At 41.2% G+C, this 144,179-nt stretch overlaps 1 protein-coding gene across 4 annotated transcripts; it reads right to left on the bottom strand.

The window, feature by feature from the left end:
* Positions 1–38,548: 38,548 nt before the first annotated feature.
* Positions 38,549–143,208, bottom strand: ADRA1A (adrenoceptor alpha 1A). Of its 4 annotated transcripts, none has more exons than XR_009051353.1 (3): positions 141,764–143,208; positions 46,623–47,102; positions 38,549–38,600 (listed from the first exon to the last, which is right to left on the bottom strand). XR_009051353.1 is itself a non-coding variant. In XM_057722119.1 (3 exons), the coding sequence occupies exons 1-3, from the start codon at positions 142,644–142,646 to the stop codon at positions 47,094–47,096; spliced, it is 1,278 nt and encodes a 425-aa protein (XP_057578102.1). In that variant the 5' UTR covers positions 142,647–143,208; the 3' UTR covers positions 47,039–47,093. The 4 variants fall into 4 exon arrangements, 3 of the variants coding, with proteins under 3 accessions (XP_057578103.1, XP_057578102.1, XP_057578101.1); XM_057722119.1 differs by lacking the exon at positions 38,549–38,600 and adding an exon at positions 51,563–51,948 and having other exon boundaries at positions 47,039–47,102; XM_057722120.1 differs by lacking the exon at positions 38,549–38,600 and having other exon boundaries at positions 45,477–47,102.
* Positions 143,209–144,179: the final 971 nt, after the last annotated feature.

Here is a 144,179-nt window from a genome sequence, read left to right as displayed (position 1 = left end):
CTAGGTGTGCAGGCTTCAGTAGTTGTGGTGCATGGGCTCAGTAGTTGTGGTGCATGGGCTCAATAGTTGTGGCTTGAGGGCTCTAGAGCGCAGGCTCAGTAGTTGTGGTGCATGGGCTTAGTTGCTCCATGGGATGTGGGATCTTCCCTGCCCAGGGATCGAACCCATGTCCCCTGCATTGGTGGGAGGATTCTTAACCACAGTGAAGTCCCTAAACATGCATTATTCTTAGAGTAACTACTTAGGAGTGGAATTTTGGCGTCATAGAGTCTATATATCTTAAACTTATTAGATAATGACAAACTATCTTCCAAAGAGATTAAATCAGCTTCCTCTCCCACCAGCAGGATGTGAGGACTCCTTTATCTCCTCTTCTCTCTCTTCTCCTCTTCCTCCTCCTCCTTCTGTTTGCTGTCACCTCTACTGTGAGTCAGATGCTATCCTCCCTTCTTTATATATATGCCTTACTTCAGCTAGTTGAATAGTGATATTTTTATAATAAATAATCAGTAAATACATCACAAAACTGATTGAAAGACTGAATTAGTGACTGAAATAGTTTCCGAATACATTGGGGACATTTTTTTACTCTTTATTCTTCAGTTATTTTTTAAGATTTTTGTTTTTTGATGTGGACCATTCCTTTAAGTCTTCGTTGAATTTGTTACAATATTGCTTCTATTTTATGTTTTGGTATTTTGGCCACGAGGCCTGTGGGATCTTAGCTCTCCAACCAAGGATCAAACCCACACCCCCTGCATTGGAAGGCAAAGTCTTAACCACTGGACCACCAGGGAAGTCCCCACTGGGGACTATCTTGAAGAAATAAAATATCATTTAATTTTTTCTAGCTTTTGAGAACATGAACTTTTCTAGCTTTTGGGAACATGAACTTCTTCAGACAAATTTTATTCTGCTTGGGGGTCATCTAAGAGAGTTGTGTTGTGTGTGACTCTGTGTGTGTGTGTGTGTGTGTTCCTGGGAGAGAGAGACAGTGTGCCAATGGTCCATGTGCTGCGCCTGGGCCACCCTCATCCCATTCACAGAATAATAAGTGAGGCATCTTTGGTCTGCAGTGCCCTTTGGTCCACTTCCTTCCCTCTGCTCCAGGGGCTCACTGCTTCCTAATTTCACAGTCCTCTTCTGCAGTAAAACCAGGCTTCTCACTTTCCTCCACAAGTGCCCGAATGTTTCCATTTTCTGAATCCCCCTTGGTTCCACCTGTACCCACTTACCCATCTTTAGCTCAGCCAGTATCCTTCTCTTTCTGGGCCTTGACCTGCACCAATTGATCTGACAGGCTATTTGAACTGCTGTAGTTTAGTAAATGCATGGACTTACGTAGTTGTGGTGCATGGGCTTAGTTGCTCCGCAGTATATGGGATCTTCCCAGACCAGGGATTGAACCCATGTCCCCTGCATTGGCAGGTGGATTCTTAACCACAGTGCCCGGAGAAGTCCCTGTATTTTCTCTTATGTGAAATGTCACTTTACTCCCATTTTATAGATGAGAAAACTTAGGCTCAGAGACATTAAGTATCTTGCCTGTGGTTACATAAGTACGTATCATAGGGCAGACCTGGGCTTCAAACTCAGGTGTGTCTGAACACACAACATTTGTTTTCCTCACCACCACTTGACTCTATATCCTTAAGCAATGTGACTGTTTAATAAACATATCACAGGTCATTCATTCAAGTAAGTGCTTTCTCTCAAAGGACTCACTTTAGAGGTCTATCCCTTTATTCCAACAATGAGGCCATGGTTTGAACAATTTGGAGATTTGTTTTCAAACTGCTACCATTTGAAATTGTCAGTTTATAAGCCTTGTAAGCAAAACAGTCTTAATAAATTAAAATTTTCTCACTTTTTTTTGAATCCAAATGATATTCCCCAGATTTTTCATTCACTTTAGGAATTAGTTCCACTCTGGCTATCAATTGTTTCAAAAATCAAAAATACCACTAAAAATATTGAAAAACATGCCTCGTGGACTCATTTTAGTGGTTTTCCATCTGTGTTTCTTGAAGTTCTAGGGTCTGTGGACATACCCTGGGACCTCGGGGGAGTCGAGAGGAAGCTGAACACTCCATTTTAACTGGACATTTTGTGTTTTCTATATTGGGATTCTATATATTTATTTTGGAGGAAAAGGGACTGACAAAAATCAATTTATGAAATGTCTTCCCTAAATCCTGAAGTCCTTCATCATTTTCCACCCTCTCACCCTGCTGGTGCTCTTCACAGCACTTACCCAGCTGATACATTTCTTTGGCTGGTCATCCACTCTATACCCACTAGAATGTAATTTCCATGGGGGAGGAACTTTGTTTTGCTATTGCATCCTCATCATCCGCAAGAGTGCCAAACCCAGAGTGGATGTTTACTGTCAAGTCAATGAAAGAAAAAATATAAAATGTTATACTAAGTGGCTACTGCTTTTAGAGGCACCCTCATCCTATCTTTACCTGTTTTTTTTACCTCCCCTCACAGCTTATGCAAAGAAGAGGGAAGGAGATGGCAAGGGTTCATCACGTCATGAGATGTTTAAACTCCCTCTCCTGCTCCCCATAATTAAGCACTCTATGTGGGAGTCAGAGACTAAGAGAACTGGAGGGTAGTACATTTGGGGAGTCGTAGTTTTATATGCGCTTCATCTATTCACAGCATCAGAGAGTTAGGTACTGGAAGTAAAATTTGATTACATTTTAGCTTAACAAAATCATATCAGATAAAAGCTTCCTGGACATGAAAATTGATCCAGAAGCTGAATATATCAACTCCTCTCCAGCCATATATTTGAGAATAAAATTCAGTCATCACCCTAGTGGAGAGATTTCAGGGCCAAGGACAGTCCACACACCTTGAATTTTGGTAAATATTGAGTCCAGATGGATATCTTCTCTTTATTGGTTAAGTCAGCAGAAAACATTTCATCATGGAGCTTATGAAATTCTCCTGGAAAAGAAAGGAGAGGGAACATCTTTCTGAATATTCAGCGGGAGAGTAAAACCTGAAATGATCTATTGCAGAAGCAGAAGAACATTTTAGGGTATCATTTGCATAACGAAATGCAGGAAGACATGGCTTCAGTGATGAAGGGATAGAAATTTATAAAAGGAGAACGTGCTGTCATGAAAATATAAGAGGATCAAACAAGAAGGGAGCTGGGTAATGGTAAGGAGCCACTGCAAAGCAATTAAAAATGCAGCAGGTGGAAAGAGAAAAACAAATATTGTATATTAATGCATATATGTGGAATCTAGAAAAACGGTATAGATGATTTTATCTGCAAAGTGGAAATAGAGACACAGACAAAACAAATGTATGGATACCAAGGGGGAAAGCAGGGGCGGGAGGAATTAGGAGATTTGGATTGACATATATACACTATTGATACTGTGTATAAAATAGATAACTAATGAGAACCTACTGTATAGCACAGGGAACTCTACCTAATGCTCTGTGGTGGTCTAAATGGGAAGGAAATCCAAAAAAGAGGTGATGTATGTATATGTATAGCTGATTAATTTTGCTGTGCAGTGGAAACTAACACAACATTGTAAAGCAACTACACTCCGATTAAAGTTAATTTAAAAAAATTTTTTAAATGCAACAGCTGAATTGCTATCCACACTGAAGGTGGTAAACTGCAAGGCGGATAGAAAACAATGGAACCACTGAAGTGGAGAACAGATGTCGTACTCTCTTCCAGAAGGCAGAGGAAAAGTACAAGGACTTTTAACCAAGATGACGTGGGAGTGGATAATAGCTATGGAAGATACAAAATAGAGTGCCAACCTCAGAATTTCAGATATTCCTAAGGAGGAGACAAAACAATGGAAATGGAAGCATTAATCAAAGATCTGCTTGAACCAACTTTCCCTGTGCTTGTTCCAAGGAGGGTATGTTCACCATGTTCTACAAAGAAGCTGTGGAAACTCTTTCTCTCCTTGGTGCTGTCCTTTCTGGAGAAATGGTCTGTCAGGCAGTACAAGGATGTGAGGTCCATATTCTGGGGGTTGGAGGTGGTGCCTTGAAACAGAAGTGCATAATAGATAGGGAATATGCTTTTCTGTAGTTTTTCTGGAGAAGTCCAGGTCAGTGGCTTCTTGTTGCCTTTAAACTGGTGCAGCTTAGGCCTATCTGGCCAGTGGCTGTGAATTTTAAGAAATCTGTATGTCAGGGTTCTCCAGAGAAGCAGAACCAATAGAATAGGATATATACATATGTGCACATAGACATACGTATACATATACACATACACACATACATTTACATAGACACACATCTGCCTCCATGCATTTACGTACACACATATTCATACATAGACAACTGGCTCAGGCAATTTTGGAGGTCGACAAGTCTCAAGATCTGCAGGGTGAGTCAGCAGATGGAGACCCAGGAGAGACGATGGTATAATGGTGTAATTCCAGTCCAAGTCTGAAGACCTGAGAACCAGGAGACCTATTGGGGTAGCACTAGAATGGCAGGCCAAGAGGCCGATAGGGTCGCCATCCAGGAAGAGCTGATGTTTCATCTTGAGTGTGAAGGCAGGAAAAAGCCAATGTCCCGGTTGGAAGACAGACAGGCAGGAGGAATTCTTACTCATGAGAGAGTTGGCCTTTGTGTTCTAGTCAGACCTTCAACTGATTGGACCCATGTTAGGGAGGGCAACCTGCTGTACTCGGGCCACTGATTTAAATGTTAATCTTATCCAAAGACACCCTCACAGACACCCAGAGTGGTGTTTGGGTACCCTGTGTCCCAGTCAAGTTGACACATAAAATGAACCATTACAGAACCCTTGCCTGTTTCTGATCATGTATGCCAAATTTTTAATGTCTTTTATGTTCTGTGGTTGCAGGAGGAGGCCAGAGTGAATTGGAATAGTCCAGAAACATAGGATCTCTGTCCCTCCTATGTCTCGTAGGACTACCTCTGGGCATTGGGAAGGGGCCCCAGAGACAGAAACTCCCACTATTCACGAGGAAAAGCATCTCTTTGAGAATCAAACCACATAAACCTATCTCCCACCCAAAACTGAGGCAGGCGAGTCCTGACCGATAGAGTTTGCCTCTGGGAGGTGGGGAATCAGCTATGGACAAAGCAGCAACTTTCCATGTCAATCAAACGTTACTCACATAGACTAGTGTTTCTTAATCTTGACTACACATGGGAAAGCTCTGAAGCACCTTAAAAAGACATGGGTGCCTGGATCCCACTCAGAAATTCTGAATTAATTAGTCTGGATATGGCCTCGACATTGGGATTTAAGATAAAATATATACAGTGGTATTCACTTTTTTGGGGGGAAGTACCTTTCTCCTTTTGAGTTCAAATACATGCCTAGACTCTTGTAACACCCACAACAATCAGGATACAGAACTGTTCTAACAGCACCCAAACTTCCCTGGTTCATCTTTTTAGGTCAGATACCCACCCTCACCCTCAGCTCCAGACTCTGGCAACCACTGATCTGTCCCTATAGAATCCCCAGCCCCCTTCGAAGAATGTCATTTACACAGATGTAGGGAACAGACTTGAGGACATGGCGGGGGAGGAGAAGCTGGGACAAAGTGAGATAGTAACATTGACATATATACCCTACCAAACGTAAAATAGCTAGTGGGAAGCAACTGCATAACACAGGGAGATCTACTCAATGATTGGTGATGATCTAGAGGGGTGGGGTAGGGAGGGTGGGAGGGAGGCTCAAGAGGGAGGGGACGTGGGGATATATGTATAAATACAGCTGATTCACTTTGTTGTACAGCTGAAACTAGCACAGCAGTGTAAAGCTATTATACTCCAATAAAGATGTGAAAAAAAAGAATGTCATTTAAATTATATGCATGTCATCTTTGGAGTTTTTGGAGTTTAAAAAGCTTCCCAGGTGATTCTAAAATGCTGTCAAGGTTGAGAACCACCTGTTCCTTCAACAAGGATGAGGCTGCTTCCTTCTTTACTGAACAAGCAGTAATATTGGGTAGAGATCCAAGAACATTCCACCAGGAGATCCAGAAATGTGACCAATGTGGAAAGAAGATAAATCATTTTTAAAGGAAAACAGGTGATGCAAATTATTGAAAAGCGAGTCCAGATAAAAATATCATAAAATGGGATTGTTCCTAGAGCTTAAAAATAGGGAATAAGACTTTCTTGGCAAAGAGCAGCATCGGATGTCATGCGAGAACTCGGCCTCCTCTAATGGCCATACTTGAGGATTTGCACATAGGAGAGGAAATAAGACACCGTTCATTCAGTCCAAATGAGTAAATTGTGATTGCTGCCAGATGTGCCTGGGCAAAAACAAAATTTCAAGCAAACGATAAAGTCTGCCTCTTTTTGTGGCACTTTGTCAGATCATCACTGAACCGGGACTGTTACAACAGCTAGATTCTAATTAAGGCACCATCTACCATGGCGCCAGCTCACTGTGGGGGGAGTCTCAGAAAGCTTTGAGGATAAAACTTATGGGTCTTTGCTGCATTCCTGTGGATCAGGGGCTTAGGCACGAGTTCCCCTGGAGAAATGGCAGCCTCCACCTCCTTCTTTTATGAGTTGGTTGTGAAGAGAGTTGTCTTCCTTCCTTGGACTATGTCCCCTCCCTTCCATCCGCTCAGCGGATATTCCCCTCTTGCTATCAAGCCCCATCCTTGGGCAGCATGAGGAAGAGCACTGGAATACAGACAAGAGTGGAGGGTAATTTTGAGGCAGCGCCTGGGATCCATTGGTGACTGCAGAGCACACGCAAATGCATTTTGGGGCCAGATTTATAGTTGAGTATTCTCTAATGGAAGTAGAAGCCTCTCTGGGTAATGCTAGGAGATCAGGAATAAGAAAACTAAGCTTCATAATTTAATTTAACTGCCTTTTTTGGTTTTGTGGAAGGCATCAGGGGAGCCAGTGATATGGCAGTGGTGCACCTAAAAATAGCCAGGCTGCAGACCTGAGACTGTGGAAGGTATCCCTCTAGTAACAGAGACACGAGTCTATTGATAATAGAATAAGTTGTGCACACAGTTGTATTAAAGCCAGTTGTGGTTTTCACCAAGAGGTTTCAGGGTTGGGAGTCTATTCATCCTGTAAAAGTCCTGACTTCCCATCCCGAGACTCTATATTTAAGGTCAAAGGATTATTATTGTCTTATTGCAGCTCCATTAGGAAATAAAATTAGTTCTTTTCCATGGGTGAGTCTCCCATTGGACTGAAGTTCAGGCTGAATGATTTTCAATTCATTTACTTTCAAATTATTACAATGGGCAAGTGCGGGGCAATGAATTAATAACTGAAATGGTTGCATCAATCGGATTGCTTCAACAAAACCAGTCATGCTATAGGGATGCCAGCAGTCTTCTTGGCTGTGAAGCCATCCACATTGTCAATGGTAGGCCTGTACAGACACAGATTTAGTTCGGCAGCCTGGATCTTTAGTGTCTTTCCTATTCTCTGAGATGTGTACACCTGTGATTCAAGGAGCAAATGATGTTACAGCCCTATATGTCCATGATTGATTATGGTAAAGGACTGATACCAAAAGCCAGAGCAGGAAGAAATGGATCTGATGTTCTAAAACAGGATTTTGAGTTTGACAGCCCAGGTCCTTTTGGAGTTCTGTGCAGAAATCTCTCATTGGATTGCAAGACGTTAGCATACCTACACACCGAATGCCAGAAGAAGCCCCTCCCTCAAACCTAACAAGCCAGACAAACAATGGTCCAATTGATCAACAAACCAACCAGACACGTCCTGCTCTCACACATGTCCAAGTGCCTCAACTGAGAGTCTAAATAGTAGAGAGTATTTCTGGGAAGAAAGATTTATAGGGAATGAGTTGAAGTGATCAAAAGGTTTTATACCATTTCTTCTTTTAAAGAGGTTTTATTTATTGTAAAAATTATATGCTCATTACAAAAATGTAAGCAATGCAGGTGTACATAAAATGAAAAGAAGATATCCACGAAACACATTTTCAACAGTAGACACTTAAAGACCGATCTATGTTTGGACTCATCAGTATCACTTCAAGGAATCTATTTTTTAGAAATAATATCACTATTATGTAAAGACACACGTGTATAAGATTGTTTGTTATGGACTAGCTTATAATAGCAAAACAGTGGAAACAACCTAGATGCCCATTTATGGGGGAGTTGTTGAATAAATCATGGTGTGTGCCGTTAAAAGTGGCCAAAGTAGGTCTAGATGTCCTGATTCATCCCAGATATGTTATTCATTCCAGATATATTATTAAATAATATAAAAGCAAGATACAATCATTTTGAATAGCATGATTCCTTTTTCTTTTTAAAAATGTATGTAGATATGTGTATATATGTGTATCTGTATACACTGTGGAGTCAGGAAAGAGATGTAGTGAATGGAACTTTTGGGGATTGAGATTGGATGGGAGGAAGAGACGTGGGAGGAAAAGATGACTTCTGCCTTGGCATTTTGTGTATATATTAAATTGAGAGAGGGAAAGAGAGACAGAGACAGGAAGAGACAGAGTCAGAGAGAGCGAGAGAAGGAGAGAAAGATTAGCTATGAAGAGCTGGCTCACGTGGTTATGGAGGCTGAGAGGTTCCACGGTCTGCTGTCTGTAAGCTGGAGGCCCAGGAGAGCTGGTGGTTACTGCAGCCTGGTTCTGATGGCCTGAGAACCAAGGGAGCCATTGGTGTAGGTCTCAGCCAGAGCCCAGGGGGAGATAGATGTCTGGCTCAAGCAGTCCGGCCATGAGAGTGAATTCCCCCTTCCTCCACCTTTTTGTTCTACTCAGGCCCTCGATGGGTTGAATAAGGCCCACCCACACTGGGGAAGGCAACTTGCTTTACTCAGTCTACTGATTCACATGCTAATCTTTTTTGGAAACACTCTAACCCTAGCCCCTCATCCTCCTTCCGCCCACTGACTCTCTGAGCCCTGCCTCTGTGAGCTGTCTGTGTCTACAGAGTTTCTCTTCAGTTAGTATGGCTTGTCCCAACTTCCCTCTCTGACTTACTGGATTGGAGTCCTTGGCCAAGTTTCTGTTCTGCAATCCCTTTGACTTTGGTGTCCCTGGAGCCTTTGAGGAGAGACCCACTCCAGCATGCAATGAAGCCTGGTGGTTAGCAGCATGGATTTTGGTGGTGGATATGTCCAAGTTTGAGTCCTAGCTATTTCCTCAGGCAGGTATGGGAGCCTGTGACCTGTCCAAGCAGGCTAAATCCTCTTTAAGCTTCAGTTTCCTCAGCTGTAAAATGAGAAGAGCAATACTGGATCACGGCACTGTTGCAAGGATCAGATGGGACAGAGCATATTAAATGCTTGGTACAATGCCCCACACTTACACCTTCCCAGGCTTAACATCCTGAGCCTATAAAATGGGATTATATAAACTTTTCATACACTGACTTACAATCTAGAAACATTATCCCCTGAAAATGTCAATTCCCACCTCCCTGAGCTACACTGTTTCTGAGGGTTTCCTGGGGCACCGACGTGGAAGTGTCTAGAGTCAGTGCCTCAGCCTCCCAGGCTCCTGCCTCCACACTGCTGCCTTCTGCCCATCTTTTACTGCAAAGCCCTGTCTTGGACCATCACAGACACCCCACACTCCAGTTTTTGAAAGCAGAAATGCCTTTCCTATTTCCTTGCAGCATAACTACAGCCAAGCTGTGCCTTCACACACGGCCTGATGGAAGGTTCAGGGCTAATGGAATCACTGAGAATAACTTACAATAGTGAACAGAGGCAGCTGCTGTTGGACACGACAGGTCCAAACTGCCCTGCCTGATCCTGGCACGCTTGGTCATGGTGGGCCTACATCTGAGTCACCTCCCCCAGCCCAGAGCCCCCATAACTGCCCCAGGATGGCTGACAAGTAGAGACCCAGTCCCTCAGGAGGACACCTTGACCTCACCCTACTCTCAAGGCCATTACAATACAGATTTCTCAAAGTGTGGTATATTTTCTTCTAAGTAATCACTTATGCACGAAACCACCAGTTCAGTTCAGTGTGCTTTGCACTGATATCCATGCAGATATTTTCATAATGTTTCCCCCTGGAGAGACCAAGTCTACATTTTCCTCCTGCCATGTTCCAGGCTCAGGACCTCATTGCTGGTGAGCAAATGCCTAGACAAAGGAACGCACACATCCCGAAGGGCAAATCATTATTTCCAAGGATTGGGAAGTTAAAAGCTTAGCGCAATCTTTTGGATTTCTCAGAAGCAAGCATGGTTATGCTCCAAATAAAACTGAAGTGACCTTATTGAATACAACACTTAAGCTTCTGAGACTGTGACACCTGCACATGTTGTTTCACAATGTTCAGAGCATCTACAGAGATAGCTGCTTAACTAAACAGATCTCACAAAGTGGTCTGTTCAAGAACAAAGAGAAGCTCTATCTTAATTTTGGTTTGAAGACAATTTTGTTCTTCCCTGTAACGTGCAGAAACTACTTGCAACATTCCAAATACCAGTTTGGGGGGCTCCAATAATTTAGACTACCATTGTGTGTTGACCAAGTCTCTGGCCAACTGGGAGAGTGGGAGTCTCAGACACTGAGTGTTGTAAACTATCCTTTGCTGTGTGACCTTCACAACAATCCTGAGAGAGAAGTGTGAGGTTCCAAGAAGCTAAATGAAGGCTGCACAGCCATTTAGTAGTTGAGCTATAATCATATTCCAGAACTTTTGAGTCCCAATCTCAAAATCCATGTAAATACTCTAATCAAAGTCTTCTTCATACTCTTCCTGATTAATGCATTGGCCTCCAAAGGGACTTTTTCGGGGTTCAGTAGATATCACTTTTTTTTGCCTGCCTGAGTTCTGGACCAAATGAGAGATGGGACCAGGAGTAAGACTGTGGGTCTGAAGGCCAAATGGGTTGGCTCGTAGGTCAGTCCTGAATGAGCCGGGTTTGCCCACACAATCATGGCAGCATTGACAACAATTGCTGTCCCTGGCAGAGCTAACCCTTCTGACACTTAGAGCATGGAGAAGCCAAGAAGAACCCCAAAAGAAGGCTATGGAAAGAGACGGAGCCTCAAATACTCAGCTTATTGATCCAAATGCACTAAGCACTCCTACAACCTACGGGGTAGTGTTGGAGGGAGACCAGAAGTTTACTCTAATGGCTCTCTCAACATGAAGTCAGGAAAGGAGGTACCCCCATAACACAGAGCTTAATGTTGGGGTTTTTCTTGTCCAACCCATTCTGCCTGTTAATGCCAGATAAATATTTCTGAAGCACCAATTTCTTTAGTGTCAAATATCTCTAAATACCAAATGTACATGTCTCCCCATTGCCCCCTGCATCAAGCCTAAATATCTCCTAGACCCCTCCTGGCCTCTCCAACCTATTTACCACTGATTTCTAAGGGAAACCCTCTCCTCCAGCCAGGCCAGGAGTCCCGTTATCCCTACACAGTCTCTGCCCTTTCTCATGTTTACGTATTTGCTCATTTATTTACCCCACATGAAGTGCCTTCCTCTCACCTTCTCTATCTGGCAGAATCTTCCGGTCTTTTTAATCCTGAACGCTGACTGAGCTCCTCCACGAGACTTTCTTGGTTGCTCTAGCTCACACTAATCTTTCCCTTTTCTCACAGCTCTTTCTACCTAGTTCTCTAGGGGTAAGCTCATAATTATTCTATTTTTTTGTTGTTTTGCTATGGACACTAGAGCTAAATTACTTTAGGGCAAAGTCCACGTCATACTTTTTAGATATTCCCCCCAAGTGACCATTTGTCATATTTGCCTGTCCAGTAATTGAATCAATTCTCTTTTTATTATGGGGGAAACCCAAATTATGTGAGTCTTGATGGAGAACAAGTCCCCTCCAATGGAATCTGAAGATGCCAGAAACTCTGTTACTCTTTCTTTCCATGCCTAGCAGATAGATGTGGACAAGCAACCTAAGCTTAGCCATCCTGGAACTTTGAATTTGCAGAGTAACTCAAAGATGCATGTAAAAAAAAAACAAAACAAAACAGAGCTGACAAATTGTTTGGGGTGTTGATTGGTGGCATTGCCAGTCTAGCACGGGATGGTTATCCACTGAAAACCGTTGCTGGTGGCCACAGAAGAATCAGAGCCCAGAATGGTGTCCTCACCTGCTTGATTCTGTCTGTGATCTCATCTATGTTCCTGCCCGAGCTGCCTTTGGATCCTGCCCATTTTCCCTGGTGTTTCTTCAGCCTTCGTGTCAATTCTCTGAGCTTGCTGATAGCCTTTCAATAAATTTCAAGTCCGTGAGAGTTGGCGTCTGTTGCTTGCAGTCAGGGATCCTGGCTGCTACACTTGATATTGTCTAGCACGTGCTGAGCTCACTTAAGATGTACTGATTGTACTCAGACCTGAGTCAAATGATCTAGCCCTGTATGGGGAGCTGGAGGTCAGGCTGTGGAGGGCACCAAAAGTAGGCTAAAGAGTCTGCCAGCTAAGGTTGTTTGAACCATGGAATAGCAGTCATTTGAAAAGAGAGAGACTCAGCCAACTAATTCACTCAAGTTTTCAATTTGTTTGAAGTAGTTTCCTTGTAGAGTAGACAGCGTGGCTGGGAATGTACAGACATATGCTGTACACGTGAGCCTTTGTACAGATTCCCCTATGAGAGAACTGCGCCATTGCCTCCCCAGAATGTTGACTATAGAACTCTCAGCACAGCCAACCATGCGCAATCAGCTGCTGGGCTCCCATGACCAAGAATGGCACTAATATTCACAACATCTATCAATCAATCAAGATATGTAGCTAGTTGTCCTTGCTACGACTGCTCATTGTGAAAAGAAGTGCTGAGTATATAAAGGAAGGACTTGAGATGAAAATGCCAAGTTCTTTAAAAAATACCTTTTTAAAAAGTAAGCTTTTTGCCCTGCATTAGAAGTTTTTTTTTCTTAAAGATAAATCTCTTCACACACAAAAAAGAGAAACAAAATCAAAAGGTTTAAGGGTTTCTCTGTTCTTAATCGATATTGCATTTACTGTAAAAACAAATATAAGGTAAAAAGAAAAACTCAAAGATGATGAGAACAACTGCATTTAGATTCATGAATTATAACTTTTAGGAGTGTTATGGTACTGGTGTCTACTCAGAAAAAATATACCTTTTACTCTGTAACTACATGCTTAAATTCCTTAAGGCTAACAGCCTTTAAAGATATTTTTTGTCATTTTTGCTATTCATTATTTTGGGGGGTTTTAAATTCAGACTTTTGATTGAATGTGATGTTATAATGTGTCACAAATAGTCATTGTATTTAGCTATAAAATAAAAATATAGCCAAGAAATCCAGCTGTCAAAAATAGAGGATTTCATCACACAATAATAAAAAAAAAACAACCCAGCACAACAGAATTGGGCACATACTTATACTAAAAAATTATTTGTTGTTTATCTGAAATTAAAATTGAACTGGGCATCCTGTACTTTTATTTGCTAGCTCTGGCAAGTCCAGGCACAACACATGGCACGGACATCAGCATATTTGTTTCGGTTGGTGCTCAAAGCCTTGCCTACTTGGCATACCCAGCAAGGCACACAGGAACATGAGAGGCCCCTGGGGACAGTGGCAGCAGCACCTGGCAAGTGGCTGAGGGACTATAGGCATCTGGGGTCTCCTACACAGAGGTGTTTTCAGAGTATCAGTGGGACCCTGACCTAAGCCAACAGCATTTTCCCCCAGCAGCAGTGGCCATATCTCAAGTAGTTCAGCACCTAGTAAGGGCTTGGGATTTCCAGGCTAGCTCTCTGATATTTGGGTGACAATTCTCTTTTTCCTTTTGTTCTCCTAGCCTCCCTTTCATATCCTTATTCCTTTTGCCTTTCCAGCCATTACAACACATTTAAAACCAATTCCCAACATTATATTCCTCTTGGGATATTTAGAGTGATGCTCATTCTCCTGGCTGGACAGTGGCAGCTGGACAGATATAGCTACGGTGGCATATTCTTGATTAATAAGCCTGTGAGTATAGCCCAGTGCTCAGCATGTAATGAATGAATAAGAAATGCTTACTTAAAATGAATTAGATTATTTCTGGAGATTCATGAGTACAGACACAGGATACCATTATCCTAAAATAGATGGAAATTAAAGGCACCAGGGGATGTCACAGGAAAACTTTTTCAAGATAAGTGTAAAAAAGGTAGGATTAGATAAGGCATTATGTACTATAGCTCAGAAGTGGAGGCAGTGGAAGACAGATTTTGAATAGAAAGAGTTTATTTTTCAGTACATTTTCATTCATAGTACTAATCACAGTATCAAAGTGTTATTCTCTTCTATAAATCTTCTCAAATGATGAAATGAAATACAATATCACATTCATAGGTGAAAAGTATTTTAGCACTGTGGGCATAAATGTAAAACTGAATATTCGTCAGTCATTGATTCAATGATATTTATTATCTGTTATGTGCCAAGTAGAGCTAAAGTGACCTTTCAGATATAGTACATCAGTGTTAATGGAATGATTCTCAAGGAAATCTTAAAACATTCCTCTTGGAACCCATGAACGTGATTTCTGTCTCTCTCAAGCATAAATCGTCAGAACTGATTGCGTGGGGGATATGGGTTGGGAAGATAAGAGGCCAACTGATACTTACATTGTTATTTGGTCTGTTAATAAACATTGCCCTACTTCATTAATCCTGTTTCAGGAGCCACTAGAGGAAGAGCAACTGTCCATAATTACAAAGAGAAGATTCTGGAAAAGCATCTCACTCAAACTGGAGTGAATCTGCAGGAAGATTTAGTAGTTCCAAGTTGCTGAGTTTGATTTTAGAGATCAGTGATGCGTTATCCATTAGTAGAGTTGGGGCCAATTGTTACCCCTTTCTGTGATGGTTAATTTTATGTGTCGACCTGACTGGGCGATAGGATGCCCAGATATTTGGCCAAACATTATTCTGGGTGTGTCTGTGAGAACATGTCTGGATGAGATTAACATTTAAATCAGTAGACTGAGTAAAACAGATTGCCCTCTTCAGTGTGGGCCTCATCCAGTCAGCTGAAGACCTGAATAGAAAGAACAAAAAATCTGAGTAAGAAGGAACGCCTCCTGACTGAATGCATGAGCTGGGACTTTGGTCTTTTCTGGCCATTGGGCTCAGACTGAAATTCCAGCTGAATACATCCTATTGGTTCTGTTTCTTTGGAGAACTCTGACCTACATTCTCTAAATCAAAGTAACAAATGGTTCCTTGTGAGGGAGAGATCCAAGGAATTTAAGGACAGGTTATCCTACCTCACAGAATCTAAAATATGGGAAGACAAAGCAGAAACATATGAAAAGTTAAATAACAATATAATTTAAATAATTGCTCAAATACTACCAAAAAGATATCAAAAGACAGTGCAAGAGGCCCTCAAATGGAAGATGCAAACAATAAATACTTAGTTTTCAGGCAGGTATCATCAGAGGAGCCCTTCTGAAGTTGAGGTTAAAGATGCATCACAAAGGATGAAGAAGACAAGAGAAGAATTATTCAGCATGGGTGAGGGAGAGGGAAGTGTAGCGTGGTACTGAGTAGAAAATTCTGGCAGAAGTGTTGACTTCACATAGGGAAAGAAGAAGAGATAAGATTGAAACACAGGCTGAGGTAAGATTGTGGAAGGCACCAAAGACCAGGCTAAATGATCTGCAATTAATTTTATAGGTCTATATTGCTACTGAAGATTTGCCTTCTGGGGACTTCCCTGGTGGTGCAGCGGTTAAGAAGCCACCTGCCAATGCAGGGGACATGGGTTAGAGCCTTGGTCCGGGAAGATTCCACATGCCGTGGAGCAACTAAGCCCACGTGCCACAACTACTGAGCCTGTGCTCTAGAGCCCACGAACCGCAACTACTGAGCCCACATGTCACAACTACTGAAGCTCACGCACCTAGAGCCCGTGCTCCACAACAAGAGAAGCCACTGCAATGAGAAGACTGCGCATTGCAACAAAGAGTAGCCCTGGCTCTCCACAACTAGAAGAAGGCAGTGGGCAGCAATGAAGACCCAACGCAGCCAAAAAAAAAAAAAAGAAGATTTGCCTTCCGAATGATGCTTGAGAAAAATTAGTCTGGTAGGTATAGCGGGTTAAATGGTATCCCCCACAAAGGATATATCCCCCCAGAACTTCAGAATGTGACCACCTTATTTGGAATAAGGGTCTTTACAGGTGCTATTAAGGATTTTGAGATAAGGTCATCCTGGTTTAGGCTGGGCCCTAAATTCAATGCCAGCTGACCTCCTAAGAGGTAAGGAAGGAGAAGACATACAGAGATGCTGGCGAGAAGGCCATGTGAAGATGAAGGCAGAGATTGAAGTGATGCAGCTATAATTCAAGTACTGCCAAGATTTCCCAGCAATTATAAGAATCTAGGAAAGAGGCATGAAATAGATTCTCTCTCAAAACCTCCACAGGGAATCAACCCTGCCCACACCTTAATTTTGGACTTCTGGCCTCCAGAACTATGAGAGAACAAATTTCTATAGTTTTAAGTCGCTAAGTTTATGGTAATTTGTTACAGCAGCCCTAGGATATTAATGCTGTGGGGATGTGAAGGTAAATTACATAGTGCAGTGAGCCTAGAGATGGAGCAGCTAGCTAGCAGCAGGAGATTCTGACAACCCAAGCCATTTCTATGTGCTCTACTTTGTCAAGAACCATGCAGTGTCCCTGTGTTGATTTCTCATAAACTCTATCTACATGATATAAAAACAATTGGTTGAAAAAAAAACTTGTCAGAATTTTAGGTATCATAAAATCCAAATCCCAACAGAAAATTTAAGAAGTATAACCCAAAGCCTGTAATTGTTGTAAAGGTTATTGTTATGTGTCAACTTGAGTGGACAATGGGATGCCCAGGTATCTGGTTAAATATTACTTCTGGATGTGTCTGAGATGGTGTTTCTTTCTTTCTTTCCTTCTTTCTTCGTTGTTGTGCATGGGCTTTCTCTATAGTTGCAGCGAGCAGGGGCTACTCTTTGTTGTGGTGCACAGGCTTCTCATTACGATGCCTTCTCTCGTTGTGGAGCACCGGCTTCAGTAGTTGCAGCACGAGGGCTCAGTAGTTGTTGCTCACAGGCTCTAGAGCGCAGGCTCAGTGGTTGTGGTGCATGGGCTTAGTTGCTACACGGCATGTGGGATCTTCCCAGACCAGGGATAGAACCTGTATCTCCTGCATTGGCAGGCAGATTCTTAATCGCTGTGCCACCAGGGAAGTCCCTGAGAGGGTGTTTCTTTAAGAGATTAGCACTGGAGTTGAACTGAGTAAAGCAGGTGGTCCTCACCAAGGCAGGTGGGCATCCTCCACTCTGATGAGGGCCTAAATAGAACAAAAAGGCAGAGGAAGTGTGAGTTCACTTTCTCTGCTTGATTGCTTGAGCTGGGACATTGGTCCTCTTCTGCCCCCTGCTCTCCTAATTCTCAGGCCCACAGCCCTACACTGGAATTTACACCATCGCTGGCTCTCAGGCCTTTGAACGTCACCACTGGTCTTCCTGGATTTCGAGCTTGCAGACAGCAGACTGCGGGATTCTCAGCCTGCATCATTGTGTGAACCAACACCTTATAGTAAATCTCTTTATAATAAACATCATAAATCGATATATATGTACGTCCTAATGTTCTGTTTCTCCGGAGAACGCTAACATAGTTGTGTCTTACTAAATTTAGTGAGATAATTTCCTTGAATGGATGAATCCTTAAGGACCCACTCCTAATACTGGCCTATTTCGCCCCCTCCTCCTTTTCAGTGCAAGCCATTCTGGAAGCATCCACTGAGGCCTCCTGCCTGAGTTAGTGTGGAGTCTCCGTGGGCCTGGGATGAGGAGATTAGATCCCAAAAGTGATGTCCCAGGTCGATGATGAGACTGGTTACATTTCACAACAAATACCCTTTTGAGAATTAGGACCTGTTCTAGACATTCACTGACACAATTCCATTTTAGTCCTCTGATGACCTTGTGAGGGGTATTACTGTCCTTGTATTACAGAGAAAGAAGCCCCGTAGATTAAGAAACTGGTCAGGCCCTTACAGCTGTTAAATGGCTGCCAGAATGAGAATCTAAGTTTTGTCCAACACCAAAAGCTTGTAACTCTCAACCCATCCCCGCCTGGAGTGACCATATAATCACGGACTTGCAAAGCGCTAACGTTGGAAGGGCTGATAGCGATCGTCTAGTCTAGTGGTGAGATTTGCTTATACTCCCAGGCCTCAGAGTGTGGTTTTTTTTCTGATCTGAGACCAGGATCCAGGGTTTACCAACGAAGACATTTTCTGCAGCAACTTTCGTTTTGCAAAGGTAAAGATAGTGTGGCATGGAGAGGGTTTAATGGCATTCACTTTTCTTTTAAGAGTTTTCTAGGAAAAGTGGCAGCAATTCAAAGGTCAAGGCTGATGTCTAGAGGGAAGAGCAAGACACATTGATTTATGAGGATTGGAACAGAAAATGTGTATTAAGAATGGCAGTGAGGAATGAGACAACGTGACTCAGCCAACTGTATTCCAGGGCTTCTTTGTGTGAGCCTGGTTAGGGAGGGCTTAAGAAAATGTTTGAGTCACTTAGGGGGACTGCAGCTATCACTTGCCAGGAGAATAGAACATTTTAAAGCCAGAGGAGAAAGGAAATCAGGAACTGTTTGGTTAGTATTAAAACTAGAGCCCCACTTAGCTTATCCACCTGGTCGACAGATATTTTGGAGCTGTTGCCGTGTGCCAGGCACTGTACTAGACACAGAGACACAAGAGGAATTCTGACAGACGTGGTCCCCACTGGCATGAACCTCAGTCTAATCAGCGAGACAGATGTTGGTCAAATAATTACATATTAATTATATATTTATAATTTAATAATTGCCACCAAGAAGCATGGGATGCTACACGAATGGATACAAAGAGGCTCTGAGCTAGTCTCGGGGTCAGGGTAGGGGCTAGTGCTGCTTAAGCTGAGCTCTGGAGGGCGGGTAGAAAGAGGCTGAGTGGAGAGGGGTGGGCATTTCCTCACAGAGGTGAGAGGGAGCAGGCAAGTCCGAGGAGCTGCAAGGCAGAGTGTTGGAGAGCAGAGAGGAATGGCAAGGGAGGCCTGGGCGGCCAGGAATTTGTTAAAGATTTTGGATTTTATCGCAAGAGGCATAGGAAATCCTTGGAGGATTTTAAGCGGGGAGTGACATGGTTGATTTGGCAGGAGACCAGAGAGGGACTTGGGCCAAATCCTTATTGGTAATGATTAGTTGTCACTTGCCTGGCTTTGTCCTTTTTTTACCTAAATGGCTTGGAAACCCAGCAGGAAGAGCTGTAAACAAAATAGGATGCAAATTTTCTGGATCCTGACCATCCTCTCATCAGAATCAAAACCTCAACCCACACTGCTTGGTGACCAGCGCACCTGCCCGGGGACCTGTAACGTGTTCAGTACTGGTCTTCCAGGTCCTGCCAGAGGGCACAGGATGCTCTTCTCTCTGGTGAATTCCCATCAGTAGAAAACAGGTATTCGTGGTAGGGGAAGCTCTCAAAGGAAGAATGGGTATTCCGGGAGACAAGCAATCAATTCTAGGGCTGGAGCAGAGTCAGCCTGGGCCATCACTTCCTACAAGGACATTTCCCCCGCGAAGCAGGTGAGATCTCGCCCCAGGGAAAACAGAGGTTAATTCAAAGGCCACAGGGGTGGACTCAGCTCAAATGACCTCAAGGGTATAGGCTTTTCAGGTTGGAGATGGCTCAGCATTTATCATCTATTTTTTGTTTTTTTAGAATCAAGATAAAGTTTATTTTTAAAATACATTTACAAGTTTACTAGAACACTACATATGAAATGATTGTGGAGTGGGGATTAATACAAAATTTTCTTGAATATGGAAATATCAAAATGATCAGTTATAACTGCTTCTTGATACCCTTATTTTATTTATTTATTTAAAAAATTTTTTATTGGCATATAGTTGATTTACAGTGTTGTGCTACTTTGTGCTGTACAACAAAGTGAATCAGTTATACATATGTCAATACATATCTCCACTCTTTTTTTAGATTCTTTTCCCATACAGGTCATTATAGAGTGTTAAGTAGAGTTCCCTGTGTTATATAGTAGGTCCTTATTAGTTATCTATTTTATATATAGCAGTGTGTATATGTCAATCCCAATCTGGCATTTATCATCTTTGTCTCTTTATTCCTTCTTTTTTTTTAAAAAAAATTATTTATTTATTTTTAAAATTAATTTTTATTGGAGTAAGGTTGCTTTACAATGTTGTGTTAGTTTCTGCTGTACAGCAAAGTGAATCAGTTATATGCGTACATATATCCACTCTTTTTTAGATTTCCTTCCCATTTAGGTCACCACAGATCGTAGAGTGGTAGAGTTCCCTGTGTTATACAGTAGGTTCTCATTAGTTATCTATTTTATACACAGTTGTACATATATGTTAACCCCAAACTCCCACCCTCTTTGTCCCAATTTGTCCCACCCCCTCCTTCCCCCCTTGGTAACCATAAGTTTGTTCTCTACATCTGTGACTCTATTTCTGCTTTGCCAATAAGTTCATCAGTACCATTTTTCTAGATCCCACATATAAGCAATATTAAGATATTTGTTTTTCTCTTTCTGACTTACTGCACTCTGTAGGACAGGCTCTAGGTCCAGCCACATCTCTGCAAATGGTCTTTATTCCTTCTTATGCAGTTCTTTAAACCGCTGACAGTTCCTTAGCCTGGCACTCCAGAAGGAAGAGGTTTAGGTGGGTATTATTATGGTAAAGAAGTTTAAAGAAATAGATGTTTATGTTTCCAATAAGCTAAGGATGTCTATCCTAGGACTTGAACCCAGAGAGCAGATTGGCTACCTGGACAATAGAGCCTGGGGCCGTGCTTGGTGGCCCCTGGGACAGAAGCAGCACAAAGCTTAGACAATCTTAAGATTTGTTGTTTACTTAGGGATGTAGCTAGAATGACAGCCTACCCTCACATAGTGCTTCTTTTGTGTCAGGTCGCCTATGTGTCTAAGCCCGTCACATATATTAGCTCCTTTAATGTGTTTAACAACCTTACTGAGTAGATGCGCGCCTATTTTACACTTGAAGAAACTAAAGCACAGAGTGGATATTTCACTGCTGGTAAGAAGCAGGGCTGGGATTTGAGATTTAATTAAAAGAGGCAGGCACTGCAGTGGAAAAAAGACAAAGGATATAAGAAGATTTAGAGATTGTAGATGAACTTATGAAGTAAGTTTGCACCTTCCCAGGAATCAAATACACTTACAAAGCAAGATGTCATTTTTGGCCTCTCAGCTTGAAAAAGAATAAAATAGAATAAGTAGAATAGTAGAATAGTAGAAAAGTAGAATAGTAGAATAGTAGGAAAGTAGAATAGTAGAAGAGTAGAATGAGTGGTGTGAGACTATGCGGACACCTGTGCTTTTGAACACTGTTGGCAGAAAAGTAAATTGACACACTTTTTTTTGGGAGCAATCTAATTTAAAAATGGGCAGAGGACCTCAATAAACATTTTCCCAAGGAAGACATACAGATGGCCAACAGACGCATGAAAAGATGTTCAACAGTACTAATCATCAGGGAAATGCAAGTCAAAACCACAGTGAGATATCACTCCACACCTTTCAAAATGGAAAAGAGGAAAATCAAAAGGAAAAGAAAGAACAGTTGTTGGCAAGGGTGTGGGAAAAAGGGGACGCTTATGCACCATTGTTGGCAATGTAAATTAGTGCAGCCACTATGGAAAACACTATGGAGGTTCCTGAAAAAATTAAGACTAGAATTACCAGATGATCCAGCAATCCCCTTTCTTGGTATAAAACTGGAGGAAATGAAATCACTGTCACAAAGAGATATTTACATCCCCATGTTTATCACAGCATTATTCGCAATAGCCAATATGTGGAAACAACCTAAGTGTCTGCTGATAGATGAGTAGATACATAAAATGTGACACACATATATATAGGTACATATAAATCAATGTGTATATATATATTTATGGTGGAATACTACTCAGCAATAAAAAGGGATATCCTGCCATTTGCAACAACACGGGTGAAACTTGAAGGCATTATGCTAAGTAAAATAAGTCAAACAGAGAAAGACAAATGCTGTATAATATCATATATATGAAATCAAAAAATTTCAGTCTTGTAGAAACAGAGTAGAATGGTGGTTGTCAGGGGCTGGGGAGTGGGGGAGACTGGGAGATGGTGTTCAAAGCGTATAAACTTTCAGTTACAAGAGGAATAAGTCCTAGGGATCTAAGGTACAGTATGATGACTCTACTTAACAATACAATTTGCCCCCTTTCTTTCCTGGGTCTAGATAGATACTAACTAAACTTATTGTGGTAATCATTTTGCAATATATATAAGTCAAGTCATTATGCTGTAGACCTTAAACTTATACAGTGGTATGTGCCAATTATATCTCAATACAACTAAAAGAAAAAAAGTACTGAATTGCATACTTGAAATTTGCCAAAAACATTCTCACTACAGAAAATGGTAGGGGACTTCCCTTGTGGCACAGTGGTTAAGAATCCGCCTGCCAACGCAGGGGACACAGGTTCGATCCCTAGTCGGGGAAGATCCCACAGGCCATGGAGCAACTAAGGCTGTGCGCCACAACTACTGAAGCCTGTGTGCTCTAGGGCGCATGCTCCACAACAAGAGAAACCATTGCACTGACAAGCCCATGCACAGCAACGAAGAGTAGCCCCCACTCGCCACAACTAGAGAAAGCCCGTGTGCAGCAACCAAGACCCAATGCAACCCCCACCTCCAAAAAAAAAAAAAAAAAAGAAAAGAAAAGAATGGTAATCATGTGAAATGATGGACGTGTTAACTAACCTTATTTTGGCAATGATTTCACAATATATATTACTTCTAATCATCCCATTGTACACTTGAAACTTACACAGTAGTGTTTGTCAATTATATCTCAATAAAGCTGAAAAAAGAAAGAAAAATACAGCAGCATTCATCCTTGGTTGTTTTGGGGGCTGAGGATCCGGTTAGTGTCCCTCTAACCTCTAACATCACTTGCTCCCTTTCTCACTCCGTTCCCAGCAGAAGCACTGATGTGGGTCCTGCACTGTGTCATTAGGCTTGGGATGGGGGTTCCCCTGGGAGATGTGAGAGGTCTACAAATACAGCTGGCTTTGGGCTGAGACCTCCTTGGCTCTGGGCCCTGTCTCAGGTGTGGCTTTGTGCTGGTTTTCTTTCCTTCTGAGAGACTAGCAAGGTTAAGCATTTGGAAGGATGTTGCCACACCCCACCCCCACATTCCCACTGAAAGAGATACATCCACCCTTGCCCAGTCCTGGCTCCCACCCCGCCAGCCCAGGCTGGGCTTAGGTCCCTTTGTTCAGAAGGAAAGACCCCTAGTAAAGATATGTATTTCCCATAAATTTATGAATGTAACACCACTTTAAACAAAATCCCGTGACTATTTTCTTAGAATGTGGCAAACTGATTCTATGCTACTAAAATCTATCTGATGGACTAAAGGGTGAAATCTAGTCAGAAGTTTTTGAAAAAGGAAAAACAGTAATGTGGGGAACTTGTCCTAGCAGGTCATAAAATGTACTATGAATTTCCTGAAGTGTCCTTGCTTGTAGAATGGGGAACAAAGATGCTTCCCAGCTGAGTTTTTTGTAAAGGTAATAAGGCATAACTTGTAAAGTCCTTGGCAACTGATAAATGGCAGTTGATTTTATGTTATTTCTGGTATAGCTTAGATAAGTTTGCAGGTTTGGGCTTACAGTAAAAGAAGCGCCTGCCTTCTAACCTTTGTTGTTCAAATAGGAAGCGAGGACTTCTGTGTAGGAAGGGGGCGGGTTTGGGACCCAAAATACGTCAAAGATTTGCAGCAGCAGCTGGGGAGAGTGATGTTGATCAAGGACAAGTATGACTGAGGGGCTAAATAAAACTGAACCTCATCAATCAGTATGTACTGTGTTACAGTGATGATTCTCTAGCTACTTGACCCTGGGCAACTTACTTAACCTCTTTAAACCTCTGTTTTCTAATAGGTAAAAGGTGGATTCATAGTAACCATCTATAGTATTGCTGTGAAATGATAGCACACGTTAAGCATTTATCATATTGCCTGACACGTGGGAGGACTCCACAAGTGGTAGCAATGATTATTTTTGTGGCAGATGGTTGGTTTTGCTGGGCTATGCAGGGAAGGAGGACCACAGGACTGAGGCTCCTGTGGTCCAGGGCTCCAGGCTTAGTGAGGAAAGAAGTAGGATGAGTGGAGAGTCAGAACATGGAGCCATCAAGGGAGATGGGGATGATACTCCTGATGTTTCCAAGCACATCAGTAGTCACCCATGTAGTCTTCGACTTGCCTACGTCAAGATCAGGCTTGTCTATGTATTGGCTGCTGCTTATGAGTCAATATTTCAGTGCCAGCCCCAGGAGGCCACTCTGCCCTTTCACTGATGGAATTTCTGAAACTCAAACTCTCTGTCATGTCATTTTTTTTCCAAATTATTTTATTTTACTTATTTTTTGCCATGCTGCACGGCTTGTAGGATCTTAGTTCCCCGACCAGGGATTGAACCCAGGCTCTGGTAGTGAAAGTGCTGAGTCCTAACCACTGGACTGCCAGAGAATTCCCTGTAATTTTTCTTTTTAGACACACCATTTTCAAGTTGCATAAACAGACTGATGGTTTTATTCTGGCCAGGCACTAGTTAGGATACAGTTCTTGAAGAATCTATTTTTTTGTCTACAGGCTTACCCATAACATTTCTGGACCAAGGCAAGATGTCAATGGAGGCCCAAATGCCACCATTTAAATCAAATACAGTCATCTTCACTATTCCCGGATTTTGAATTTGCAAATTTGTCTACTGGCTAAAATTCATTTGTAACTTCCAAATCAGTACTCATGGCATTTCCACCTTCATTCCTGCGTCCCCTGCTGAGGTTGAGCCAAGCAACACTGTGCCTTCTTGTTTCAACTCAAACTATAATCAACTGTCCTTTTTGCAGTTTATTTAGTGTTATGTTTTTTGCATTTTGTACTTTTTCTTGGGGTTTCACTGTTTTAAAATGACTCCATGTCTAGTTCTGAAGTGCTGTCTGGGGTTGCTAAGAGCAAAAGGGCTAGGATGTGCTATATGGAGAAAACACCTGTGTTAGATAAGCTTCATTCAGACATGTGACAGTGCTGTTGGCCACGAGTTCAATATTAATCAACCAACAATATATATTAAATATGGTCTCTTCAAATAGAAGCACACATAAAACAAGGGTATGTATAGATTAGTCAACAGAAGTGGTGACCTGAAGCTTCCAGGAACCTAACACTGTATTTCCCCTGGGAGCAATGGTTCCGAATTCACGATTCAGGTTTGCAGTATGTTCTTCCTCCTATGATGACAGATACCATTCAGAATGACCTGGAAGGCAGGTTCAAATTACCAGACCTGTGCTGGAGAGCTGGCCCCTGGCCTGCAGCTCACTTCCTTGCCACCTCCAGCTCTATGTGTGCCTGTGTCTGAGCTCCCTGGGCTGCAGGTACAGGCTCTGCCCACAACCCTGTAAACAGCGCCCCCTTGGCCACAGCTTAAGTGAACACACTGGGGAAGAAGCTGGGCCAGCTTTGGAAACAACCTCAGGGCCATTTGGGTGGGGCATTTGGGGCATTCCTGGGTACCCAGGGATGTGGTCTAGAAGGTTGGAAGGGTCACCCTGGCCTCATGGATTGCTCGCTATATCCAAAATGAGGCCTCAAGAAGGCTGAAGACTCTTCTGCCTGCCTAGACAGCTTTTAACTCTAAGCAGATGGGAAAGTGATTCTTGCTGATCAGTGTAATTTTTCTTCATTTCCATTGATTATTTCTGAGGTCACTGCAGTCCAGAACAGTGCACAGATATCTGTACCTAAGACTTGATAATCTTGTCTTTCCTATTTTGTTCTAGTATTTTCTTTTCTAGGTATGCTAGCATCTAATATTTCTCCTCCAGCTGGAGGCACAACTCAAAGATGTCTCTTCCAAATATGAATACGAATTCTTCTCACACCTCAATATTCCCAAATTTCCACAGAGTACTGAGCCTGGAGAGGAGAATCTCTTTTTTTCCTTCCTGAATATTCATCTTAATGTGACAGGACCCCTCCCTGCCCTACATGAGGGTAGCAGGCAGTGATTAAGTCAGCAACTCTCCAATTACCAGCTAACTGGGGGCGAGGGTGTTAACTCTGCTGCTGTTTTTGCAAGTAATTTAAAAGAGTGTTACTGAGATGAATTCTAGGAGGAAAATTTTCTGGAAGCAATATTTACTATCTGGGGAATTTCAAGATCTGAGTCCTCAGGGAGGCTTCCAGCTGCAAGGCCGGATGTGGCTGCAAAAGGAATAATAATTTTTAGTGCCTTGATGCTGGCTTCCACATTTTATTGGTGCTGGGTCTCTCACTGGCTTCCTCATCAGAAAGTCAGGAAGCCAGATTATATCAGCTCACCCATGGGATTATGAAATTAGTTTAGGGGCTACTTAATGCAGCTGGGTTTAGGAGAGTGTTGAACTGATGCCGCTTGCTTGGGGAACTGGGGATTAGTGTAGTTAAGCAACCATATGTCCAGGGATGCCCCACCTCTAAATATCTGGTTTGAGTTTGAAAACCCTCATGTCCTAACGTTGGAAAGAGAGAATATTTTCAACCGTGGGTAGCAAATGTAGTTTTGTAGCAAAGCCACAGTCAACATTTTATTAAAAGCTTTACTATACGCAGTGGAGCATTTTAAAAGCAATGTTCTAATTTAGGGTAGCATTTGAATATTTTGCTTTGCAGCGAGTTTCTCTTCCTTCTTTGCCAAAAAGCGAGGGATGTTAGAGGCAGAGAGGAAACGTGATTGGCGTGCAGCAGCTGGGAAACTGTGAGCTGTGCCTGAACTTGCTATGCCTCAGTTTCCTCATCTGTAAATGGAGCTTACTACGTGCTCTAAAAGTGGGCTGCAAAAAAGCAGGTTGGGCGGTATGTGTTAAGTGCCTGTCACATAAGGGTGTTTGAAGCCACATAATGACTGTCATAGCTGCTGACTTTATGTCCAGCCCGTGGCTCTACCTTTGCCACCATTTGCAGGGAGTCAGCCCCTCTGCTTTGCTTTGTCACTGGGTCTTCGTACTGCCCTGAAGTTTCTTCTTACTCATTGCCTCCCTGATGTTTCCTGACTGGACAATTTGGAAAAAGCAAATAGGGCAGCCCCTCACAAAGCTCATTTTCCTACAGGTGTAAGCTATCTCCTCCAACTTGAAGCTTTATTAGCAACAACACTGAGAGTCCTGCTTCCAGAGGCATCGTAGCATATGGGTTAAAAGACTGGTCGCTGGAGTCAGAGTACCTGGGTTCAACTTTAACTCTGCCACGTACTGGTATGTAAATTTTGCAGACCCCTAAACCCTATTGGGCCTCAGTTTCTCCTCCATAAAAGGAGGAAAATAACAGAACCTACTTTATAGGTTTATTGGGAGCACTGGATGAGTTAGTAGTATATGTAAAACATTTAGAACAGTACCGGCCCTTGGTAAGTAGTAAACAAGTGTTAACCAATTGCCAGTCCTTGGTCACAGTCAGCAGTTTATTCGAAACTTGCTCAGGGAAGGCAGATGGTGGACCCTGGGCTCCTCAGAGGTCCCCATCCCCGTTCCTGTTCTTCCACATGCCCCCTGCACGGTTGCCACGGCTCCGGAGTTCCAGCCTCTCCTGGCTACCCCACCTGCCCTGACTGTCATTCCCACGAATGCTGCTACAATGCCTGTGTGTTACTTTTCTGGTTTTTAAATAGATTATTCTCTCTGTTGGAAAAGAAAGCAGCAAGGCTATGGATTCAAAGAGAGCGCACCCCGCTCCCCTCCTTTGCAGTCCTCATAAGCTTGTCCTTCCTCTGGATTTCAACCTTCAGGAAATCCTTCTTACAGATACGAGCCCCTGCTTGGCAATTACCTTTGGTTATCGGCCCTCTGTTGATCTTTAGTAGGTTTCTTTAAAAACGAAGTTCTTTAGGAAGACACTTTGCCCCCAAAAGCCTTTTACTACCCGATTCCCTCCCTGACTTGGGAAACTTTATTGGCTGATGGCTAGGTGCCAAGTCTATGAAAAAGGGAAGATACCCACCGGCCCAGAAGAATGTGTAGTTCAGTGGTGCTTAAACCCTGCTTGTGGGGGTTCTAAGGGTCCCGTAGGGGCTTTGCAGGGGCCACCAGGGAGAGAGTATTTGTCTGAGTGGTTGGGGTTTTATCCTGCGCCTCACATCATTCTAGAATCGCTCTGCTTTTCTTTGTTCTGCATGTCAGCCTTCTGTGTAGGATTCTATCCACAGAGAGGACTGCACTGATTTAAAAAAAAGTTTGAACACCATTGACCTAATTTTTTCCACTGAATTTATTCAGAACAGCTTTTTATAGTGGTTCGACCCCTCTTCCGGCTTGTGTTTGGCCAACAAGATGACAGAGCAATCTGGCCGAGACATTGGCATCAGTCACACACAGAGTCAAACAGAGGGGACCTCGTAAGTTGTCTCCTAGCTGAAAGGCTCACCTTCCACGTTCCAGAAAGACCTAGTGGGTCAAGTACAATTTGTGGTCATAAGTATATAACATGGGAAGGAGGAAGAAAAGGAGGTACCACATATAAATTGATTCCAAAGGCAAATCTCAAAAGAGTTCCCAAAATATTTTAAGCAGTGACAACACTGTTGAAATAAGTTTATGGCCCCTAAAAATGCTAGAAGCGCTAAAATAAGGTCTTGAACTTGAAATATCAAACTGGAACTTTGCAAAGGGCAGGAGACCAGACTCTGTTTTTTTAACTTTGTGGGGTGTTTGTTAAGGCAAAACGTTACAGATCTAAGATAATCAAGGATCCACCAGCTGCGCAATCACTGACCTGTAAGAATGCATCTAATGTAACCAATCAGAATATCTGGCTCATTCTGCTTTTATAAACATTTTTAAAGGATGCATATATTTGTATTATGTGTAGAGCATTTCTGGAAGATGCTCTAGAATGGAAACTTCATGGGGCAAATCTTTTTTTTCCCCCTGCTTTGTTTATTAATGTATCAGGAGATGATACCTGGCATATAGCACTTATAAGTATGTGTTGAGTGGTTAAATGGTGACCTCTGGGGAGTAAGATTGGAGGCTGGCAGAACTATCACTTTTCAACTTATACCCATAATGGGGTTGATAAGGGGAGGGTGGGAAGAATGTCTGCCCCTCTTCTTGTACCTTTGCCTGAAAGAGGAAAAAACATCTGCCCTTATTCCACTGTTGTCTTTTGTCCTTATAACCATAGCCCTCCACCCCTCATTGAGGAGTGATGTCCATTCTGGCTTGTTGTTCTTGTATTCTTAGTTTTGGGGGGGGTTTCCGTTTTGTTTTGTTTTAGAAATGTAGCTTTATTTGAGAAACTTACTTCCAAATTGCTTTTATGTGTTTTAAAAAACCCTAAAGAGCATCCAAGAAGGAAACATACACAGTTTCCATAGGAATAAGGACAAAAAAAATGGGGTTGATGATTGCGCCAAATGATATTTCCTAAAGGAAAAAAGATGTAATATTTAACCTTTTTTTTGAGGCAGGGTAAGTGAACTACACACGTCATAAATACATTTTTCTTACTTTACAAGGAGGAAGGACTGTGATCCTGTTTTTGATGCATATTAAATACAAAAAAGAAAACCAACCAACTGTTCTGATCAAGATGAGGGAAAAAAATCATTCTTCAACATTTCAATAAGAATTCCACTTACTGAAATGGCAGGATTCCACTCTTCCTTGTCCGTTTCCTGTCCACATTGCGCTATGATCGGGCCTCACTTTTGAAAGCAGATGTGACCAATATCACACTCCCAGTTTCAGCTTTCCTACCAATGCCTTGCTCATGGGGCTGCCTGGGAGTAGACATTGGAGTCTGTTCCTCAAACCTGGACATTTTAGATTCAAGCAAGTCAGTATGGGAAAACTTAAGTGGGAACAGAGTTCTCTTGGGGATTAGTAAAAGTTGTACTTTGTTTCCCACTTGGCTCTTATGTTTCTGTGTACACTTCCTGGAGAAAAGAATGCAGGGTGGTGTGCGGTAGCATTCAGGAACCCAAAACTCATCCCAATCCCAAGACACTGTAGTGCTTTAATTTTTTTCATTTTTTTCAGCTCTTTATTGGAATATAATTGCTTTACACTGTTGTGCCAGTTTTTGCTGTACAACAAAGTGAATCAGCTGTATTTATACATATATTCCCATATCCCCTCCTTCCCACGACTCCTTCCCACCTTCCCTGTCCCAACCCTCTAAGTCATCACCTATCATAGAGTTGATCTCCCTGTGTTATGCAGCAGCTTCCCACTAGCTATCCATTTTACATTTGGTAGTGTATATATGTCAATGCTACTCTCTCACTTTGTCCCAGCTTCCCCTTTGCCCCCCACCCTGTGTCCTCAAGTCTATTCTCTACATCTGCATCCTTATTCTTGCCCTGTCACTGGGTTTATCAGTACCATTTTTTTAAGATTCCATATATGTGAGTTAGCATATGGTATTTGCTTTTCTCTTTCTGGCTTACTTTGCTCTGTATGACAGACTCTAGGTCCATTCACCTCACTACAAATAACTCAATTTCATTACTTTTTATGGCTGAGTAATATCCCATTGTATATATGGGCCACATCTTCTTTATCCATTCATCTGTTGATGGGCAATTAGTTTGCTTCCATGTCCTGGCTATTGTAAATAGTGCTGCAATGAACATTGTGGTACATGTTTCTTTTTGGATTATGGTTTTCTCAGGGTATATGCCCAGGAGTAGGATTGCTGGGTCATATGGTAGTTCTATTTTTAGCTTTTTAAGGAACCTTTATACTGTTTTCCATAGTGGTTGTGTCAATTTACATTCCCACCAACAGTGTAGGAGGGTTCCCTTTCCTCCACACCCTCTCCAGCATTTATTGTTTCTAGATTTTTGATGATGGCCATTCTGACCGGTGTGAAGTGATACCTTATTGTGACCATGTCTTGCATTTCTCTAATGATTAGTGATGTTGAGCATCTTCTCATGTGTTTGTTAGCCCATCTGCATGTCTTCTTTGGAGAAATGTCTCTGTAGGTCTTCCACCCATTTTTGGATCGGGTTATTTCCTATTTTGATATTGAGCTGCATGAGCTGCTTGTATATTTTGAAGATTAATCCTTTGTCAGTTGCATCATTGGCAAATATTTTCTCCCATTCTGAGGGTTGCCTTCTTGTCTTGTTTATGGTTTCTTTTGCTGTGCAAAGGTTTTTAAGTTTCATTAGGTCCCATTTGTTTATTCTTGATTTTATTTCCATGATTCTAGGAGGTGGGTCAAAAAGGATCTTGCTTTGATTTATATAATAGAGTGTTCTGCCTATGTTTTCCTCTAAGAGTTTTATAGTGTCTGGCCTTACATTTAGGTCTTCAATCCATTTTGAGTTTATTTTTGTGTATGGTGTTAGGAAGTGTTCTAATTTCATTCTTTCACATGTAGCTGTCCAGTTTTCCCAGCACCACTTACTGAAGTGGCTATCTTTACTCCGTTGTATATTCTTGCCTCCTTTGTCAAAGATAAGGTGCCCATATGTGTGTGGGTTTATCTGTGGGCTCTCTATTCTGTTCCATTGATCTATATTTCTGTTTTTGTGCCAGTACCATACTGTCTTGATCACTGTAGCCTTGTAGTATAGTTTGAAGTCAGGGAGCCTGATTCCACCAGCTCTGTCTTTCCTTCTCAAGATTCCTTTGGCTATTCAGGGTCTTTTGCATCTCCATACAAATTGTAAAATTTCCTGTTCTAGTTCTGTGAAAAATGCCATTGGTAATTTGATAGGGATTGCATGAATCTGTAACTTGCTTTGGGTAGTATAGTCATTTTCACAATGTTGATTCTTCCAATCCAAGAACATGGTATGTCTCTCCATCTGTTTGTATCATCTTTGATTTCTTTCATCAGTGTCTTATAATTTTCTGCACACAGGTCTTTTGCCTCCTTAGGCAGGTTTATTCCTAGGTATTTTATTCTTTTTGTTGCAATGGTACATGGGAGTGTTTCCATAAATTCTCTTTCTGATCTTTCGTTGTTAGTGTATAGGAATGCAAGAGATTTCTGTGCATTAATTTTGTACCCTGCTGCTTTACTAAATTCATCGATTAGTGCTAGCAGTTTTCTGGTAGAATCTTTAGGGTTTTCTATGTATGATATCATGTCATCTGCAAAGAGTGACAATTTTACTTCTACTTTTCCAGTTTGGCTTCATTTTATTTCTTTTTCTTCTCTGATTGCTGTGGCTAACACTTCCAAAACTATGCTGAATAATAATGGTGAGAGTGGGCACCCTTGTCTTGTTCTTGTTCTTAGAGGGAATGCTTTCATTTTTTCACCACTTAGAATGATGTTGGGTTTTGGTTTCTCATATATTGCTTTTATTATGTTGAAGTAATTTCCTTCTATGCCCACTTTTTGGAAAGTTTTTAATCATAAATGGATGGTGAATTTTGTCAAAAGCTTTTTGTGCATCTATGGAGATGATCATATGGTTTTTATCCTTCAATTTGTTAATATGATGTATCACATTGATTTGCATATATTGAAGAATCCTTGCATTCCAGGGATAAACCTCACTTGATCACGGTGTATGATCTTTTTAATGTGCTGTTGGATTCTGTTTGCTAGTAGTTTGTTGAGGATATTTGCATCTATATTCATCAGTGATATTGGCCTGTAATTTTCTTTTTTTGTGACATCTTTGCCTGGTTTTGGTATCAGGGTGATAGTGGCCTCATAGAATGAGTTTGGGAGTGTTCCGCCTTCTGCTATATTCTGGAAGAGTTTGAGAAGGATAGGTGTTAGCTCTTCTCGAAATGTTTGATAGAATTCGCCAGTGAAGCCATCTGGCCCTGAGCTTTTGTTTGTTGGGAGGTTTTTAATCACAGTCTCAATTTCAGTGCTTGTGATTGGTCTGTTCATATTTTCTATTTCTTCCTCGTTCAGACTTGGAGGATTGTACTTTTCTAAGAATTTATCCATTTCTTCCAGGTTATCTAATTTATTGGCATATAGTTGCTTGTAATAGTCCCTCATGATCTTTTGTGTTTCTGCATTGTCAGTTGTTACTTCTCCTTTTTCATTTCCAATTCTGTTGATTTGCATCTTCTTTTTTTTCCTGATGAGTCTGGCTAATGGTTGATCAATTTTGTTTATCTTCTCAATGAACCAGCTTTTAGTTTTATTGATCTTTGCTATTGTTTCCTTCATTTCTTTTTCAATTATTTCTGTTGTGATCTTTATAATTTCTTTCCTTCTGCTCACTTTGGGGTTTTTTTGTTCTTCTTTCTCTAATTGCTTTAGGTGTAAGATTAGGTTGTTTATTTGAGATTTTTCTTGTTTCTTGATGTAGCATTGTATTGCTATAAATTTCCCTCTTAGAACTGCTTTTGCTATGTCCCATAGGTTTTGGGTAGTTGTGTTTTCATTGTCATTTTTTCCTAAGTATTTTTTGATTTCCTCCTTGATTTCTTCAGGAAAAACCCAAACGAACTTTTTGGCCAACCCAATATTATCTTTGAAAAGTGTGTATGGATCAGAAGACAATAACAAAGTGAGAAAGGATAATGGTTTTTTTTTTTTTTTAGGTCTGACCTACACACCAGAATAATTATTTTTCATTAATGCTGTTGAAGGCAATTTGTATTTATAAACAGGAGAGATCATAATAATTGGCTGGCTGAATGATTCGGTTTTAAGAGGCTCTTTGGTTGAGAAAACTGGCTCCTAGAACCATTAAATACTTTGGTTAGAATAAAAATGCAAAGAAGGAGAATTACCACTGAAGAACTTTGGTGTCTGAAACAGACACTAACCCACTGAATGTGGTTGGGGGTGAGGAGTCAGTTGCTAGATAGTGTCTAAAATGGGATTGTAATATTGTCACACATATTTTGGAAGAGTTGCTCCACTAGGATGAGTAAGGATGAACATTTTTGTTATTCTGAGATTGTTTCTGCTTTGTGCCTATATGAAGTTGTATTGTATTAACAATGACAATAGCAATAATAACTAACATCCACTGACTGCTTACTGTGAAATAAGCACAGAAATTCTTTATATGTATTAAATCCAATGAGGAAGGTACTGTCATCATCCCATTTTACACCTGAGGAAATGAACACACAGGTAGGCTTAGGTCACACACTACTAAAGGGCAAGGTTGAGATCCCAGGTGTGCTAAGTTTGGCTCCTATGGCACCAGAGAGATGATTATGCACTTCTCTCCCCAATACCATGTTCAATGACCTCATGTTGGCAGCTTGATATGGGTCACTGTGGGAGAATTTACACCCCAAGAACTGGCAAATGCTGTAAATTGTGTGTGTGGTTTTTTTGGTTGCTGTTGTTTATTTTTTTCCCTGAGACATGGTTGCTAAACATTTACTGACACATCACTGGGTAGGATTCTAACCCAAGCAGTTTGATTCCAGAGCATCTTAGCAAATATGGATGTTTTCTTGCCAAATTATTGATAATAGCATTATACATTTCCTTATTGTGTGAGCCACTTTCATTTGGGTTTTCTTTTACCTACAGCCAAATGTACCCTAATTGATTCCTAGCACTTCCTTATAACATTGTTCTGAGGATTAAATGAGATGATGCATTTGAATTAGTTAGAACAGGGCTTCCCATAGTAAATGTTAGCCATGGAAGAATGCCTGGCAGAGATATTGCCCTAACGTCATTTTGGCCATCAACTTCAAATTATTTCTCTAGCTTCATAGGAACTAAGGAATGGCAGAACTGACATCTCCATTTTCTCTCTCTTCCAGAGTCTATATCCTGGGACAAAAAATAAAAAAGTTAAGAAGTCATCAGGATAATCCAGTGATGTTAGCTTACAAACCAGTTTTGTGACTTCCATGCTCCGTGAAAACAAAGTCTGAACAATTGACCTCCCACCCTGCCTCTGCCCTGCACCCCGCACCCTCTGTGGAACTCCGGGGAGTGAAGCCATGGTCATGCCAGCTGAAGCTGGATCTTACCAGCAGAGCATCCGTAAGACATGGCATCATTTGGCAAAGCCCAAATCAGCATGTATAGGAGATGTGGTACTGTCATTTGACTTAGATGCTAAGGCCTTTGGGTAAAAAAATAATAATCTCTCATCACCAGGAAGGCAATGCTCATCTTTGCGGACAGCCAAAACAACAGCCACAACAAAACCAGCAAGATCAATGAGAAAAACAACAACCTGTAATTGCTGAGTGTTCACTAGATGTCAGGCATTTTTCTAAGCATTTTATATACATTGTTTTATTTTATTATCCCAGCAACCCTCTGAGTGATGTACAGTAATTGTCCCCGTTTTTTAGAAGAGAAAACTAAGATTTAGAGATGTTGAATAACTGCCTTGAGATCATTTAGATGGAAAGTGGTTGAGGGAATCTGGAGCCTGTGGCAATTTGACTCCAGAATTCTTGTCCCCAGTGATGACATTATGTTGCCAAGGAGTCCCATTGAGGGAGTGGAGCCAAAGTGTTGTCCTGGGGCTTCCAGGTTCTGAGCCATGGTCAAACAAGAATCTCCATGAAAGAACTCTCCTTGAATTGTGCTTCCTATGACCTTTTCTGACCACTAGCCCATCTAACCTATTGCCTTGGCTTTGGGTCACTTCATATATTTATCCTTGAACACAGGTGATACTGTCTGGCTTCAGTATCGCCTTCTCCTTCCTCTAAACCTGATGATGTAGTTATATTTCAGCTTTTGCCTGTGCCTTGAATACTGCCAACTTGCATATCTTACATACAATCTCCCCTATATAGCTGACCAAAGACATCAACTCTCCTTCTTGAGAGTTACCTACTCCAATTCTCAAGAGACATATTAAGAACACCTTATGATTGAAAAACTAGGGCACTGTGTGCTAAAGAAAGAGGCTTAAAATATTTTATTAGAGAACATACATTGATATTGAACAACACTTAATTTAAATATTGTGGCATCCATATTTAGAAGGACAATATAAATGCTTATAATTTGAACAGTCACTTTATTAAACAAACAAAATAAATTGCTTTTGAACAGTGGGCTGCATGATTCACAAAGTCTATTTTTCAATAATTTATTCATCTGCTTAGTAATATACACATTTGTTTTCTTAAAAAAATTTACCAATATGATTGTTCACCACATCACATCATAAACAAATGGATCCGTAAAAACAGCATGTAGAAAATTCAGAAACACTTAAACAGCACATTCCATGAATATTGAGTCCATTAAAAAAGGAATTAAATGCTTCAGAAGCCATTGTAGCCAGCCTGGGTGTCATATAGATGCAGCCACACAAAATGCAGCAGCAAATTCAAGTATAACAGTTCACACACATGAGCATATTTATCTGACGTCAGAGAGAATTCTCCCTCCTATAGCACAGAGCACAGATCAAACTCCCAACACAATTCACATGAACTTTGTTTGTTACATGGAGGGAAAGGTTGGTAAGATCAACTCAATCAACCAAATACCAAGACATGTCCAAGATGGATGTGTACACAAACGTGCATAGTGGAAATTGTACTTTATGGGGATCTTATTTGCCACAACAATAATGAGGGTTATAGGAAAACCACAGCAGCTAAAATCAGCCAGTCAGCTCACATTTGCTTCCCTGGCAATGTGGAAATGCAGTGTTTGTATCTGAACAGATCTAATGAGGAGACACGCCGTAAAGCTGCAGTAAGCCAGGGATGTCCTGGGGTTCATGTTTAAATGGCAACAGCTTGATTTACTAAAACACAGTTTTATTTTCATAGACAGAATGAACCTCCAAACTGGTTTTCTTTAGACCCAGAAAGTCAAGTCCCTTCTTGTTGCTAGTTGATTGTAAAAGTGCAGCTCCAAGGCCTTCATTTTTGTTTGTTTCTCCCACCACCTCTGCTGCATTTGGTGTGTAATAAAACTCCAGGCACCCTTCAGTAATAATGTGCCCTAATACAGCATCAGATACTGACCTTTCAATGATGGACAAGGGGAAAGCCAGCCTCTGGGGGTACTGTAGTGGTCCAATTATTTTCTGCATTTTTTTTTGGTAGGAAAAATTCTTTCTTTGAAAACATTGCACAACATTTTCTTGCTAAAAACAATTCCTCCATTTTTAAAAACATTAATTGCATCACCTAAGATTTGCTTAAGACTTCTAAAGCATTTGATTATTCTAATGGATTAGCTACATCATGTTCGAGTGAATGTTTATTTGAAGGATGAGAAATAGACTTTTTTCTGTTTAACCATCCCTCTGTAATGCTGTGCTAAGCCTGGAGACCTAAGAGAATCAGAAGACTGAGAAACTAAGGCCTTTTGGGCGAGCCAAATGCAGGAGCTCTGATAAGAAAGCCCCTGGGCTCATCATTTACTGGCTTGTCCTTGGTTCGTCCTTGGCTTAAAACAAGAGTGAGAAGAACAGCCAATGTGGTTTGCCTGCAGAGGACGTGAGGGATGGGGATTTGGCTGCCAAGATAAGCAAGGCTGACTTCCACTTGCCCTGGCCCATTGGAGGAGGAGGCAGCTCAGCATATGCCCAAGGTTCACAGCCCCTGGGCCTTTGCACGGGTGCATCCCTTCCTTGCTTGGAACAACTCCTTCTGTTCCCAATCCCATTTTGTCCTCCAGGATCCCACCAAGAGGTCACCGTTTTTGAGAAGCCTAACTCCGAGGCTGGATTGGGTGACTTCCACCAAACTCCCATGGTACCATGTGAATGCTCGCGTTCTAGTGCTTACCACGCTCTGCTCTCATTGGCTTGCCTGGACTCTGCACAGACCACAGGCATCTCACTGGATATTACAGAACAGGTAAGTGAGGGAAAGAGCTGCATGTGTAATGGCAGCTTCCCTTGTAGGAAGGTGATTTTGTTTTGCAGTATCGCTTCTTCTACTTCTATGGATATGTAAGAATTTGAGGGACACAAAAGGAACTTCAGTGTTTAGCTCTTCAGAACACAGTGGGGGGAGTTGTACTAAGCTGACCCTCAAAACACTGAGCTATTGTCCCTCAAACCTATTTTCCTCTTTCTGTTTACATTCAGAATCATTTCCTAAATCACTGTTGTCCCAGTGTCGACAAGAACAATATGCTAGATTTGTGCTTTAGGTAAATGCTGGATAAAGAAGGAAATACACATGGCAGGGAAGATTTGTAGGCTCCTGAGGTGGATTCAAAAGACAGTAGGTAGCAGGAAAGGGGGCTGGGCTGGAGACCGCCCCCCTTCAATGGGTGGTAAGGACCACACTCATGATCATGGAGCTGGCTTCATGCAGTGGGTGTAATGTCCCCTCAAAAAACAAGGCAAGTGGACCTTTAATGAGTTGTATTAATGCTCTTAATATACTAAAGGTTATGCATCAACATGATCAAAATTTTTTCCTTCTGTAGAATAAGAATTCTTCCTCCAAATCCACGTATTCATTTGTACAACTTCAGACTTTGGTGAGCTGCTTCTTTGTAAATCAAAGCCCACACTTATTTCCCTGTAGGCAGCCCCGCCACATTCTGCTCCCTCTGAGGTGATGCTCTCAGTTTTCCGTCTTCCAGCACTGAAAGGACAAAAACTCTTGTTTTTAATTTGGGTCAACACCAATCCGCTCTCCCTTGCTACAAGTCAGCAGCTGCTTCAAAAACCCAGAAGACCGAAATAGACATAGACTATGTTTGTATAAAGCAGAGTTGGGCCAAGAACCTCATCCCTGAAAGTGACTTTTCCCCTCCATTTAAAACAAGTTTGAGATTCTGAGTCACGAGAGACCGTTTGGCAGGCAGATAGTGGCAGGTCCTCGGGCAAACACCGCCTTTTGAGTCTGGCTGACTGCCCTGGGCAGACTGAGTTGTGGTGAGTTGAGCTTGCAGTGTGGACTTTCCTGTCAAGCCATTTGCCCAGAAGGGTCCCGGAGATCATTTATAGGGGTCCACAGAAATGCCGAGGCTGTTACCAGCAAAACTTGAAACTAAAGCTAAGACTATGGGTTGGTGCTCCTGCGATGTGAGTTTTAATTTTGGCTGAAATCTAAACTGCCCTGGGTCATGACCGGAATTTGCTATTTTGTCTTGTAAACACTTACTTCTGACAGTTCCCCAGGCCAAGTGGTGTCCAGTCTATTTCCTGAGATGATTTTTAGACTCAAGCTTTAGCTTCAAATGGTCTGCTGTCTTCCACTGGCCAAAATTACGTCTCTTTCTCACAACATTGGTTATATAAACACATACACATCTTTTATATAATGACTGCATCCTACAGAGTGTCTTTCATAGAACAATGATGATAACAAAATACTTCTTATTCGCCAAGCAAGTCGTTAACGTGAGAAGGATTAAAACATCAGCACTGGGTACTCTTGTTCTGGACTGTCTATAACCTGAAAGTTGGGTGGAAAGCTTCAAAGTAGCACACTAAGTCTGACTTTTAAAAGTTAAAACAAAATGTTCTGGTGGGGATATTTCCAACGCAAAGAAAATAGCATCATGGCGGGTAGTGGGGGTGTGTGGAGAAGTAACTGAAACTTGGAATTTGGTGCTGAGCCCTCTAAATTTAGAAATGACAGCACCCAGGCAATGATAAAACCCCATTGTGTGACTTCCTTTCTAGTGAGAGAGTCACTAGTGTCTTAAACTGGTGATGAACAACTTCTAGAAAGTAGCAACCTGAACTAGGATGAAGAGGAAAGGAAACAGAAAGACTTATTCCATTTTTCCCTGCACATTGAGTTTCCAGTGCTTTAAGATACCGTAAAGGTGATTTAATTTATAATAATGTTTTATTTATTTAGCACTTGGGAGGGAAAATGAAGACAGGGAAAGAGGGCTAGCCTTTATTGGGGGCCTACTGTGATTTCATACGTTTTATCAGGTCATGAGGTGTTTTCACCTCCACTGTTTCATTTGCTTACCCATTTCACAGATGAGGAAGTAGAGGCCAAGAGAGGTCACGTGACTTGTCCAGGCTCGCTCAGGTACAGAGTTGGAGCTGGAAATAAAGCCCAGGCCTTGTGGCTCCCAGGCCCCTGCTTACAGAATCTACAAGTTCCCCTCCTGTGATGGGCTCTGGGGTCAAGTCAGGCCAAGGGTTCAGCAAACTGGGTGCCTGTACAGGTGAACTCCAGAAAAAGGTGCACAGAAAGCTCAACTTTTTCCAGTCTTTCTCCTTTTCCTGAAGTCCCTTATGACTTTACTGTTTTTATTCTTCTCACACCCATGTCACTGTGTTGGTTCTCTGTGAAAATGTTTCTTTGGTGAAGCGACTGTAAATTTTTATACTTGACTATATCAAAAATGTGCAGAGGACTTGGCACATGGCAGATGCTCCAAAAATGTAATTTTTACTCTTTCAACTTGATCTCTACATGCTCCATCACAGCGCATTGCAGGGAGCAGACTCATTTCATTGTCTGCAATATTGGGTTAAGTAGGTGTGGTGCTACTGGAAAGTGGATTGCTTACGGCCTGTTATCCCCCAGAGACAAAAATAGCTATTTTCCTCCCTCCACATCTGATGAAGAAAGCATGTGTTTTGACTCAGGCTTTACAAGCTGAAGCAAAATTCCTGTTGCAGAATGGCAGCTCCCGTGAGCTGAAGTTTAGGGATCAAGGTGGCGTGTGATGGTCAGAATCAGAAGGCAGACGGTTAGGGGAGCTGCTGCGAGTAGAGACAGAAGCAGAAAGGGGACCCCACTTTTTTATTCAATGACTCCCTACTAAATGTTGAACTCCCTTAAGAAAGTATATAGAAAGCTAGCAATAACTTGTTATTTAAATATTTGTAATCCTTGCTTGTTTTGCTCTTAAAAATACTTCACCAGCCTGCTTTTTCATAGCTTTCCTACTTAGGTTGAATTTGAGCATCCTTATTTTTGATTAAATCTGTTCATTCATCTACGCAGTCTTCAACGTTCCCTCTTTCCCAGATCTTTACAATGACTGTCTCCTCCGCTATGACACAGGCCCTGGGTGGGGAGGCCACTGGGACTAAGACGCATTCGTACTGATGCTCAGCTTTGGATTAGTGAGCCCAGGGCCTCCCCACCCTTGAGACTTCAATTGGCCAAGCTACAGGGCTGAAATCTTTTCATTAGGAAGATAAGGCTGGGTTGAGCAAAAGGCATGGGGATCAGAGTGGGGAAGAAAAACAGTTTTTTTCTTCTAACTGGATAAATCAATAAGCTGTTGCTACACTCCTTCAAACCTATTGTTTGGATGGGTTTGGCTTAAATACACTTAATGCTTTTGCAGGACCTGCCTTTTCAAGTGATTTTTTTTCCTCCTGTAATTTCTAGATCAGACTGAAGCTGGCAAACCACATTACTCTAGACAAAATAGACTTCCCTTGTGATAGATATTGTGGAACCAGGAACACTTCTAATATGAGAGTCTCTGGGGAGGAGGCAGGGGGACGGGAAACTGAAGTGGCATCGTTCTTCACCCAGAAGGCATGACAGCAGATGCTATGCTGATTCTTCCAAATGAGGATAAATGCCTGTGCTTCTCAGCAAAATCCAGGCAGAAGGGAAGGCATCTCTCTATGGCTGTCAGGGAAGCCTTGTGTAGATAGTAAATTTGTCTACCACAAGGGGCTTGGGTGGGTTGATGAAACAGAAATGAGATCAGATTTTCTCAAGAGAAGCAAGGGGACCAGGATAAGGTTCTGTAAGGCCACACAGAATGGGCAGTGGGACCCTAGAGGCAGGAGCTGCAGCAGCTGAGATTGTACCACTATAGTCACTAAAGGTGCGGGCAGTAAGAGGGGGAGGTGGTCTTCAGAAGGTCTGAATGGAAAGGACTTTGAGCAGGGAAAGGCTGTCTACATCCTCATATCTAATCAAGTGAGTGTATCTACCTTTCCTCTACTCTTAGGCTATGAGACAACGCAGAGAAAAGCTACCTGGAGGCTGGTTGGCACCCATTTTCCAAGTTAATCCTGATGTAGGCAGACATCATTGAAATAGCATTAACTCACCCACTGCTGGGACTGGGGCCCTGTGGTGATCAGAGCCTCCCAAGTGTTCCTCAGTGACCCAACTCCCAAGACTGGGTTCTGCCTTTAGCTCTTTTTTTTCCCCCCCTTTGGCCACGAGGCATGTGGGATCTTAGTTCCCTGACCAGGGATCGAACTCACGCACTCCGCAGTGAAAGCACGGAGTCCTAACCACTGGACCACCAGGGAAGTCCCTGGCTTTGGTTCTTAATCCCATCTTGCTCTGTCTCACCTTCTATCAGGGTCTAGAGTCTGTCCCATTCATTGACGGCTCTGGGGGGTGGAGTCCATGCCTGTGGATCTGGAGACAGTCAATCGCCTGGGATTCCCCACTGCGGGGTTCTGCACCCTGATTAGAATCTGCACCCTGTTTAGAATCAGAAGCCTCGTGTCACCCACTGTTACCTGAGCCTTCCTGGTGGAGCTGCTAGTGTTCCCAAGAACCCGTGGTCCTGGTCTCCCAGCCCCTGCCTGTAACTAGGGCTTGGGATTAGTCGTCACTTGCTTCTCTCTGTCCCCTTTCTCCTTACCTGCTTAGGAGGGGCCTCTGTCCTCAGAGATGCCCACCCAGGCACTGAGGACTGCTGTGGGTCTATGAAACCACATGACACTGCCTGTCCTCCAAGAGTTTTCATCCAGTTGAGAAAACAAAATCTACATATCTAAGGTGTAAAGTATGTTTTAAAGTGAAAAAATAAAGATTTTAAAAAGCAAAGGAAAGATCACAATAAAGTGCCCAAATAGTTGCCAAATATATTTTATAGACAATTGTTGTAGGACCTTGGAGAGGGTGATCGGGAAGGGCTGCATTTGAACTTCTGATTTGGGAAAAGAATTGTGGATAAATTTTTATGCACAGAAAGAAGACAGTGAGGAGGGAAGTGTTATGGGCTGAGTTGTGTCTCCCCTAAATTTTGTATGTTGAAATCCTGACTCCTAGTACCCCAGAATATGACTGTATTTGGAGATAGGGTCTTTAAAGAGGTAACTGCAGTTAGGTGAGGTCATGGGTGTAGACTCTGATCCAACAGGATTGGTGTCCTTCTAAGAAGAGGAGAATAGGATACAGACACACAGAGGGAAGGCCAAGTGCAGACAGGGAGGAGGTGGCTGTCGGTAAGTCAAGGAGAGAGGCCTCAGAAGAACCAACCCTGCCGACACCTTGAACTTGGACTTCAGCCTCCAGACTGAGAGACAATCAATTTCTGTTGTTTAAGTCCCTCATTGCATGGCACTATATGACAGCTGGAGCAGACTAATACAGGGGGATTACAAATGCTAGGAGCTGTGTCAGCCAAAGCAGGAGCACATTTGGTAGGAAAGGACCCTTTGTTTGCAGTAGAAAGGCTCCTGGTGCAAGGATATGATGAAAGACTAGAAAGAGTCCAGGAACAAGGTCCAGCAGCAGATAGGTTCGTGAGGGAGACAGGGGGCACGGCAGCACCAGAAAACAAGGAACGCCTTGCACCCAGTTAAGTTTTGCCTACAGTATCCCTTCTCGAGGAATAATCATTGCTTCATGCTAACACGGAACCAAGTTTACAGGATTATTCAAGGCCTCAGAGGCCCTAAAGCATACATGGGAGGGAAGTGAAGGGAGAAAAAAAACAATAACAGCAAAGGCAAGAGACAAAAGATGAAGAAGAGAAAGGGAAGGGGACTCTGTAGGGTCTGTAAAGACTTTTGAACCATCAGAGAGTGAGAGGTGGCAGCTGGTGAAAGGAGAGATGTGCATCTGGGGGGAGGGAACAGATACCAGCCCTGACTCTTCTCTGAGATGTGACTGCACATGGTGTTTGTAACCTTCATGTGGAACTAATCGTATAAGAAGACAAAGACAGCAATTCAGGCATAGGGTAAGGGTCCTTGGGGAGGCCTCGCATGTGCTCTCACCCCAGGGGCATCTCCTGCCCTGGACTCACTGGAGGGCACGGGCCTGCCATGGGAGGGGACAGAGCAGCTGAGGGAAGCCCTATTTTGTGGCCCAGGGCTGTGCCGGGACCACCATACCCCACGGGGAATGGCACCCTCTGGAACAAGGGCACCTACCTGGACATCATCACTGCTTGTAAGCTTGGCAAGAAGTAGAGGGTGGAATGGTGGAGAGAGAGTAAGGAATGAGGAAGGAGACCTGAAGAAAGGGAAGGAGAGAGTGAAGACAGACAGGGCAGGGAGGAGAGAAAGGAAGTTGCCACGCAAGGTCCGCCCAAGCCTTCCCTTCTGTGCCCCCAGCGGGCAGTGGTATTATTTATTGGTCTCAGGTCCTTCCCGATCAGGTCTGCCCCGCCCCCACCCCCACCACTATCCCATCCCTACCCCCGCCGAGTCTCATCTCTCCGCACCGTGCACATCCCATCCTGGACCAAGGGAACTGCACACCTAGTTTCCAGCTGGGACCGTCTTCCTCCTGCGACTGCCCATCAGAACTGGGAGGGGACGGGAAGGAAGCCCCTCCCACAAAGCGCCGGCTCAGAGGAACACAGCTCCATCGTCCCAGGGGAGGGCTAAATATGTTTCCCATAGGAACTCCATTTTGAGTCTAGTTAGGTCATATCAGACTTAAACAAAAAGGAAGAGAAGAAAAAGAGGAGGAGGCGGAGGAGGAAGAGGAGAGATCCTTCTAGTAACTAGCTTTTGTCCTTTGGCCGCTGTCCTCCCATCCCGCACCTCCTCTGGACCCCAGGTCCTGGTGAGCTCCAGGGAAGACCCTCAAATGCCCAGGTGCCTGCACTGTGGTTGGGAGGGCTACCCAAGAAGCCAAGGGTGCCCCAAAAGCCTCTGGGGACCTCCCTTCAGCAGGCTTCAGGGGTCTCGGAGGGATTACACATCGACCTTGGTCAAATGGCTCTGGCTGGCTGTTGCTGTTCTCAGAGTTGGCCAGATTGTGCTGGGGCATTTTGCCAACGAGGGGAAGGGCTGAAAGACCCCTGTGGACGCCCCTGAGCTTCTGCTGACCTGCTTGTTCTGCAGAATACTGCGGGGGCCGGGGATGGGGGTGGGCAGAAAATCCAATCATAGACTAAAATATTATCTTTTGGGTGGGCATGTCACATGCAGCAGGCGCCAGCCCTGAATATGAACTTGTCACTTTACCTAACAACTCATACGGTTGGGGAATGTTCACGTAGATCAGGTTAGCTGTGGCAATGGAATATTTAAAAAAAAAAAAGCTTGTATGTTGGACACTCAGATCCACTGTGTAGCATTTTTCGCACTACACTGTAAACTAGTAATGACAGAGATCAAGAATGTTAAATTACGGTCCAGGGGCTGAATCTGGCCCATGGCCTATTTTCTGGAACAGCCTGTGAACTAAGAATGGTTTCTACATTTTTAGAGGTTATAAAAAAAAAAAAAATCAAACAAAGAAAAGTGTGTGATAGACTGGCCCACACTGCCTAAAATATTTACTATCTAGCCATTTGCAGAAAAATTTGTCAACCCCCGGTGTGCATTAAATGGATTTTTATTTTTTTGGTTCATCTGGGAACACACTTCCCCGCCCCCACTTATAACAATGCCTCTTGGAAAAATGTTTGGAACACACCCAGATCATACGCTGGGGACTGTCTGTGCCTTTCGGTTTTTTTTTTTTTTGTACCAGGTGCAGCACCCGATGCAGGAGAAGAAGTGAAGAACTTGCTGATGGTGATGGTCGGGGTGTATACAATTCTCAGGCTCACTGGAAAACGAACATTCCGGAAACTCTCTTTCTGGGACCTTTCCTAAAGTCCTTAAGGTGTCAATCACTGCTGGCTTTGCCTTACATGTCAACCACTGCGCAAGCCAAGAGCTCTCTGCCCTGTTTATTTCCTTAGGTCTGCTACGGCCTATCTAGGGAGAATGAACAGAATTATATCTGCTTGTCTTTTAGCCAATGAGAGAAGCCTAGACAAATACGCACTCAGCCCCTAGAACGATCTTGATCATCCTAGCTGCTGGTAGAGATACAGCAGGAGAGAAGGCACAGATAAAGTTGAAAATACGGCTCAGAGGTGAGTGAGTGAAACGGGAATGTCAGAGTCTTGAGAAACGCAAGTGGTCCTTGGGGATGTTGAAAGCATCATGGAAAAAGAAGTCAGAGGCTGGATTTGAAGATATTCAAAGAAATCCTTCAACCTCACATCACCCATCCCCTTATTTCTTCATATGCTAAGTAAAGATAATAATTTCTTCCTTCTCTTTCTACCTCACAGGATGACTCAAGATAGGCTAAAGTACTTTGGACCCATATGAAATATTATATAAAGAAGAAAATATTAAACTTATGTAGGGATTTTCTGTAGCTTCTTTCCTGTCACAGCGGAATGCATCTACTGTATTCAAGTTTTTTAATATATCAGTGCCTTCATTTTTTCCCCGCCAAACATAGTATAAATTTGCTCTCAGATTTTTTTTTTACCTAAGTATGTATTTCTCATAGTTTCGCAATAATCATTTCTAGCTCATAGCGTGCAACGTAGACTATGATATGGAGGGAAAGTAACGTAGTAACTCCTGAGCCACAAGGAAAAGAAAGACAATTATTTTGTCTTTGGAAATGAATAAGCATCAGCTTTAGGGAAGTTCTTTGTTTACCAGCACAACGCATTACCAAACAGCTTTGAGTAACATCCACAGTAAGTCTTCTTTCTTCTCAACAACCCCCTTCCAACGTCATGACCTTGCTTTTAGGTGGGAGACTCAGTAGTCCATGTTGCAGTAGCAGAGAAGTGATATTTTCCTGTACAGAGCAGACAAGGTCCATCCGCAGCCCCCATGACATTTAGGTCCCGGGAAGCATGAAAGAGGTAATGCTGATGGGATCACTGGCAAGGGCTGGTGTCCTCTGCTCAAATCCCAGCTTGCTTTTGCCAGCCCAGCCCCACAACAGTCATTTCCACTCACTCATCTTGCAGGGACTTTGGAGGGCCAGAGGCCACTGCTGCCATTGCTTTTGGAAGATGGCGGACCCCACAGCAGCCTGGGCTCAGCCCTGCTCCACAGCACAGTTTGTAGACAAGGAGCAGGGGCCAGCACTGTTCCAACTGGACTCAACCGGAGCTGTGTGCAGGTAGTTTCATGGTTAAGAGTCCTAGTAGTGTAAAAAGAAATCAGAGTAACAAGTGAGCATATCTCAGATGGCTCCATGTTTACCACTGCTGCCTTCCTTTCAGTCTCCCTGGTTTTGCTTGCAGAGTTTACTTTCCACGTGCTCAGGCTCCCATCTCCCTTTGCTGAAGAGCAGAGCTCTTTCCTTAAGTCAACAAGTACTCGCACACAGAGGCAGCATCTTGTTTGGCAAGATGATCTGAGCAAGAAACAGCCCCAGAAGCAAGTGAGAATGTTTGTGAAGCTGTGATTAAGTAGCTGTGGTGAAAGAGCAAATAATTACCTGCCCAAGCAAATAGTTCCTAACAAGTTATCACTCCCAGGCCATAACCGTGAAACCTACTGGGCTAGACGGTCTGCGTGAAGGTTCACTTTGAGGGGTGGGATAGCTGAGACACTCAGGATGTAAAGCTTTCGTTTGTGAAATCCAGGAGCAAGAGGATGTCATCTAAGAAGTAGCCATTGCTGCCAGCTGATTCTTCGTTTTCAGAGATTGCCAAGGTCTCTGACTACCTGAAGACCAGCATTCCGAACCATTTCCTCACGTGACACATGAAATTTACATATTGACACACTCTTTGGGCTCTGTGTAATTCCTGGTGAAGTATCTGTAATTCCTTCTCTCTCTCAACTCAAAAAAATTTTTTTTGGAGTACAAGTGAATGAGGATGATATTTTTTTTTTTTTTATTTATTTTAAAAAGGGATACACTTCTTGAAAGTGTGCTGATGAACTGTGGTTGGTCATCAACAACTTTAACACACTGCACAATGCGTTTTGCATCCACTACTGTGTTTGCTGTTCTAAGCCAAGGCAGCCTTTTCCGCATTCTCTTACATGTCCATCTTCACTCAATTTGATACAATTTGTCCTTCATATAAAGCCTGAATAACATTCCAGGCCATTATCCCCTACAAAAGTGGTGCAGTCTGACAGGCAGAATTACACGCACCAAAGCCTTCCAGTTACGACCTGCTTTTGGGTTTGGCTGGGATGGAGATTTGGCAGTATATTTACTGAGGTTAATCGGAAGCAAATGCCAAAGAAACGAAACATCGAAAAGTGTGGGTATGATTTAGTATCCTCAGCATATCCAATCCCAACTGGGGGGCTTTGACTTTCATTACTTATGAGGCTGGGGTGTTGGTGGAAACATGCAGACTTTAGGTTTCAGAAGACCAAGCGTCAAATCATGGTTCCTCCTTGGCCTTGGGAGAGTTCTTAATCACACTTAACTATCAATTTTTTAATCTCTCAAATAAGAAGAGTGGAATTGCTATGACACTTAGAGGCAATGGGTGCCAAATGCCCTGCCAATGCCTGGCACACAGTAGCACCTAACAAGAAAGCCTTAAGAAAATATTTGTTTACCCAAACATCAATGTCTACTATGAATGGACCTAGCCAAGCAGGTGGCGAGTGCGTTAGAAGTCTTAATATTTTGGAAAGGTTAGCAGACCCCAAGTGATTACAGGCAGAAGCAGTCTTTCAAGGAGACATGAGGGAGGTAAAAGGAAGAAAACTGGACACGTAAAATGCTTTACTGAAATTCTTGCAAAGGTCTGAGGAAATTCTTGAATAAAGAGATTCAAGGTCTCTCTTAATGCATGCGATTTGAATTGTAGGAGAAACTCAAATCTCATGTATCCCATAATGTCAAGTTGATTTTTTGTGATGTTTAGACAATCCCAAAGCAAGCTTTTTATAACACATTAGAGAAGATATTTTCACCACTGTTACTCTGGGTACATTCTTCAAACTCCAAATAGAAGCAGTAAACATGTGAGTATAAATATGACGATCATTTGTTTAACTGTGATAATTTTAGAGAGTTTTTGGCATGCTCAAAGGTACAGAGATTTTTGTGGATGAGTGAAAAAAAATAACTCATATTGTTTATCCTGCTTTGACTAAATCTTGGGTGACATTATCCATTTCTTGTAAATTTGGCGTGTTTATACCTATTATCATGTCATGGGAAAGGAAAAAAATGTTAAAGTTTGCCTCCCTGGGGGGAGTGGGGATGGTGAAGTGTGCAGCAGACAATTATTTATGAATATTTTTACATGAATACAATTGTCATGTCTTTTATCTGATGACCGAAAGATTTTCAAGTTGTTTATTTTGATTAAAAGTGGCATCAAGTCTAGCTCTCTGGTGATCCTAAGCTTTCTAGTATCTATAATTTAAATTTGTCTGTAGAGGTGTTTAAAGAACATCTTACATATGGAGTTATGTTCTGATGAAGAAAAACTATTACCTTTCTTTTCATGGGGACACTCTGGTACGAGTGGATTTTAAAATTCAGATCCTAAAAGAAGCTCTTCTCAACAATGAAACTGAAGCGAGGTTTGCATAGTCAAGTCCTTCCCTGATGCCTACATGCCTAATAGGACACCCACATCTGATAGAGCTGTCATGAGACATGCAAACAGACCAGAAGAGTAGAACTCCAGCCAACATCTACTGCCAGAATTCCAAGTTACGAGCACAAGGCACAGTGTCTATCTGGTCAACAGCGAGACACTTTCCAGAAAGGGCTGAGAAAGCAGTAACATTCTAGGTCAGAACACAAGCAACAACCAAACTCAAACCCATATGCAAACATACCTTTCAGGGCAGAATGCAAAGACATTAGCCTTTTAGAAGGATTTCAGGAAATTATCCTTTTGCTGCAGGGAAAGAAGGAAAAGATGATGGGCCCACTACCTTTGCTGCGAAGGTTAAATAAAGGCTACAATCTGCTTTGAAATTTTTAGAGGGAACTACCCCAAATAGGGGAAGGAGGCCACAGAAATGGTTAGGAGTTTAAGACCAGTGATTCTAGTCAAGAATTATTTCAAAAACATAAATCTTCTTTTAAATGCTTATCGTGGAATGTGAAAATATTGTAATTTTTACATATAGTCACCATCTGTATCTTTGTAATATATTGAATTTTTAAGGTTTAGCAAAATTTGGTATACATAAAGCCAAAAATACTGTATTCTCCAAGTTCTTGTAAAAAATGGTAATAGATTAAGTGAATGAGCTACAAGATCTTTTATCAGCATAAATAGGCTTCTGTCAAAAACCGTTTGCAAACTTCTGTTTTTGATGGGTTTTTGGTGACCGGAAAACATCCTCCCAAGCTAAGCAGGTGTATCTTTCAAAGTTCAGGAAGGAGATACCTGGACCATCAGGCTCATTCTGACATGTCCCAGGTGCTCCGGGGAGTGTGGACCTCACTCATTATGCAATAGTGAAGCAGCTGAGAACACTTGGGAGTGGTGAGGTGCGTTTCAGAATATTAGAAGCTCTGGAGTTTCATAATGGGATTCTGGAAAAGGTAAGTGATTTGCCAAGAAAAGCCTTTCTAGGCCATGTTGAAAAGGCTGTGCAGTTATCCTGCAGCCTCTATCTTAGCATGAAATTAGCACCCACCCCACCCCAATCTCTTGATCTTTAACTATGTTACACAAGACACTTCCTCCACCTGATCTTGGAACCACTTAATGGAATTTTGTCCGCAGAAGTTAAGTTGAAAAATTGACCCTCATCTTTACTGTCTTCCCTTAGGAAAAGCCGTCTTTTCCCCAGCTGTTTCTTCCAACGCTTTCTAGACCCAAGCGTAGACATCGTGCCTCCATTATATCAGAGACATAACGAGCCCCTCCCCTCAGCCTTAGGGAATCAGGAGCAGTATCCGGTCAAATTGCAGCAAAGGGTAACTCTCACTGTCAAGTTTCACCCAAGCTGAGAAACTGGATGTGTCAGAAATGGTGGAGTTTAAAAGTTGCTCTAAAAATAATGTGTCTGGATACCGGCCACCATCTTACGGCTCTTCCTCTCCAGGCCCTCTCCCTGTAAAAATCCAACGTGGCTCTCAGCAAGTTTAGCCTGGAAATAAAATCCCCTCACTCCATCAAGAAATAGCTCCAAACTTAGAGTGCGTGCTCAAAATATTCATGATGAAATCATAATCCTATATTTATAGTCTTCTGGATTGTGTATGAAATTCTGTTTCCCATGGTGTTTTTCGTGGAAAGGGCCAGACGTGGAAAGCGGGCTCAGAGGATGACCCAGAGAGCATTAGCCTCGAGGAGATGCTGTTTATCAGCATGGTGAACTGGCTGGTTGTGTGACGTCCTCCCTCTTCCCTAAGCCCCACCCACTGCCCACGAGTCAGGTCTCCCTCCCGGTGCATTCCCAGATGGTCCCTGGTTTAACGGTTGTCTCATCATCCACAAAACGTGACCTGGCCTTTCCAGTAGGAAGTGGAGTGGGTGCCTAGCATCATCCCCTCCCCGTCCTTCTGACTCTTCCTGTCCTCTAGACTTCCTCCCCATTTTCACCAAGGGAGATGGTGTGGATCTTAACGGTTGGAATTTGATGATCCTCTCCATGGCGGGGGGTCGAGGGCCCCACGCAGCAGCAGACCTGTAAAAAGCTTTTACTTCTCACCCGGGCAGTGGTGCAGGCTGATGGGTCTTTGGGCACCATAATCCTGGCAGATCCTCGGGGCAGGGAAGAGAAAAATTTCCACTCGCAGACCCCATCCGTCTTGGAGATCTTGTAGAAGGTCTCTCCGGATGCCACCGGAATGCGCACCAGGTCCCTGTGCTGCCCCTCCACGGCATGGCTGGGTGGGTGCAGCGTGTGGCCCAGGGCATGTTTGCAAGACTGCTTTCGGCGCAGACACTGGATTCTCAAGACATTCTGAAAGGCCTTTTTAAACTCTTGACTGGAGCATGGGTATATAATGGGGTTGATGCAGCTGTTTAGGTAACCGAGCCAAAATGCTATTTTAAAAACTGTTTCTGAGGGCTTGAAATCAGGAAAGAAAGACCCTGGAAGAAAACACACAGATTCATACATGTTATCTGCAAGCCAACAGGTCAGTTGGCTAGGAAAACAAAGCAAACCAACCAACCAACACCTTTTTGTATCTTTAAAAAAATTTCAAATGATTCCCAGTGCATTTGTGTTTTCACATCTGACTGCTAATATCCTTGGTACTATCCCGAAAGGCCATCCTCACTTTGTCTACATGTGCAGTATCATTTATGGGAAAAGACCCAAAGGGTGGGGCTGCTCTGGTGCTTAGTGATAAAACATCACGGTGTCCTCTAGGAAGCTTTAAAAAGTGAAAACATAAAATTTAGGCTGAGTGTACATACGCAAATTGTTTTGCCTGAATTTAAAAGTAAGTTGCAATCCATTCAAAAAATTCACATTAAAATAGGGTTACCTGAATGTTCCCTTTGTTCTCTGATGCCGTATTGTATAGGCACAGCCTAAATAATTATGAATTCTTTCTCTCCTGAATATTGGGCTTGTATATTTTAATAAGAATTTCAAATTTACTAAATATTGGCTTTGCCAACTTTGGCCAGTGATTTTTGATTATTTTTCTTTGATGATGCCTTTTGACATCACAGTATACTTGCCTGCTCAAAATTCTCCAGTAGCTGCCGAATGCTTGTCAACAGCTTGACATGCAGGGTCCTCCACAGTGCAAAACCTACTCTAGCTTTCTAACGTTAATACTTCCACTCTAACCAGACTCACTGCAAACTTTTCCCCAGGTCATTGCTCACTTTTTTTGGTTCTCTTAAGTTGGGTCCAGATATCTAAAATGTGCATTCCTGTCCTCTTCACCTACTCAAGACATCCACTAGTTTACATGGCCAGAATCAAGTTTCAGGCCTCTTTACATCTTATATGCTCACTATCTCATAGCTCTTGGAAGCAGAATGGCAAAACCATGGAACTCTAAAGTGGGAACCATCTTAGAAGTTATTTTACTCAATGACTCAATTTCCAAATTAAAAAAAATGATGATGAAAGTGACTGTCACAAACTAAATATCTACAGTACTAATCCAGGGATGGATAAAGAGATATAGAACGCCTAGCCCAGTGTTCTTTATTCTCTGCACAACTTTTTTTTTTTGCCTCAGACTAATAAAGGTCTTGATTTTATGTCTTTCTTTTTCTCTCTGCTCTAGAGACCCATCAGAGTCATGACAAACTGATAGGTAGGCTTACAAATCTACTTTGGCAAACAATGCTCTGAAATTTAGCAGGGAATCTCATAAATATAAACAAAGAATAAATCTAAACATTGCCAAACCAAAGAAGGCAAAATGGTACAGTGATTGATGAGAGCATTTTTTTTTATCTCTGAAGCACACCCCCTGCTAAATTCAGTGTGTCTCAAAGAAATTAAAACACACACACACACACACACACACACACACACACACACACACACACACAGGTGATGGTTGTTAAGCGAGAAAGTATTATTCTTTAGCTCCAAAGCTTTTAACGTTTTCCTATAATTGTAAGTTACTCGTATTGAGTGTCTGGTTTGGGACAGGCTGTGTGCTAAACACTTTACATACAATTTAATCATCATTAGTAACATCAAGAGTTATATGATTTCTACTGTATAGCGCAGGGAACTCTACTGAATATTCTGTAATGACCTATGTGGGAAAAGAATCTAAAAAAGAGTGGGTATACGTATATGTATAGCTGATGCACTTTGCTGTACAGCAGAAACTAAACCAACATTGTAAATCAACTACACTCCAATAAAATTTTTTAAAAAGTAGTATGATTCATATCAGTATCCCCAGTTTACAAATGAAGAAACTGTGGTTTAATGAGATTGAATAATTCAGCTAAATTCATGCAGGCAGATGGTTACTGGTAGAACTAGGATTTGAAATTGGGAAGTCTGACTTTAGGGCCTATGTTCCTTTATCAAATCTCAAAATATATTAGAATAATACATCTCTAGGGAATGAGGGTGTTGTGTGGAGAATGAGGAAGGGTACAGCTGGGGGACTTAAATTGGAAAGATGGTTTTTCAAACTTAATCTGAGAGGTGAAGAAAGCAGCCAATACCAACCTGAATGGTGGTTTTGTGTGAATATGGTCAGTTCCAGAAAAAATTCATCTTAATTATGATGCCTATATGCTGTCTGATACTTCTTCCTAATAGCAACAGTGATAGTACTAAGGGAACCCACTTCACAAGGCAGGACTTGGCTCGGGCTTAATGAGAATATATGAGCAAGGCATACCCCAAATTACCTTGTCTGGGAATTTCACTATTCTGTAAATCAGCTAGAGAGGAGAGTATATTTCCCTTATTTGAAGAATTTAAATTAAAAGAAAAAAAAAAACCATGAATTCTAAATGGAATGCTAGTAAGGTGATTTGGGATCCTTGGAATTTCCCATAGTTCCTTCAGGGACACTCTTTCTGCTCACAGAGCCCCGTTCTGCATTCAGACATCTCAACATTTTCTTTTAGTCCCTTTCTTCCCATCCCTCTTCCCTTCTTCGAGGCCCCCTTAGTTCCAGGTCTGGCCGACCCTTTGGCCTTCCTGTAGTGTCCACAGCTTCAGAGGTAAATACTGGTCCTTTACTTCCTGTGCCCTGATCAAAGCACCCATTTTCTCACTGCAGCTGAGGTATAGGGTGAGAAAGGAGATGGTTAAAAGGAATTTACACTAAGATTTAGAGATTCTTGTACTGAGTCAAGTAAGTCAGACAGAGAATGACAAGGATCATATGATACCACTTATATGTGGAATCTTAAAAAAGGCTACAAATGAACTTATCTACAAAACAGAAATAGAGTTACCGATGTAAAAAATAAACTTATGGTTACCAGGGTGTAAGGAGCAGGGGAGGGATAAATTGGAAAATTGGGATTGAACATAAACACTATTATATATAAAATAGATAACTAATAAGGACCTACTTTATAGCACAGGGAACCCTACCCAATACTCTGTAATGGCCTATATGGAAAAAAAAAATCTAAAAAAGAAGGGATATATGTATAGGTATAACTGATTCACTCTGCTGTACACCTGAAACTAACACAACATTGTAAATTAATTACACTCTAATAACATTTAAAAAAAAGAAATATTTTATAGCCTAAATACCAAACATCAGGAAAGACAACTAGAATATAAGTTACATGAAAATAAAATCATCACTCAGTTGTAACAGTTAAAAAAAACAAAAGAAAAAAAAGTCAGATAGTCCAACTTTGACCCTGCAGGAATAGTGTGTTTCTAATCCAACCAAATCTCTAGATATTGGCTTTTCCAACAGTGAATGGGAGAGTCTTCTGGGCCAGAGGCTTTACCATAAATGAAACCACTTGCTTTATCCCATCAGGTATGTGAGAGCACCTAGATGTGTCTAAACCTAGCATGATTTGCCCGCTGTCAATCTGATGATCCCATGGGGCATGTCATGCGACCCATTTCTCCTGCCTGCAGTGTTCATCCTCCCTTGGGGGTGATTCTCTTTTGGCAGCTCCTGGCTGGAGTTAGGAGAGAGACTCATAACTGTACTTCCTTCAGATGCTTTCCAAAAGTTAAGAAAACTTAACTGTTTTACACCCTTATTTGTATTATTCACATCTTTAGATCTCTTTCTTCCCTTCATTTTTCCTCTCCTAGGAAGAGATGACTGAGCTGGGATCAAGCTTGGAAAAGAGCTGTTCCTTCCTGGTCCCAATCAAGGTCTCATCTCAGTATCTCCTTCTCTGCCTAAATCTTTCTGCTCAGGCACTGTCTTCTCTGAACTCCTCACGACTTTTCTTCCCAACCGCACCTTCTTTTCCGATCCTTCTCTTCTTGATGATGATGATGTTTTTTAGACCAGGAAGGCGGCTGGATCATGCTTCTTTCTGTCGTCCCCCCTTCATGGCATGGAGCACCAGGGTTGAACCCACCTGGTTTAGGGACGGAACGCCCCAGACCCAGTGACTAGGCTGTAAACTCCCTCTGAGCAGGTACCGTGTCAGTTTCGCTTGCTCCTGGAGCTCCAGAATGCAGCACACTGCTGGCATCTCAAGGCATCCTTCTAATTTTTTGCTGAATGAATAGCAGATTCCTTGAATGAGTGACTGACTGAATGAACGATCCCCACGCCCATGACTCTGCTGTATCGTGCAGCCTGGTTTCTTCTCTGCCTGAGAGTCAGAGTCCTTCTTTCTCTTCCTGTCCCTGCCTTCCTTCTTTTTCTTTTCTGCTCAGTTTCTGATCAAACCTCTGGTTTTCTCTGGCCTGTAATTACACTTTTTCCCCCCATGCTGCAACAGCTGGTATTCATCCCTCTAGTTTTTCTCACCATGCTTCATAGGAAGAGCTAGACTTTTGAATTATCCACTGGAGCACAGTGTCTCCTGTTTCTCTTGTCACTGTAGGTATGTTGTGCTCTTCAAAAATTTCTGTCCAGACTCTGCTTCAAGAGGAGCACATAGCTCCCAGCTTAATTCCCGGAACCCCCCACCCTGCAGGTGGGGTCATCCCTTGCATGTGAATTTGCCTGACCTAATTCTCGAGCTTTGGAAAATCCCCAAGCCACTAGGGACTATTCCCTTCACTGAGTTTTCCTCCACGATTTGGTCCTGCTGTAGAATTTCTGATTCTTTTCTTTTCAGGACCCTCTAAACACCGATTGACTAAAACTTGGTCAGACTGAGATGGGTAGAGCATGAGTTTGTCCACGAACATTATCGACATCTTCACCCTTGGAGATTCAAAATCCTGGCTTCCATTGTTGAGGCCCCTAGATTCCAAGGAGAAATGGAAACTGATGGGTTCAAAGGATGCCACTCAAGTCTCATCACTTGATGTCCCCTCCATTGGAAGTATTTGACTTTTTGGTTCTGATCTGGGTCTCATCTGTAGGCTTATGATGGGGGACACTGGGGATCACTCTAGTAAAGGCTTGGCCACTAGAGTCACATTTTAGCTACAAAGTTACAGCAAAGTTTGCTCTCAATGCCCCCAACACAAGGAAAACCATTTTCCTGCTAATGTTGGTCTCCTAAGTGAGTTTTCTCCACCAGTGTTCCAGTTCACTCTAAAACACAGCGAGGATAAAAATGGAGTTCTCAAATTCCAACCCAGCACTGGTGATTAGAAGGTTCCTCTTCAGTTCAACTCTTGCAGAATCAGGGGGACTGAGTATAGAAGCAGAAAGCCATGAGTCAGTCTTCTCGATTCTAACCTCCCAACTTCTACCCTTCGTTTCACCTACCTGAAAACTTGACATCTTAATTTCACCAGTTACCATCATCAAAGTTTGACAACTTTGAGAGACACTGGGTTATGACAAACCCTAATTAGCTGGAGTCACAGAGTGCTAGAATGTGAGGAGTGGCAGAAACTAAGAAACCTAGCAGACACTGTCAACCCATCCTTTGCAGATGAAGATAGTACGGGTGAGAAGGGGAAGTGGTTTCCACAAAATCATCTGCTCATCTGTGGTCCAGTCAGAATGAGACCCAGGCTCTGTTCTGCTTCCCCCATTTCTGCTCCTGATCTTGTGTGCCATTTGGCAACCCCACAATGGCACAGGAAGTGTTAATGGCAATATGTCCAGCTGTTGTCATAGGATGACACCAGGTTTTGCAGAGATAATAAGAAAGAAGGGGGAGGAGAGTAGTATCATCAATAACGACATCATTAAAAAGTTGTGCTGCTCAGACACTGGAGAAAAGAAGAGTGGGTGATGATGTTAGAAGGGCTTATCTGAACGGTACCACATTCTGAAAATTGGAGTTTAAATGACTTCAATTAAAAAATGTGGACTCCAAAGGAGAAGCTAATGTTATGTGACCATGGGAGAAAATAACCCTTAATTGTTTCTCTTCGTCTGACCAGTGGTCTCTCCATATATGTGGTACCAGTCCAATGTGGCTGGTATACATTCAATGAACAGGGGAGAGACACAAGCTGTTACACAAATAGGTGGCCAGTTCCCCAGGCCAAGGAGCTTCAGTGCCAAGCAATATTCAGGCCAAATCGGTTGGCATCTACTGGCCAGGAAGAAAGTTCTGCCCCATTGAGCTAAATCCCAGAGAAAAGCTGTTGGAATCAGAATATAAGCACAGACCCAAGTTTCTTGGGTCTACCAGATGCCTCCACGGTAGGCTGCTGGTTTGGCTATGTCAAAGTGACTTGCCTGCACCCTCCTGAGGTTCATTGAGGGGCCACCCTTGGGCAATTCTCAGCCAGACAGGAACCTTTAGGTTAGCTACCTGGAATGGTGGTCAGAAATCTCTAGGACTGCTGGCCAGATTAACCACGAACGAGAACCGTAGACTCTCAATCCAAGATGCATGGATAGATTTCCCATGAAATGAAATACAATCTGTGTACGAACAGAGATTTTCCTAAGAACAGGAATTCAAGTTTTGTCAGCTTCACGCAGTGGCCTTGGAGACACAAAAGATGGCTAAGCTAGCCTCCCAACTACTGAGCAAAAGCTGTACCTCTAGCCAGTGTATCTCAGCCCATATGTCCTGATAAAAAGCATCCAGCTTACAAACATGGCAAAAGGATGTCCGTTCAATACCGCTTTAGAAGGACCTGCTCTTTTCTTCATCCGGTTAACTGGGACTTGAAATAGTACAGCTCTGTCTTGTGCCCCTGAGGGCAGTCATGTGATTACTCCCTGGAGAGAGTTAATATGTCTTTTCTGAACTTTCTGGAGGGAAACTTGAATAGTAGTCAAGGTGAGGAAGGATGTTGGTGTGGGAGGGTGTAGTGAGCAGGGGAGAGATGCACATCGTGTGCTGGGTACACAGCATTGAACAGAACAAACCCAGGGCACCGTGGGGACCCAGTGCAGGATGGGAGCACTGCCCCTTTTCTCTTTTTCTGGAGACTGGAGTGTATCAGCCTATGGTTACTGTTGTCGAGAATCACTGCTTCTTCCAACCCTGGTGGGGAAGAGGGTCTCTTGGGGAGACATTTTCTCATACCTCATACTACTGCAAGTGGGAGACATTCTTTATGGGACCTTTCTGGCTGGTCAAGTGTAGCTCTGCAGAATCAGGGATTTTATCTGGATGAGTCCAAGATGCTCAAAGTAAATCTCTTCAAAGGGTTTCTTTCACCAGTTACCAAAGCCCCAAACAGTATTTCTCCTTTTAGAAAAGAGGACTGTGTCCCCCAGAATATGTATGTTCGGCCCCAAACCCACAACAACTCGGGAGAGAATGACCCTGACCCAGCTGTGCTAGACTCACCATGTATATTTCCCTAGAAGAGCTCCTTGTATTGTCTGTTTCCTTTTGAAATGAATACATAATTCAAATGATTTCAACAGATTGCAAGATTTTTTCTCATTTACCTAACAAAATATATTTTGATTCAGGAAAACGATAGTAATTCAGTCATCATGTTTTTTTGTAGGTTGCTTCTTCAAAAGCAACTCTTTTCATAAACCAGCTTATTTTTGAAACTTAGCCTTTTTCATTAAGGTCACCATTGATTCATGAGTCTCACATTGGAAGCACCCTCTTATCGTCTCCACAAACGCTTTCTTCTACCACCCAGTGTAAAGAAGAGTTGTCCTCAAGGCCACACCTGTGAGCGTGGTTTGTTTTTTCGTGGTTTGTAAGTTTTCTTTTTCTTTCTTTCAAAAAATTTTTTTCTTTTTCTTTTTTCTTGTGATGAGGATGGTTAAGATCTACTCTCTTAGCAACTTTCAAATACGCAGTACAGTACTATTAACTATAGTTACCATGCTGTACTTTATATTCCCAGGACTTATTTGTTTCATAACTGGAAGTTTGTATCTTTTGATCCATTCACCCATTTCACACCCTGTAAGTTGTCTTCTTTACTTGTTTTGACAGTCTCATTCTCCAGAATGTGTATTAAGCTCTATGGTGGTTTTCCTTTGGAAAACCAAAACAGTCAAAAATGATACCCAAGTCCGTGTCAGGAGGGATGATTAAATAAATTGTAGGGAAATGGCCAGAAGGGAAGAGGGCAGATTGGAAGGGGGGAACCAGAGCTCCTAGCTTAGGTTCTGGGGAGGACATCCTGATGTCCATCCTGGAGATTTGTGTCTTCTGGAGGGAAAGAAAGGCTGGAAGGAGAAATCCAAGGTCTGTTGTCATGAGACACAACTGTGTAGAGGCATATGTGACACTCTGAGGCCCAATGGCAGTGAGTCCACTGAGTGGGAATGGCATTTGCTCTGCTGTGTAGAGCACAGCACGGTCCAGGCTGCTGGAGGCTCCAGAGCACCTGTGCTCCTTGGCAACATGGGGGTTTCACACATGCACATCTGGGGCCTAAGATGCTATGGCAGACGTCATCTGGTCACATCCAAGGGGATGGGACAGAAAGTGGTGGAAGCCATGAGGGAAAATTCTCAGAAACAACCAAAGGAAAGGGAGGTTTTTCAAGGGTCTAAGGGAACCTCACAGTGAGGTTGGCCAAGATATGTGCTGTGCATGATCCTTTTGTTGCTGATAAGATCAAGTTCAAGCTCATCACCTTGTCACTCAAGGCCTTCATCATTTGATTTCACCAGCCTTATACAACCTTCTCTACTGTTATTTACTCACTTAACAAATAATTTGCTTAGCGTCTTCCATGAGACGGGCACTGTGGTAGACACTGGATAGAGAATGATTAGGAAACATGCATAAAGTTCCTGCCCTTGGAGTTGACATTTTAAAAGTGTTTCCAATGAATCCCTGTTGAGCGGAACTGTGAATTTCCAGGAAGCAAGGCTTTCTTCTTGCTGTGGTAGACTTTTCACTGTAACTCTGTGAATCCACCGAGGTGCTATGGCCTCAGCTCACGTGGTTGTTGCCTTCATTCTTCTGCTCCTCTCGCAGTAACCGGTCCCTCTCCCCCAGGCAAACTTGAATCCATTCAAAGTCTCTCTATCTTCAAGGCAGTGCTCAAAGTCCAGCTCATCCACACACCTTTCCTTCTTTACAGTCTAACTTGTTTTCTCACTTTCTCCCCTAAGCGTTCGACCTTAATGACATTTCTCCGTAGCTCTCCCCACCATCTTCCATACTTTCTTTCTTTGTCCCTTTCCTTGCATATGAACTCCTTGAAGGCAGAGGTTTTTATCTTTTCATGTCACTGCTATGTCCTCAGTGCCAACAACAGTTAATAACATATAGTAGGCTCGCAACAAATCCTATTGAACGAATAATACAATCAATCCTTATTTTTAATGTCTCTTCAAAGACACATACTACTCCTGGGGTTTCCCGGTGGTGCAGTGGTTAAGAATCCGCCTGCCAATGCAGGGGACATGGGTTCGATCCCTGGTCTGAGAAGATCCCACATGCTGCGGAGCAACTAAGCCCATGCGCCACAACTACTAAGCCTGCGCTCTAGAACCTGTGAGCCACAACTTTTGAGCCCACGTGCTGCAACTACTGAAGCCGCATGCTTAGAGCCTGTGCTCTGCAACAAGAGAAGCCATCGCAGTGAGAAGCCCATGCACCGCAATGAAGAGTGGCCCCCACTCGCCACAACTAGAGAGGGCCCACGTGCAGCAACAAAGACCCAACGCAGCCAATAAATAAATAAATAAATAAATGTATAAAAACAAAACAAAACGCTTGGGTGTATCATTAAAAAAATAAATAAAGACACATACTACTCCTTATCCTTCATTTGAATCTCTCTCAGTGATGGACACAATTCTCAATAAATGTATATTGAATCAATGGATGATTTGCTGATGGAAAAAAATGACATTTTGAATAAAACTCCTGCTTCAACTACTTACAGCTGGAAGTACACACTTAAATGGAGAAAGAGAGCCTGTCTTAACTCGCGTTCCAACACGTTATCTTCCTGATCTTCAAGACACTCATATTTACATAAAAATAAAACCATTCTACAAATAATTTTATACAGCTAAGTGGCAGGCACTTCATGAAACGATTACTTGCAGTCCTTATAAAGACACTTTATAGGGTCCTGTAGGAAAGGTCGGAGCCTGTAATGAAGATGTGATAGCCAGCAGCAGCTCCTCATATTTGTGGGCTGTGAATCCAAGGCCAAACATCACAAATCCGAAGCAGTGACAGGAACAACCAAAATCGGTCACCCAGGGAGGAAGCGCGGCAGTTTCTCACCAAGATGTCCCTTCACGTTCAGCTTAAAGGCTGCAGCAGGCTCTGTTCCAGAGTCTTGCCAGCAGGGACATGGGAGTTGGCTGGTGCTTATGTACGAGTAGTAAGAGGTGAACAGGGGAGGCAGCAGGGACTGTTGACTCTGGACTGATGGTAAAGATATGGAATCTGAGTCCTCTGGACAAGTCCCTACTTGGAAATGACATCCCAGGTCCTCTCACTGGCCACTGGGTCACCCAGAGACATGTTCCCTGATACCGTAGCAATCCTCCAGGAATATCATCTAGCTCAGTTCAAGGTAAAATACGAATAGCACTTTGCTGTCCATTGACAGCTCCTGCACGTCCCCCTCCCCTGCCTGGGTTACACCAGGGATGGAGGTTGTCTTTGGACCTCTGCTACTTCTCCTCAGCCCTAGACTCAAGCTGGACCAGACCAGCAGAGTACCTGACCTCCATCGAAAGTGGATGGTATTCAAACTGACATAACATACACGCATAGGCATTTTAATAGCTTATTTTTCAAAATAAAAGGTGCTTTTGGGGGAAACTGTAATCTGGCTTCTAAATATAGCTGAGCAAACCAATTTTTTAAGAACTTTTATTGAGATATAATTGACATACAATAAACTGCATGTATTTAAAGTGTACAATTTGATATTTATTTTATTAGTAATGTATATATGGCAATCCCAATCTACCAATTCATCCCCCCCACCCCCCTGCTTTCCCCACTTGGTGTTCATTTGTTTGTTCTCTACATCTGTGTCTCTGTTTCTGCCTTGCAAACTGGTTGATTTGTACCATTTTTCTAGATTCCGCATATATGCATTAATATGCGATATTTGTTTTTCTCTTTCTGACTTATTTCACTCTGTATGACAGTCTCTAGGTCCATCAATGTTGAGCAAACCAATTTTAAAATGCAGAAAAGGACTAGGAAAATGTACTTTCTAATTTTAAAAGGCAATAGGGTATGGCACTGTTTTGATTCTAGATCTCTTTGAAAAAAAAAATTGACCATGCCTCCATCTTTCATAATAAATGTAATATTGAGACATCTCAGTTTTGCTTGCAGGGACATTATCATTCTTTTCACACTTTTTTAACCAAGCCTTTTGCAGTCTCAACTGAGAATTGTCTGATAATCTAAGGGGGAAGATAGGGGTCAGGGACGTGCATCCACTTCCGTGGCTTCAATTTCTGTTTTTTTGCAGTGATGAATTCTCCAATCTCCATCCTGAGACCACATCTGGCTCCTGAGTTCCAGTTCTGCATACACAACTATCACCAGACATCTTTCCTGAGGTTCCCAAACCATCTCATCCTTCACATAACCAAACTGAGCTCACTGCCTCTCACAAAACCTACTCTTTCTTCTCCGGCCCATCCTCAGTAGATGGCACCCCTTCCCCTAAGTTATCCCAGCCAGAAATGCACTGTCATCCTCAACCCTTCACTCTCCCAACCCTTCCCCTCCATCCAGTCACCCAGTGCAGACCACAGAAACTTCATTCTCCTTGTCACTACCTATCCTAGTTCAGGCCACCATCATTTCTAGCTAGGACCCCACATCAGCTTACCAACTAAACTTCCTGCTTCTCCTCTCACTGCCTTCCAACCTACTTTCACACTGTAGCCAGAGAGAGCCTGAGAAAACAAACCTGATTTTATCTTCCTTGATTAAATCATTTCAGCTACTTCACTAACTTCAAGATAAAGCACAAATTCTGTATTAGGTTCATGGGTCTGGAAGAGTGAAAATCCACTTTGTTAGATACCTAGTTAGTAGAGTATGGTGTGTCAAGTGCCCATTCAAAGACTGTAGTTAGTATTTTAGAAAAGTAGAAAATTATAACCAACAGGAATAACAGTGTGTAACTGTGAACTCAAGGGAGTGACAGAGCATTTTGTTTGCTAGGACGTGGTTTAGGGTTATAGTGGTTGATGTATCACTAAGGATTTCTTAATCCTAAGAAACAAATATATGGCTTCCAGACAGCATCATGCCTGCTAAAAAGTCTTCTCAAGGTCAAAGAATAGAAAGTACTTATGAATTTCCAGGCGTTCCAGTGGTAGTGATGACAGTGGTTCAGAGAGTTTTGCAAAATCTGGAAGGCCTGAGCTGGGAATAAAGATGCCTGAAGGCTAAACATGGAAAATGGTGAAGAAAAAGCAAAGACAGAGACAAATGCCTTTGAGTCTTCCTTAAAAGAACTAATCCCTGGTGCACGGCATGGTTTTTTGCTACTAAAAACAGAGATGATTCTAAGAAAAGGCTGTTCCCCACTGTGGTGATTCCCTTCTGGAATGCCCTTCCAATATCTTCTCAGATTAAGTGATTAATTTAGAATGCACTAGATAATCACAAACAATATTTTTTAGATGCGCTGTTAGGAATAGTAGTTTCCCTCAGCAACTCCAGCTCCGCTGAGTTCAGTCCCCAGGCAAGTGATGAAGCAGCAGAATTTTACCTGGATTGGCTGTCAGTTTGTCTTTCTCATTCACAAAATTTCCATGCGAAGAGAAGAGAGCTACAGTTTGTTAACATGAAAATAAGAACACTCATTGTTTACACTTATTCCAATTTGATTCTGTTGAGTTAGAAGTTAGCTCCACTTTACCTCTTGAGATGGGTATCAGTGTTAGCAAGTGGCTGGCTTAGGAACATGCAAGAACCTGGGGCTCTGGCAGGTTTCTATTTTCCTAGTTTTTTTCCCCAAAAAGCTTGCATATCTAAGAATAACTAAAGAGGGAAGCTATTAGAGGCAAGGAGACCAAGTAGGATACTAGTACATTAATCTGTCTTAGAATTCTGACAAATGGCTAAAAGCTGTAGAAGTCAGATTTGGGCTGTCCTGAAAATCAGTCTTACCATCAGTGAAAATACCCTAGGATAGGATGGATAACCACTCACTGAAGCATCATACTGGGACCCAAGCATCATAAAGCATCCTATTAAAATACTCTTAAATGAAACTTCTAACCCTGAAGTTGAGAACACCCTAGGAAAGCAAACAGTATTGGGGGAGAAAACATTAGTTGTTCTGAATGTCTTACTTCATTTTTAATATTGCAATAAAGAAATTGTGCATTGGAAGGATTTTAAGAAGCAGATACATATAAGAATATGGACATAATATTGGATCTGACAAATAAGTTACTCAGCATGATTTACATTTTTCTGAGACTGGGACTAGCCTACATGTATTTCAATAATTTGTATATTTTGTTCGTAGTCTGTTTGGGATCCAGCATACACATTTTGATCTAAATTGTTGTTGACATTATTTATAACCACTTCCTATAAACCCTTGAGGTACCAAGAGCCAAGTGGACATCTGGGGTACAAATAGATAAGGATGTGAACATGCAGAAAGCGTAAGGCACATGCTCATGGTTATACAGCTGGTGAGAAGAAGGGCTGGGCCTCAGACTGCCCATTCAGAAATCTTTCTATTAACTAATACACTGAATTTTTCAATTGCTAGAATAGAAATATCTCTGATTATTCAGGAGTGCTCAGGAAATCTGCTCTAAAAAAATATGGATGCCATCAAGGTTAATATCTGTAGCTGGCACTTAGCTATCAAGTATATAACTTGAGTCTTTGTGTATTTTTTGAATTCACGACCCATACATGCATCTCCACTTAGATGTCTCACAGGAACCTCAATATTAATCTTTGCAAAATGACACCCTTATCTGCTTGTCTTCTAGTCTTCTCCATCTCGGTAAATGATATTTAACATTCACTCATTAGTTTGTGATAAAAACATGGCAGTCAATCCTGATTCCTTTTTCTTTTTTTTTAATTTATTTAATTTATTTTTTAAGAACTTTTTTTGAGATATAATTGACATGCAATAAGTTGCATATATTTAAAGTGCACTATTTTATATTTTTTTCTTATTAGTAATGTGTATATGGCAATCCCAATCTCCCAATTCATCCCACCCCAACCTCCCCTCTCCCTGCCACTTTCCCCACTTGGTGTCCATATGTTTGTTCTCTATATCTGTGTCTCTATTTCTGCCTTGCAAATTGGTTCATCTGTACCATTTTTCTAGATTCCCCATATATGCATTTACTATACCATATTTGTTTTTCTCCTTCTGACTTACTTCACTCTGTATGACAGTCTCTAGGTCCATCCATGTCTCTACAAATGTCCCCATTTTGTTCCTTTTTATGGCTGAGTAATATTCCGTTGTATATATGTGCCACATCATCTTTATCCATTCATCTGCTGATTCCTTCTTGATATCTCTAGTAGATTTTATCTCCTAACATTGCTCAAGTCTTTGCATATCCCTCCACTGTCATAGCCTAATCCAAGCTACCACCTTCTATCATCTGCAAGAGCGTCTTCTCATTGGTCTCCTGCATGCATGCGTCATCCTCCCTTTTCTCTAGGATGATCTTTATGAAATGCAACTAACTCCAATTCTGTGGCATCTCTGCCTATATGTCTCTAGAGCTTTCCAGTGCTCTGAGATGAAATCCACAATCATAAGATGGCCCATCAGTTCCTTCCATCTGGTCTTGCCTCTCTCTGCTACTCTTCCTTGCATACCTTCCATGACTCCTCCAATCATCCTGATCTCTTCTCAATTCTCTGCCCCAGGACCTTCACACCTGCTATCCCTTTTCATGTAATGTTCTCTCCACCTCCATCCCCTTAGTGGTGCTTACTCTTCTTCATCCTTTGGGTCTAAGATTACATTCCAGTTCCTAAGGAAAACTACCTCTGATCTTTCTCCACCCATCCCCACACTCCACATTCTACCTAGGGATTTTCTCTTTAAATGCAACCAAAGCATCCTATACTCCTCATCCATAACACTTGTCACAATTGTTCTTATATGATTACATGTGTGATGTAATCAATTTGCTTAATGTCTCTCCCTATATAAATTTCATCAAGATAGGAATTGTGGGGATTTCTCTGGTGGTCCAGGGGTTAAGACTCCGTGCTTCCAATGCAGGAGGCATGGGTTCAATTCCTGGTTGGGGAACTAAGATCCCACATGCCATGTGTCCAAAAAAAAAAAAAAAAAAGATAGGAATTGTGCCTGGTATAGTGTTCGCATTTAGTAAATATTCATGAATAATATTGACATTCACTGAGCACTTATTTTATGCCAGACATCATGCAAGATAGTTCACAAACATCATCCCATCTCATTCCTCCCTATAGCCCTGTGTGAATATATTCTTACCTCCATTTTACAGATGAATAAACTGAGGCTTAAGGAGTTTAATTCACAACTAAAGGAAATGGCTCAGCTCAGATTCAAACCCAGTCTTATGTGACACCAAAGCTCATGCTTTTAACCTTCAGATTATGCTAAGAGTAGGTCTCTGCTTTGCTGGCTTTATAATGAAAATAGTGTTCACTGTTGCAATGCTCAAAGTTCAAAACAAAAACAATCATCTGAGTGGCCAAGAAAATGAATCACACATTTTATGTACTATTTTTCAGAAAGCAGAGAAACGCATAATTCAAATCATTAAAACAACAATAAATGATTTCAAGTTAATAATTTTGTTTGTTCAGGTTAGGCATGATTGGCCATGTGAAAAACTGTGAACATTTGACAAAACCCTACTAATAAAGTAGGCTTAGAAAATAATCAGGTTAGACTAGGTGAGAAGGCTTGATCTCTCATGTATTAAAAAAAATTAGACAGAGTTCAGGCCTAAAAGGAGTACTGGAATCTGTAGTTCTTGAACACAGAGAGTAAGGAAAAGGTAAAGGAGAGGAAAATGAAAATAGTTACCAACCATTGTGCCACATAAAAATGCCAATTTCTGCTACAGACTTTTTAGAGCTGCTCCTTGTTCCTGGGAAGGAAATCCTGAAGGCTCTCTTACTGGTTCACTGATGAGGGCAGGCTTCTTACCTTCTCTGTGCCTCAGTCCTCCTCAAGGTAAGCACACTGTCTGGCTGTAAGCGCTCCTTATGTTTGAGCAATTTCTTCTTGCATATATGTCAGTTCTGCATTTAGTTTCAGGGTATCTCCCTCATTCATTAGTTTGATCTTATCTATTTTTAAGCTTCAGGGATACTTTCCAAGGTCAGAAACCAGGCCTTTTGATTATCGTCCTATCAAGATGCATCTGGGATTCTTGTTCTGACTGTAGGGCTCTGGCCTCCTGTGGGTCCTCCCTGATAACATGTCTACCTGCTATCTCCTTGAACAGTGATCAGCCAGCTATTTCACCTGGCATTTTCTCAAACCAGCTGCTCTGAGAATCCCCAAGTACTTCGAGAGAAATTTGACTCTTATTAGTGTATTGGAAAAAGTACATTCACATTGACATGGGTTCACCTTTCTTGAATTGCCTGCTTCCTGATAATACCTAATTTTGGCAACAAAAAGGAAAGGTATAATGTTGTCCATTTGAGAATTTTCTTGGACTGGGTTGAGTCTAATTAGGTAAATAGTAGGTGCTTTTCCAAGTTGTGCTGTGTCCAGACTAGGGCTAGAGCCATGCACTCATTCCATTCCATTTCTCTCTGGAATTCCCTCTTCACGAAGCAGCACCTGGCCACCTGACACTTTTTGTTTCTTATTTTGATCCATTTTAGATGAAAAGGCTCCTAGGAAGGAGACACAGGTTTTTTTGTTTTGTTTTGTCTTTAAAGCTCTAAAGTTTTTAAAGTCTCACTATCCCATAAAACCTGCAAGGATTCTTCAGAGACCATGAGAATGACGATGGTGGTTCTAGTAGTAATAACTATAAAAATAGATGTTAATTATTGAGCACTTTCAAGTGCCTAGCATCGTGGTAAGTGCTTTTCCTGAATCACCTCATTACCTCATCACAAGCCTGTAAGTTTATACTGTTTATCGCCATGTTGCAGATGAGGACAATGAAACTCGGGGAATTTAATCACTTGCCAAAGAACAATCAGCCAGTAAGAGTGAAGCTGGGTTCAAATCTACCTCTACCTGGCTTCAGATCCTGCACTGTGATCCCTAACACTGAACTTGCCAAACATACCAATCAAAAAATGAGCAGAAAACCTAAATAGACATTCCTCCAAAGAGGACATACAGATGTCCAATAGGCACATGAAAAGATGCTCAACATTTCTAATTATTAGAGAAATGCAAATCAAAACTACAATGAAGTACTACTTCACACCAATCAGAATGGCTATCATCAAAAAGTCTACAAATAACAAATGCTGGAGAGGGTGTGGAGAAAAGGGAACCTTCGTTCACTGTTAGTGAGAATGAAAATTGGTGCAGCCACTGTGGAAAACAGTATGGAGGTTCCTTAAGAAACCAAAAGTGAAACTACCATATGATATAGCAAGCCCACTCCTGGGCGTATATCCCCAAAAGAAGAAAACTGTAATTTGAAAAGATACACGCACCCCAGTATTCATAGCAGCACTATTTACAAGAGCCAAGACATGGAAACAACCCAAGTGCCAATCAACAGATGATTGGTTTAAGAAGATGTGGTATATATATACACAATGAAATATCACTCAGCCATAAAAAAGAATGAAGTATTGCCATTTGCAGTAACATGGATGGACCTACAGAATATCATACTGAGTAAAGTAAGTCAAACAAAAACAGATATTATATAATATAAGGAATCTAAGGTATGGGATTAACAGATGCAAATTACTACACATAAAATAGATAAGCAACAAGGACTTACTGCATAGCACAGGGAACTATATTCAATATCTTATAATAACCTATAATGGAAAATAATCTTTAAAATGTGTGTAAACACACACACACACACATATATATAACTGAATCGCTTTGCTCTACACTTGAAACTAATAGAATATTGTAAATCAACTATATTTCAATAATAAAACAAAAACAATGACTACACACTTATTAGAATGGCCAGAATCTAAAACACTGACACCACCAAATGCTAGTGAGGATGTGGAGCAACAGGAACTCCCATTTATTACTAGTGGGAATGTGAAAATAGCACAGCCACTTTGGAAAATAGTTTGGTGTTTTGTTTTGTTTTTGTTTTTTTTTTACAATCCAGTAACTTATTCTCCTTGATATGTACCCAGAGGAGTTGAAAACTTATCTCTGCAGAGAAACCTGCACATGGGTGTTTAGAGCAGCTTGATTAATAATTGTCAAAACTTGGAAGCAGCCAAGGTGTCCTTCAGTAGGTGAATGGATAAATAAACCGTGGTACATCCAGACAATGGAATGTTAATCAGTGATAAAAAGAAATGAGCTATCAAGTCGTGAAAGGACGTGGAGGAACCTCAAATGCATATTACTAAGTGAAAGAAGCCAATCTGAAAAGGTATATACTGTATGATTCCAACAATATATGATATTCTGGAAAAGACAGAACTATGAAGACAGTAAAAAGATCCACGGTTGCCAGGGCTTAGAGGGGAGGAAGGGATGAACAGGTGGAGCGCAGAGGATTTGTAGGGCAGTGGAAAGTCTGTATGATACTGTGATGGTGGATACATGTCATTGTACGTTTGTTCAAACCCACAGAATGTACAACACTGAGTGAACGCTAACGTAAACTATAGACTTTGGGTGATTATGACGTGTCAGTGTAGGTTCATCAACTGTAATGAATGTAGGACTCTGGCGGGGGATGTTGATAATGGGGGAGGCTGTGTGTGTGAGAGGGGGCAGGGGGTATATGGGAAAGCTCTGTACTTTCCTCTCAATTTTTCTATGAATCAAAAACTGTTTAAAACTTTTATATAAGAAAGACAAAGACTCTGAGTTAAAGAAAAATTAAATATGTACTGTTTGTGAAAGAACTAAAATGCAAACAAAACAAAAAACAAAATATCATTATATGGTTAAAAGAATAATGTAGTTTGGAATTACACACACACACACACACACACACACACACACACACACACAGACACACACACAATCAACCTGGAGCAGCAATATTAGTATCAAACAAAACAGAATCCAAGGCACAAGGCATTTCATGGGATAGAGATACTTCCCAATAGAACTGTATTTGTTAAATTTTATGTACCAGATGATATCAAATATATATGTATGTGTGTATATGTATATATATTAAAACTCCCTTAGAAAAAATTGATAAAGCTGTACTCATAGTAGAATGCCTAAAATATAAACTCAGCAAAATATCTATTGATAATTTTTCAAAGAGTAAATCAAAACTGCAATGACAGATAACTTAGAAAATACTGAAATTTGAATTTCATATAATTTTTACGTGTTATAAAATGTACTTTTCTTCTGATTTTTTTCAATCATTTAAAAAATGTAAAAATCATTCTTAATTCACAGGCCTTCAAAAAAAGGAAGCAGCTTGTATTTGGCCCATGGGCCATAGTTTGCTAATACCTAAAGAAGGATTTATCCCTCACTTTAAGGGGAATTTGTGTGAGATCAGAAATTTTTTTTCTGTTCCTTCCTGATTATTAAAAATGTTTTTCATGAACAAATATGTCTAAAATTATAATTAATGAACATTTTTCTAGGAGGCCTAGTCAATGCAATGACAGAAGAAAAGAAACAGGGTATATAATGGAAAAGACAACTTATTATTTGTATACTGCATACTAATGACTTGCCTGGAAAACGAATGGTGTATTTTTTCTTAAAAAATCACATTTCCTAGCTTTGACTCCTAAAAAGACCTAGAAACAATGAACAACGCAGTTGTAATAGGTCCACTACTAGACTGTGGCCTCAAATACTATTTCCCACTAAAAAGAACCAAGGATTCTTGGAGAAATCAGGTCTGGGCAGGAAACAGACAAAAACAGACACGAATATGGCCGTCATGAGAAACCATGGGATCATGTCAAAAGGACTGAGGAACGCACATGAAGAAGTGCCACTGGCCAAAGCTGGCCCAGTCTGAGGCTTGGTAAGGACTTTAAAAAGTGTTAGTCGTCACAGTAGGATTAATAATCTGTTTCAGTCCTCAGTTTGAAACAAGCATTTATCCTGCCTCTCTTGTAAAATCTATACCTCAATCAATCAAATAGTTGATGAGTGGAAGTTGCTCCTTTTAGATGTTTTCCAGCTAATAATAAATGAAGATAGAATGATAGAGAATAGAATAGAATGTAACCATCTTGCAATCCTAATAAATAAAGCAAATTGACGAATCGAGGCAGTGGTCATCATTATTGATAGAGTCATAAACATTATGTACCTCCTGATGGAAGTACACCACCTCAGCATTAAGTTTAAAACAGAAATAAACATCCGATAAAGCTTTTTGGTTCTAATGGCCAATTTCCAGGAAATGCAAGGAGGAAAGGAACATAACACGGGGATGAAGTCAGTGGAATCTAGACTATGGAAAACTGTTTGTTCAAATAAAAATAAAATTTTTAAGGAAAAAGTAAAAAAAGAGATGAAGGGGGAATTTGTAGAGTAGAAAAGACTTAAGACACATAAAACCAACCATAATATATGACGCTTATTTGGATCTCAATTCAAACAAAAAGATTATAATAGTATTATTAAAAAATGGAGAAATGTAAACACTGACTGGATATTTGATAATAAGTAATTATTGTTGCCTTTCCTCTTAAAAATGTTAATGATATTATGGCTATACTTTTCAAAAAAGAGTACTGTATAGAGGTACATAGTGAAAAATTTGCAGATATAGCAATGTGCTGTCTGGAATTTGCTTCAAAAGAATCTGTGAGTGGGGAATTTGAATAAAACAAATGGTCTACCTATCTATTATAATTGTTAAAATTGGGTGATAGGTAGAGCAACCTCATTACACGGTTCTCTCTACTTTTGTATTTGTATTTGACAATTTCCTTACTAAAATGTTTAAAAATTAAAAAAGAATGAAAACTTATAGCTATTAAAACAGTTCACTTATTACCTGATTTTCGTGCTTTTATCAGCAGTTCTAAGTTTCTTAAAACTCTCTTAAGTGAGTTTCACATTTCAAGTGAAGGGAACCACTCAAAGGCAGGGAGGGGGGTGGATTACAATGGACCTGGGTAGAAACACCAAGTTACAAAGGGTGGGCAGAAATGAGAAGACCCCAGGAATCCAGTAGAGGCATTTGTTATAGATTTGACACAATGATAATTCAGCAACCTTTACCATGTGTGATCACAGGAAACATGGATACAGCCTTGCTTTTATGATTAGGATGCATTGGAGAGGTTTATTCATGCACTGAGCCAATATTTATAGAGATGAGATGCGCAGCGAGTGTGAAATGAAGAGTCATATTAGAGCATCAGTTCTCAAAGCTCTCTTCCAACGGGGCTGTAAGGTGGAAAATATATTCATAATGATACTCAGACGTTATTTGCCTTTTCACTCTCATTCTCTCTCAAGAGTACAGTGGAATGTTCCAGAGATGATGACAAGATGTGTGCTATTGTGACAGATTGAATCGAATGCAGGAGCAGATATGAGGATCCAGTTGTCTCTTACAGCCAGATATAAAAGAGATTTGTAAAAATGTAAAACAATATTACTCTTTTTGCTATTTTTTTTTAAGTTTGGAAGACAGGTTATTTGCATAAATAATCTATTTGCCTAAAAATAGGTTATGTTAACGTAATAGGATTATTATTGTTATTTCAAAATAATTAATAAACACACAAAAATTCAGTTTTGACTTCTAATACGGTAACATCAACAGATATAATTCACATAAACAAAAGCTCTTTGAGGGTCTCAATAATTTTTAAAAGTGTAAAGGAGGCCTGAGATCAAAAAGTCTGAGAACTGCTGTACTCGTGTTTACTAAGGATATGGAGAAAAAAAGGGGAAAATGTCAAGGGAAAAGTGGTCGAGGCATGGTAATTACTTCAGTACATAATCATTAAACACTCACTATGTCCAAAGTACTGAAATGAAGCTGGAGGGATAAAAGTTATCTTCAGGCTGTCAAGCTGGCTGTCTATTTGATTCAAAGTCAGACACAAATTGTTATCTGCATTGACAAGTAAGTTAGTTTTCAATAACTCCTAGTGATGCTCCAAATTATCTGCTCTTTTAGCTGAGTGGATGGGCAAAGCTTTGAACATCTCTCACTAAGAAAAGCATAGCTTTATTAACCCATGGAGAAAGAACATGTTCTAAAAAGGACTCCTAATGTATTCAGCAGATCCAAATATACTTATCCCTTTGCTTATACAAGTCATAAACAGTGTCATCTCTCACCTACCTCCTGCTTATTCTCATTTACTTTTGTTCCAAGGACATTTTTCATTCCCAAATTATTTTTCCAGACATAGATAATAGTTTATTTATCTTGACATATCATTTAATGCATGGGTTAGGGAAAGACAACTTATTTGAATCTGGAGTCTAATGGATGGTATATGCCTGAAAAAAAGACGCAAAGCTATAAAATACTCTGAAGTTTACAAGAAGAGGATATTTTGGGCATTATGTAGGTTACCATTCTTCAAAACCCAGATGGAGGGTAACTTCTTTAAGAAACTTTTCCAAAACACTACTCACCCACCACCATCCCCACGTTGAAATTAAACACTCCCCTTGTGCTCCTCTGAGCACTGTGATTTTCATCTTAGGTCATTTTTAAATTTCTTTTAGATGATAACTTGTTACACTTCTTTCTTCTTTGCTTCCCTGCCTAGGGAGGTCTTTTGGAGCAGGCACTTTACTCATATATATTTTTTCTTTATTTTTTCTTCCAGTTTTATTGAGGTATAATTGATACAAAGTACTGTATAAGTTTAAGGAATAAAGCATAATGATTTGACTTACAAACAATATGAAATGATCATCACAACAAGTTTTGCAAACATCTGTCATCTGATATAGATGCAAAATTAAAGAAATAGAAAAAGTTTCCTTGTAATGAGAACTCAGGATTTACTCTCAACAACATTTGTATATAACCTACAGCAGTGTTGATTACCTTTATCATGTTGTACATTACATCCCTGGTACTTACTTAAAACTAGAAGTTTGTACCTTTTTAAAAATTAAAATAAAAAGTTTTTTACAGTAGGTCCTTGTTGGTTATCTATTTTAAATAAAGTAGTATGTACATGTCAATCTCAGACTCCCAATCTATCCCTCATTGATTCTCAACAATGTGCTATGTGGTGCCAAGTTTCAGTAATGGATGTGAAATTTAATTAGCTAAAAAATCCTGAGTTACCTATATTGCATTTATTTATTTAATGTGTGTAGTTCTCACCGTTACCAACCACCTTGATTATCATTTATATAAAACATTACTTCCAAGGAGTGCAGGGTACGTATTCTTTTTCAGTTCACCTAGTGCACTCACCAAGATAGACCATAAGCTGCTTCATGAAACAAGTCTCATTTCATTTAAAAGTACTGAAATCATACAAAGTCTGACCACATAAGAAATTAATAATGATAACATATGTAAGAAAACCCATACTATCTTATAATTATGCAACACATTTCTAAATAATTCATGAATTAAAGATGAAATCAGGGGGGGTATTAGAAAGTATTTGAACCAGCAGGTAATGAAAATTAAACACACCAAAATGAATGGAATGCAGCTAAAGCATGCAAAGATGCAGCTAAAACTTAGAGGGAAACTTAGAGTTTTAAATGATTACTTTAGAAAAGAAGAAAGATCTAAAATCGGTGACCTAAGGTTACACCTTAAGAAACTAGGGGGAAAAAAACAGAATAGTAAATTCAAAACAAGTAGAAGGAAAAAATAACAAACAGGAGAAGCCAATGGAATAAAAAACTGACATATGGTAGAGAAAATTAACAAAGTCAAAAGCAGGCTCTTAGAAAAGATCAATAAAGTGGACAAATCTCTAGCTAGACTGATTCCCCTCCTCCCTTGCCAAAAAAGAGAGAGAAAATAGGAGTCACAATATCATGAATGAGAATAATGTTACCACTACATATTACATAGACATTAAATGGATAATAGAATATTAAGAACCACTCTGTGTCAACAAATTTGAAAACTTAGATGAATTGGACAGATTTCCAACAATATATGAAAAGGATATGACCTTTCATATTATGACCTATTATGACCAATTATAGATTGATTATTTGAGTAATACAAGCCTGGTTTAATCTTCAAAAAAATCAAATGATAAAATTCACAATATTAATAGAATAAAATAGAAAAATTAAATGATCATTTCAATAGATACAGAAAAATCATTTGACAAAATTAAATAATCATGATAAAAACTCTCAGTAAACTAGGAATGGTAATTGATACACGACACCTATGAAAAATCTACAGCTAATGGTGAAATACTAAATTGTTTTCCCCTGATATCTGCTCAGGACATTAGGAACTATAAGGCATAGAAGTGGAAAAGGTAAAGGGAAACTATCCTTATTTGCAGATGATATGATTGTGTATACAGAAAATCTCAAAGACTGAGTCTACAAAATAACAACAGAAACTAGGAAGTGCATTTAGCAAAGTCATAGGCTACATGGTGAATATATAAAAATCAACTCTGTTCTTACATGCAGCAGTAAAATATAAAGTAAAAAAAAATCCCATTTATAGTAGCACCTAAAACATGAGATACTTAGGAATACATCTAAAAATTTGTCAAAGACTTCTATGTATTTTTGTGTGTGGATGACTGTACTTGAAATCCACTCTCTTAGCAGATTTCCAGTGATTAGCACCGTATTATTAAGTATAGTAATCATGTCTATACTTTAGATCTCTAGACTTATTCATCCTACATAATTGCAGCTTTTGTATCCTTTAACCAGCATCTCCTCATCCTCTCCTGCCCCGCCCTTGCCCAACCCCTGGTGACCACTGTTTTACCCTCTGTGTCTATGAGTTGGAATTTTTTTTTTTTTGTAGATTCCACATGTAAGAGAAATCACACTGTATTTATATTTCTCTGTCTGGCTTGTTTTATTTAGCATAATGTCCTCCAGGTTCATATATGTAGTCACAAAAGGCAGGGTTTCCTTCTTTCTCATGAAAGAATAATATTTCATTGTGTATATATACCATATGTATCCATTCATCTGTTAATGGACTTAGGTTTGTTTCTGTAACTTGGCTACTGTGAATCATGCTGCGAGGAATGTGGAAGTGCAGTTATCTCTTCGTGATCTTGCTCTTATTTTCTTTGGGTAGATACCAAGTGAGATTACTGGATCATACAGTAGTTCTGTTTTTAATTTTTTGAGGAATCTTCATACTGTTTTCCATAGTAGCTGTATCAATTTACATCCCAGTCAATAGTGCACAAGTGTTCCCTTTTCTCCACATCTTTGCCAACACTTATCTTTTTTCCTTTTTGATAATAGCCATTCTAACAGGTATGAGGTGATATCTCATTGTGGTTTTGATGGGCATTCCCTCATGATAGGTGATACTGAGCATCTTTCCATATATCTGTTGGCCATTTGTATGTCTTCTTTTGAGAAATGACTACTCAGGTCCTTTGCCCACTTCTTTTTTTTTTTTGAAAGAAAAATACAATTTATTTATTTATTATTTATTTTTTTATATTATTGGCCATGTTGGATCTTTTTTTGCTGTGTGCGGGCTTTCTTTAGTTGCGGTGAGTGGGGGCTACTCTTCATTGTGGTCCGCGGGCTCCTCATTGCCGTGGCTTCTCTTGTTGTGGAGCACAGGCTCTAGGCGCGTGGGCTTCAGTAGTTGCAGCACATGGGCTCAATAGTTGTGGCTCACGGGCTCTAAAGCGCAGGCTCAATAGTTGTGGCACACGGGCTTAGTTGCTCCACGGCATTTGGGATCTTCCTGGAGCAGGGATTGAACCCTTGTCCCCTGCATTGGCAGGCAGATTCTCAACCACTGCGCCACCTAGGAAGCCCTATAATTTTTTTTTTTTTCTTGTTCAGTTCTTTTTTTTTTTTTTAATTTTATTTATTTATTTGTTATTTTTGGGGGGGTACACCAAGTTCAATCATCTGTTTTCTTTGCCCACTTTTAAATCAGGTTATTTTCTTGCTGTTGAGTTGAGTTTCTTACATATTTTGGACATTACCTGCTTATCATGAATGGTTTGCAAATATTTTCTCCCATTCCACAGGTTATCATTTTACTCTGTTGATTGTTTCCTTAATTTTTTTATTTTTGGATAATTTGCTGTTAGTGTATAGAAATGCAATTGATTTTTGTATGTTGATTCTGTGTCCTGCAACTCTAGTGAATCATTTGTTAGTTCTAGCAGGTTTGTTTGTTTGTTTGTTTGTTTGTTTTGTTAAGTCTTTAGGGCTTTCTATGTATAAAATCAGGTCATCTTCAAACACAAAATTTTACTTCTTCCATTCCAATCTGGATGCCTTTTCTTTTTCTTCTTTTTTTTCTCTTCTCATCTCTTTCTTTTCTTTTTTTCTTTTCTTTTCTCCCCCCCTCCCCTTTTTTTGCCTAATTGCTCTGGCTTGGACATTTAGTACTATATTGAATAGAAGTGGTGAGAATAGGCATCCTTGTCTTGCTCCTATTCTTAGAATAAAGCTTCCAGCTTTTCACCATTGACTATGATGTCAGCTTTGGGCTTGTCATAAATAGCCTGTATTATGTTGAGGTACATTTCTTCCATATCTAATTTGTGAAGAGATTTTATCATGAAAAGGTGTTGAATTTTGTCAAATGTTTTTCTACATCTATTGAGATGATCATATGATTTTTATCCTTTATTCTGTTAATGTGGAATATCATATTTATTGATTTACATATGTTGAACCATCTTTGTAAGCCAGGGATGGATCGCACTGGATCATGGTGCATGATCCTTTTAACGTGCTGTTGAATTCAGTTTTCTAGTATTCTTTTGAGGAATTTTGCATCTATGTTCACCAAGGACATTGGTCGCTAATTTTTTTTTTCTTGTAGTATCCTTGTCTGGCTATGAGAATAATTTGGCATGAGAATAATCTTCTCCTTGAGCAGAATAGATAAGTTCCTAGAAACATGCCACCTACCAAGAGTGAACCATGAAGAAATAGAAAACCTTAACAGATCAATAGTGAGTAGGGAGATTGAATCAGGAATCAAAAATCTCCCAACAAATAAAAACCAGGACCTGATGTCATCACTAGTAAATTCTACCAAACACTTAAAGAATCATAAATGCCAATTAAATTTAATTTTTTTCAAAATATTGAAGAGGAAGAAACATTTCTAAACTTATGCCAACAGGCTTTTTTGTCACTTAACAAGTGAAGCTGTAAAATTTACATGGACATACATCTTGAATAAACAGCAATTTTTAAAAGAACAAAGTTTGAAGACTCATATTTCCTGATTCCAAGACTGTAGAAAGCTAGAGAACTAAGATAGTTTGGTATTTGTAAAATACCAAAATACTATTTGGTATTTGGTATGTAGATCAATGACACACAATAGTCCAAAAAAGAACCTACATAAATATTGTCATTTGATTTTTGGCAAGGATGCCCAGGTAATATGTAGTAGGCAGAATAACAGTAAAGATTTCCATATCCTAATCCCAGGAATCTGTGGGATATGTTACTCTATGTGGTAAAAGAAACTTTGCAAATGTGATTAAGTTAATAATGTTAAGATGGGAAGATTACCCAGGATGCCTTAAGCAGGCCCAATGTAATCACAAGCGTCCTTATAAGTAAAAGTGGAGGCAGGAGGGCTGAGGTGAGAGTGGAAGTAGAGGTCAGAGTGATGTGAGTGTTGATTTTGTAGATGGAGGGGGCTATGAGGCAAGACACACAAGCAATCTATTGAATTCTCCAAAAGGCAAGGAAATATTTCACCCTTAGAACCCTCATAAGGAACACAGTCCTGCTGATTTGATTTGATTTTCATGCTATAAGATCCATTTCTGACCTCAAGAAATTTGTAAGACCACAAATTTGTATTGTTTAAAGCCACTAAGTTTGCAGTAATTTGTTACAGCAGCAATAGGAAACTAATACATATCCAATGGTAAAGAAAAGTGTTTTTCAACAATGTTTCTGAACCATCTAGTTATCCACATGGAAAAAAAAATGAGCATTAACCCTTATTTCATACCATACATAAAAATTAATTCAAATGCATCATAGGCCTGAGTGTAAAACCTAAACCTATGAAATTTCTAGAAGAAAACATAGGAGACCTTGGAGTAGGCAAAGGTTATTCAGATAGAATACCAGAAGTATGAAATATAATGAAAAATATTGAAAAATTGGACTTTATCAAATTTTTATTTTGGGAAGACACTATTAAAAAAAAAGACAGGGCACAGACCGGAAGAAAACATTTGCAACATATATATCAGATAAAGGATATGTGTCCAGAATATACAAAGAACTCTTATAACTCAATAATAAGACAATACATGTCACATAATAACAAAAAGTGTGCAAAAGATTTAAAGATATGCTTCACCAAGAAGGAAACAAATGGCAAGTAATCACATGAAAAGATAATACACATTGTTAGTCATCAGGAAAATACAAAGTAAAATCATCATAAGATACCATTGTAGGGAGATAGGATTAAGATGGTGGAGTAGGAGGGCGTGCGCTCACTCCCTCTTGCAAGAGCACCAGAATTACAACTAACTACTGAACAATCATCAACAGAAAGACACTGGAACTCACCAAAAAAGACACCCCACATCCAGAGACAAAGGAGAAGCCGTAATGAGACGGTAGGAGGGGTGTAATCGTGTTAAAATCAAATCCCATAAATGCTGGGTGGGTGACTCCCAAACTGGAGAACAGTTATACTGCAGAAGTCCACCCACTAAAGTGAGGGTTCTGAGCCCCACGTCAGGCTGCCCAACCTGGGAGTCCAGCAATGGGAGGAGGAATCCCCAGAGAATCAGACTCTGAAAGCCAGAGGGATTTGATTGCAGGACCTCCACAGGACTTGTGGAAACAGAGACTCCACTCTTGGAGGGCACACAAAAAAAGTGCTCACCAGGACCCAGGGGGAAGGAGCAGTGACCCCATAGGAGACTGAACCAGACCTACCTGCTGGTGTTGGAGGGTTGCCTGCAGAGGTGGGGGGGGGGGGGAGGCAGCTGTGGCTCACCGAGGAGGCAGGGGCACTGGCAGCAGGGGTTTTGGGAAGTGCTTATTGGTGTGAGCCCTCCCAGAGTCTGCCATTAGCCTCACCAAAGAGCCTGTGGGCTCCAGCACTAGGTGGCCTCAGGCCAAATAACCAACAAGGTGTGAACACAGCCCCACCCATTAGCAGACAAGCAGATTAAAGTTTTACTGAGCTTCACCCACCAAATTGGATTAAAGCTTTACTGAGCTCCACCCACCCAGCCCTACCCACCATCAGTCCCTCCCATCAGGAAACACACAGGAGGCTCCTAGATAGCTTCCTCCACAAGAGGGCAGACAGCAGTATCAAGCAGTATCAGCAGTATTTCGTCTTGTGGAGCTGAAAACCACAGCCACAGAAAGATAGAGAAAATGAAAAAGCAGAGGACTTTGTACCAGATGAAGGGACAGGATAAAGCCCCAGAAAAACAACTAAATGAAGAGGAGATAGGCACCCTTCCAGAAAAAGAATTCAGAATAATGATAGTGAAGATGATCCAGGACTTTGAAAAAAGACTGGATGCAAAGATCAAAAAGTTTACCAAAGACTTAGAAGAATTAAAGAGCAAATAAACAGAGATATGCAACATAATAACAGAAATGAAAAATACACTAGAAAGAACCAATAGCAGATTAACTGAGGCAGAAGGGCGAATAAGTGAGCTGGAAGACAGAATGGTGATCATCACTGATGCAGAAAAGAATAAAGAAAAAAGAATGAAAAGAACTGAAGACAGCCTAAGATACCTCTGGGACAATGTTAAATGCACCAACATTCGCATAATAGGGGTCCCAGAAGGAGACGAGAGAGAGAAAGGACCTGAGAAAATATTGGAAGAGATTATAGTTGAAAACTTCCCTAACATGGGAAAGGAAATAGCTACCCAAGTCCAGGAAGCACAGAGAGTCCCAGGCAGGATAAATCCAAGGAGAAACACACCAAGACATATAGTAGTCAAGTTGACAAAAATTAAAGACAGAGAAATGTTATTAAAAGCAACAAGGGAAAAACAACAAATAACATACAAGGGAACTCCCATAAGGTTAACAGCTGATTTCTCAGCAGAAACTCTGTAAGCCAGAAGGGAGTGGCAGGATATATTTAAAGTGATGAAAGGGAAGAACCTACAACCAAGAATACTCTACCCAGCAAGGATCTCATTCAGATTCGATGGAGAAATCAAAAGCTTTACAGACAAGCAACAGCTAAGAGAATTCAGCACCACCAAACCAGGCCTACAACAAATGCTAAAGGAATTTCTCTAAGCGGGAAACATAAGAGAAGAAAAGGACCTACAAAAACAACAACAAAACAATTAAGAAAATGGTAATAGGAACATATATATCGACAATTACCTTGAATGTAAATGGACTAAATGCACCAACCAGAAGACACAAACTGGCTGAATGGATACAAAAACAAGACCCATATATATGCTGTCTACAAGAGACCCACTTCAGACCTAGGGACACATACAGACTGAAAGTGAGGGGATGGAAAAAGATATTCCATGCAAATGGAAATCAAAAGAAAGCTGGAGTAGCAATACTCATATCAGATAAAATAGACTTTAAAATAAAAAATGTTACAAGAGACAAGAAAGGACGTTACATAAAGATCAAGGGATCCATCTAAGAAGAGGAGATAACAATTATAAATATATATGCACCCAATATAGGAGCACCTCAATACATAAGGCAAATGCTAACAACAATGAAAGAGGAAATGCAAGGCAGAAATAGAGACACAGGTGTAGAGAACAAACACATGAACACCAAGTGGGGAAAGTGGGGAGGGCTGGGGGGGAATGAATTGGGAGATTGGGACACCAAATTGTACACTCTAAATATATGCTGTTTATTGTCTGTTAACTCTATCTCAATAAAAGTTCTTAAAAAAAAAAAGATACCATTGTATACCCATTACAATAGGCAAAAAAACATGACAACAGCACATGCTGGTGAAAAGCAATTGGAAATCTCATACACTTGGTGGGAATGTAAAACAGTCAAATCACTTTGCAAAATATTTCGGGAGTTAAGAAGTTAAAACACACACTGAGAACAAGACCTGCTCATTGCTCTTCTATTTACCCAGGAGAAATGGAAACATATATCCACACAAAGGCTTATTTAGAAGTTCAAAGAAGCTTTGTTTGTAATAGCCCTAAACTTCAAAAAGTCCAAATGTTGCAAGACAGAAATAGAGACACAGATGTAGAGAACAAACATATGGACACCAAGCAGGGAAAGTGTGGGGGGTGGGGAGGCATTGGCGGGGAATGAATTGGGAGATTGGGATTGCCATATATACATTACTAATAAGAAAAAAAAATCAAATCATACACTTTAAATATATGCAGTTTATTGTATGTCAATTGTATCTCAATAAAAGTTCTTAAAGGAAAGAAAAAAAAGTCCAAGTGTCCAGCAATAGCTGAAAGTATCTACATGCTATAATATACATGTTACTCAGTAATAAAAAGGAACTAACTTGATACACACAACATAGACACACCTCAAAATCATGGGGAATTAAAGAGGGAAAAAAAGAGTACATACTATATGATTCCATTCATGCAAGAGTCTAGAAATTCCAAGCTAATATATAGTGACAGAAAACAGATTAGTGTTTGCCTGGGGGCAGAAGTCCATGACTCCAGAATGGTGTTCTGAATTACTCTAACATATATCACTATTTGATTATTAAACACATGATCACATAAAGTGGAGCATCTCAAAACTAAAAGTTTGGGGTCTAATTCCGGAATGACCACTAAGTCAGGTAACTTCTGTGCACCCCATCAGAAGAATATCTAATGCCTTAGAGGTTGGTTGTATTGGAGATGAGATGACTTATGAGAAATAATAGCAATTATAAGGTCTGATAGAAATTTAATTTATTCTTATTGTTTTGTTATTAACCGCTAGACAGAAGCCATGAAATTGGGATTTCATAGCTCATCAGTGAGCATCAACCATGAGTGTACATGAAAATCAACTTTGGAATCGTAGACACACACACACACACACACACACACACACACACACACACACACACACACACACACACACACACACACACACACACCAGCCAGGTTCCATAGATGTTGATTCTGGAGATCTGGAGCATAGCTCTGAAATTTCTTCTAATGCCACTGGTGATTTGGATGCTCATTTTAGACTTGGAACCAAATCCTAAAAGATCAGTTAGATGGAACTGTATCATGACCACTGAAAACGGGGTCACATATGCCTACCTAGCTCTTTTACTTAAAGTCACCTTCCTAGTTTGCCCAGGGCAGAAGCAGTTCATGCCAGTTGTCTTGGCATAATTATTCATAGCGCTTTCTTTCATTCTCCAAAGTGTCATGGGCTGGACAACAAATTAACATTGAATTGATATTTGCTGGTTAGGATCAACAAGGTGGGTTTATCATTCTCACTTTAAAGATGAGGCAATGATTTGCTATAATGAAGGGAGCCTGAGACCAGGTCAATCAAGACCCAACACTTCTTGCATGCTCACTATGTGCCCAGAACTTTCTAAACATGTTCCACGTACTATCTCACTTAGTTTTCCCCACATCCTATGAAGTAAAGTATTATTAAAGTTGAGGAAACAGGCATGAGAGGCTCAGTAACCTGCCTGACACCACACAAGAAGGAAATAGAGGAAGAGGATTTTAATTCCTGCAACCCAGGGATCTGATCCGACGCTCTCAGCCTGTACCCCTTGGCCTTACCACATGCAGCCACATCCTTTTTGTTCGAAGAATGAGCTGGCACGTCGATCTAACAGTTTTCTTCCTTGGAAGGAAGAAAGAAAATCTCTATCTATCATGCCCCACCTCTGCTCTCCCTCAACACCAAGCATGACCCACTGTGGGGAATTATTACTGTCCTATGTTTAACTGGGCACCAATTCATTCAGCCCCCTAACTGTGTTTGTATCAAAATAATTTCCACCACAGCCTTCCTTTGGATACAGTGAAACCAGCCCCAAGAAGCTGAGTGTTTACGCATAAGTTTATTTTTTAAATTGAAACCAGGCTTCTGTTTTGTTCTTCCTTTGTAGTATAATAGCTAAGAGGGTATAAAAAGCTCTTTATCAGTTAATACAGTGGCCCTAGGTGGGAAAAAAAGCACGATTCAAGTTTTCTGTGGCTTCTGACTCACTTTTAACGGAATGCAAGTGCAATGCCAGAGCCTGATAAAAATAGAAACTCTCTGGTGTCCAGGCTCTTCTCCAGATGGTGCATGGGAATCCAGATAGTAACTCATCACTGAGAGGGTAGCTATTAATTAGTGGGAAGATGTCAAGCTTCACACGGGGCAGTAAGCGAAAATGGCTTAGAGTTTAGAGTTGAGCTGCTGCTATTGCCAGAGAATCGGGGTTGCTCCCTAAGTGTCTTTAGGAGCAAGTCTCTGGATTAACAGAGAGCTCAGTCACTATATAAAGCAGCCGCATGCGTTGAAGGATGAAACAGGAAGAGCTAGTGCAGTTGGCCCTGGTTAGATATGGCCTGAGGGAAAGTCCTGGAAAAGGACAAAGAATCCACCAGGTATCCACAGAAAGGAAAGTGACATTCTAGACCCCACTTAAGAGAAGTAAATGGAGAACAGGGCAGAGCCTACCACCTCAGGTCACCAGAGTGGATGTGAGGGTGGAGGGGGAGCAGGCCTTTGTGAACACTGAAAGAGGATGGATGCGTGAGAGGAGGGCCGGGGCTCGGACAAGTATGGACCATCTGCTTCTCTACTGAGGGCCTGCAGAGCTTGACTTCGGCCTTGTTCATAATGTAAAACATATGTAGCGGAAAACACTACAAAAGAAAATGTGTTCAATGAATGAGCTTAAAATTCCAAAAACCAGTGGCTCAACAGGGTCCTATAACCAGCTGCAATCAATACAAGAAGAGCAAGCCTTATAGTAGTTTTCACAGCAATAATTATTTTCCTTCATAAAGATCACAAACTTACCCCCCTCCCATTAAGATAGCCTCCTAAGAGGAATTAGCTTCCAGCCTTGGGCGAGCCACTTACCTCTCTGAGTCTTCCTTCTTTATCTGCCTAACGAGGATGATCACAGCTATTTTCACAGGATTTCTCTTAGCAATGACATAACAATGTATGTGCAAGAATTAGGGAGGGTGGTTAAGTACATAGGTGATCAAAATATTAATTTAAGAAATGAAAGAAATACGCATGATTGGAACCATTAAGACAGAATCAGAGTGAAACGACTCTTTCTTTCTGATTTGACTTCAGGGTATCTCTCCCCTAGCCAATTCTTAATAATTTTTACTATTAAGAGTCAGTGTCACCTATCTGAGAAGCTGTTCTGGAATGTCATGTATTATTAATCTGTGTCTGTCTCTCTTAATAGGCAGTGGACCCCTTCAGGAGAGGGACTGTGCCTCATTTGGGTCTGGGGTCTGCCAGCATGCTAGTGATTGGAGGTGCTTGCATATTTATTGAATAAAAGAATGCATGAAGATTTGTGTTGGTGAGAAACATTGGGAAGAGTGTTCCCTTTGGTGGGGATGTGGCATGAACAAAAGCAAGAATATACTTAGAATATTCAGGAAGAGGCAGGGCAGGGTGACCTGGCTAGAGAACAGGGGTTGGGGAGTACTGAGAAATAGATCTGCCACAGAGGCCAGGACCCATGTGCTTTTGCTCCTCACCTGTAAATTCCGTTCCCTCCTTCCTTTTCACAGCCTCACGAGGTGGCTAATCCTCTCCATCATCACCTCCTGCTACTCTCTGGGCACAGAACCAGTTCCCAAGCCCCTTATGCTACGTCCCCTGCAATTCCTTATTTTTTTTTTTTAGTTCACATTTGAATGGCTAATACATTTACTTGGTTAAAAAATTAGAACACTATAACAAGGTATGCACGGAGATGTCATACCCCAGGCGAGTCTGATCAGCCTGATTCGGAAACCATTGCTGGAGAGCGTGATAAACACACAGAGATTCAGGCCTTTCCTAAGGAAATGATGCTGGGCTTCTGTAGGCTCTGTTAGCTCTCCAGCAGATTCTGACACACACCAGATTTTGAAAACCAGTGCTCTAAGAGAGATCTGAGGCCAAATATCAGAGCCTTCAGTGGTCGGTTTGTTTTTAATGCTAAATGTTAAAATTTGCACAATCTTTTGAGACCTTCAAGTTCTCTTCTGTATTATCCTTTTCAGGTAGAGTTTTTAATACAACAATTCTGCAAACAATAGTGGAGTAACAAGTTCTCTGTGAAAAGAAATTGATTTTTATTTGCTGGTTTGAACCCCTGCAAAATCACAAAAAATGTGAAATAAACATTGTAAAATAAACACAAAGACTCCATCTACACTCTTCCCCCTTAACCCTTACAGGAAATCATTTTTATTAGTTTCTTGTCTATTCTTTCAATGTTTTATTTTACACAAATATAAGAAAGTATGCCTATATAGTCTTATTTGCTTACATTTACTACACAAAATGTAGCATACTATACATAATTTTACATCTTGTTTTTTTGTTGTTTTTTTTTCACTTAATACATCTCGGTACACACTTGTCTATCAATGTGTAAAGATCTTTTCCTCCTTTTCCCTAGCTGGACAGTATCTCACTGTGTGTATTTAGCATAGTTTATTAAAACAGTCCCCTGCTGCTGAATAGTTGGCTTGACCTCTCTTTTTCTTACTATACACACTGTGGAAATGGATGACCTAGTAATTTTGAAGAGTTTTTGACTTTGGTCTTTTACTTGTTGTTGCCTTTGTCCCTTGGTGATCTCAGCCATTCTTAGGACTCCACAGATGACTTCCTGGGGGTGACAAAGCCCTGTTGCCCGTGTGTGCCCCTCCCCTATTCCAGCTGCCTGTAAAATATTATCATATTATCATCTTAGAAACATCTCAACTGCAACTCTAAAACTGACCTTGTTTTCTCCTCCACCCTCCTCTGCTTAGTAGGTTTTCCTAATAAAAAGGTATATATACTATGTCATGCTCGCTCTTCTACTCTCTAAGATTTAAAACTTCTGTTGCTTATGACTTCTTCCCTCCCTTCACCTCTACATCCAGTGGGGCAACAAACTCAATTTTTTTCCCTGCACAAGATTTTGGGCATGTGTCACTTCTTTTTATTCTGATTGCTACTACCTCGTCCTTGTTAACTCATACCTGGACATTTTTAAAACCAATATATAATTAGTTTTTCTACTATAACTATACAGAAAGCTTTTGGTGGACAGATCACCACAATTTTGATGGGATTACTTTCTGTCATCAGGCATATCCCACTGCTGGTGAAGAAAGTTTATATCACTGCCTGTAATCAGCACTCAGATGTGAGCTCAATAAGAGTAGGAACCTGTCTGCCTGTTTACCATTTTACCCCCAGCATCTCCCACAAGGCAGGGCATATGGAATGTGCTAAGTAAACAACTGCTGAATTTGCCTCCACAAAATAATTTCAGTGGAAGTTTCCAATCTGACCTCCCACTAATCTTCCAAATGAACTTTATACCAAAGCTACCTTGAACATTATGGAAGATGCCTTCTGGGCTTTCATGACTTGGGTTATGCCATTTCTTTCTGCCTGGAATCTTCTCCCCTCTTCCTCATGTGCCATTCTGGCTACATACTGAAAACCCATTATTTTCCAAGGTCCAGCCTCTCCGAGAAGTGCTTTCCGATTACCCTAAAAATATTGAGGCCCCAAAGGAAGCAAGCTACTTAGTAGACAAAACTGAACCACGATTCTGGTATCTCAGCTTCTATGAGCCAGGAAACAGTAGAGACTCTGTGACTGGAAACTACTCATTTCTATTTCAGTGTCATCTGGTCCTAGAAGGCTAGACTGATACTTGCCTTGCAATTTTTATTGAAAAATAGGGAGAACCCCATGAAATAATAGATTGTAACCATTTGTAAAAACACAAAATCTTGTCTACTTTACTGATGCACAAAGGACACAAACTCAGGTAAATAAAGAAACATGGGGGGAGTCAAGGAAGGGAGGGAATATGGGGATATGTGTATAAAAACAGATGATTGAACTTGGTGTACCCCCCCCCCCAAAAAAAAAAGAAACATGTATTCAGCTTCTACCTCTACTATACACTGCGCACTGTGCTATACATGGAATGCAGGGATGGTCTCAAAAAGCTGAGAGGCAATCACAGCCACTAAGTTAGCCTCATAAAATGCAAAATGATGTCACCTACTCAAAGGAAGATGAAGGGGTGACAATCCTGAGCATGGCTTATCTCTGTAAAAGACTTGCTGTATAATTTTGGCATAGTCTCTCCCGCAATTTGGTCCTCAGATTTCCTAGATGGTTAACAGAATTTCTTCCTTAGATTATTAAACTCCTTCCTGTGTCTCAGCTTGCAAACTTTATCCCAGCAGTGGAACTCTCTAAGAAGGAGATCTTCCCTTGGAAACTGGCTGCCCTTCTCTTAACTATGCTCCACCAGCTTGCACACATTTTTTTTTGTTGTTGTTAACTATTAATGCTTTAAACACAGAAGTCAAGTCAATAAAAGCCAACATCTTGACCAGCTTGTAATGTGGCTATCTCAAGTACCAAAGTAACTTTTTTTTTTTTTTTAAAACAAAAGAGTCATCATGTAGGTTCTAGTAATTCAGGCAATTTCCACTGTGGGTTAATTTCACATTGAATTTCTGAATTCCCTCTGCAATATCTATGGGATGTAACCATGACTGTAGATTTTTTTACTTGCTCCATCCTAGGAGTTGGTGACAGGCAACAAGCTTAAAACAGCTGCTCCATTTCAACAGGGAGAGAGGCTGCACATGTACTCTGAATGAAACCATATGTTAGGATCTTCCAGCAGTGTGTTAAGGAAGGAAATGGTGGAGAATATTTCAAGAAGCTCAGTTAAAGGTAACTGAGTATTTATGGGATGGTCTGAAGCATCTTAAATAAGAAGGCGAGCCCTTATTAACATCCCACTCCTGAGTCACACTGGCAAGGCAGACCTGGCACATTCCAGCCTAACGTATGCACAGTGATTTTTCCTTGCAGAAAACCAAATAGTTCATTAGAGAGATGGCATGGAGACTTCGACAGAGACCAGAACCTGTATTTCACGTCTACCTTCCAAATCCCCACTCCTGTGGATCATGTATGGACAACACATCTTTTTCCTTTGATGGCAGGTTTTGCAATTATTTTTAATTCATGTGCTTCCTACTTGACTGACCCCAAAGAGTTTGAAAGTAAAAAAAAAAAAAAAGGTTGCCTTAATTTAAACTATGAATAACCAATTATTTTAAAAGTTACCTGAAAATAAAAAAACAATCAAGATTTACCTGGCGTGACAATTTATTCTTTCATGATTTCCTCCAAATGTGCTTCTGTGCTCAATTAGTTTTTGGAGTTAACTAACATGAATTGAAAGGAAACTGTTTGAATCCATGCAGGACATTCCGTATTAAACATAAGTCCATTAACAAACATAAACTCACTCTGTGCATTTATTTTTTCACCGTCATTTTGTGTGCGACCCTTGAGAGAGAAACAGAGATAGAGGCTGGATCTGCCTGAAGGGGGCTCACATCTAGCTATTTAAAGACAAATTGGTCCTTACAACAATCTCTCTTCAGTCATTGCCACTAAACTCCAGTCCACTCAGAGCCCACTCACAAAACTTTTCATCAACACATGAGAGTATGTAAGTGGGGATCTACTCTCAAATTTCTTGCATTAAAAAAATTGAGGGACTTCCCTGGTGGTGCAGTGGTTAAGAATCTGCCTGCCAATGCAAGGGACACGGGTTCCAGACCTGGTCCGGGAAGATCCCACATGCCGTGGAGCAACTAAGCCTGTGTGCTACAACTACTTGGCCTGAGCTCTGGAGCCTGCAAGCCACAACAATTGAGCCCACGTGCCACAACTACTGATGCCCACGTGCCTAGAGCCCGTGCTCTGCAATAAGAGAAGACACTGCAATGAGAAGCCCACACACCACAACAAAGAGTAGCCCCCTCTTGCTGCAACTAAAGAAAGCTGGTGCACAGCAATGCAGACTCAATGCTGCCAATTAATAAAAAAATTTTTTTTAATTGAGATTTAACTTAAAATTTGCAAAGTGTGTAGATTTTCAGCATCCACCTCCGTGGCCTTATACATATGTGTACACACAGGAAACTGCTACCCAGATCCACATCCAGAAGATCTCCATCACCTCAGAAGGCTCCCTCATGCCTGCTCCCAGTCAATACTCCCCACAAAGGTAATGGCTATTCCAACCTCCAACACTATAGCTTATTTTACCTGCTTTTGAAATTCATGTAAACAGTCATGCAGTTTGTTCTCTTTTATGTCTGACTTTGTTCACTCAACATTGTCTTTGTGATTGATTCATACTGTTACATGTATCAGTAGTTTGGGTTTTTAATTGCTGTATAGTATTCCACTATATGAATATAACACAATGCATTTACCTATTTAATAGGTGATGGGCATTTGTGTTGTTTCTTGTTGTTGGGCTACTACAAATAAAACAGCTATGAATATACTTAAGAATGTATTTTGGCAGACAATGCCACTTTAAAAAAATGTCTGACGATACATTAGATATACTTAATGTGTTTTCTTTTGGAAGAAGAAGGCAATGTGACCTACTGAAATGGGAAGCTGAGAAAACAGGACTCTGATCAGATGAATGCAGAGGTAACCTCTTCAGAATTGTATCTTTTCTGCCTTTGACGTGCTGACTCCTGCCTCCTCCTTGCCTTCTGCCTCCACTCCTAGGAATGGCAACTCTTACTCACCCATTTTTGTTCTGGGGCATTCTCCATACCTTCTCCACGTGCCTTCAACTTACATCTACTCAGAAAAAAATATAATATTCCACTTAAATAATAATGGCACCACTTTCCTGATGAAACATGCATGTTAACAGGAAACAAAGGAAACAAAGTGTAACTGCTTTTTTAAGCATTAATTACAACCATATACTTCCAGAAGTTGCTAGACAAAGGACAGGTAATGAAATATTATACTTGATTTAATAGTTAAATATACTAGAGAAAGGTTTTTCAGTCAAAGCTGTTCAATTGTTCTGAAAAAGCAAAAACTAATAAATATTTGCTTTCTCCTGTTATATCCATGGTAGGCAACCTACTCCAAGCCACCAAAAGAGCAGGTAAAATGATTTTCAGTAACATAACTAGTGCAAAGCTCTTAAAGGTGAGATTAGAAAGATTAGAAGGGTAAAACAAATATTTGGCCATCTTTTGTCTTTCCTTTCTCAGTCTTACCCCCTCCCAAACTTTCTACCTTGCTGATCCTACTTCTTATAAACAAGTGAATTAATGAAGACTCTCCCAGAAAGAGAATTTGTGGCTGAAGGGGATCTTAACTACCCTTGCATCCATCCACCCATCTATTCATCCATCCATCCATCCATCCATCCATCTATCCATCCATCTGGTGCTGGGATCCCAGACCAGTATTCCACACTGTGGACATTCAGTTTGTGTTTCATTCTTTCCAGCGATATAGGACCCACACGAGTCAAGCAGCCAGTTCCTTCCTGACAAAGTAACAAGGTCAACAAGTAGCTTTGATAAGTTAGCATTCTTGTGTTCTCATTATTTTATTCTCCATTGCTATAACCACTGTTTCAGCCACTGTGCAATAGGACATTGAAAACGAAAGGCAATTTCATATGTAAAGGTCTTTTAGAACTGGAATCTTAAACCTAGACAAAATGAAGGGCAAGTCTTAGAGCTAAAGTTTTTCTATAAGATTTGGAGCAGGAGAATAATTTCTCTACAAGTGACAAGGTCCTGATTCTCATTAGTTTTGCAGAATGGGGCTCACACATTTGTTTTATTTGGTCAGCACCATAGTTCTAAAATAATGAATAGGTTGCTAAATTTTAACATTAGACTATTTCACACAAAACTTGAGTCTGGCTTAATCTAACAGAAAGAGGATGCTTAATGATTTTCATGATCTTTTTTCTTAACTTTAAAAGAATATCTTAAGTGATTACTATCTGATATAGTGAAGAAACACTCCCTGGCATTAAATGATTCCTTCAATTTGGCTTTAACGTATTTTTTGTTTTGCCAAATGAATTAAATTTAATATCTTAAAATTTAAAAAGCATGTATGTCACTATTTTATAAGTTTCTTTCCATCCATCCATCCATCCATCCATCCATCCATCCATCCACCAATTCTTCCATTTTTAGACTGTGTTGGCCAAATGATAATGGCTGTTATTTATGGATGATAGAATTTTAGATGGCCTTTAACTTTCTTTTTGTATTTTTCTGAGTTGCTGTCATTTTTAATATCCAACACATGCCACATTTACATAACAATAGTCCTTGTCACTTAACAAATTTCTTTAAAATTCAAATATATTTCTTTTCTTTTATCTCAAACTGAACTTCTGATGGATATGATTCTGTGAAATCTAAATAATAAACATCATTTTTCAGATCATAAGAAAAATTTAAAAATCAGAGTCCCTCTATTGGATAGCTTTTGCCTCTAATATCTACCCTTATATATTTAACTCATTTTAATAATTTAGAAAAATGTGTTTTGTTTCTTTTATTGGTCAATATCATCTAGACATGTGGGGCAAAATGTCAAAAGTTTTCACTAACAAATTCTCATCAAGGCACACTGGATTAACTTCATGATAAAGATGGTACTCTTAGAGAGACTTAAAGATTACATGTAGACTTCCATTTCTGGAAATAGGACAGATAAGATATATTGAAAAACTTCTTGTAACAGAACACGTAGACATAATGGGTGAAATTTAATAAGCCCTCCTTTAAGTACATACCTAAATTATAAGATAGCAACAGCCCAGCAACAAGAGGTAGCTGAAAACAGAGTATCAATGTAACACTGACCTAATGCTGCCTTATGGGCACTTATTGTTCTTGATTATCAAGAGATGTGGATTACATGAACTTTTGGGGACAAAACATGAAGTCTTGGGCCTACATAAGAGTGGAGGGGGAATATAAACTGAGATTCCTGCATAAAATCTGGAATCCTCAAAGGGCTAGGAATTCAGTGACAAGGTAGATGACTAGGAACATTATCAGTCTCAGCCTGGATCTTCATTGTAGGAGAGAAAAGTCTCTGTAGAGAACTGAACCATAACAAAACTTAAATATATGCAAACATGTAGGATGCAGCCAAAACAGTACTTAGAGGTACATTTACAGCCTTATATGCTTCTATTAGAAAAAAAGAAAGCTGAAAATTAATGAGCAAAGTAGCTGTCTTTGTTCCCTATAAAATAGAGATTGATACAAGGAGTGAGTGCTAATGCTTTATTTGGAAGGTCCACTCCCAGAGCATAAGAATGAGGAAAAAGGGAAACGAGGCAGAAAAGGTAGGAAGAAAAGAAAGGTGATGTGTTAGTACACTGGCCAGTGATTTATTAGAAACCACTATAGGACTCAGATGATTCCTTGACAAGTGTATCAATTTGGCCATCCTTTTGTATTTGTGGACAAGTGATACAGCGAAACAGTGCTCAAAACAGAATCCTGAGAAAGTGTACCTTTTTGTGTAGGCCAGGGAGAGAGTTATAGAAACCCTTGCAGGAAAGGCATTCTCTTTTACATTTCCAGTGGAAACAAAAACCTTAAGCTGATGTGGGAAGGACATAAAACCCTGTCACCTTTAAAGCATTGGAGAAAACCAAGCAGGGTAAACACAATAAAACATAACAAAAACTGCTGATAACCAAAGACAAAGAGAGAAATTTTAATAAAGCCAGAGGGGAAAAACATACATTACATACAGGAGAATAAAAATAAGAATTACAGAGTTCTTATCAGAAATAACGCAAGCCAGAAGACAAAGATGTGACCTCTTTAAAGTGCTGACCCAAAAAAGTCATTCTAGAATTCTATACCTAGAGAAAATATCTTTCAAAAGTGAAGGAGAGAGAGCACAGCTTGGTTTGGAAAGAGCAAGATGATGTTTAATGGTAAACTACAAGGAGACCAGCAGGGAGGAAGGGAAGGGAACTTGGAGTCATCTTTCTGCATGTCAGTGCCTGGGCCAACCCTTTATGTAAGTATTTTTTCCATTCTAGACTCCACAGCTTAAGGGAAGTTTTAAAAAACTAAACAGAAGTCCCAGCCACTGGCACATCTTGGAAGCAGGAATGAATACTCCCTAATTATCACTCAGCCACTTGACTTATGTTTATTGTGCAACAGTTAGCTGTTTCTGCTTAAAAGCACTGCTACTAACAGCTGGAAAAAGGGTGAGTGAAGGAAGGGGCCATTTAAAGCCACCTTTCTGAGCTGCAGTTTCAAAACATCAATGAAAGAATTGTCCAAATTTTGGTATATCGTTTCCTGATGAAGTTTAGTTGTATCGTAGTCATCATTTAGTGAAACATATAGTATCCCAAATTGTGAAAGTTTTATTTGTTGTCAACCGTCTTTATTCTTGTTTTCTCAATAGCCCACAAGGCAGCTCTATTGCAGTCTGTTCTGATGACTAGAATGTTTCCCAATTATTGGTTTGTAAGCCAGGAACTGGAACATGGAATGTACTGTGCTATAGAAATAATGTTAAAAGTGGTGGCAAAATTCCAGACTAGTCCACAAAAAAGTACTAGATTATCACATAATGTAGCTGTAGTTGGGAAAACAGAGATTCTCCCCCCCCACCCCGTTTTTCCCATGCAACAGTATATTGTGATCCATTAATTTCAACTCTGCTGCCCCAGGGGCAGACGTGGCAGATGGGTCTACCCAGCAAACACCATGTAGCTGGGCCCAGATGAACCTTGACCTGCCACTGACCATGTCCTCCACTAAAACACTGGTACCTGACTTGTGTGATTGTGGTGGGGTTTACATGTAAATATGGCATGACCATATTCTTCAATAAAAAAAGTTAAAAAAAAAGGTGAAGGAGAAATGAAGACCTTCTCAGATAAATAAAAGTTAAGAGAATTTGTTACCAACAATCTTGCACTATAAGAAATATGAAAGGAAATTATTCAGGTAGAAATTTGAATCCACACAAAGAAATGAAGAACACTGGAAACAGAATAAATGAAAGTAAATATAAAATCGTTTCCCCTTATTTTTAATTGTTAATAGACACATCCAGAAATAATGTCTTACCAGCTCTCTGGTCACCACTTAGTCCAGTCAAGCTGTCACATAAAATTAAAAAAAAATTTAATTAAAAATTTTTAATTAAAAATTTTTCATGTTTTTGCATGAGAAGACATTATAGAAAAAGAGATCACTTCTCTCCAAATTAATCTATAATGAAAATCAACACGCTATTTCATGGTCAAATGAAGGGCCAAAAATATTCAGAAACATTTGAAACAAAAGAATGTGGAAGAACTCAATTTCCTAAATATCAAGATATTATAAAGCTTTTATAAAATAAACTAGTGCTATATTGGTTTCGGAATAGACAAACAAACCAAGAAAGAAGGATACAGGGCCCAGAGACCATCCCATATGTGGAATATTAATATATGACAGAGGTTGCATTGCAAATTAATGGGGAAAACACAGATGCTTCAATAAATGGCCCTGGTACAATCGGATATACTGGGGGCGGGGTGGGGGGGGAGAGTTAAATTGAATTCCAATCTCATATTACACATAAACATAAATTCCAGGTGGATCAAAGTCCTCTTTTACATCCATATACTAATTCATGCAATAAAATGAATGACTCTCAAATGTACTCTGCTAAATGAAATAAGCCGGATTCAAAAGGCTACATACTATATGATTCCTTTAATATGACATTCTTGCAGTGGCAGAACTATAGAGACAGAAAATGGATCATTGATTGCCTGGGGCTGAGACTGGGGAGAGAGGTTGGCTACAGAGGAGTATAAAGAAAGTTTGGGGGGTGATGGAACTTTTCAATACCTTGATTGTGCTGATGGTTACACAACTGTGTTTGTTAAAACTCATAGAACTGGGCAACAAAAAGGAGTAAATTATACTGTATATAAATAATGCCTCAATCAAGTGCCCACAGGGAATTTCCTGTTAAAAACACAGCAACAACTATTAATCTCTTAGCATGTGCCAGGTACTGTAGTCATCATTTCTGCATGCACCTTTTCATTTAATTTTTCACAATCATCTTATGAAAGAGATACTATAATTTTTTAAGTAAAAAAGATTAGGAGAGGCAGAATCATTCATCAGTTTCTTTTATTCTGTAAAGTTGCTTAAGTTCCTTATAAAAAATTCTTTAAATCTCCCCTTGAGGAGTAATTTCTTGATTAAATGACCTTGATCTCCTTCACCTACAACTTCACATCCATTCAGCTGGACAGTACAAACATTCCTTTCTCTGTGAGACTTTTCACCATCTTACTAAGGCATGCACCAAGCATTCTCTGCTTCTCAGCTACCACCTCCCACCTAACCAAGCGATGCATTTGCAGGTACATATGCATTCATCTGCTCAAATGTGTCAGTATATAAATACTGTTACAAAAGAGAACTGGCTTCATTACACTGAGACTCAGGAATGATATAGTGTCTATAAGTAATGGGGGTATAAAAAGTCACATTTTTTAAAAAATTAAAATTTCTTTTGAGAAAACTGTAGATTCACAGATGGTTGTAAGAAATATATAGAGAGGTCTCCTATTACCAGGTTTCCTCCAATGGTAACATCTTGTAAAATTGTAGTACCGTGTCACAACCAAGATACTGACATTGATACAGCCAAGATATACAACATTTCCATCACTGCCAGCATACCACTCCTACTTTGTTCCCAACTCCAGCTCCTCCTTAACCTCTGGCTACCATTAATCTGTTCTCCATTTCTATAATTTTTTCACTTCAATAATGCTTATAAATGGAGTCATACAATATGTAATAATTTGGGGATTGGCTTTTTTTCACTCAGTATATTTCTCTGGAAATTGGTCCAAAGAATGCTGCATTTATCAATAGCTCTTTCCTTTTTATTGCTGAGTAGGAATGGTTTCTTTAACCATTCACTCGCTAAAGAACATCTGGGTTGTGTCTGGTTTGGGGCTACTACAAATAAAGCTGCTATAAATATTCCTGGGCAGGTTTTTGTATGAGCACAAATTTTCATTGCTCTGGGATAAATGCCCAGGAATGCAATTACTAGGTTGTATGATAGTTTCACGTTTAGATTTTTAAAGAAATTGTCAAACTTTTCCACTGTCTGTATCACTTTCCATTGCCACTGGCAATTTACGAGGGATCCAGTTTATCTACATCATTGCCAGCATCTGATGTTGTCACTATTTTTTATTTTAGCCATCCTGATAGTTGTGTAATGAAATCTATTGTTTTCATTTGCATTTCCTTAATGGCTATAATGACCCTTTTCATTATCATTCAAAAGCACATCTTTTCATGTACTTATTGAGAAGTCTGTTCATGTCTTTTGCCCATGTTCTACTTGGATTGTTTTTTAATTACTGTTGTTTGAGAGTTCCTCAAATATTCTAGATAGCAGTCTTTCACTGCATATAGGATTTGAAAATACTTCCTCCCAGTATGTAACTCATCTTTTCATCTTCTCAACAGGGTCTTTTGCAGAGCAAAATTTTAAAATTTGTATAAAGTCCAGTGTATTAACTTTTCCTTTTATGAATAGTGCTTTTGGTGTCAAGTCTTGTCTAAACCTAGATGTCAAAGATTTTCTCCTTTGTTTTTCTAAAAGTTTTATAGTTTTGTGTATTTTACACTTAAGTCCATGATACATTTTGAGTTTATTTTTGTGTATGGTGTTAGGAAGTATTAGGGGGAAAGCATTTACTTCTTCACGATTATGTTGAATGTTATCTGTAATTTTGTTGTAGATAATCTCTATCAAAGTGAGGAAGCTTCCCCATCTACTTCTACTTTTCTGACGGTTTTCATAATATCTGCATATTAGCTTTTGTCAAATGCTTTTTCTATATCAATTGATATGATCATGTGACTTTTCTTTAGTGTGTTAATATGATAAATTACATTGATTGATTTTCAAATATTAAACTAGCTTTGCATCCTTGCAATAAATCCCACTTGGTAATGATATATAATTATTTTTATATATTGCTAAATTCTATTTGTTATTGTTTTGTTAAGAATTTCTGCATTATATTCATGAAAGATATTAGACTGTAGTTTTCTTTTTCTCCTTTTCCCCTTCCTCCCTCTCTCCCTCCCTCTCTCCCTTCTTCCCTTCCTTTCTTCCTTTCTAGTACTAGCTCCAAAATGAGTTAGTAAATATTCCATTCCCTTCTATTTTCTTTGGATATAATTCTTCATGGAAACCATCTGGGTCTGGAGATTTCTTTTCTGATAATTTAAAAGTAATGAATTCAATTTCCTTAATAGTTATAGGGTTATTTAAATTACCTATATCAAATGAGTTGTGAAAGTTTGCACTTTTCATGATATTAGTCCATTTCATCTAAGTTGTCAGACTGTTGTGTGTAGAGTTTTTCATAGTATTACCTCATCCTTTTGATGTCTGCAGGATCTGTAGTGCTATTCTGCTTCACTCCTGATATTGGGAATTTATATCTTCTCTCTCTTTTTTTCCTGGTCAGTCTTACAAAATGTTTGTCAGTTTTATTGATTTTTTTTTTTTATTGATCGCTCTTTGTGTCATTGATTTTCTCTACTGTTTTTCTGTTTTCAATTTCCTTGATTTTTTCTCTTATCTTTTTATTTCCTTTCTTCTTCTTGCTTTGGGTTTATTTTGCTTGCTTTTTCTAGTTTCTTGAAATAGAAGTTTAGATCATTTGAGACTTTTCACTATGATGTAAATATTCCCATCTAGCACTACATTGGTTGTGTCCCACACATTTTGATATGTTTATTTTTCATTTTAATTCAGTTCAATGTATTTCTGTTGAGACTTCCTCTTTGGCCCATGGATTATTTAGAAGTACGCTTTTTAGTTTCCAAGTATTTGGAGTTTTCCCTGTTGTTTTTCTGTTACTGATTTCTTGGTTGATTCTTCTGTGGTCAGAGACCATCTATGCATGTATGATTTTAATTTTACATTTGTTGATGTGAATTTTATGGTTTAGAAAATGGTTTATCATGATATATATTCTGTGGGTCCTTGAAAAGTGTGTTTTCTGCTCTTGTTGAGTGGCATCTTATATAAATGTCAATTAGACACTCTTGACTGATAGTGTGTTGAGTTCTAAATGCTTGCTGATTTTCTGTCTGGTTGTTTTATCAATTGTTGAGAGAGGGGTGTTGAAATCTCCAAGTATACTGTGGATTTCTTTGTTTCTCCTTTCAGTTCTATCAGTTTCTGCTCCACATATTTTGCAGCTCTGTTTTTTGGTGCATACACATTTGGGATTGCTAAATGTCATCTTGGTGGACTGAACTATTTATCGGTAATTTGCATGCTCTGAAGACAACTTTATCTGATATTAATATAGACACTCTTGCTTTCTTTTGATTAATGTTTGCATAGTCTTTTTTTTCCCAATTGTTTCACTTTCAACTCTCATATATCACTGTTTGAAGTGAGTTTCTTGTAGACATTGTATAGATGGGTCATGTTTTTAAAATCCCCTCTGCCAAGTCTGTGATATATAAGGCCAAAAAAGAAAACACAGGAAACTTATCACTGCGTTGTTCATAGGGTCTGAAGGTCTCTAGCTGGTCTACCTTTTCTCCATCTTTCAGAATCTTTTTATGCTTATTGTATATACGATGTCCAGGATTTTTAGTTAAAATTAGTGGGAGGAATAGGCAAAAAGTACACACACTCCATCTTCCTGGAAGAAGTCACAAGTCACATTTTGTGAACTTTTTTTGTTGTTATTTATTCATCAGGAGTAAACTATGGTGGTTTAGACAGGAGCTTTTGAAGTCAGACTAGCCAATATATACCACTCTTCCACCATATATGACCTTGGCAAGTGAGCAAATATCTCTAAAACCTACATTTTTCATCTGTAAGACTGTGCATAAGTTGTCTTAAGGGCTAAAAGAGATTACACCTACAAGTTATTAGCATGTGGCTATTGAGAACTTGAAATATGGTTAATATGATTGAGGAAGTAAAGCTTTTACTCTTAAGTCATTTAAATTTAAATAGCCACATGTAGTTAGTGGCTACTGTATTAGACAACACAGACTTACACTGTTATAAATGAGGATGACAATAATCCTTACAGGATTAAGGCAAAATAAATAGAAATACAGAAAACTGCTTTGAAGACATTCTAGTATATAACCTAAAGTGATATTTGTAGTCAATGTAATAATTCAAGGACTTTTGGGGTACAGACTGAGAAAGTTTTTTTCCACCTTCCAACTGAGAACTGAGATGTTTTATTATGGCATGAATAGGAAAATTAATACTTAGACCCAGAGATTACCATACTCAGCGAAGTAAGTCAGAAAGAGAAAGACAAGATGCTATATGATATCACTTGTATGTGGAATTTAAAAAACAACACAAATGAACATATCTATGAAACAGAAACAGACTCACAGACATAGAGAACAGACTTGTGGTTGCCAAGGGGTGGGAAGGGATGGATTGGAATTTGGGATTAGCAGATGCAAACTAGTATATATAGCATGGATAAACAACAAAGTCCTACTGTATAGCACAGGGAACTATATTCAATATCCTGTGAAAAACAGTAAGGGAAAAGAAAATGAAAAAGAATATATGTATATATGTATAACTGAGTCATTTTGCTGTACGGCAGAAATTAACACAACATTGTAAATCAACTATACTTCAATTAAATTTAAAAAAAGAAAAATAAATACCAAAGAGAAGTGGACAAATTGAAGGAGGATGACAACAGGAAGTAAAATGTGTGGCTAGTCTTTCTCCAAAGTGTGCCCCTCGCTGTGACACACTCAGACCACCGCACAGCATGGCATCTGCCTTCCGCAATGTCACCTGCTAAGCTCTGCCCCACATGGTGGCTCTGTCCTGGGGGTGGGGCATGGGTAGCAATATTCCTCTGCTTCCTCACAAAGCATCATCTCACAGAATTCATATGGAGATAGGTCACCCATAGGAATGTATTCTGGCATGAAAAACTGGTCCCCAGTGAGCTCCATCTCTGACTCCCCCTCTCAAAAATGTGTACAAGGAAAGTAGACAAGGTTCATTGACAGATAGTTCATTCTTTCCCCATGACAGGTAACAATTCCTGAAGAAAACCTTTCTTCCATCTTGGAAATGAGGACAAGTGGCCTGCTTCCAGAAGCACTGGGAATGCTATGAGGCTGCCTCAGTTCTTGACATGTTTTTGTCACCAACTATGCATGTGGCACCAGGAAAATCAGCTCCCTTTCTTCTTGTGTAAAATGGAGGATCAGAACCCAATGGCTCAAGATCCCCACCAGGACCACAATTCCATTATTTACACCTGACATGTGTACCTTATTGTGACTATAAGGAAAAGGAAATATCACTCCCTGATGTATATTACAATTACAGCTGTAGAGATGAGGAACCAGAGGTATAATAAGACCGTGATTTGGTCAAAGACTCACAATAAGATGGTGGCAAAACTGGAAACGAAAACGTCAAACTCCAAACCCTTGGGTCTTTGCCGCATACCATGGTGCTCTGAGCTCATTTACTAGTCTTTCTGTTTTTTATTTTTTTGGCTGCACTGTGCTGTATGCAGGATCTTAGTTCCCCAACCAGGGATCGAACCCATGCCCCCTGCAGTGGAAGCATGGAGTCTTAACCACTGGACCACCAGGGAAGTCCTCTGAGCTCATTTAGGAGAAAGTATTGTTCAGGGCTGGAAAACAGAATGCCTAATGAATAGACCTGCTTCTCTCTCCTTCTCCTACCCTTCTTTCTCAAGCTCCACGTCTGTTTACCCCAGCTCTGGTTTAGATATGTAGGAAAGAGGACAAAAGCAGAACAAAAGAAACAGGGAGCAAGGAAAGGTAGAAAGGATGCTTAATAGTTTCCATCCATTCAGAAAGAAAGGCACGTAGAGTGTCCACGAGAGCCAGCTTCTTCACAGGATCACGAACAGTTAAAGACAGTGAAGGCAGCAAGGTGAAGTGACTTGTTCAAGGTAATAGAGGTTTATTTAGTAAGAAGACACTAATGGTGGACAGCAGAGCCTGGGAATTTAGGCCAATTAGAGTTCCAGTCTCAGCTCTGCCACACCCCAGCTGGGAAACCTTAGTCAGGGCAGCTTCTCTGAACTTTTATTTTTCTCATCTCTGTAAAGGGGGTCGTGATACCAGCTTCATAGGGTTATTGTGAGGATTAAACGAGATAATGTATACAACACAGCAATCCAAGATAAGAGCATAACAGAAGATGTATTAGTTTAGACTAGAACCCAGATACTGTTTCAGTCAAGTGATCTTCGTGTTATAATATGCTGCCCCTCCTCTTCCCTCCCTCCTACCCCAATGCCAGTTCGTTCCCTTAAGCCCTCTAATTAGCTAAATAAAGAGTGCAGACAGGGTCTATGTAAAAATGTTCTCTGAGCCAAGTGAAATCCCCAGGGATGTGAAGAAACCCACATGGCCAATTACCATAGCATCATTTCATTTCCTGGGAGTGACTAATACCCAGAGACGGTCACTTTAACACTAATTGCAGGAGAACAGGTAGAAATCATGTTAAATGAGCCCAACGCTATTTCTGGGGAAAAAGACAGCAAGCCTCTCTGATCCATGAGTATGCCTGCTTCTTAATCTACAGAAAGAGGGCGGCTTCCGTTTCCAATTGGACATGAGATTTCGATTGCATTGGTAATTGCTCTTCAGCTAGTGGGCAGTTTTGCAGCGTGGAACTGAATTATCATCGTAACAATGTGCCAGCTCCATTCTGTGAGCATTTGATTTTTCTGGATTCAAGCAGTGCATGAAACAACAATGCTTGCATGCTTCCGAGAAGCCATTCACACCCACACGTCTCTCCTTGAGCTTGTTAGACCTTCCAGGGCCTCAGTGCCCACTTCTGTGCTGAGAGAGGGGGAGGAGAGAGCCTCCTCTTTAAGAGCGGTTTATGAGCTTTCATCACCTAGGGCTGCTGTGAATCATCACTCCCCACCCTCAGCTGGTTTTCTGCCTTCCAACTGTACCTTAGCTTCCTTTCTTCTCTCTTCTTCTTCCTGCTTTTAACTATATATCCATCCAACACCAAAGTGAGAGTTGGGTTGCATTACAAGGGGTATAGGGAGAGCAGGGAAGAAGATAGATTTCCTTCATTTCCTAAGTCTGCCCCCACTTCCTTACCTGCAAGGAGATGGTGAGCACTTCTCACTGGTCAGCCTTGGGTCTCTTATCCCCCAAAGGCTATGTTTACCCCACCTGCAAGCCATTGACCATTCCTGTCAAAATGTCCTAATCCCTTCCACTTAAGTTTTATTTATTCCCTAAGTCCAGGTCAAGTGCCACCTCCTTAAAAAGTCTTTCTTAACTACTTCAGCCCTCCTATAGCTCCTGTTGCTTCTTTAGAGAAACACAAAGCATACTTCATAATTATATACAAATTGTATTGTCATATAACATAGACTCCCTGTCTTGATTTAATGGTCCTGAAGGAAGGATACCAAATCCCCACCACTCTTGTATCCTCCACAGTTGTCCTGGTTCAATGCTAGGCACAGACCTGGTTGCCTATTTGATACCTGCTTAAAATGGAAAAGCCAATTTCAACTTTTGCATGCTGCTGTTTGCATGAGGGCACAAACTTGGTAAGCCACAGAAACAGCTTTCCATAGTGCTAGGGTTCAGTTCAACACAGAACATATTTTTTGAATTCCTCCAGTGTTCTAGATCCCAACCTGGCCACTGACCACACACTCTGTCCAGCGCAGTCTTTACCTCTTCTTTCTCAGGAGATGGCCAACCCTCCTACAAGCTGACCTTATTTTCATCACAAAGATAATGAAAACAGGGTGCTTTACAGCTGAGCCAGTACTTCACGGCCATCAAGGCTCAGCTTAAGTTGGACTTCCTTCTGTGACTTTCCTCAGAATGGGTAACCGTTAGTCCCTTCATTTTCCCCAAGGAAATGAAATGAGGAATGCTAGATAATTGACTAAGATGATTGTCTCATGAGAGAATCTTTTAAATCCATTTCCTCTTGGTGGTTGGTTGTTCTGACTGGCAGGCAGCTCTTTAATAGACTCCTTCCACCTTTGCTCTGCCACCCCCTAAAGCCTTGAGGTCACCTGCATCCAGGATGCTTCCAGCAGCAGCACCACATTATGACTTTCATGGTTCTTGTTACTTTTGTCTTCATGAGCCTCTCCTTCCATACAAAATGGATTCTGATTTTTGATTCTGATTTTAAAGAAATTAAAACTTTCCATGAGCCCTTAAATGCATCATGGCTCCTCAGTACTGTGCTCATCCAGTCTGTGATCATCTCTCTCTGGTCTGAACCTCCGGGGTGCTGGCCCACCCGTGTCCTCGGCAACCAGTGTGAAGGGACTTGTTCTGCCCACACGATACATACACATCAGACAGACAGCAGGGTCTTGCGCCTCTTTCTAGCTCTCCAGCACGCTGCACAGTGCTTGACCCAGAGCTAGGGCTTTATGTGTATTGATGACACAGCTGTGCAAAATCGGACAATTTCCTTGACTCAGTAAACCTCAGTTTCCTCATCTGTAAAATGGGAGCACAAGATTTGAATATTTCTCATGGTATTGCTGGATGAAATGAGACGATTCACACTTAACACAGAATCTGGCACATGGTAAGCATTGCATAAATGTTAACTTTTTATCATTATGATTTAATGTGACAATAACTAGTAGTTATAGAACACTAGGGTTTTCAAAGAACTGCCACAGAATGAGACCACGGCTACAGTTTTCATGTCTCACTGCAGCCAAAGCTGGTTTATGGAAAATGTTGAGATTTAACCAAAAGGTTTTTTAGAATAAGACAGATGTGAATCTGACTTCCACTCTGCCACTCACCAGCTGGGTGACATGTAACACATATTTAATCTCTCTGAGACTTCGTTTTCTCATCTGTAAAATCAAATCTTAATAGCAGTTGCTTTACAAATACTAAAGAAAAACCGTCCCAGAGTTTGGGATTGACATGTACACACTGCTATATTTAAAATGAGAAACCAACAGGGACCTACTGTATAACACAAGGAACTCTGCTCAATATTCTGTAAATGGGAAAATAATTTAAAAAAGAATAGATACATGCATATGTATAACTGAATCACTTTGCTGTACACCTGAAACTAACACAACATTGTCAATCAACTGTACTCCAATATATAATAAAAAGTTTTGAAAAATAAGTCCACTTACTTCATTTTGCTATTCAAGTTAAAAAATCAAAAACAAAAACAAAACAAAATCTTCCCAGTCTCCCTGACACCAGGCTGCCTTCCTTGTTTGTTAAGGAAGAAGATTAGTCTAAACAAATCCCTCCTGCTTGCCAGTGGTTACGAAAGCCTCCAAGTCCTCATGGGAGACTAGGAGATGTGGTACTAAGTTCAAGAATGCTAGCTCCTTTTTCCTGTCCCATCCCTGTTAAAATAAAAACACTATACGCCTGGAAGGGGTGACACCCAAGTCCTTCATCAGTCGTTAACACCTTAACATAAACGTGCTTCTCGTCTCCAGAGAGCAGCTCCAGCAGCTGGTGAAAGGAGGGAGGATTTCAGAACACAGGGCTGGAGGCAAAAGCCTGGGATGCTGAGGACTGACTGTGTTTCTTTCTTTATGCATCTGTTGTTTCTGTGATACTGGCATGACCACGATACAATGAAATCCTCTTGGTTTCAGAGTGACTACGTTCCCCGTAGACTAAATGAAGTCATGGGGTGTGTATCTCAATTCTTTCAAGTCTTTGTGGTCAGTGGCTAAGAGTCAGTTGACCTAAACACTGGAAACAGCAATCATGCCTGTGCCTTAGCGAGCACTAGTATTTGCTAGGGACATGTCATAACCACACACAGGGCATCCTTGGTTAGAGCCCAGGGCCTGCTGCCACATACGAGCCACATCACTTAATCTAGGGATTCCTCCATTTCTGTTTCTTCCTTTAAATTTGAATAATAACAGTACCTACCAAATGTATGCATGAGGAAGTTCAGGTCAAGTTTACCATGTCGGGCCCATAATTTTGCAAAAGCGTCATATCTCAGTACAGCAGAGCCACTGTACACAAACAATTGCTGGAAGCTGGGAAACACACCAGGAACCGTGGTGCCTTCTAGCTGTCACCTGAGCCGGGGATCGAACCATCACCCACCCAGACCTGTAGAGCCACAGGTAACCTGCCTGCCTCACCTGCTGGCAAAGCCAGAGTCTGGATAAACCCTGCTGGATTCAAGACCATGCGACAAGAGGGGAAATACAGGGCTGACGAGAAAATGACCATGAAATAAGGCAAGTTCTAATGGCTACTAGAAGTACCCATAACACAGGGCTGCCTGGAAAAGGAGCCGCAGGAAGACAGGACAGTTCCAGAAGAACATTCGAGAAATGAGAACATGAAGAGACAGGCATGTCTCTTAAAGGAGAGAGCAATATTGCAAAGATTCCCATTCACCCCATATTTTTAATAAATTTCATTTTAATGGAATTTTCATTGGCACTTAAAATTATGTTATAGATGTCACCCATAAGAAAAAATGGCAAGGAAAAGATGACAATTCAATAAATGGAGAAAGAAAACAACACCAACAAAGAAACACTAGGCAACAGGATAAAAGGCTCAATCACATATCAAAGAAATGCAGCTACGTAATCTTTGATGCCACTTCTAAACACATAGAGCCTGCATTTGGAGTTTATTATAAATGTGGGCAAAGAGGTAGTATCGGGGCTCAGAAGACCACCTTAGAGAAAATGGAAACCTAGAAAAAGTTATATAATTCCATAACACGTACTCCACTTGTGGGTAACCCCGCATGCTCCTGGTAAGGGTCTTCAGAGGAAAGACTGAAAACCCTCATCTGAGGTGCACGCAAGCCGAGTGGGGGCAGATTCATTAGGGAAACAGTGGCTCTACGTTCCTAAATGCAGAGGAGGGTAGACTGGGTACTGCAGGGAGAAGAAATGTCAAAAGCTTGAAGAGAACAAGGTGTGTATGTGTGTGTGAGCCTCTGATAGATTCAATTCAACTATTTGTGTCAGAACCACGAGGACCTGCCCCAGCACGCATGAGGCAGAATTTCTGGGAGTGGGGCTGGGAATCTATACATTTAATAAGCTTCCTAGGTCATGCTGGTGCTCACCAAAGCTTGAGAACCACCACTATAGCACCTGCCACCCAGATACCAATGGCTGCTTTGGGGCAGGGCCCGGTGGTCCCCTGGGTTAGGGGAGTGGAAGCCTGGGTCAACGCCCAAGACCACTCAGCAGAAGATGCTTCATGGCCTATCCATCTGCACCTGCACTTGATCCTTGGAAGCAGTTATGGATACCCTCCTTTTAAAGAAAGGGGAGGACCTGGACGAACGTGGCTATGAAATGACAATGCTCCTTACCGTCTCACTCTTGTCAACCCGGTTTCAAGCCCTGCTTTCTTCTGCTGTCTCCAGGACCTCCAACTTAGCCATTGGGACCCACATCTGGACCACAGGGAAATGGCCACGAAAGGATGAGGCTCTGGAGCCCGACAGCATTCTTTCAACACAAAATGGGGAAAAGTTAATGGAAGGTAAAACCAAAGATGGTTTGGGTAGAGGGACAGCAGAGTTGGACCTTCGTCAGCATGGCTATGGCAAGAGTTGGCAGAGACGATGGTTTACTTAAGGAATTAACGGAGAAATAAGCTGTTCCGCCCACAGTCATCTCAGCTGCCAAAAGCTCAATTATTTTCCTACCCTGAAATGATCTTAGGAAAAGAATCGCTCAAGCTCTGCCACAGTGTTCGCTACTCCTCTGGACTTGTGTTAACCCTTTCAGAAGATTAAAATACGATTCTGCATAATGAGATTAAAAGGACCTCAACTGCATGGGAAAAGCTCACAAATGCCTAAAACACCACATCCTGTGTGATTCCACTTATATGAAGGTCAAAGGCTGGCAAAACAAACGACTCTATGGATTAGAAGTTGAGAGAGGAGAGAGTTACTTGGCTGAGTGGAAGGGGACCACTGGGGCCTCCTGGTGATGTTGCTTCTTAAACTAGGTGCTGTATACCCTGGTGTGCTCACTTTGTAAAGATTCATCAAGTTGGACACTTAGGTGTATTTTTCTATGGGTATACTATACTTCAATAAAAAGTTTTTTAAGTTAAATACACACACACACGTGTGTATATATATGTATTTGATTCTGAAGCCTGGAGGCTGGTTGCTGCATAGCTTGCCAGATGGAGTTGGTTGGGGTCTCTCTCTCTCTCTCTCTCTCTCACACACACCTTTTTTCCCTCTTTATTTATTTATTGTCACAAGATTAAATTATTTGATGGAAGCCCAAGATATTGGTCTTTGTAAGTGCCTCTGTTCTCACTGATGCACCATTGCTTCCCAGACTTCAGGAGACAGAGGTCTTTTCTAAAGAAATATGCTGGGAAGATGTATGGTCGGCCAGGAGACGGGCGGGCAGCGAGGCTCTGGAGCCCGGGGCGCTGGAGCTGTAACCTAATCATGTATCCTTGGCAGCTAAAGCAAGATCCCCTGCTGACTTGTCAAACTCTCACATGGACGTTAAGAAGATTAAGATAACAGCGTGCCTAACATAGCTAATAAGAAAGACTTAAAACAATTGGCAAAAATAGATTGAGTTACGAAATGCTTATTAGGGATAATAATTCTGTGTCACAATAGTAGCATATAGGGTCAGCTCAGTTTCACACACCAAAAAGAGAAAAGGAGGGGCCGATGATGACCAGCCAGGGGAGATGCTTCGTGCCGTGTGCCCTACCGGGCGGAGACACACCCGCCTGGCAACGAGCCCCCCACCACACCCCATCATTGATCATGGCCAGTTTGGAAAGGGTGTAGAGGTCACGGAGGTGCCAGGTTGCATCCATCTGAGACATGGGAGGAGGTGCCTCTGTGCCCAGATATCCTAAACAGATTTTTCTCATTTTAAGAACAGTCACCTCAGTCTTCCCCCTGTCCAGCCTGGGTACATCAGTGACAAGCAGTTCTCTTCTTTTCTGTCTTTAGGGACAAGAAGAGCATAATCCCACTCACAGGGGACTAGCTAAGGACCCTTTGGGGCCCTGGTAGGGGAGCCACTGCGTGCAGCTCCTCCCACGTCCATCCTGCCCACCTTTGCCCTGTGGTGCTCCTTTCCGAGGCCCTGAGCGGGCAGCAGCACCCCCTGCCCTGTGGGCTTCCCATCCCCGTGCAGTCACGCGCTCCAGGCCGGAGGGCCAGGGCAGAAGTGGCGCTGCTGACTTCCACTGTGTGTCTTCCAGCCATTTAGAGGAAGGAGTCACCTGGAGGCCTCGGGACTTGCTCAAGCCCGTCAGCCTTGTCTTCCCCTCATAAAACTCTCCTTCTTTTCAGCAGGGAAGAGATGAGGCTGGGTCTGCAGTGGGAAATGACAAAGGCCTGAACAAAGCCCTGATCGAAGATGAGCCCTTTGATCTTCAGGTGGGAGCATAAGCGGCTGGGAAATCTCCTCTGCTGCTGGTGAAATGATGGCCCCGAGTCTCAAAAAGGGTATCTGGCAACGTCTTTTAAAATTGAAAGTACACATACCCTTTAAACCAGCAATCCTCCTTTTAGGGATCTATCTCCTAGAAGCAAAAGGACCTGTGTACGTAAGCACCTCTGTAAGGGAGGAGTTGGCAAAAATAAAAAATAAAAAAATAAAATAGAGCAAAAGGATGACACTAAAAATTCAAGCAAAATGTATAGGTCAGGGAAGTGGACTGAAGCACAGACCCTGGGCAGTAGACTCTGCTCCTTGGGAAGTTGACTCTGAGATCGAGGTTTGCCTGCAGGAGGTTTATGGGATGTGCCCTCGGGGTCACACCTGTAGGAGAGTGAAACCAATCCCCGTGCAGCTGGGAAAGCTCTGGACAGTTGCCCTGAATTAGGACGAAGACTGTCATTGGACACAGGCTGCTCCCAGAGAGGAGGAAGCTCCCACCAGCAGAGGTGAGACTGATCTCTGAGTTGTGAGGCCCCAGCACTTCCAGCACCGGGGGAACAACCGCTTCGGTCCTAGAGACAAGGGACCCTATGGCCCCGCACAGCTTCTACTACACAGGATATGATCACATTTATGTGTATTGGAGAAACTACAGATGTGGTGTCTATAGAGATGTGCAAAGAAAAAGTGTAAGCAGAAGAAAAGAGCAGCTTCTTTCATTCTCAGGTTTTTCATTTACCTTGAACATTGACAATTCTGAAGCCTAACCAGACTCCACACCGAGAGGAAACAGAGGAGATGCCCAGCCTGGGCAGTTCTGGTGATTCCCTGACCTCGTCAGAGTGGAAACCAGGCACCCAGTCTCCCAGCTGAACCAGCTTCCACTCCTGAGAACTCTGTCTGCCTTCTATTTTTGAATGGGTTGGAAATAGAACCAAGGGATAAATTTTATCTTCCCTTTGCTTGTCAGGGGTGGGTATCTTGAATATGGGTTTGAATTAAAGTCAAGTACAAAATGCAAAGTAAAGACTCCAGAAGGATCCCCACTGTCTCCCTGAAAGGCAGAGCTATACAGGGTGCTGTAAAATTGGAGCAATTGCTCTGACCCAGCCCTCACTAGGGAGCCCAGCAGTGACTCAGGGAAGTACCCTACTGAGACTAATTAAGATGCTATAAAATGTAGGAATCTCATAATTAGACTAGAATCAGTCCTTCAATCTCACCTTCTCCATCTTGCCCCATATTATTAAGGCAAAGTCAAGAGAAAGCACTCAACCTGCCTTTCTCCCAAGACTGCCTTTCACAGTCACCTGAATGAGATTTTACTTCCATCAGCAAGTGTTTGAGCAACAATGGAGAGGAAGAGGAGGCTGACACAGAGCTTTAAAGTTCCATGTTTCTGCTGGTAAGAAAAAAAGCCTATCATCCCAACAGGATATCTTCATTTATTTAACAGTGTTCTAGAAATAATAGCCAATGCATTTAGCCAAGAAAAGGGTGAGTTATACATACTGGAAAAGAGGACCACAGTTAGTAAACGCAGATGATTTCTGTATACCTGAATAACCCCAAAGAATTAGCTAAAAAATTACTAGAACTGTAATAAGAGAGCAGGAACGTGATTGGTTAAACCTACAGTATATTAAAAATCTATAGCTTTCTTATATACCAGCAATCATTAGAATTAGAATGTAACAGGGCCAAGATTCCACTGACAGTAACAATAAAAGTCTAAAATACCTAGGGATATATTAGGAAAAGTATAGAATAAACAAAGGGAAAACTACAAAAATCAACAGACTTGAATGAAATGATACATGCTTGGATGGGGTCTTTATGTTGTGAATATATCACTTTAACCATTTTAATATATAAATTAACAGAATTGCAAGTTAGAGTTTATTTAGAACTAGACAATTCTAAATTTCACCTGGAAGAATAAAATGGATGAAAAACCAAAATAAGATGAGGATTGTCCTATTCGATATTAAAAGATATTTTAAAGTTACACTTGACCGTTGAACAACATGGGAGTTAGGGGTGTCAATGCCCGAGCAGCGGAAAAATCTGTGAATAACTTTGCAGTCAGCGCTCTGTATATGCTGTTGACATCTGCAGATTCAATCAGCCTCTCTTGTGTGGTACTGCAGGGGGTATTTATTTTAAAAAATCCTCATGCAAGTGGACCTGCTCAGTTCAGACCCCTATTGTTCAAGTGCTAACTTTAATCACTTTATGAATATCAACACCAAAACGGAAAGCAGGCTGTCTGCTGATCATTTAGCCACTCCTGGTGGTCCAGACATGGAAATTAGCATTGTCGTCTTCCTCACTTGATCGTGGCCCTGTGAACATGATTCTGTCTCCTGGCTACCTCCACCCAGGTCCCATCAGGCCCGTGGTCCTCGACACCATCTTAGGAAAAGTGCTTGTAGCTTTACGCTTTGGGCTGTTATTTGTTTTGACGATACTGGGTCAGCCTCCGAGTTTGGGATGTCAGAGCATGTCCTCTGGTCGTGTTTACAAGACACCAGTATATTAAAAATCTATAGCTTTCCATCTTTGAGGGAAGTGACCTGTCCAGCTAGAACAAACTTTTATATTTTCCACTTCCTGTCAGGCTCTCAAGGGATAGGTAAAACATACAACCCTCATTTTAATTTTTCATTTGTGTCCTGGATTTTTGACGCCCCATATACTACAGTTTCTCAAATCTGTGGGAAGGGCCAGTTTTTCCCAAATACAACACATACCAGTCCTTTTTTTTTTTTAATATAAGAAAAATAAATTACAAAAAAGAGAAAAATACCTTAAAGACCAAGCAAATACGAGCTCTTATTTTTATTATTATATTCAACAGACATAGAATTTCTGTCATCTTGCTATAAATGTCTCTAAGTACTCTCTTCACAGACCAGCGACAAACCATCACTGCCTCGGGACCCATCCACAGACTGCACGTTCTCACCAGCCAACTGGCTACCACTTTAGACAAGGATTCTTCACGCCCTGCGGTCTGTATAACACGACAATCTTCCATTTGTATAACACGACTTTTTATAGCACTTACATCTTCTCCCTCATGTGACTCTCCAAACACATTATTCTCAGGTAATTGAAGCAGCTTTTAAACAAACCCCATTTGTCAGGCAAGAAATTCAGATTGCGGCAGAGATATTCAGTGATGTGGCCAAAGTGGTTAGTGATGAAGCCGAACTTGAAATGTTCTAATTCCTGATCCCGTGTTCTCACCACTCCTTAAAGGAGCCACACACATTGCAGTGACCCAGATACTGGGCTCTGCAACGAGTCTAATCTCATGGCCCTGGTCCACGAAGCATGTTTAGTACTCACACTGCAAAAATCCCTTTCCACCTTTCTTGATCCCATATCCTTGAGGAGAAAGCCCGCCAAATTGTCCAGAGCCCTGGGGCTAATGAAACAGTTCTTACCCTGCATCGCTGTATTAGGAGACAAATTTCAAATGATCCACAGTTCTCAAATACAATAGCAAAATCAAATGGCAGCAATGGCACTAAAAACTAAACACTCTCATTAAACTCTTTGAGAAGTGTGGCAAATTCTTTACGCTCTGTGGCCATAACCAAGGTGGCACTGCTCACCCCCTAGCTGTTTTTCCTACCTGCGGGTACATTACGTAACAGCAAGTAAGTAGCCTCTTGTATGCCAAATTTGCAAAGTAAACTACAAAGAAATCTCAGAATTTTCATACAAAATCTCTGCTCATTTTTCAAAAGGGGATGCTTTTCTCGGTCTTCTACAGGAGGGGCCGGCAATGGTGTTTGGTGTGGGTGGTAGCAAAGGTCTCCTCAGGCTTCACGCAGTTAAATGCAGTTCCAAACTGCTGCAGGGAAGCAAATGACCAGCTCAGGAAGGCAATGCAGAGTGGGGTCAAGGCCTTGGTTCTAGAGTCACAGGGTCCTGGTTTGAATCCCATCCCTGCCACTCCTGATTGCGTAATGGGCCTTTACTTCGCTGTGCCTAATAGAACAACAATTATTAAACAGAGATTTATGTAAATGGCTTAGCACATAAGTGCTGGAAAATACTTATCTTTGTAAATAGAAAAAAAAAAAAGCAGATAGAGTTCACTTCTACCAGGCATCTGCCTGCATCTTTTCCAAAAGCCCCTTCTGAAAAGATTTTTGATTTATTTTGGCCCCACATAGATTCTATAGTATTAAAATAGCTCCAGGTGGAGTGTGAAATCTATAGAAAACTACACAGTTCAAAGGAGAAGTAGTAAGAGTTGCACTGAAGTCTGCACTAGCCATTGGTACTCAAGTGGATAGCTGGAAGGCTGATTAAAGCCCACAGTGGGGATGCTTTATTTGCAGTGGCTATTCTGACATCAACCCCAACGACCTAGCACATAAGGAGAAGATACACCATCTACTGCTCAGAGTGTTCCCCCCTTTTCTGGCTTTGATTCCTATCCTAACACTTTATTCTCTAACAAGGCAACTCAGGACAGGGAAATAGAATCGTCTTTAAATTACTGGAAGCACTACAACATACAATTAGGACAATTCAGATTTTTCTTCTTTTCCTCATTTTTCCTTTTTGGCTTGAGTTGTTCCAGTTGGCTGTCGACACTGATCACAAGACTCCCGTTTCTCAGGGCTGTGTAGTTAAGCCAAGTAACTGAGTACAAACAAGGACAGGCTTTCAATCACACAGATGTTTCACGCCATGTTTACTTCTCTGGCACCAAAAGAAACTTGGACACTTTTTTGGTTTACAAGATCACATTTAAGTGTTTTGGATAATTGAATTTTTTTTCTTTTACATTTCAATGTTTAACAATATGAGGCCTGGGCCAGTCGTTGCCTGAGTCTACCTCTGAAGATTAAAGTTGGACCAACTTAGAGCCAAGTCACCACCAAGTGTCTGTGACCAGAAGAAAACCCACACTCTTGGTTCTGTTATTTATACACAATATGGCACAGGATCTCTGAGCTCTACATTAAGACCCATTTTATCAACTCATGTAGAACTGAACATTGAGTCTCTTTAATTTAATTCAACAAATATTTATTCAGTACTTGCTGCTGTGCATTGGACCTGAGGATTCCAAGCTGATTAAGACCGATTTATGTGAGGCCTGTAGAATATAATACAGAGCTTAAGAGACATCACCTAAACCAGCCCCATCATTCTGCTGGTAAAGAATTGAGGTCTACAGACACAGAAAACAAACTTACCAAAGGGGAAAGGTGGGGTGGGGAGGGATAAGTTAGCAGTTTGAGTTAACATATACACACTACTATATATAAAATAGATAACCAAAAAGGATCCACTGTACAGCACAGGGAACTATACTCAATATTTTGTAATAACTTATAAGGGAAAAGAATCTGAAAAAAAAAGCTATATATGTATGTATAACTGAATCACTTTGCTATACATCTGAAACTAACACAACATTGTAAATCAACTATACTTCAATAAAAATAATTAATTGAAATAAAGAGAAGGACTTCCCTGGCTGTCCAGTGGTTAAGACTCTGCACTCCCAATGCAGGGGGTACGGGTTCTAATTCAGGTCGGGGAGCTAAGCTCCCACATGCTGCACAGCGCAGCCTAAAACATTAAAAAAAAAAAAAAAAGTGTATTTAAATAAAAAAAAAAAGAATTGAGGCCAGGAGAGAAGGAACCTTCCCAGAGCCACACAGTAGCAAATGTGAACCTTTAAAAGTCATGCTTCTAAACAGGGTAATTCAAAAGTTTGAAATCATGGTTAAATGCAGGTGCTACTACTTTTAAAGAAATGGTAGAAAATAAAAGAAGTGGTAGAAAATAAGAGTAGTGTAAGCACATCCCGTATCCCGGAGATCTGGGGCTTAGTTGTCAATCCATTTCCCAGCCGGACGCTGCACACTCAGCTGTCCAGCTGGCCACCCCTTCACAGAAACTGCCTATAGATTCTCTAATCTGTCCCCTCAGTTCTGGAGGCAGAGTCAAGGCCATGATGACCCTCACTATGTCCTCAGCTCTACTGGGGCAAGTCAGGTATTTACTCACAGAAATAAAAACCAGGTTTTCATGCTGAAGATTTCTGTAATCTAAGGAGATATCGAGACAGACTTGCATGCAGATGTGTGTATTTAAAATCATTTTAATTATGAAATGTGTATGCTAATTACATGAAAAAGGTCCCACTCGTCAAGTCACTTCTTTTATGAAGTCTTTTTGACAACCTGTCCCCAAATCGGAAAAGGAACCTCTTCTGACCGTGCCTGTGTAATAAACACAGCCCTTTATTTGGCTCAGTTACTTAGGTCTCCACCTTGAAGTTAGGGTCTGCTTGTATCTGCCACCCAGTAGGCTCTCAATATGTTTCTTGCATAAAGTAAATAAAAGATATTTTGAGATCCTAGTCCACTCTGGGGTGGCTTCCCAGAAGAGGAAAGCTGGGATTTATTTTAAGAAATGGAAATGATTTGGTGGAAGGAGGCACATTTCTTCCTTGATTCCCTCACTCCGCCTAGAAAATTAGGAGCAGGGCGTGGGGTGGGGGTGGTGAGAAGGGCGTGGCGAAGGGGAAAGCATGTGCTGTTCCTATGATTCTCCCATGATTGGAGGGACGTTCTCAGAGGCAGGCTTCTCTGCCAAGGTCAAGGGTGAGAACAGGAAAGGCATTCCTGACCCTCGGTACAATTTCCCTTGCACTGTCATGCCATATGTTCTCCATACAGAATACCTTTGAACGGAGCTTTGTAGTGACCTTGGGGAAATCACTTCCATCTGGAAGCAGCAGTGAGTCATAGGAAGGTGAGGTGCAATTTCTCCAGTTTGCAATTGGCCTGGACTATTGAATCCATGTTGTGACCCTTATGAAACACGATTGCCCAAGAACACTGACGGATGCAACATTGGTAAATCAAAGCGTGTGGCTCTAATTCCCGTCCAATGCACACAGTTAGACAGAGAGAGAAGTCACAGTTGGATGCAGCCGACAGTTTGACTTTGAAAGGACGGCCGACCCTGGGGAGCTCTGGGCACTTGGTCAGCACAGTAGCAACATGCAAGGGTGCGGGAAGGTAGTGGTTGGCTGGAGAGGGTGTGCATGCAATATCGTTCTCTCTGCCGTTTGTCCCAGGAGATCCATCTGATATGGACACCTGAACTGTGTGTCACAGCCGGCTCCTCCTCTACTGGCGTCTATACAAAAAAACATGATGCAAACCAGCTGGGGTACAAGCAGTTACCATGGAAACCCCTGACTTTGGTTTGGAGAGGAAAAGTGATATTTACGATGACCACAGCTATGGTTCGCAGCAATGCACTTCCTGGGAAGTTTGTTTCTATCCTAAACTTGAGCGTTCCGTTTTTTTCCCTTGCCCTGCAGAATTTGGCAAAAGAAAAATTTTAAATCAGATTGAAAATATTACCTTCCCACTTAAATAGCTAAAACAGGAGGTCTTGATTTATTCCAACCGTATTTGTCAAAGACAAATTTAACTCTAAATGGAGAAACTGCATAAAGGTCAAGTTTTGTCTTGGATACTTTGAAAGAGTTGCTAAGCATTTTGTCCCCCATGGAGGCTGGGTTGACACCAGGAGGTGTTATTTGTGTTATTTTCCCGTAACCATTTTTCCACCTCTCGGTAACGAGAGAATTATGGCTCTAGAGAGCAGACACATCCTTATGTGGGCATGACCACAGTTGTGGCCAACACGGTCATGATAGCAGGAATAGACTGGTCGCTTTAGCACACTAGCCTGAGAACACAGAGGACATTAAGGGCATGAGATTGGGCACCAGAGAGAACCAGGTTTCAGTTCCTACTCTGCCACTTGTACTTGCTGCATGACCCTGGGAAAGTTACTTAGCCAGCCTCTGCCACAGCTTCCTCATCTCTGAAATGAGAATCAGAATACCTATCGCTTCTAACGTTTGCAAGGATTCCGTGAAATAATGCACACAAAGCATTTAGCATCAGCCCACAATAAACTAAAACTGGAAATTAAATCAATCCCTAACAACTCCTTATCCTAACAGCAATGAAGACAAGTGGGGAGTTGATCTTTGTCAGTGGGTTGCCAACACGTATGCACGCATGCATGTGCATATATTTAACTGTATAATCGATTTTAAAAAGCAGCTATTCTGGACTTCCCTGATGGTGCAGTGGTTAAGAATCCGCCTGCCAATGGAGGGGACATGGGTTCGATCTCTGGTCTGGGAAGATCCCACATGCTTCGGAGCAACTAAGCCCGTGCGCCACAACTACTGAGCCTGCACCCTAGAGCTCTCAAGCCACAACTACTGAAGCCCGCGTGCCGAGAGCCGGTGCTCCACAACAAGAGAAGCCACTGTGATGAGAAGCCTACGCACTGCAACAAAGAGTAGCTCCCACTCTCCACAACTAGAGAAAGCCCATGCACAGCAACAAAGACTCAACGCAGCCAATACATTTAAAAAGAAAAAGAAAAGCAGCTCTTCTAACATAAGTGTAATTACTGATCTTTATATTTAAGTAGTATTGAATTAATTGTCCCTATGTTCATGGTAGTGTGATTAGCCCTGTGCAGCTCAAGTTAAACAGACCCCGTCCTTGTCCTTACAACCTAAAACAGATGACAGTGACATGGACAAATAATGTGTATGTGTAGAGTTGCAACAGTTTTAGAGAAAGCTAGAAAGCTAGGGAGTAATACTATACGTAAATGTTAAGGTCTAATGCATTAGAAAAAAAGGTCAGAATTAAATTGATCTAAAGGAAGAATCCAGTGGAAGGGGAATGGGGAAGACAGGAGAGCGTAGACCAAGCTGAGGAATTCCCCAGCTTCGTGCAACTCTTCCGCTCTCAGAGGACAACAGCCACAAGCCCACCCACAGCTCCTCTGATCTCCCATGCCCTGGGCCCCCCCAATGTCTAACCCCTCTCCTCGTGCCCCCCCAATGTCTAACCCCTCTCCTCGTGCCCCCTTTCTCATTCCATCCCAATAGTAAACTTGTCTGGTTTTCACAAGTACCCTCTTCTTCTAATCCTCTCAACCAACCCCTGAAGAGTCTTCTTTGGTATTTATCTTCCTATTCTTGGGAAAAGAAATAACACTTGACCATGATACCCTTGGTGGTGACAGTTCCATCTCCTTCCTTCCTTTCCCTTCACCTGGCATCTGGGTCTGCTCCCCACCTCTATTTTCTTCCCCCGACATCCTCCTTACCAAGCCCTGGTCCCACCACTCTCCTGAAACTGTTCCTAGTCCCTGAACTCCTAGCTGGGTCTCAGCCTGAACTCCTCGCTGGGCCTCAGAGAGAGCAGGTGGCATTTCTACTTAACCACACCCTCTCCCTCCCTCTGCCTTCAAGTCTGATAGGTCAACTGACGACCTCAGATTACTAAACACGATTTCTTTTCTGGTTCTCTTTCTCCTCCATGTCTCTGCAGCATGGGACATTGGCACCACTCCCTCCTAACTGATATTTTCTCCCCGTTTTGTTGCCAGGATTTTATGCTATGCTGAGTCTCCCACTTTTCCAAAACCTTGGGGAAATTTTTGTTTGTTCTCCTTATGCCTTGTTCTCTCAACTTCATGCATGTCCTAAAATTTACCCCTAGACCCCCCTCCTTGAGAGACCCACTGACTTCGCATCACCACTTCCCCATTCCCATCCCACGATCTCCCCCATCACCAAAATGCTGATATTTGCTATTGATTTCTAGATCAGTCTTGTGCAACTGAACATCCCGAGATGATGCAAATTGTTCTACACCTGCAACTGTCCAATACGGTAGCCATTAGCCTTGAAATGTGTCAGCCTAAAAGAGGAACTAAGTTTTTATTTTATTTTTATGGAACTGTGTTTGTGGCTGGCATGGTATTTTTAACTGATACGGGGTATTTCCAAAGCACCAAAGCATCGAGAAATTTAGGGGAGAGGGTATGGAAGAAATGAGATTTAGAGTGGAACCATGTGGAAAATGTTACATGTATTTTTACAAGAACTAAGTTTTTATGTTACCAAATGTCGATGAATTTTAACTTTTATGTATCTACCACATGTGGCTAGAGTTTACCACATTGAACAGCACAGTTCTTGATAGTTTCACTTAAATACTGTGATTTCAGGCTGAATATGTTCAAAAATAAAGGACTTCCAGGACGTATTCCTCCTCCCAGCATCACTGTCTTTGGCACCACAACTCCACTCCACACTCAAAGTGCAAATGCTACTTTTTGTTTATCCCACTCTGATTCTTTGCAGTTTCTGATTCCCATAGACTCTACTTTAAAAAAAGAAAAAGATTTTTCTTTCTCTCTCTCTTTTTTTTTTTTTTTTGGCCACGGTTCGAGGCATGTGGGATTTTAGTTCTCAGACCAGGGATCAAACCCTTGCCCCCTGCAGTGGAAGCAAGGAATCTTAACCACTGGACCACCAGGGAAGTCCCGTATAGACTCTACCTTGAAATATCCCTACTCTCTGTGCCACCTTTTGTGTCTCATGGCCTCAACCCTGTTCAAGTTCTCATTCAAACACAGTCAGCCAGCTTGGGTCTCGCCCCCATCGCTGATCTCATCTTATTCTAACACTGCTCCATCACATTGCCTCCCTGTTCTATACCCATAGTGGATCCCCAAGTTCTCTTAATTGAAGGCCAAAATCCTTGTCCGGTTTTCAAAAAGACACCAGGAGAATGGTGTCCACCAAACCTGGTCAATGTGGTCTTCTCTGGCTGTCCCCTGCATGCGAGCGTGCACACACACACACACACACACACAACCACCCTCCCCAGGGGGATGAGCTCACTAGCCCATTAACATGCCATGTTCACTGCTGCCTTGGAGCTTAGCTTTTCAAATCCTACCTTTCAAGACCCAATTGAAGACTCACACTCCACAGAGATTTCCATGGCTCTCTAAGCTCTGCCTGACCCATCTTGCCTCTGAATCTTCAAAGTTGTCCTGATAAGTATTGTTTCATGGATGTCATCCTTTTCTCCCTAATTAGACTTGAAGGCAGTGGGTCATCTTCTCCAGTATCCTCCGTTAGAGTTAGAACTGAGCACATAGCGGATGCTGGGTGCTCCGTAAACACTTCTGAAAATTCAGAAGAACTGGACACGAAAACATTTGAGAACTCAGTGAACATTAGACTCACATTGTTAATAATTTAATCCCTGTGCCCTCTCATTTTCTGCTTATCCCTCTACTTGTCCTGGTTTTTTCTACCTTTGATTCCTTCCATATAACTACTTCTTCCCTTCATCCAGGAAATTATACGAGTTAATCATGACAGGGTTGGAGCAGACAGTGCATAGTTTTCTGTTTTCTTCTGGAGATGTTGGCCAAGGTTAATACTTTGTTTGCCATACGATTGACATGGTTCTATTGAGGAAGTTAACATACCATAGAGGAAAAATCACGACAGACCTTCTGTTATTAGCTTGGTGGCACTGGTTAAACTCTTTAATGCTTATGACTCTCATTTCTTGGGCAGGTAAAACAAGGATAAAAATACCTCCTTCACAACTTTATAGGGAAACTATGGAGTTAAGTAAAATAACACTTGAATAATGAGCTAAGGAAATAGGATTGGATGTACCAGAGGAAGAATGCATGTACCTCATGGATGGGTCAAGGCATTTTCATTTTAAGGGCAATGTTTAAACCAACTAAACCTCATAAAAGTGTAAAATTCCAGACTGTGTAAACTAATCCAAAGGAGGTGAATCAGCCAGAAATCACAAAAAGCCCATGATGAGGTGAGGAGGAATTTGGGCAGGTCTGCTGCCTCTCAGCATTGATGAGACAGAGCAGAACTGTAAAAGGGAAAGCAGAAGTCCCCACACAGGAGCCTGACCAGACATCAGGAGGAAACTTCCTTTGGTTTCCCACACATGGGAGCTAAGCAGGACCTTGAATTCATGGCAGAGCTTTCCTTTTCAGTTTCTCTTGATGTATAAAAAGAGGCTCAGAAAAACCACCCCCAACTTGTCTTTACTATCAAGGGTCACTTTCTTATTTTTCCCCACAGAACCTGTGTTTTGAAAGATTTAAAATAAGATAAAGTAGGTAAACATTGACTAACACAGATCATTGTGCCATAAATGTTAGTTACAGAAAATACACCGTGATTATGTCTCCTCACGTTTTTCTGCTCGAAGGTAGAAAATCGTCAGAGTTTTGAGCATCATGAGATAACCAGTGTTGCCCTAATAAAATGACACAGGTCCACCATTCCTTTTCTTTTGGAGCCAGATATGTTTTGGAACCCAGGATGCTTCAGATTTTATAAAAGTAATACAGATCATATACTACACATTGAATAATATCACCAGAGAGGTGGGGTGCAGTACCCCACAATCAACTACACAAATCTTTTTGCAACTTGATGGTGAATCTAAATCTAAAAAATTGGTGAATCTAGAATCTAAAAAATCTAAATAAAATCTAAATATATAAAATTTATTTAAAATATAGATTTTATATTCTATCATCTTTATATTCTGAAATCTATATTCTCACAGATCTCATAGAATCCACAGATTCATGTGAGTTCAGGTTAGGTTCATTGCCAAATGATTCTTATCAGGTCAGGTTTTAGTTTCACATTAGCAATCTAGAACTTTCCATCTTTAGAGTTTTTGAATTTAGGAATTCCAAAGGAACCATGTACCTGTACTATTCTATGTAGTACTTTTTTTTAAAAGTGATAGTATTTTTTAAAGCTTCTATTAAGCTTTAGGAAATGTAAAAAGCACTGGGTAGCAACCTCACAACTACTACAAAGCTACAGTAATCAAAACAGTGTGGTACTGGCCTAATATTAATAGACATATGGAAATATGGAAGAGAGAGTCCAGGAATGACCCTTATATCTATAGTCAATTGAATTTCTACAAGATGCTAAGACCATTCAGTGAGGGAAAGGATAGTCTCTTCAACAAGTGGTGCTTGGACAACTGGGTTTCCACATGCAAAAGAATGAAGTTGGAACCTTACCTCACACCATATATAAAAATTAATTCAAAATGGATCAAAGGCTTAACTGTCAGAGTTAAAACTAAAAACTCTTAGAAGAAAGGATAGGGATAAGTCTTTGTGACCCAGATCAGGCAATGATTTCTTAGATATGGCACCAAAAACACACAACAAAAGGAAAATTAGGTAAATTGGGCTTCATAAAAATTAGACATTTGTGCATCAAAGGACACTATCAAGAAAGTGAAAGGACAATCCACAGAATGAGAGAAGAATATTTGCAAGTCATATATCTCATAAGTTTCTAGTATCCTAAATATAAAAAGAAGTCCTACAACTGAACAACAAAAAGACAAACAACCTAATTTAAAAATAGGCAAAGGACTTGAATAGACATTTTGCCAAAGAAGATACACAAATGACCAACAACCACATGAAAAGATGTTCAACTTCTGTAGTCATCAAGGAAATGCAAATTAAAACCACAACAGATACTACTTTATGTCCAGTAGGATGGTTATAATTAAAAGAAAAAATGGAAAATATGTATTGGTGCAGATGTAGAGAAATTGGAGCCCTCATACATTGCTGGTGGGTATGTGAACTGGGGTGGCTGCTGTGGAAAAGTTTGTTGGTTCCTTAATAAGTTAAACATAGTAGGACCATATAACCCAGCAATTCCACTCCTAGGTATAGACTGAAAAAAAACTGAAAATGGGTATTCAAACAAAAAGTTTTACCTGAATATTTATAGCAGCGCTATTCACAATAGCTAAAAGGTAGAAACAACTCAAGTGTCTATCAACCGATGAAAGGATAAATAAAACATGGTATGTCCATATGATGAAATATTATTCAGTAATGGAAAAGAATATAGTACTGATACATGCCACACAGGGATGAGGCTTGAAAACATTATGCTAAGTGAAAGAAGCCAGACACAGAAGACCACACAATGTATGATTCATTTATATGTACTATTAGGAATAGGCAAATCTATATAGACAAAAGCAGATTGAAGGTTGCCAGGGTCTTGGAATTGGGGAAATGGAAAGTGGCTTTTAATGGGAATGGAGTTTCATTTTGGGTTAAAGAAAATGCTTCGGAAGTAGATGGTGGTGATGATTGCACAACATTGTTAATGTACTACGTGCTACTGAATTGTATGCTTTAAAATGGTTAAAATGGTAAATTTTACCAAAATGAAAAAAAAGTGGGTAGACAACTATTGCCTTTTTAGGGACCTTGAGGCATCTGAAGACCTTTTTTGTTTTTTGGTTTTTTTGGACTCACTAGCCAAGATATTGGAAATACAGTAAAAAAAAAAAAAAATCGGAATCATAATAAAAATTGTTTGTTTTTTTTTGCTTTAAACGTGATGTTTCTAAAGATTTTGATCGATTTTAGGAATTCCTTTAATATAAACTATGGTTTATCAATCTTGGCAATGCTGTCATTTGTGGCTGGATAATTCTTTGTTGTGGGGCTGTCCTGCACATTGTAGCATGTTTAGCAGCATCCCTGGCCTCTATCCAATAGATGCCAATAGCACCTCTCACCCCAACTGTGACATCATGACAAACAAAAATGTCTCCACATGTTGCGGAATGTTCCCTAGGAGTCAAAATCGCCTCCGGGTGAGAACTCCTGCTGTGACTTCTTCAGGAATGGGTTGTTATTCTGGGATTTCACCCTCTTCTAGAGTTTCCTTCTTTAAAAAAATCCATTTCTGAGATTGTTCTTTAGTTATCTCTTGATAACAGCAAATTCACTTTACAAAGTAAATGATTGCAGATGGCAGGTAACCTTCAAAAACATTTCTCATCACATGGAATCAAACTACATGACCAATTTGTAAACAGCAGGTTTCTCACTGGCAACTAAATGCCCCAGCGATAAGCTAAATGCGGAGAGCACATAAAAAAAAAAGAAAGAAAGTTAGTGTGCAATGTTCCCTTTTCAAACCCTTTTTGGGCAAAGACTACAGCCCTGCCAGCATTCCAGAATAATGACAGCTGATGTGCCCTTTGTCAACTTTCCCTCCTTCTCCTTTGAAAATGCAAACCAAACTCCTTCCAGAACTTCTTCTGATACACTTTACTGAGTCTGGAATCAGATACCATTAGCACAGACAGCAACCTGCGCTCCAGACGCCCCTAGCAGCCACTGCTGGCAGGAAGGCGAGGGCTCAGCGTCCAGGACTCAGGGTTCCCTGGCTATGTCCATGGGCGCAGCGCCACTTTCATCCATTTCATATCTTGGGTTTCTGAGCAGGATTTCATTGGAACAAGGAATTGTGAAGCTGAGAAGCTAGGAATCTACTCATCCCATGTAAGCCCCTCTTCCTACAGATAAGGAGATAGAATCCAGGGTTTTCAACTTCTGGCCAGAGCACTTTCCTCTCTTCCAGGGAGGGTAGCCAGGCAGCTCCAGCAAGAGGTCACTTCCTCCCTGTTGTGCCTTGGTTTCCACTTCTCTACATGAGCCCGGTGACATCTATCTTACAGGCTTGTTCTGGGAATTAAATTAGATGCAAAAAGCGGCCTGCAAGCACCACTGCTATGGACTGAATCCTTGTGTCCCCTTTCCCCTAGATTCATCTGTGGGAGCCTTACCCCTCACTGTGATGGTATTTGGAGGCGGGGCCTCCAATTCCGGAGATAATTAGGTTTGGATGAGGTCATGAGGGTGGAGTCCCCATGATGGGATCATGTTCTTATAAGGAGATGAAGGGACCAGAGCTGGCTCGCTCTCTACCACGTGAGGACAGAGCGAGAAACTGGCCATCTGTAGACCAGGAAGACGGCCTGCATAAGGACCTGACTGCGCTGTACCCTGACCTCTAACTTCCAGCCTCCAAAACTGTAAGACATAAATATCTGTTAAGACACCTGGTTTGTAGTGTCCGGTTACATACAGCAGCTTGAATTGACTAGGGCAATTGCCCGTCACACCCGGTATGGAAACTTCATTTCTTTTTCCTTGAAGAAGACTTGTTAAGCTCTTCACATGACTGATTTCATCTCATCCTCCTGTGATCAAGAGGAAGTGCAACCTGCTGACCTACACAGACGCCACCCCTCTCTGACTCCATCGCTATCTCCCTCTGACCACTTTGTCTTAGACCACAAACTTGCATGAAACCACAGGAAATGATCACACATCAGGCTGTTCTCATTTCCACTTCACACTTTGCTATCCACCTGAAAAGGTGCCAGGGCTGAGGCAGTGTTGCATGGATCAAGCTAATCTTCCTCATTCCCTTTTTAAATTCTTAATAAATCTGAAAGAATACACATAGACATGAAATTTTACATCACTACTAAAAACAATAGGGAAGGGCCATATCCAAAAGCCAGGACCTCGGAGAGATTTCCGGAAATTACACTTTGGTCACCACTAGTCTGAATGAAGGACTGAGTCCTCAGTTTACCTCAAGAAAAGGGGGTGAAGGGAAGATGTCTCCCAGTTGCTGCCAAGTGACACCCCTAGGGGCTTAGAATGGCAGATGCTGGACACTCCGATAGACTCCGGGGTAGCTTTTCAAAGACAAATCCCAACTGCACTCTAGTGTCTGAGCAGAGTACCGATGCTGATGTCCACACAGGGTGGGAAATCCCTCAGTTTTCCATCAAGACCAGCAAACAAGTAAAGGGAGGCTCTTTGGGATGTGGATCCCAAGGGGCTGGTCATGCCACTTGGAGGAGAGACCACTGCACTTGCTGTGTCAACCAAACAGGACGAGGACTCTTGTCCTCTGCTGTGCAACAGTGAACTCTTGTCCTTCTACCTCCTTCTCTGTTCCCTATGGATAAACAGATCATTACTCTGGCAAATGTAAACTACAACAAAGACAATTCTTCCCCTTCTCCCCCTAATCTGGGTCTGAAAGATTTGGACAGGGACCCAACAAGTACAAACACAGCCTATTTCAAATTTTATCACTAGGTCACTGTCAGTGAGGTTGAACAAAAAGAGAAGAATCACTGTTCCCGTGACAAGATTCAGATGTTCAGGAGACAAGATCGATCTGAGGAATCTGAGATCTCAGATATAAAATTCCACTTTGAAAACAGTGATAGGGAAGAAAATCTCTATGTTGTATTGAAATGAGACTTAAGGAACTATTGGGTTTATAAATTAGGTAGGCAATAATGAAGGTGGAACAACGTGCTGATAAAATGAAGTGGATTGGAGAGAAGGTGGTGGAGGTAGTTTGTTACTAAGGCTAATGAGGTAAAATAGAACACAGAATGGAGAAACTTGAGAAACTTGGAAGTCAGAGGAAAATAGCGAAAAGATGACTAACATGAGAAAAAGGGCTAAAGAGAAAGGGAGCATGTACAGGAGATCCAAAATAGAGTGAATATGAATTCAAAGAGAAAGAGTGAAGCAGAGAAAGTGATCACTGAAGAATGCTATCTTTAGCTTCAGGACAAAAAAGAGAAAAAACAAAAACATGCACGGGGTTCCAGGCAATCACAATGAAAATGTTACCCTCAAACCAGAAACGTCCAGGGGACATTTTTTAATTTGATTGGGAAAAAATTCTATAAACATCTTGGTTAGAAAATAAACACATAGGGTGGTATGATGAATTGGGAGATTGGGGTTGACATATATATGCTAATCTGCATAAAATAGATGACTAATAAAAAAAGAAAATAAACATAAATAAAGAGAAAGCATGAAAACAAAACCCAATAATCAAGTTGGCCTCAAGTCATTTATAAAGCACTAAATACCAAGAGACAGAGGAGCAACAACAACAGTATTTTGAAACCAAAAAAATACATAACTCGAGTTCTGTATTCAGAGAAGTCATCTTTCATGTGTTTAGGCTCAGGCAAATACAAGCTTAAAAAATGTGTTTGGCTTATGTCTTTATTGGTGGAAATTCATTTGGCATCATACCCTAATATAATAGCAAATACTTTAAACCTTGTGGGCCATGCAGTCTCTGAAGCAACTCCTTAACTTTGCCATCATGGCATGGAAGCTGCCATGGAGGATTTGTAAGCAAATGCATATGGCTGTGTTCCAATAAAACTTTATTTACAAAAACAGGCCATGGTTTGCTGGTTCCTATGCTACATGGTAGATAAAGCAAAATCCAGAGCTCACGAATGAGTAAATCATAGTATATAATAAGAAGGCTATTTGTGTTACTAAACTAAGTTATAGAAAGATACAAAAGACAGGATAGGAAATATAAACATTAAATAGCAATAACCTACATTTAAAACACAAAATTTTATTAACCAAAAGATGCAGGTTTCCAAAAGAAGGGAAAATAAAAATGTGATAAACTTCCTCCCTTATGTGGGCAAAGGTGCATGATAGGGATGGTTATTTAAGAGAGAAATGAAGTTTCAAAAAATGCTTTTGAAAAGCTCAAAGATAATCTCTAGTAGAATTAAAAATAGGAGGCCACCTTTCCAAAATAGTGCAGAATTTAAAAAGCAAAGACTAAAATGGCCCAGTTTGCAAGAGGCAGAAAACAAAGAAAAGGAAGGAAACACAAAGCCAGAAAGCATAAAACCAGAAGACAAAAATCAACCCAAATAAATCTGTTACAATCAGTGGAAATTAGTTGAATCTTTGCTAAGAGGCAAATACCCAGATAAGACACACAGACTTTGAAAAATCCATTTGATACAAGACTCACAAGCTGATTTATAAAAAGATGGGCAAAGGTATGTTGGCAAATGCAAACAAAAATATATGAGATTGCAATATTAATTTTTTTAAATGTACATATCAAGGAAAAATAAATAGGACAAAAGTCTCTCTTTAAATGAAGGTATTATTGACAATCTTTTAAGTATTGTGCATCTGCATCAACATATATAAAGCAAAACCTGTTCAGAACATGAGAAAGAATTGGAAGAATTATTCCCAGTAGCGGTGGGAAGGTTTACCATACCTCTCTTGATATTTGACAAATAAAGTAGATCACAGGTAAAGATAATGAACAGTGAATAAATATGATCTTAAAAACACCACTGTTAACGTTTAATTGATCTACATAATTTAAACATTAAATCTATTAAATGTGCTAATTATGGATCATATATAGTCATTAAAAAAGCTTCAATACATTTCATAAGCTAGAAATTATTTAGTTCACATTCTCTGGCCACTATGCAGTAAATCTGAAATTCGTTTTTTAAAGTGGGGGATAAAAACACCAATTATTTTTCAAATTAACAAACGACAACAATACAACAAATCCTCTTCTGCTCACATAGGACAAAGGAGCTACGAAAAGAGGGAAAACAGAACAACTGGATGAGAGACAGCGCTGCCTAGCAAAACATAAGGCAAGGAACTCAAGTTGCTTGGAGAAAAATGTACAACTTTGGTCGTTTTTAATCTTACACAAGAAAAAATTAAAATACGTGAACCAAACATTCTGCTCAAGCTGATATAAGAGAACAAACTATAACCAGAAAAATAAAAGAAATTTCTAGAGATTAAGTTAGTACACTAGAAAACAGAGTAAAATGATTAATAGATCCAGGACATGGGTTCTTGGAAAAAACCGATCAAATAGACAATCTTTCAAGACATCTCAGTGAAGACAAAAAGCAAGAAAACACAAGTATATGATGCAGGAAATGAGAAAGATAGAAAAGAAATGAAAAACTAACAGAATTTCATGTAGAATTCTGTGCTAAAATGCTTCATCTCAATGAGAAGGAAACTAGAAAATAAGAAAGCAAAGATTATCAAATCTGACAATCAGAAGGGACCACTATGCATGGAAGAAACAGAAACTGGTCTCCAAGAGTCGCATCCATAAAAGGATCTGTGCCCAAATGTTTTATGGGCAAATTCTTTCAAACCTTCAAGGAACACATAATGCTTATGCTATTTAAATTGTTACCGACTGTAGAAAAAAATAGAAATTGTCACAATCTGTTTTATAAAGTTAACATAAACTTGAAACTAAAATGCAACAAAAACAGCACTGTAAAATGAAACAATATATTCATTTTGCATAGAAATATAGATGCAAACCAGAAATAAAATATTTAGTATAATGCAGTAACATAAAAAAGAATAATGCCACTGATTAGACAGAATTTCATCCAAGAATACACGGATAGGTTAATATTAGGAGATGAAATTTATCAAATCAATGTCAATGAAAAATATTATATTGATGCATATTAAAGAAGGAAGCATTTGATAAAGTTAAAAATTCATTTTTGATAAAATTGTTTTTTAAACTACAGAAAGATAACTCCCTGATATGATGTCGTAACTAATGTTGAAATACCAAAGCAGCATTTCCCAACTTCATTGTAACAATCATTTTTCTAGTACATGTTAGTAAGTGTGATTAAAAATAAAATATAAACAATACTCCAAAAGTAGTTTGGGAAGTAAGTGGAGAAACATGTCATATTTTTTATTGAAGTATAGTTGATTTATATATGTCATATTTCTTAACAGGAGGTCTCAATGTGATTAAAGATGTATTTTCAAATTAATCTATACATACAAAAAATTATGATTAACATGCGACAGGATTTGTATGTGTATGTGTGTGAGTGTGTGTGTGTAGTGGTGTTGGTGGAAAAGGGGATGTAATTTGACAAAATGATTCCAGACTTTTCCTGGAAGAATGAACATGCAAAGATAGACAAAATAATTTTGAAAAAGAATATTCATCCAGGGGCCTTAACCCTGAAAATATTAAAATATATTATGAAGCCACAGTAGTTAAAATAGTAGAGCACCAATAGTAGAGAGACAGATAAATACAACAGAAGTGGGAGTTCCAAAATAGATTCAAGATTCTTCCTAATATAACAAAGGTAGTTTTCCAAAGAAGATAAGAAAGGATAGATTATTCAATAAATTTTTAAAGAATATCCGGCTAACATTTACAGTGTTCATTGCAGCACTATTTACAATAGCCAAGTCATGGAAGCAACCTAAATGTCCATCAACAGATGAATGGATAAAGAAGATGTGGTACATATATACAATGGAATATTACTCAGCCATAAAAAGGAACAAAATTAGGACATTTGTAGAGACATGGATGGACCTAGAGACTGTCATACAGAGTGAATTAAGTCAGAAAGAGAAAAACAAATATCGTATATTAATGCATATATGCAGAATCTAGAAAAATGGTACAGATCAACTGGTTTGCAAGGCAGAAATAGAGACACAGATGTAGAGAACAAATATATGGACACCAACTGGGGAAAGTGGGGTGGGGGTTGGGGTTGGCGTGAGATGAATTGGGAGATTGGGATTGCCATATACACACATTTATAATAAAAAATATCAAATTGTACACTTTAATTATATGCAGTTTATTGTATGTCAATTATATCTCAATAAAAGTTCTTAAAAAGAAAAGACTATCTGACTAACCATTTCTATACTAATACAGTTAGACATCACCTGCCAAAAAAATACAAAGATAAATTCCAAATAGATGACAAATGAAACTCTAAAAGAACTAGGAGAAAATAGAGGTTATCTGGGACTTCCCTGGTGACACAGTGGTTAAGAATCTGCCTGCCAATGCAGGGGACACGGGTTCGATCCCTGGTCCGGGAAGATCCCACATGCCGTGGAGCAGCTAAGCCTGTGAACCACAACTACTGAGCCTGCACTCTAGAGCCCGTGAGCCACAACTATTGAAGCCTGCATGCTTAGAGCCCATGCCCTTGCTCGCCACAACTAGAGAAAATCTGTGTGCAGCAACGAAGACCTAAAACAGCCAAAAATTAAAAAAAAAAAAGAATCATTGTTAAAAAAAAAAATAGAGGTTATCTGACTTACATGGGGGAAGATCTCTCCAAGCATCCCTGAGAAGGCACAATCCATGAAGAAACAGATTTAAATGTGTGACTACACAAATATTTTAAATGTCTATGTATTTGTAAGAGTCACAAAAAGGATAAAATGGGAAAAAAAAAACAATGGGAAAAAATAGTTGCTGAATATTTATAACGATTATAACGTTGCTAAATACTCCTGGTCTTTATTCCCCTTTTGTAAACCTCTCTCTCTCTGCCTGCATCCATTTGCCATTGCTGTTCCATAGAAGACAGATGCCCCCCTAAGAAAGTGAAGGACATGGTTCAAAGGAGGGTCCTATTTAGCCAGAAAAAGGAAGCGAAAGCCCTCCACAGATGGGCTAAGGGGAAAAGTGGGGAAGGAGGTAATGAAAAGAGGCAGCTTGGTATTTGTTCTGAGCTCCCCCCTCAACTAGGACCATAGAGGCATTTAAGAAGATAAAGGTGGGAGTGAAGATGTTTTTTCCCACTCTCCATTCTGGGCATCTGGGAGAGGACACATGAGGGCTCTAGCACCTATGAGAGTGACAGCCAGTGTGGCTGGGTAGAGAGTATTGTCTGGGTTGGCACACCTGTCTGGCGTGATGTGGTGTGGAATGACATGGCTCGTGTGGCGTGGTATGGAAGGAGCTCACAGGGCTCTCCATACCTTGAGACAGGGATGGAACACTGCTGAGGATTTAGCTCAGGAGCATGTGAAAGGTGATTACGGGGGCTGTTATGGATAAAGTGACCCCCCTGGCCAATGGCAACAGAGCCAGTGCCACCCCAGTCAGGAAGCAAATGGAGGCACAGGTAAATGTTGAGGGTCTGTAGCCGCAGGAAGGACTGGATGGGGCTGGGTCATCAGGTAGAGCAAGGGTCCACAGGGGAGCACCCTCAGACTCATCGGGAGACAGCTGTGTGATGGCTGTGGACTAGCGCCTGGGAACCAGTCACTAGACTAAACCAACATCCCCAGTGCAGGAAACTAAAAATTACCTAGAAAGGTCAGCTGAGGGCTTGACAGTTTCCTATCTCCCCAACCCCAATAACCATGAGGTTATATGTGCCCCCAATTAACAATTTAGCAGGCAAACCTGAAAGGCTGAGTTATCCAAAGGAGGCTGAGTATATAAAGATGCTGCTTAAGTGATTGGATTTGACTGAACTTATTGGATTTAACTAAAAGAGTGTGTGTGTGTGTGTGTGTGTGTGTGTGTGTGTGTGTGTGTGTGTGTGTGTGTGTGTCTCCCCATGGGAATTCATAAAAAAGAGCACATCAGTTTTTGAAAAATAAAGAAGCTGTATTTTGTCAGCATGTCTGAATATAGCATGAGAAAACTGGCAACCCAGGATATGAGTACTAAGTGATTAATATGTTCAATGTATACAATAAGCTTACAAATAGAAAAGAAATAAAAATCAATGGCTCAATACAAAGTGGCCAAGGAGCCCAGATAATCAATTTCACATCACAAAATAAAAATATAAATGATTGATAAAAATATAGGGGGAAATTTTCAAATAGCAAAGAAATATGCAATTTCAAGCCATTAGGTAAAGTGTCCAGCTGGAAAATCAAGTAAAGGGGCTAAAAGACAGTGAACCTGCCAAACACGGAAAATGCCTCAGGAAAACATCCTCCCATCTGAACCTGAAACTATGAAGTAACAAAACACCGCAATGCCTAGGTCACTAAGTGTCGTCTCCTTCAAAGCCATAACTTGCCTGTGTGCAGCTGGTTTGAAAGAGGCGGCTACTGTGCAAAGCTTTGTTAGAACTCATTGCAGACGTCTTCTGAGCCTGCAGCACATTCTTTTGAATATGGTGGTAAATCTCCATTGACAGATTCGTCTTGTGGAAACAGCCACAATTAATTTCAAGCCAAGTCTGGTTAGACTATTTGTGATCAGCGAAAGCTTTTCGCGTAAATTTGCTCTGGAGGCAATGACAGAAGAGGCATGCGAGAGCTATTGGGTTGGCCAAAAAGTTCATTCGGGTTTTTGCGTACGGTGTTGTGGAAAAACCCAAACAAAATTTTTGGCCAGCCCAATACACGGCCGCTCACGGAAATACATATTCAACTGCGAATGAGAAGGATCCTACTTGGCAGGATATCTCTCAGCTGTCCTGTGTAAATATCTCCCAACTGGTCTATCCACAGCCTTCTTTTCACTAAGCCTTTGATAGTTTAAAATATAGACTTGATCATGGCATCTCTGTTTCTGGTCATCTTCAAATAAAAACACAAACTCATAAAATGACTCTAAAGGCTTAGCTGGTCAGTTCCCTTTTCATCCAGCCTCAGGCCCGTCCCATCAGAGTCCTTATCCATTCCATTCCCTCCAATCTGCTTTGAGCCAATGAACAGATTCTCACTCTACAGATCTCCGTCCAAAAGGTCAAGCTCTCCTTCCCAGCAAAGCCTCTTCAGCCCTCCTGCCCAGCGTCACCCTTATTCACAGCACATGTTTCCAAGGTACCACCCCATCCTCTTCATTGTACATAGTTTTGGATTTTTTTATGTGGTTATTTGATTAATGTCTATCTCGCCATGGAGATTAGAAGCCTGCAGGAAGGCAAACACCCAGACGTGTTTACATGGTGCATTGCATAAAGCCCAGCACATAGAAGTTCTCAATAAATAACTGGAGGATGAAAGAGAAATCCTATTTGATATGCTTGGGAGGAAGAGGTACTGCAAGATGACCACAGTAATCCCCTCATCCCTTTACGGGTCTGCTCGCCCATCAGGAGGTGAGGCTATTTCTCTCCACCTTTGAACCTATACCAGCCTCGTGACTTACTTTTCCTGCAGAATGAGGCAGCAGTGACACTGGGCCAGGTCTGGGCCTTGCTCTTCAGAAGCCTGGCAGCTTCTGCCCTGGCTCCCTTGGAGAGAACTGCCACTCTGCAGGAGAGCTGGTCTCAACCCCTGGAGGAAGAGCGGCCATCAATTCTGACATACAGCCCTGACAGCCCAGTGAACTTGGCCTTGACTCATCCCCACCCCACAGTCACAAGCCATAACACGATTGTTGCTTTCAGTTACTATGTTTTGAGATGATTCCTGGTACAGCAAGAGTAACTGAAAAACTGGTCTCTTATTTTAAAATCATAGTGGTCCTTAGATTCTCTCTACACCGTTATCTGAGAGGTTGAGCTTTTCCATAAGAATCAGGGGCTTGACCTTTTGTACCTGCAGCCAAGCAGCACAATCTCTAGCTGTCTTGGGCATCCACAAGAGTCAGTCATTACATGTCATGATATGGACTCGCCCCTTTTCCTTGCTGTTTTTCACATGTCACCATCTGAAACTTTGTGCAGAATTTCAGCTCCACTAGGGCAGGGATTTGTTGTTCTTGTTTTAATGTTTACAGTAATTATATTGCTGATTGTGCTGTTATTTTTAGTCTGAGTGTTGTGTGTATTCTGTGGGATAAAGCAGATGAGTATATACTTATTTATTTGGCCGCGCCATGCAGCGTGTGGGATCCTAGTTCCCCAACCAGGGATCGAACCCGTGTCCCCTGCATTGGGAGTGCAGAGTCTTAACCAATGGACCACCAGGGAAGTCGCGGCAGGTATTTGTCTGTCTTTATCTCCAGGGATTCTCTAGCTACCTGGCACATAGTAGATGCTCAATGAAATTTTGCTGAGTGAATGAATGAATCATTCTCTGCTTCACTGCTTCCACTTGATAATCCCCTTGCCAGCATTGAATTCCCCCGAACATTCCATTTTAAAACATATTCTTCCTTCTCATGTGCTGCCTGCTATCTTTTTTAATTTTAAACTAATTTTCAAATAGTCAATGTTCACCTGAACCACAGCTCAGTTCAGTGCTGTCTCCTTTCATTCAGAGATAATAGCAATGGCTCAGTATGATAATGACTATTTTGTATTTAAATCAGATAATGTGTCCAGAGTCCCGACACACAACCGTATGTTGAGTAAATGTTGCCCCCCTTCAACCCTTTGTTTCTGATGCTTTTCCTCAGACTACCAAGGGCATCCACTCCTCATGGCAACATCCTACATCAACCTATGTCAGTGATGGTCTGTGAATCATATCAATTCAGATAAGTTTAACATTTCTTGCTAGTTGCTGGGTGTTAGGCACTGACCCATATAGCATCCCATATTTCATGAAAAACAAAGCCTAGGTTGAAATCTCAGGTCCACACTTTTTCCACCAAGCACACTGCCTTTGGTACCGGTGGGCTGTAGACAGAAGGATGAAATAGACAAAGATGATACACATATCTAGGTGCCCGAGCTTCCTTGAGGCACAGGTATACCCTTCCTTCTTTCATAGGTTGAAGGCTAATACCTTCAAATTCTCTTTACTTAGCTTCATGAGCAAAACTTGTTTTTTAAAAACAGTCACTCTAAGGTATAATGACTGATAACGATGTCAAGCTTGATCCCCGAAGGGGTTCCCTATTTCAACCAAACATGCAGGATGCAAAAAGAAGACACGATGAGCAAGACTTAGACTTGGGAGCAGACAAGTCAGATTCCTACCTGCAATCACACTATTCAGTCCAGCAACCAGCCCAGCCCTAGTCAGGAGGAGCTGGGGAGAAAGTGAAGTCTGGCATCCATAAGGAGACAGAGCCTTCTCACAAATCCAGAGGGACCTTCAGCAATGAAATGGAAAGTCCTCACTCACCTGATTATCCTGGTCTGATTCCTAGATAGGTGGGCGCTTCACCTCTCAGCTTTGTACACTACACTCACCCATCTCTGCTCTTGTTTTAGTTTCCAACCCCACTATTCTCTGGCAGCCTAGTGCAAACCAATAAGCTATTCTTCCCAAGAAACTACTTGTCATACTTAAGAGCTCATGTCCCTTGTGTATAATAACATAATGGCATATTTATTCTTCTATTCACATTTTGCATGAAAAATGTGCTTAAGATAGTTACTAAAAACAAATAACATCTCACTGATGGCCCAGCAGACATAGTGCAGTTCTCAAGTCTCTGCTTAGTCAACTGTGATACATCTAGCAGCTTCTGTAGTGATCTCCAGACACAGTTAACTGTTAAATTCCTCAGCACTTGTAATACCACCTTGGGGACCAATCTCACAGACTTGTGATAATTGTTTTCAATTTATTTCCTTAACTAGATTGTGAGGCCCTTGAGGGCAGGGAATGTGCTTTAGTCATCTTTTTGTTCTGTCTAACGCAGTGCCTGGAACTTATTAGAAGTCAGTAACTCCTGGAAGAAATAGTTTCTTCCTTGTTTGGTATCAGAAGAAACTGGGGACCATAGATTTGGTAGGTTTGGTGATCTTGTGCCCATTTTCACTTCAGGTCTCCTAGAGAGCAGACCCAAGAGGGAAGCTCTGATTAGACCAGAGTCTCCCTTCCCCTTGAGGACCTCAAGATCCAATCTATAAAGCTTATCTCCTTGGACAGCTAAGCCACCACCAGAAGTCCCAGACTCCTGGTCACCTATCCTTACCTGAGCTTTTTCCACCATCTAACTCTGTATGACCCCTAATCTGATCTAGCCTATGTCCCTTCACACACTCCCCTTCTCTAGCGTAGTCCCTAGATACAGTCAGTCATCAGCAACATTCCCTATCATCCTGAGCCTCTTAGCTGTAGGAAAACAGCATCCGGCCTTCTTGATTGGTCTTCCTTTAAATTTATGACCCTAAGTCTCAAACATATCCTCAGGACCTCCTGGTGATGCTAACAAAATTTCCATAATCTATTTACTCTCTCACCTCAAAGATTAACCTTTCACATCTTCTTTTGCTCCTCAAACCACCATCATTTCCTATTCCTTCCTCACTCTTAGCTGATGATCTTGATTCTTATTTTTTTCCCAACTCAATTTATTGAAAATAGGGAATTTAGATACCACAGGATAATTTCATATACATTTAGATATTTGGTTCATTTCTTTTTAATAATGAGCAGAATCATATAAAAGGTAACATGAAGAGAGAGGTCTAGTTTTATCTATCTGACTACAATTTGCAACTGATGTGCAAAGCAAAGCTCAAGCAACTACCATCACCTACCTCTAAAATGTAACTCTCACAATAATGCTTTTGGCTTGGTAATGGGGAACATTTGCTTTTTAAAAACTTGTATGTTTTCTATTCTCTTAGACATTATAAAATTAAAAAATAACTTAGTTTTAGAAATACATAGATTTCATCAAATTTTGAGATGATCTTTATTCTTATTTCATGAAGGATATACATATACTTGGAAGAGATCTTTACATTTTTCCCTCCATAGCTACTGCTTCTGTGTTCATACAACCAGGCTTCCCTGTCACTTTTAAACCCTCTGGTCTCCTCCCTTGCCTGTACCATGAGGATCTCTCTAATCCATCATTTCCATCAGAATAAAAGCATGATATCCTATCTCCCACCTTTGAAAATTCTCTCTAAATCCTTCTAGCTACACTGCATTTCCCCGCTCCACTGCCTAGCAAAACCTTTCCAAAGAATTGCTGTTTTCACTGTTCCCACTTCATATTTCATTCTCTTAAGAAAGCACACAATCAGGCTTTTGCCTCCATCACTCCACTGAAACTACTATCATCAACGGACCTCCTCACATCACCACGGACCTCCACGTGGCCACGTCTGATGTTGACTCCCAGTCGTCCTTTGCCTTGGCCTAGCAGCTGCATGTGACACAGCTGATGACTCTTGCCCTCATGAAACATTTCCATTCAGCTTTGGGGACATCATGCTCTCCTACCTCCCTGGCCACTCCTCAATTTCCTTTGTTGGTTGGTTCCCCTTTTTCCGACCCTCAAATATCAGGATGCCCCAAGGCTTGGTCCTTATTTCTCTTTTCTGTCCACACTTTCTTTCTTGCAGATCCTTCCATTTCCGTCGCTTTAAATATGTTGATGTGTCCCAAGTTTATATCATAGCCCACCTTCCCCTCTTAGCTCCAAATTCATGTATCAAACTGCCTACTTGACATCTCTACTTAGGCGTCCAATAGACACCTCTCAGCATGGGCTGTACAAAATAAGCACTTGTACTTCACACTCCCACCAGCCCCTTACAAACCCCATCATTCTTTAGTTTCCCAATCTCAGTAAAATGCACTACTATATACCTAGTTGTTAGGTCCCCAAACCTGGAACTTATCTCTACTCCTCTTTTTCTCATATCCTACGTCCAAACTTGTCAGCTCTACCTTTGAAATAAATGCCGAATGCGATTATTTCATATCACCCCCACCCGTCTCACCTGAGTGCAAGGCATCCTCACCTTTCTCCCCTTGATGTCACCAGCAGCCTCTTAACTGGTCTCCGTTTCCACTCTAACCCCAAAATAGCCCTTACTCCTCCCAGCAGCCGGAATGATCCTTTAAAAATATAAGACCAGCCACACACCTGCTAAAGCCCCTCTGATTTGATGGCTTCCCACCACAATTAGAACAATATGCAAATTCTACTTTGGCCTAAAAGACAGGTCAGGTTCCTTCCCATCTCTGCACCTGCTGTTCCCTCTGCCCAGAAAGCCCTTCCTCCCAGACTTTGCAAGGCTTACTCCTCACTTTAGTTAGGTCTCTGCTCAAATATCACCTCTTTGGACAGGACTTTCCTGACCACTCACCACATGATCATACTGTTCTCTATCCTCTTATCCTGTTCACTTGTAAAATAGTGCTTACTAATCCTTGACTTCCTAAGATATATTTATTTGTTTTTTGTCTATTTCCCCCCAAAGATTGCAAACATCTTACTGCAAGGATTCTTCTGCCTTGTTCATCCTAAGTGACTAGAACAAGTGCTTAATAAATACTTGACAAGTGAACGAATGCAGGAATAAACGCACAAACTTCAGGAGGAAGGGATGGGATACAGACAAGTAGGTAAGCCAGCACTGGCTCAGGTAAAGAATGTTGTGTAAATAAATTCAAAGCTTTGATGTAATTCTAGGAGCAGAGAAAGCAATAATGATGGAAGGCCAGGGAATAGACTCGGAAGGGCCTCTCAAGCAGCTGTGTTGGGCAGAAACTTCTGCAATGATGAATGCTCTATATCTCTGCTGTTCAAAACAGTAGCCACTGGCCACACGTGGCTATTGAACACTTGAAATGTGGCTAGTGGGACTGAGGGACTGAATATTAATTTTCTTTAATTTTAACTTACGTTAACATAGCCACGTGGAGCTGGTGGCTATGATATTAGACAATAAAGCTCTAGAACCTGAAGAATCCCTTCCCCTAACTTGTGATTTCAGGATACTAAAGCATATCTCACTGAGTTATCGAGAGGACTAATGATATAAAACTGTCAGTGTCTGAAATATAGTTAGCCCTCAAAAAATAATAGCTGCTATTATTATACAGACTTGCAAATTAGTTTCAGTACATGACATGTAAATTGGCTCTAAAGTACAGTAACAGACTTTTATTAATTTTTATTGTAACTTTTTGTTGCTAGAGTTAGTGGATATCCAGTGCATGGGTCTATATTTGAGCTCACAAACTAAAAATAGCAAACAACCATTTTGGGATCTCAGGAAGGCCTTTCAGAGATAGACGAGGATTCCAAGTGGATCAGCTTGCTGATACTTATAATGAACTAATTAGTTTTGACAACAGCTAATTTAGCATTTGTGAAAATTGGACTTGTAACATTACTATATTATTTGCAAATAGTGTCATCTACAGCTTCCTGAATGATTTTGTATAAGCGTAGTGTTTGCTTTAATACATACTACTAAAATAAAGGGAACATATTTACTTATTGGAAACATTATGTTGCATTCTTTAAAGGTTAAATTGGTTTGGACATAATATTTTTTTTTCTTGTCAGTGGCTCACCATACTTTCTTCCATACTGAATCCAGAAAGCAAAACGAACACAGATATAGAACATAAGCAGACCGTTATAACTAACCCTTAGGAACAATCTAATCTAATAATAAAATAACACATTTGTTCAGAATAAGCATGGTGCTTATTTTTAGGTCAGGAGAATTTGCAGTCCACAGCAGCAGAGGTGAAAGTGGTATTCAATGCCCCTGCCTAAGTGCCTAGTGGAGACTCTGAGACTTGAAATCCGAGGATGGATGTATTCAAATTAAACAAATGCTTTAAAGCATTAAGAAAAGTTGATGTTCTTATTAAGGAGACCAATTAATCTGCATCGGTAGGTTGCCACTTTTCCGTAGTTGAAAAAGTGCCTAGGACGTACTATAAATGAGACCAGGAGCTGAAAGGGATGAAAATTTACTTTTCTACAGGGGAGTCTTTCCTTAACTGCCCTCCTAGACTTGCCCTTTGAAATGCAGATCCTTTCTCTTCCACCACTGACTTTGAGTCTGGGGTAGCATTAAGGGGAAGAGGGTGTTGTAGACACTTACCAATGGGCATCACTAAGAAAAAAGGCAGCCAGCAGAGGACGAAGCAGCCGACCACGATACCCAGTGTTTTGGCAGCTTTCTTCTCCCGGGAAAACTTGAGGAGTCTCACGGAGAAGTGCGTCTTGTTCTTGGCGCTGGACACCCCGCTGCCTCCTGTCGGGGCATTTTTGCGATGGATGCGGAGCGTGACCTGCTCCGAGTCCGACTTGTCGGTCTTGAGGCCGGACTTGAGGCCTCGGCTCTCCCTCTTGGCCACCACGTAGACCCGACAGTACATGACCAGGATGATGGCCAGCGGCAAGTAGAAGGAGCCCAGCGCCGAGAAGAGCACGTAGCCTGGCTCCTCATTGATCTGGCAGATGGTCTCGTCCTCGGGGGCCGGCTGCCTCCAGCCGAACAGAGGCCCGATGGAGATGACCAGTGAGAGCACCCAGACGCAGAGCAGAGCCATGAGACCCCTCTTCTGGGTGACAATGGTGGGGTAGCGCAGTGGGTAGCTCACGCCGATGTAGCGGTCGATGGAGATGATGCAGAGTCCCATGATGGACGCAGTGCAACACAGGACGTCCACCGCCGCCCAGATATTGCAGAAGACCCTGCCAAAGGCCCAGTAGCCCAAGATCTCGAAGATAGCGGAAAAGGGAAGCACCGTGGAAGTTAGTAGAAGGTCGGCCACCGCCAGGTTGACGATGTAGTAGTGAGTGACCGAGTGCAGATGCCGGTGGCAGGCCACGGAAAGGATCACAAGGATGTTCCCCAGTACCCCGAAAATGATGAGGCCCCCCAAGATCACCCCGAGCAGAATGGCCTTGGAAATGTTCACCGGTGGCGGCGGGTGGGTGCAGTTGGAGCTGTCGGAGGCATTTCCAGAGAGAAACACCATGGTCCCAGCCGGGGCCGGGCGAGATCCGGCTTTTGAGGGCCACCCCCAGCGAGGGCGGAGGCGGGAGCGAGGGAGCGGGGAGTCAAAAGGTCTCGGCTCCGAGGAGCTTTACCTGCTGGGGTTTTCTGGGGGTAAGAGAGAGCGTACTTGTGGGACGCAACCGCGGCCAGCCCTGGAAACCCTCAGAAGGCCACGCATAGGGACAGGGCATTAAAGGCGACATGGCCAGGGGAGCGCGGGGCTGCCCGCCGACCCTCTCCACCCGCTGCGCTGGCCTGGGGCCCCAACTCCCTCCCTACCCGAGACTTAGCATGGAGCTCGAGGAGACGCGATGCAAAATGCAATCCCAGAATTACGGGAGTCCGGTTTTCTGAAACTTCTGATCCGTCCGGATGAGAAGACTGAGCATTCTGCACATAATTTGGAGTTCAAAAATCCAGCGCCAGTTTCCCCCACAAACCACAAGCAACTACTGGTCTGCCGTCGACTTTCAAAGGCGGGAACCGTTGGCATCTGGCCACTTCTCCCCACCCGCAGTTACGCTCAGTGTGGCTGGACTCATGATAGATCCAGCTTCTAGGCGCGCAGGCCGGGGGACGTGGATGTGAAATGTTTGCCAAGACCGAGGCGGCCGCGGAGCGTCGTTTGCCAGCGTCCTCCTAAAAGAGCGCAAAGAGAAATGCGGAGTGTAAGCCAGGCGCCCTGGGGAGCGAGGCTCTGCCCCGGCTCGACGGCCGGTCGGACCCGGCGGGGAGTCCCGCCGACTCTGCGATCCCGAAGCGGCTCGCCCAGCCGCAGCCAAGCGCGCGGGAGGGGACTGCGAGTCGTGCCGCGCCGCTGGGAACCTGCCCCGGCGCGCTCCGCCGCGCGGCCTCTGGCGGGATTCAAGATCCGAGGCAAACACACCCCAAGCTGCAGCGCCCGGCGACCGGACTGCTAGCGGCCGTGCAGTGAAATTAAAATCCCCGAGCCCGAGAGGCGCGATTGCGGCTGACCGCTTTGCCGCGCCGAGCCAAGCCGGTGGAAACCCGGAGGATCTACCCGGTTGCCACTTGAACAGGTTGCTTCGCAGTCACCTGGAGGGGGCGGCCTGAGAGAGGGAGCCGCGGCGACCCGGGGACCGCAGGGTTAGTGCCACGCGCACGCTCACGCCAGAGGAATTCACACTTGAGTGTGCGGAGCGCGCCAGTCTGTCGACCAGCCAAGCCGGCCTGAGAGCCAGGTCCGGAACAAAGCCCTCGAGACCCGAGGAGGGCTGAACGCGACCTAGATCGGTCCAGGATTCCTTTCTTAGCCACGGGATCAGCGATTCCGGAGGACTCACGCCTCAAGCCACACCCAAAAGGGCTCGGGGGGTCCAAGAGGAGGAGTGGGAGCGGGAAGCATCACTCTGCCTAAGGGGCTTTGCAAGCGGCAGTCACTGCGGATTTTCTATAGTAAGCGTAAAAATCAAGTCCGCGCGACAGAGGACAGGGGACGCCTCGTGTTTTCCGAGCTGGGGACACGGTCTGCGTAAGAAAGCTAGGTCTCCAC

The sequence above is a fragment of the Hippopotamus amphibius genome, chromosome 2 (assembly GCF_030028045.1).
Source record: "Hippopotamus amphibius kiboko isolate mHipAmp2 chromosome 2, mHipAmp2.hap2, whole genome shotgun sequence".
Classification (NCBI taxonomy): Eukaryota; Metazoa; Chordata; class Mammalia; order Artiodactyla; family Hippopotamidae; genus Hippopotamus; species Hippopotamus amphibius.
Note: the sequence above shows the minus strand (reverse complement) of the source record. Positions and strands in the feature narration are given on the sequence as shown.

What these genes read in the sequence shown, in the direction of transcription:
- ADRA1A (XM_057722118.1), bottom strand. Translation starts at nt 142,646, where the DNA reads ATGGTGTTTCTCTCTGGAAATGCCTCCGACAGCTCCAACTGCACCCAC. An exon ending in TTTCTTAGTGATGCCCATTG is followed by an intron (nt 51,949 to 141,763) that starts GTAAGTGTCTAC and finishes GTTTTCTTCCAG; the next exon opens with GGTCTTTCTTTCCTGATTTC.